This window comes from Melanotaenia boesemani, chromosome 2 (assembly GCF_017639745.1).
Source record: "Melanotaenia boesemani isolate fMelBoe1 chromosome 2, fMelBoe1.pri, whole genome shotgun sequence".
Taxonomy (NCBI): Eukaryota; Metazoa; Chordata; class Actinopteri; order Atheriniformes; family Melanotaeniidae; genus Melanotaenia; species Melanotaenia boesemani.
In genome coordinates, this window is record NC_055683.1 from 18,110,210 (window position 1) to 18,225,783 (window position 115,574).

At 37.9% G+C, this 115,574-nt stretch overlaps 1 protein-coding gene across 2 annotated transcripts; it reads left to right on the top strand.

The window, feature by feature from the left end:
- The first annotated feature begins 1,433 nt into the window (after window positions 1–1,433).
- On the top strand, window positions 1,434–109,699 carry LOC121628731 (protein kinase C beta type-like). 2 transcript variants are annotated; one of them, XM_041968038.1, is made up of 17 exons: window positions 1,434–1,874; window positions 3,231–3,262; window positions 40,355–40,437; window positions 48,017–48,128; window positions 48,242–48,370; window positions 56,693–56,849; window positions 57,451–57,585; window positions 59,611–59,707; window positions 64,674–64,817; window positions 71,777–71,950; window positions 73,955–74,046; window positions 76,402–76,464; window positions 77,789–77,927; window positions 78,199–78,279; window positions 80,179–80,286; window positions 85,933–86,073; window positions 106,302–109,699. In XM_041968038.1, the coding sequence occupies exons 1-17, from the start codon at window positions 1,696–1,698 to the stop codon at window positions 106,455–106,457; spliced, it is 2,022 nt and encodes a 673-aa protein (XP_041823972.1). In that variant the 5' UTR covers window positions 1,434–1,695; the 3' UTR covers window positions 106,458–109,699. The 2 variants fall into 2 exon arrangements, with proteins under 2 accessions (XP_041823972.1, XP_041823963.1); XM_041968029.1 differs by lacking the exon at window positions 106,302–109,699 and adding an exon at window positions 89,133–90,789 and having other exon boundaries at window positions 1,435–1,874.
- Window positions 109,700–115,574: the final 5,875 nt, after the last annotated feature.

Here is a 115,574-nt window from a genome sequence, read left to right on the forward strand (position 1 = left end):
GGTCCTGCACTTAGGAAGGAGCATCCTGTTGCTAAACAGGCTTCTCTGGTTGCTGATGACAGTGTGCAGAGGGTGGCTGGCACTGTCTAGTATGCCCAGCAGTTTGCTGAAGTTCTCCTCTCGGCCACTGCCACAGAGGGTCCAGCATCACGCCAACCACTGAACCGGCCCACCTGATTTGCTTTTACAACTTGGACAGATCTGCCTTTGAAGTGCTCCTGCCCCAGAACACCACAGTAGGAAAGTACGTGGACTGGTACCACCAACTGATAGAATATCCTCAGGAGTTTCCTGCAGATGTTAAAGGATTGCAGCCTCCTCAGGAAGTATATCCTGCTCTGAGCCTTCTTGTACAGCTGCTTCGTGTTGCTTGTTCATTCCAGCTTATAGCCACAGCCCAAGATATTTATATGTCTGCACGACCTCCCCCTCCTCCTTATCTCCTAAAACAACTAGTCTAGGACTGGGTCAGTCCCTTCCAAAGTTGATGACCAGTTCTTTGGTCTTGGAGGTGTTGAGCTGCAGATTGTTGGTTTGACACCAGGCAACAAAGTTCCTCACCAGGTTCCTGTATTCCTCCTCTTCATTGTCTCTGATACACCCCACGATGGCCGTGTCATCTGCAAACTTTAGTGTTGTAGCAGAACTCCGTGGTGTACGGAGTGAAGAGGATGGGAGACAGCACAGTCCCCTGAAGAACTCCAAACCACAGTGTCAGACGTGATATCCTTCAGCCTGATACTGTGGTCTGTCAGTGAGATAGCTGAATCTCCAAGCAACCAGGCAGGGGTCCACTCACATGCTGATGAGATTTTCCTGGAGTAAGGAGCTGGGTCGTATTGAAGGCACTCAAAAAATCCAGGAAGAGTATCCTGACTTCCCTTGTTCAGATGCGAGTGGGCTTGGTGAAGAAGATAGATGATGGCACCATGGATGTGTAGTCGATAAATCTGCAACTGTGATGCTATCATGGCAATGTGGACCACTCTGAGGAATGTTTCCAACACCTTGTTGAATCTGTGCCATCAAGAATTAAGTCAGTTCTGACAGCAAGAATTGATCCAACCTGGTACTAGCAAGGTGTACCTAATAAATGGGCCAATACGTGCACATATAACCAAAGCAAGACCTTGTGTGTCTCTGTTATGTGTTACTTATTACTATAACAAAATATATTCATATTGAAACTCTATAAGACAAAACCACAGGGAACTCTCATTTTCATAATGTCTTTAAACTCATCAAACTGCCCTCCGTAGAAAATGTGAGAAAAATTAGCTTTGAGGCAGTTCACGTCTCTAAACAGCACGTATCTTTAATAACGTGAAAAGGTGAGCGTGTTAAAAGCCCCCCCATCCCTCCTCTCTCTCTGTCTCTGCTTCTCTCTCTCTCTCTCTCTCTCAGCTGATGTGGGAGGTTTAGAGAAAAGGAGGAAACGGAGGGAGGGAAGCCAGTGCGACGGCAGCACCTACCCAGCTGACATTTCAGACAGATAAAGCTAAATAACCAACATTTTAAAAAAGAAAAAAGAAAAACACCTTCTTATTGGCTAGCCACTCCAAACAAGCGCGACACACGACTTTTGCTTCACTTAAAGCGTTTTTAATAGACTTTTCTTTCCTTCCCTGGCGACATCTACAACTTCGGTTGGTGAGTTGAGTTAAAGAGCCGGACCGCTGCGCTCACACCCGGAGAATGGCAGACTCGGCGGCGACTAACAGCGACGGGGAGGACGGGCCCCGTCAGCCCATGCGGGGCTTCGCGCGGCAGGGAGCCCTCAGGCAGAAGAACGTGCACGAGGTGAAGGACCACAAATTCATCCCGCGCTTCTTCAAGCAGCCCACCTTCTGCAGCCACTGTACCGACTTCATCTGGTGAGGAACGCACGCGGGGATGGGTGGCGAGCTCACGAGATATTTCTTTTTTCTTTTATTTATTTTTCTTTAATTATTTATTTATTTTTTTTAGCTTTAGCCTAGGAGTCCTTTTGTTATTATTAAATAAATAGTAGTCAAAGAAAGCGTTTTTTTTAAAAATAATGATATTGGTTATTTAGTTTAGACAGATGTGGTACAGAAATAGATTTCCAGTGTTTGATAGCACACACCGATTTCAGTCTTTTTCTTGGACTTGTTGATACTATCCCTGTAAGGTAGAGCAGAAAAGGCAAGACAGAAAAGATGTGGGCTGCACCAGAGAAATAGAAATAGCTGCAGACCATTGTTTGATGGTATCAAGTAGGCAGAGGAGCTAAAAGAAGCTGAAAAAATAACACATGTTCTCCTAAAGCAGCAGCAGCCAGCTGGGTTAACCTGAGTGGCAACAAACTGTTTCAAACATTGACACAGCTTCTGATCCAATGGTCTCCCGCCTCGGCCTGTTCCCTCTTCTTTTCCTTCCTTTTCTCCACTCCTACGGCTACCTTTGCAGACATGTCCCCATACGACCCACCTGGGTTTACTAGACATTGAAACAGATCTGCTCAAGGGTTATGAAATTTAATTTAGGGCTCTATTTTGGCCTAATTTGTCCCGTTTATTATTATCATCTGTGATGTGCACTATTCCCAGAATGGCTCTTAGTTAAGTCCTGTGACAAGGTTTTTAATTTGTGAATGGCTAAATGATTTGACCTAGAAGAGTGTATTCATGGACTTTAATAAGATGGTCCCATCGGCTGTAAATATTCCCAAGATAAGACAAATATGCCTTTTGTGTAATACGACTAATATGCCTTTTGTGTAATATCTATCTATCTATCTATCTATCTATCTATCTATCTATCTATCTATCTATCTATCTGTCTATCTAGGTCAATAAGTGTAATGAAAAAGAACAATGAGAGCACTGAGAGATTTCACACCCGTGGAGATTATCTATTTGTAGCCACAATATGAAAACGAGTTGGACTGTGTGTGTTCATGTTCGTGCATGTGTGTAAGCACCTGAAGGCGTCCTTACATTCCCCCATACCATTCGACTAGGTGTGGCTGACCATTTTGCCCTGTGGGCAGCTGCAAGTGTACATTCAGTAATTAAACGGACCCCTCTGCTTGCATATGTGTGTGTATGTGTGTTTTAATTTGTGCCATTTGGTGCTTCATTAAAATGGCACACACACATTGTTTAGTATTAGCCTCCATGCAACCCTATCAAAGATCCGTATCAGCCTGTTTGCAGTTTTTGTGTACTTTTTGTGTTAATTGCTCCATCTTTATGTTTTCTCTGCAGGGGTTTTGGCAAGCAGGGATTTCAGTGTCAAGGTGGGTCAATTAAAAACACACACACACACACACACACACACACACATGCACTAGTTGGTGGCCCTGCATATTAATGATCATCACATCCTATCTATCTTTTTACTTTTTAAAATTTTTATTTTTTTTTTTAATCTTCTAAATCTTCTAATCTTTTAAAAGCTCTGGGATTTAAAAAAGAACTAATGGATATAAAGAACAGACAGTAAAATGGTTATTATCTAAGGCTAAAAATTGTTTTCTTTATTAAAAGGAATTGATGAAATGCAGCTGAGGGCCTGGGTTTTCCACTGAATAGACAATAGACTTTCGATCCTAAATGTGTGCTTCAGGTGGAAAATGTCCATGTGGGAAAACTCAGGACTTTAGTGACAAATTCTTAAAGTTGCACGTTGTGTAGGTGTGGATACATTTTTGGAAAGGAGGAGCAAGGACTCACAAAATAAATTTTGTGCGTAGTTTTTATGCCTTAAGCAGGATACAGTGGTCCTCGAGGACCACTGTCCGGCAGGTTTTAGGTGTTTTCCTGCTCCAACACACTTGATTCAAATGAAATGAATCCAACAGCTTGTTGTCAAGACCGCAGTTGCCCTTCCCTGCTATAGACATGTGATGCTAGATTGACTAGTGATGCCTTTAAAAGCAAAAAATGTTTCTCATAACAGGAACAGATTGGGATTTTTCAATCCATATCCACATCCTGTCGTATAACAGGACCTGGAAATAGATCATCTGCCTTCCTGCTGAATGATAAAGTTAAAAGGTCAAGTCTTTTTCTTGAGTGTCAAGGTGTTGTGAGGCAGCCCACCTTGTGGCTTCCCAAACCCAACAGTATAACATAACTTTGCAGCAGGGTTTAATTATCTAAAGGTTTTTACATTCCTTCGTTAAACTGAGATTAGATTTCCCTCTATTTTTTTCTCTGTTTAATCAACATATGCAGCAGAGACAGATTCATTTTCCTCTTTGCAGCTCTTGCTAAAAATGTAGAGGAGCTTTTGGCATTTTTATTTTTATTCAATTTGCTTGAAGTCTTTCTTATTTTTCCCCCCACTGTTTTAACAGCCAATTGTATGTTCAAGGATTTTCTTGTCTCCTAGCAACAGTGAAACATTCAGACGCAGCCCTCTATATGCTGTAAGATGGGTGAGGTGCTTTTCAACAGAGCAGTGGGTTAGCTGGTAATTAGCGCATGTATATATGTGAGGTATCAGTAGTATGCTTTATGGAATCACGTGTCTTACTGAAGGCTTTCATGAGACTTTGATGAGGAAGGGATGGAGAAGCAGGCTGTGCTATCAGAGCTTTGGAAAAAAAAGGGTATATTATTTCAGAATTGTCCATTTGAACCCAAGTTTGTATCTAAAATAAATTGGAAAAAAATAAAAAAAACTAGTGTCTTAGCAGGGATGTGTGTGAGATTTTGTAACAGTTCACGTTTGCTGTGATTCAGCTGTGTGCATGACCTGAGTTGCTCTTTGGCCCGTTAGTCCGTCTGGAACAGGCTATCTCTTCCTTAGAGCTCGGGGGGGGAAAGGAATTCCTCTGCAAGGTCACAAACACTCTTAACACACACACAAGAAGTGAAGTGAGATATCAGTGTTTAGGTGTGTTTTGGCTCTTGGCTTAACACAGATGCGTTAGTTCTCACAGAACTATACAGAGGGTGTGTGTGCGCGACAAAGCATTTACACATCAGGGATTTGTTGTATAAGTGGTGATTTTTTTCTTTGGTTTAGCATTGCATCCCTCCATATAAGGCATGTTTACAGACGTATTTGTTGCTGTCAAAGGCCTGCATAATAGAGCAAAGGCAAGTAATGCTGCACAATGTTACGAATATGCAATATGTAGTGTTGTTGAAAATGGTTTGACTTATGAAATATAAACAAATTAGTTGTAGAGTGTGCACAAAAGCAATGCTGCCCCCATTTATACGCCTGTGCTTGTTCTACTTCGGTGCATAATATAAAGTATTTGTAATTTTCATATTAAACATGTTGATATGGCAAAAATGAGATATTGTGCAGCTCTGTTCGCAATGCAAATGTTGGTCGGTTCATGAGGGTGTTCATCAGTAACATTTGTGATATTTTGAAGCATTTTGGAATGATTTTGATAAAAAAAAATGGCTTTATAGATTAATAATCTTTTGCTTTTTAATTTCTTTTGTTTTCATTCTGTTGTGTTAGAGCAATAAAAAAAACCTGTGCTACACCTAGAAATGCACTTCTTGCTGATGGAGAACTCAGTCTGGTACATGGCTCAGAACACAGCACAGACAACTAGCAGCCACTAGCCATAGTTTGCATAGTTAAAAAGGATGTGGGGTAGTGAGTTTCCTTTATTCAAATTTGGTTAAATGTTTGTTAGCTGTGCTGACAGTCAGATGATGAGATAAATTACATTTTTTTTGTAACTTAAGTTAGTCCTGGATTACTTCGATTTAATTATATTATTAAAATAGAAATCTTAGTAAATTGCAGTTGTACTCTCTTAGTGTTATGTGCAGAAAAATGAAAGAATGAGTAGATCTTCAAATCAGAAAAATAAATGCTGCAGCGTAGGGCTGGGCGATATGAATCAAATTTCAAATCTTGATTTTTTTTTTTTTACCTGAATCACGATATACGATAAATATCTCGATATATATATATATATGTGTGTGTGTGTGTGTTAAATGCACTTTTATTTAGTATCAGCAGCACATGGGCATTAAAACAGTTGACTGAAACTAAAGCAGCTGTATATTAAATTAAATGCTTATAAAACAAAATGAATGAATAATACTTTTCAATGACCATAACAGAAATAAAGCTATGGGAAATTACAAATAGATAAGATACTATTAACTCAAAACAAGCTATCTCGATATAAACGATGATCCCTCGTTGTATATCACATGTGATAAAGTCTCGAAATATTTGAGAATGTCGATATATCGCCCAGCCCTAGTGATGCGCAGATGATGGGTACATAAGTCTCAATGCCTGCGGAAGGAAATGAGTGTAGAGAGAGAACATTGTGTACAGTGAACAGTTCATGATGAACAGTTGTCCATCTGGATGCTTAGGATGCCTTTCACTTATGCCTAGTTGCTCTTTTTTGTCTTTAAACACATAAAAAAAAATGACATGAATAATTTTGATTCCTCAAACTAAAATGAATGAGAGCTGCAGAGATGTACCTGCTGTGTGTAATGATTTCTGGATGACAGAGCAGGAAAAGTGGTGCACAGAGAGGTGGATTGGGAGGATTGGTGTTAGAGTCTGGGCAGGGGGGGCCACATGGGGGGCCACAGGTGGGTGGTCATTTAATTTCTCTCTGTGTGAGTCAAATGTGGCCGATATAATAGGAGGCTGTGCTGTCACTCATATTACCCGAATGATTGACTCACTTCTTTAGACTGTTGTACATTTTTCAAACCAAAGCTCCCTGTTTGGTGTTTTTGAAATGAACCAGATGAAATTGCACACAGACTTTTCTTTGAATGAAAACGAGAACCTGACCAGTTTTACTTTTGTACCATGCAGATTTAGTTCATTTTCACTTAATGAACGGCTAAAATGACACTCAGAAATTAGAGGATAAGGAGAATAACACAAAAAATCATCTACTTAAAATAACAAATGTACTTCATTTCTGTGCGTAAAGCCACATATCTGATACGTACTTTGTTACTTGATTCATCAAAGCTAACATCCACATGTTCATTCATCTCCCAAACAGACTGCCCACCCTGTACATGTAAAATATTTACCTTGTTTTTTTAATCTGATTAAACATTAAACAATTTCTGCAGTCAAGTTGTTTTTTCCCCACTTTGTGTGCTGAAAATGATGCAGTATTGATTTCCATCATTTCACTTCCGCAGTGCCACAAATGCAGCATGAAAGTCTGTCGTCCAGATGGGACCATTGTTAGAATAAAGAGAGAGGGTACAAACTGTTCAGATTTTTAAAGGTTTTGTTTTCTGTCTGTGGTTTGCACAATTATTTCCAAAGTATTTTATGTTATTTAGGAATAAAAATTGTTTTCATTTGTTAAAGAAAACAGCTGTGTGTGTGACTTTTCTTAGGGTCGGGGTGGGGCTAGACCACCCTGTCTCCTAAGACTATCCTCCCCAAAATATGCCCATGTGCTATATGTACTTGTAAGCAGATACAGATTGGGATTACTTTCAGTAGGGATGGGCGATACCCACATTTTTTCAGTCAATATGGAAGGAATACACCATGGTCAGCTTTGCAAGTAATGGTATTACCTACAACACAATAGCATGTTTTTATTATTAGCACAGTGGTACCATCGTCAAAAAAGTATCAAATCCGATATTTTGACTGGCTGATATTGAAGTATCACCTCCAGAGTATCAATATACCCATCCCTATTTTAAAGACGTTGTGCCTTCATTGTTGTGAGAACTGCAGGTGTCTATGATCTGACAGTGATGTCGTGAAAAGAAAGTATTTTAATTCCAATTACGTTTTTTATTTTTGCTGAAGTACTTTTTTGGTCAAAACCCAACCAGGAAGTGAGAAAAGTATTTTGGTAAAGTGTCGTCTTGCCACTGACATGTTGGTTTAAATCTTGCATGCCGCAATGACCCAAGGTCTCGCCACTTGGTTTCTCCATCTAACCACTCCTACTTCCTGTTTATGAAGACTTTGTGATATACTTGTTAAAGAATTGACACAACAAAGCCTCTTGTAGGGGCTCTACTTTTTAAGACAGAATTATGAGGTATATTGAAGGGTATGAACAAACAACAGATATGATCGTTTCAGTTCCCTTGAGTCACTTCCGCATACGTGCATCTTATCTGGTGAAATGCTGGTGTGCACCTCACAGTCACAGAGCTGAAATGATAGATAATGCTGATTTGGCTGGCAGTTATTAAGTCATTCGGTTGTTTTTCTTGCCCAACAACAAGCCAAAGCCCAAAGATTTTGATGAACTTTTATAATCATAATACTGATAGCATTACAGTAGCTTGAATGCTAATATATTTACCAACGCCTTTTCTAAAATCACAATTTTGTCGGATATATGTAAAAAAAAAAAAAAAAAAAGAGCATGGAATTTGAATTCTTTAGCTTTATCCCTTACATACTGATAAAAAAAAAAAAAAACTCATGCTATTCATGAAGGATAAAAAGGAAGCAAACCAGCTGTTTGAATGGTTGTTCTGTGGTTTTATTTTCACAAAAATAGGTATTGGTGCTGGCTGGCTTTTGCACATTGTGCAACACGCTGCAAAGATGTTGCATTTTGGAGAGGCTGACTCCCACAGTGTTGTTGCTGTAAACAATAAACTGTAATGCCTCAATGGGATTCTGCTGTTCAGTTTTCCATCCTCTAACAGTGTGGGACTTGCAGAGTGCAAGCAGTTTCTACAGTATTATGTAATGTTTATTTCTAAGAAATTTATGAGGATGAGATTTTTTTTTCTTTGTGTATAACACGATTTCTGAGTTGGATTGTGCGTGCGCCCGTGTGTGCATCTGCTTCATATGCCACTTAATGAGCTGGTGAGCTCTTATTTCCTAAATGGCTGCTTGTGCAAAACTGCAGTGTCTCACGTCTAAACCTGATTGGTTTGGTGTACTAGTGTGTGCGTCAGTGTATGTGTTCCAAAAAGAGTGTGTTAATAATGAGTTGGGTTTTAGTTTGCAACAGGCTGTTGAGTATCCTCCACTGTCTCCTCAAAGAGCTAATGGACAAATTATCCCTTTAGAGAGCTTGAGAGGGAATGGAGGCGATGTTGAGAGGCAGGAAGTGGAAGAAACATCAAGTAGGGGACTAAAGGAGGAAAGAGGGAGAATTAGTGGAGATTAAAAAAGAAAGCAGATGCATGAAAAGATGGTGAGATGAGAAAAGTGTGGAGGCAGAAGCAAAGGAGACATACTGAATAAGTTGGGGTGGAATTAATTCAGGAAGAAGGAGATGCAGAGGGAAGAACATGAGTGGAAAGAAGAGGTTTGCATGAGATTATCTCAAAGGTTATGGGATGCTCTTGTTTAGTATTAGGAAAAAGAAAGCTATAAGAGATATGCTACAGATCCTTTACGTGCAACCGTTTTTGTCATAAGATGTAATGTGAAACATATGGTGCACGGTTTAGCAAAAGAGTAAACGAAGGAAGGATAGGTGAGGGTGGGAATTTTGTATGCTGATGACACCATCAAGACACCATCAGGACAAATTACATTAAATTAAACCAGGCAGATGGTTGAAACTAAAAGTAAATATGTGTGATGGAATAACTCCAGCAGAGAGAAAATGAGCAGAGACGATGAAGTATAAAAGAGACGAAGGATAGAGATAAGAGGGAAGAGAAAATGGTTGTGTATAAGCATAGATGGAGCCTTAAACAAGCCCATGAAGTTGCTCCGTCCTGCAGCTATTAACACTTTTCAGAAGGAGAAATGCAACTATTCATAAAGGCAGCATCCAGTGGCTCTATTCACGCTTCCTTTGACTGATGCCATCTTTTGTGTTTGAGCTTAACTGGGCGTCTCTTTTTGCCATCCATCCAGCTGCTGTTTGGGCACCCACATCTCCTCTGGAATCACATCACATGTTTTCTGGCTTTTTTCATGATTCTGTTCAGGTTCAAATGAGTTGGTGAATATTTGCAAACGCTGGTGTCTGTTGCCGGTGCTGAATGCAGCTCAGGTGCTTCTGCAACTAAAACCTGTGTGGGTGGGAGGTCGCAGGATCCAGAACCTACCTCCTACACATGCTAACATGCACACACATGAAACCACACACACACACGCTCAGAAAAATGCATACAAAAAAAACAAAATGGGTTTTCATGCATTAAATGTACAAAGACCGACACAAAGACGGATGCTGAGGTGTATCACTGAGATGCTGAGGCAACAGAAAAGGTTAAAAACATTTGATGGGTATGTTGTATTTTGTTTTACTCCAGCTTTTTTTCTCTGGTTTTCTTTGAGTCACTGGTCTCCCTGTTTGCAAGTCAACATGTTGCTCTCTCATCCTACCTTCTGTTTGTTCCCCCTTTCTCCCCACTTTCCTTTCTGTTTTTACCTTTCGTGTTCTGTCTTTTCCTTCCTCCACTCCTCCCTCCACCTCTCTATTTCTCCCCTCTTTCTCACAAGTGGCTGTGTGCTAGAAGCTGTGGGCTTTGATGCTTTTATAAATAGCTAAAGTGTTCCACTGAGAGCACCACCAAATGGGATGGATGGATAGACTGCTGGATGGATGGATGGATGGATAGATAGATAAGGGAGTGGAGAGGGGGAGGAAGAGGAGGCTGGGCTGTGTAGGTGTGAAGTGAGACCAGTGGAAATAGCAAAAAAGAAGGCATTTAAAAAAAAAGTGACAGAAGCATAGAGGAAGTGTTAATGTAAACAACAAACCCACGAATCTGACAAACAATTACTGATACTTTCATTTCTGCAGGCTTCAAAACACTTCCTTTAAACAGATGGTATAAATATTGTATTATTAAATGTTTCTCTTTAGAGTCACTCTTTTTAATCAGAAATCTTAGATTTTTGCTTCACATAATTTAGAATTTATATAAATAATTTGATTATTGCTGTATTCATTCTTTTTATTAACTTTGTTATTTTACCACCGTTACATTACCAAATACCATGTGTCCATCTTTTATCTCTAAAACAATACATCAGACCTGATGCTGTTATTAGCAGGGATACCAATTTATCTGTAATTTCTAAAACTACATTAAATCCTTGCTGAAGTAATGAGTGTGTGATGAAAAGTTGATTTATCTCCATTTACAAAGAGAATTTAATGTGACTGAATGCAAACATCTTTATCAATCAGATGTGTGTGCTTTAAAAGCGCAACACCTACAGAAAAATGCTGCAAACAGTAGGGGTGCAACGGATCATGACTGAACCATGAACCGTACGGATCACTAGCCACGGTTCGGATCACATGTGTACCGCGGATTGGGTGTGTTTTATTCTGGAAGGCGTTGATTGGTTGATAATTAATTAAAAAAAAAGAGCCAGGTGTACGTTCACGGGAACAAGATAGTTTGCGCATGTCAAAGCGCAGTGTGTTAGCAAGCATGGCAAGCAGAGGACCAGGAGAGCAAGAACTAAAGAGGCCCCCGGCATCATTTAAATCAGTTGTATGGGAGCACTTTGCCTTTCCGGTCAACTATAATGATGATGGGAGAAGGTTGGTGGACAAAACTGTTACGGTGTGTCGGCACTGTGGCATGAGAACGTCATACGAGCATGGCAATACATCTAGCATGGTCACGCACATGAAGGTGTGTCACTGACAATGACGACGGAAAAAAAGGCAGCACAGCAGCTAATCACCGGTGCATTTCAGCAGCCTTTCCCTGTAACATCACAGCCGTTTGAAAATATTACAAAATCCATCAGAGTGTTTATAGCGGCAGATATGAGCCCATAATCCCTCGTGGAGAACAAGGGATTTAAATATATGGTCAAAGAACTTGAGCCACGGTACGAAATCCCCTCGCAAAGAAAGTATCATATATATGTTTTAAAACATATATGTTTTGAAGTGTTCAAAAAAATAACTTGAAAGCATTTATCTTGTGTTTTGTTTTTCCTTTTTACTGATCCGAACCGTGCCTCTGAAACCGTGACACGATCCGAACCGTGAGTTTTGTGATCCATTGCACCCCTAGCAAAAAGCACAAATGACGGAAGTGATTCAGAAGACGGGAAAAACATTTATTAAACGATTTATTAAAATTTCCTTGACATTGGTATCTCTTTTTTTTTGTTATGACCGAAGAATACATTTTTAATAAAAAAATCAAGTTTGGATAGGAATAAAAAAAAAAGTTATTTTTAGGTCATATTGCACAGCTTCATAGGAAACCATGTTGAGAAACCACTCCAAGAGAAATGGTATTATACTTGCCACTCTGCTTTGGATCAGTCAAAATATTTTTAGGTTTTATTATTGTTATTATTATTATTACTTTTATTTTCAACTTGCAATGAGAACCATTGACAAACTGTGGAGACAGATTTGTTAAAGTTTTCCTCTGGTTATGTTATTTTAGTGTCTCCACCTGAACAAACATGACTGAAGATGCTGAACATGGCAAAGTTAATGCAACCCCAGTTCCAAAAATAGTGGTTATTATTGATGTAATGATTGCAAATCTCATAAACCGATATTATATTCCCAGTATAACATTAACAACATATGAAATATATAAAAAAAAACATAATTTCTTGGAAAATATGAGCAATACATCTAAAAAACCTGGAATGGGGGCAACAAAAGGCAGGGAAAGTCATGGGCAAAAATAAAAAAAGAACTGGAAGAGCATTTGATAACTTATTAGGTTACATGGCAACAGGTGAATAACACGAATGAGTATAGAAGGAGTATTTCAGAAGAAGCAGAGCCTTTCAAATGTAAAGATGGGCAGAGGTCCACCAGTCTGCAAGAAACAAACACCACCCTTTCCAATTAATTATATGGTTAAATAGCTCAGCTTCCAAAATTTGATGTGTTGTTTATGTTCTACTGGGAGTAAAATATGGCTTTATGAGATTTTGAAATCACTGCATTTTGTTTTCATTTACATTTACACAGTAGCCCAGCTATTTTGCAGTTAAGGTTGTACATCAGTATTACTACAAAATATCATTAGGTTGTAAATTAATTTCCTTTAGAAAGTACTAGGAATGTTACAGGCTTTAAAAACCTGCTGCAGAGCTAAACCCTCACTATGTAGCCATTGCACTACATAGCCGGTGTGTGTCAGTCTACTGATTATTGTCAGAGAAGCTCTGACCTCTTCCTGAAAGCCTTTCAAGCACTTTATTTGCAGCATTTTGAAGAGTTCAAGTTATACAACACCATTCTGCGGTCTTTAGTGACGTGCTGCTGCAGTGTGTATAGCTGTTTGTGAGCCTCAGTCAGGTCGACCTATTGACGGTGCCAAAAATATTGCAGCATTATTGTGCATTGATTTCTCCATCATTCCCTGGTGCTTTTCAGACAAAACCAACTTCCACCCTAAACAGCATGTGCCCATGCTGCACAGCAAGACTTTTAAAATCAAATATTACTGCTGGAGGAAATACTGATGTTTATTGATGGTTCTGTTGACATGAATTTAGCTTTGGTTACTGCATGTCTTTAGATTCGCAGTACGATGAATGAAGGATTTGTTACCATTGGGCATAGAATGTTTTTCTTTGTCCTACACCTCCAACAGTGGGATAGAACATTGCTTTTATCAAATCAAATAACAGCCCATACTTGAGATTTTATTGACACAGTGAAGAGGTGCTGGCACATGTATGAAATCAGTACATGTATATTGTACAAATTACAGTTTCATATCTTACAAATGATCAGAGAACATTTGGAAAGGCTGCAAACTTCCAAGACTGACCAAACTTTTTGCTATGATTCAATTAAATTCAGTTTAGCTTTATTTATGCAGGACCGGTTCACAGCAAAGGTATGTCAAGGCACTTTACAGACATCATCAGTTTAGGCCAATTCAAACAAATTAAAACAAATCCACATTACTCCAATTTATAATAACTGTGTTCATACAAGTCATACAAAATAACTTAAGGAAACCCAACAGATGCAGCATTATTATGTGTTGATCATATTTGTATGCTAGTTTGAAATGGGTTTGAGGTGGCTTACTTCTTTATCTGTGATCCAGAGATGATAACGACAACACTGCTGCTGTAGTGTTGTATTATTTCCTGTTATATAGAGAACTAAAGTCCAGAGTATATGAAAATGTTTCCATAGTTTTAATGCAAGAATCAACCTCATCTTCAATCCATTCTGATTTCCACACTACACAGAGCAGAGGGAGAAATTAGCATTTTATCCTTGTTTATGATTATAAACCTGAATCACCAACTTGACCGATAACCAAGCAAAGAACAAGGAAGCTCATCAGTTGTGACTGAACAATAGCAACAACAAAGCTAACTGTGTGTCCTGTAATTATGTTTTTCTCTGCAACAGTAAAATCTAATCCCATGTTTATTCTTGTCCTGCGTACACTTTATCTCTCTGCTCATTTCCTCTGTTGTCTGGGGCTCTTTGCTCCATCTGCCACTTTTTTGTTTCAAACTTTATGTATAATTGTGAGTTGTTGTTGTGTAATGAGGTGCTTTCAAGCTGGGAAATGTGCATAACAAACATCAGCATACTTGTAACTGAATCAGAAGCACATCATTTGAAGCTTAAAATGTCTATAGTGTTGTGGCTTTTGGCATGCGTGTGAAATTTACAACCCGTCATTGCACTGCAACACTCAATGTGTTTCTTTACAATACTACTTCCTCTATGTGTGTGTGTTTTTTTCTAATGTGTGGACACATTTTAGGGCAGTTCCAGCACATGAGACCGCATGTTTGTCTTCGTCAGTGTAGCTGTGAAAGTCAAGCAGCAGAGCTTAAAACTTCTCACTGCTTTTTTATCAGCTCATCAGAAGTAGCTATTTGATGCGTTTGTGTGTGTGTGTTTGCTATTCCACAGGTGTGTGTCTGTGTGTGAGAGAAAGTCTAATTTTACTCGTCGCCAAGGACTAGCCACTTTTTATCTGATCTACTTTCACACATCTAAAGACTGATCGCAGGCGCGGTGCAGGCGCGTTTGTTTGTGCATACGCGCCTCTGCTCACTTTGACACACAATCGCCTGCAGGGCTCGGTTGTCCTTGCTGCTGACATTTGTGGCAATAGTACACCCGTTGCTACGGTGACACCTTGGAGACATATCAGGACAGACCAGACAGCCAATGTGGGTCAAGCTTGTTTGACATCTTATACACACAAACAAGACAGCTTCTACCAGAGCCTGAATTTAGACCCTCCTACTATAAATACATAATTTAAACTACAAATGCAATTTTTTATTCTTTTTTTAAATAGTCTTTGTTCACCTCTTATTTGTCATAATCTCTTCTCCATTGGATACATATATACCTGCATATACTTCCAGGTTGTCTTTGACCCTTGCAACTTTCCAAGTGTTTCGTAGTTGATTTTGTGTGTGAACTTTGTCAGTTCCCAACTTTTCCCCCTTCCCTTAGACATTCCTGTACTCATGCATTGCCTTGTTATTTGGAATTTATTGTTATTCTGTAAACTTGATAAATTTGTGAAGTGGTGAAGGTATGTGCAGCCTGTGGATGATAGAGCTGTGATTCTACCTGCCCCTCCAGCAGGCATTCAGATATCTTTTATGCTCCCATGTGGAAGATATGACTTTTTGCTTTATCAGCACCGTACATCAATTTGCCGGAGCCAACACAGCAAATTTCCGTCTCTTTATTGCACTTGTCAAGTGAAGTCAATTTGGATATAAATCATGGAAACTGCCCTGAAATGAGGCTTCCTTGTGTTTCTATTATTAGTGTGAATGATAATCATTATTGATGTTTAACTTAATGCTTTGATTTGTGTCATTCTGTGCCTGCTAATGACACTGAGAACTTGCAGTGTGCTTGTCACCATACTGACATGCACATCAACATACATTTAAGGAGATGAAAACCTGGTGGTATCTTGCTGTCTATTGTTGGTTATTATACTGGTTTGTCAAATTATTTCACTTCCTCCTGTGACTGTGAGCTCCTCGCTACTGTGCTTTATTTTTGTCTTCACTCAGCCTCCCTTGTATTTGGTAGTACATTGCAATTTCAAATGTCTGAAATCTCAATAGGAGAAAAAAACAATAGACAGAACAGCATAGCGTCACATGCTTCTTATAAACCCTGAGCTGGATTAAAACAAGTTGTTCTTTTGTTTGCTTGATCGTCTTCAGCTGCAGGAACTGCATCTCTGATGTAGTGTGTGTGAAAAGAATCATCAAAGCAACCTTTGGTATTTTCATAGTTAAAGTGAGTCTTCAGTAATTAATGCAACTTTACATTATTGAATCACATCAAATGTAACATCTGTGTGTGTTTCTGCTGTCGTTTTCAGGTAAACTTTGTTAGTTCTCCTGTCTCTTTTTGGTTTTTTTTTTTATTAATTTTGTGACTTTTCATTTTAACCTTCTAAACCTGAGGTCCTCGACGGAGGGACTTGGAGAGCAGGTGGTGCCAAAATGCCCATTTTTCGGATACTTTGCCTGAATTGCCTTTACTAAAACCTCTTTAATTTTATGGTGTTTCACTTTTTTAGAGTTGGCCTTTCCAGAGATGATGTTCACATATTGTACTATGATGTAATAAAGACAAACACTTCCTTTACTAATGTAAATACATACGTCTGTTTCAAACGTAGCTTCTTCTTTTTTTTGCACCTTTTGCTGGTTGCAAAGAAAACTGCAAAGCACCAGGCAGGGAGGACTCTGAGAAAGAGCAGCTGAATGAGCTTTATTATTAAGGTTTGCAGGTAATCCAGGTCAGACAGATAAGCAGGTCCAGGGTCCAGGCAGGTTGATTGGAGACTCAGCGAGAGGACAGACTAGTTAATAACTTGGTCAAACAGATTCAGGAATGTGCAAACTTGGCATTACCACAGTTGGCTATAGGGCTGCACAATTAATCGAATTTTGATTGTCATCACGATTTTGGTGGCCACAATTAAAAGAACCTGATCGTCAACGATATTTACATTCAAAATGCGAGCTCTGCTGCATGCATGCTCTGATCACATACATTCTCAACCTGTAGTCTGCCAACCACCAAGGGGCAAGGCCAAAGCTTCATTAAGCTGCCTAAATAACAAGGGTGCAGTGGCGCAACCCTTTCACAGTCGGCAGCTAGTTGTACTCAGTGTTGCCATGGTAGCGACTTCGTCGCTATATTTAGTGAGTTTTCACTCACCTCTAGCGACTTATTTTTTCAAAAAACCAGAAGCGACAAATCTAGCGACTTTTTCTGGTGATATTGGAGACTTTTGTAGACTGACGTGAAAGAGTGTATAGTTTACTCTTCAATGAGGACTGGGTGCTGCAGACACCTTCCCCGTCCAAAAGCACTCAGGAGAGGCTTGTTCCTCACGCGACAGCAGCTGGATTCAGAGCAGGAGATGATCGCCTCTGTTTCATGGCCAGGCTGAAAATTAAACGTACATAACTGCTGCTAGATGATCCTGCGCTGGCTTACTGTCAGATATTAATGTTTATTAATGAAGAGTGTGGACATAAACATTTAAAAAGTTAAAAGTGTTGGGACATGTTGCAGACTCCTAATTAAAAAAAAACATTACACTTAATAAAGTTAAACTTAAAAAATAAAGAAAATATTGACTGAAGAATTAAATTTTATTTTTTTTGCTGCTCTAAACATTTTTAGGTTGTCTTTTCTTCAATTTTTGATTTCTTACAACATCCCTCTCCACGGTAGCATCCATTACAACTGTATATACTAGTGATGGGATGTTCGGCTCTTTTCAGAGAGCCGGCTCTTTTGGCTCCCAAGCGGCTCTTGATTTAGCATCTTTTGTATTCCCATAATTTACATTAACTTCTCAAAAATGAATGGTAAATGTATTTGTTGCATTACTTATCATCCATTCCAATTTAAAGTTTAATTTTTCACTAAAAATTGTTGCCACATAGTTTGTTTATAATTGGTGCAATAAAAATACATGTTTTTCCAAACACAGTGAATAATCGTGATTAATAGTCGTGATAACAATATTGATCAAAATAATCGTGATTATTATTTTGGTCATAATCGTGCAGCTCTAGTTGACTATACAACAATCTGGAGCTGTGTAGGAGGAGGCCTCATCCTTAAAAAGCAGCTGCTGGGAATCGTGATGATGAGACTCAGGTGTGCCTCCTCAGCAGGATGAGAGCCTGGTGTGCCGGCGGTCATGCCTCCTCAGCAGGCATGACACAAACCACAGTCTCCACGGTTTCTGCTGCTATTACTCTGTTTTTTATGTCTGGGTTTGCATACGCAAACTTTCTGAGAATGGACCAAATTGCAGAGGTGAAGGACGCCGAACATGGATGAAAGGTTCTGTATCTATCTACAACATAGAGCATAAATGGGCTTTTAGAGCAACAGCTGCATTATTCCGGAGCAATATTCACATTGATCCTAAAAGTTTTTTTGTTTATTTTAGGCAAGGCTGAATTTTTTTTACATTTGTACTATGTCCCATCTTCATTTATTCTCAACTATTAACACATATACTGATATTTACACATCTTAAAAAATCTCACAAGTGTTCCCTTTACTTTGACTTGAAAAGTGTACAAATGGATCTTGTGGTTGCAGAGATATACTCATTTCATTATGGGTATAACATTTTTGAGCAGATACCTAAGAACATAGGCACAAAGCTCATTGTTAAACTTAGCAAACCATTAACAGCAAAGTAAATGCTTGTCATGCTTGCATAACAACAATCTCAGTACACAGGTATGCTTCTAACTGTGTTCCCTCCACTCAACTCTCATCACCAAAATCCACTACCACCCTTACTCATTTATGCCTCTAATTGTTCACTGTCACAACGTTTGGCACCAGGACCTCTGCACTTCTCTGTTTTAGTTGTCTGTAGCGTAGGTGAACGAATTAAACTCCATCCACTGCAGTCAGGGCAAATTGATGCTGATGATAAGGAGCTAAATGTCTAAAACGTGAGTCATGGCGTGTAGGTGTGATGGTCCACCTGGATTACTAACTGCTGAGGGAAGAGAAGCTGCAGTTGTAGGTTTGAAAGTGTTCTTTGAAAAGGCGATTATTTATCGAATAGGTTTAAAAACTGAGAGCAGTTTTATGATTTAATTTCCAGGACAAGATGTTCAGATTGTGGGTAGTTTAAGTTTTACAGGTTACTGTCATAAATATGCAGTAATGAGCTATAATTACATAATAAACGTGACTATCTTGCCTGTTTAATGGTAATATCAATAATGTGATATCAGATTTACGATGTTTATTGTTAGTTTTAGTGTTTAACAATGGCTTAATAATATGTTTAACCAATGAATATCAGCTAAAAAAAATCCTTACATGTGTGTTTCCAAACAGGTCTTTGCTTAAGAAAACTGAAATGAAACTCCTAGTTTAAGGTGTTTGTTCACTGTATTTATCCTAGGAGAGATAGATGAGTTTGTTTGTGTGCGCGTCTTCAATGGCAAAATCTAAATAAGGGTCCGTGCAGCGTTCAGAGTTGCTCCATTTTTCTGTGTGTGCGTGTCAAAGCGGTGTGTGTGTGTGTTCTTTGATGGAGACCAGCTAACTATGTCACTGCTGCTCCTGAGATACTTTAACCCATTCGTCTATAGACCGTAACCTAGCAACAGGGGCACGAGCCGACAGGAGTGCATTCATCTCAGACCTCTTTTTCTGTCTTTCCCTCCATCCTCCTGTCTGTTTCCTTCTTTGGCTTTCTTCCTGTCTGACTCTCATCCTTCACGTTAGCCTCTTTTGTCTGGGATCTGTCCTTTCTTACTCATCTTTTAGCCATGATATTACAATTTGAAATGTATAAACTTTTTCTTTTAAGTTTTAACTTAAGGTTTAAAAGTTTTCTTTTTTCAGCTGTTGTTATGGTAATACTGGTAGCTATCATCAACATCATCCTGTCTTCCCTGTTTAGCTTTATAGTGGAAAACCAAAGACTGCAAAAAAAGATTCATCATCGCTGCATAGTCATGGCTGCAAAGTTAAACGTGCATAAATTGTTGGATATGGGGCAATTAGCAAACAAAGACACCGAGCCATACTAATTATGCCGTGAGGCCAAGCTTTAGGAATGCCAGCCTGATCATTTATAACACAAGATCTTAGATTCTCTGTTCTTTTAATTATTTTAGATTTTTAGATCGTTTTTAATGTACTGTATGCTGTCCGTTTAAGGCCCATAGAGTTGCAGTCTATCTTTTACAACATATCAGACTAAATTTGACAAATATAGCTTATATTCTTGATAAATCAATGGTTTCTGCAAATCATGAACATATTTATGAACCCTGTGACAGTGTCATTTATTATTACAACAAAAGAATCAGTTTCAGGAGGCTGGAGGGGTGGTGGTGGAATAAATTTCAAGTAATGTATCCGAGTAACTCTGGTTTTTGTTGGAGCCCAATTTGTGACTGCTGGACTCACAGCTTAAATCTCTAGTAAGTCTTGAGTAATTATTTTGTTTTTGCTTTTTTTTCTCTTGCACTTATTTGCTCTTAGATTAGATTTATGCACCAAAACTGTTAGAGTCAAAGCACCATGGATACATTAAGGTTAAGAAAAGTCTCAAGTGTAGGAGTTAAAGTATCTTTCGATCTTATTTGCAAGTAGTAGTAGGATGGACACAAACCTGACATTACTTTGTCAGCAGTAATGTAGTGAAGAGAGAATCGAGCTGAAAAGCAAAGCTTTCAATAAACTTGTCTTTCTATGTTCCAAATCTCACCTCCTGGTCATGAGATTTGGCTTGCATGAAAGAATAAGATGGCAAATGCAAGTAGCTGAGATGAGCTTCCTTCGGGAGGTGGTTGTTCAGCCTGAGAGATAGACTGAGAAGCACTTACATCTGGAGGGAGCAAACATCAAATCATTGTCAACTGAATCAATATAATATCATATTGTGATCAAACTTGTGATTTATACCTTATCTAATGATCACTTTCTCCCATGGATTGTATAAAAAAATGACTACCATTTATTACCATGTGATATATTTAAAGTATTATAATATGGTTTTCTGCTTCTGGGTTTCTGTTAGGGGACAGAAGACGAGTATCAGATTGTGATGTCACAGAAAAATTATGACCACTTTGGGTCGATCACTTATTTTATTATGATCTATTAGGGCTGGGCGATTAATCGATAAAATCGATAAATCAAATTTTCCATTTCTGGAGATTTATTTTTATGAAAATCTGGATTTTTTTTCCATAGTTAGTTAGCAGCAGACTTAGCCCTCCCTCCACACCAGAACGGTGTTTGTCGACAGCTTTTCAGTGAAGTGACCCTTCACTCACGCCTGGGATTTAACTGCGTATAACTGCAGTGAGAAATGCTGCTCTCTATGAGATGCAGAAGTCAACTTTAGCCCACAAACTCTAGTTAAGAGACGACCTTCATCAGGGAATTATTTCTGCAGTGGATCCTGTATGATAAGGATCCAGATGGAAAGAGATCACGGATGGATTGTGTCGCATATTTCTATGTAAGATATGAAGTCGTTTATATGGTGGAAAATCCCTATGATCTATATTCATCTCCCATTGTTTAATAATCTGTTAGTAAAAAATAAAAATGCATTGGTTATTTCAGAAAATATTGTGCTTTAGGGCTATAATTACGGACGCATTAACAAAAGAGAAAGTCAGGTGATACAAGAGGCCTGGAACACGATTCATTTAGTAACCTTGCAGTGTTTTGTTTATAGTGAGATAAGCAGAGGATGATCTTTAATGATTATCTTTTGGACATCACATTATTAGAATTACTGCTGTGTTCCATTATACAATGAATACAGCCGGTATTGAAATTTGTACTTTATCCATTATTTAGTATTCAAACCTCAAACATCTCATTGGCTCTTTTGTTATCTACAGGTCTCCACTCCAACCTCCATATGCTGCCTCCCACTCTCTCTATCCCAGCCTCTTCATACCACCTCTCTCGCCCCAAGTTAATGAGTAAATCACTAGATAAAACATCATGATCAAGATAATGACTACTTTCCAGCAAATTAAATACAGCGAACAGAAATATAAAGTACACATTCTGTATACACTCAAGCTTACCATCTCTCAAACTTGTTCTTTCTTATCCTCAGTTATTTTCTCGCTGTCTGGCCCAAAACAGCAGGTACTGCTTGCGGGGGAGTTTAGAGAGACGGAGAGAAAGTGGCAGTGAAGCGTGGTGGGAGAGTTGGATGAGGGCAGGAGACAGAGGAAAAGTTAATGTACAGTACACAAGGTTACCGAGTTATACTGTATGTGTGCATGTTGGCCGGACACGTTGAGCGATTGCGGAGGTAGATCTACTTCTGCAGCGAGAGAACCTGAAGAGCCCTCCAGACACTCATGTGCTCACACACACACACACACACACACACACACACAAACACTCACACAAACCAGTTTTTGTTGGAGCAAAGATTAACAGTGTGTTTGTTGTACTGTTTTACAGTAAGTGCTGCTTCTTTGTGTTTTTCTCATATTTTCTCTTATTTAAACATTTTGTTTTAGTTTATTTTGTTTTGCAGGGTTAGCGTAAAGTCAGGTTAGGTTGTCATTTTTCCCAATTTTAGTATGGATGCTAATGCAGACTGTACAGAAATGCTATCATGTTATAAAAGGGTAAATGATAGAAACCTTTAATGTTTAATCAAATTTAATTAATTCTCATTGCACAATATACAGCAAAATGCCATTGTTTTGATGGTCAGGATCAAGATAAAAGGCTTAAAAAACAGATGGAAAGCAATAATAGAACCACCATAAAGAAATAAAAGAGCAGAGACTATCACAGTAATAAAAAATAAAGTACAGGTCTGATCATATTGCACATACACATATTGCTCATTTCAAGGTGCATAACCAGGCCTGATGTTGCACACCTAAAACATCTCATAAGAGTTCAGTTCTGTAACAGCGCTTGGGTAAAATGGAAGGAAAGAGTGAACAGAAGAGAAAAGTAGAATGAAGAGAAGAAAAAAGAGATAAAGGAACACCAGATAGAAAGGAACAGCATCAGCTGTTTAATCAAAACAAAAAAGCACACAACCAGCTCCTACACCCATAAAGAAGAAAAAAACCTAAGGCCTCTGCAAAAAAACAAAGCTGACAATCATCCCAAGCACCTAAAAAAAGACAGACAAGCTGAAGACACAAACAAAGCTGTAGTCACTGGTGATTGAACCCACAGGACAACACAGTGACTCTATCAGGAAGACGGATAATATAATTACAAAATATATGGAATGAATTGTGTTCACTGAAGTGATTGTGCGTGTGATTGTGCAAATGCAGCCACGCACCTGCAAAGATCTAAAGCATACCAGGGGGACCCTCAAGACCCGGGAGACCAGCCACCACCCCAGAGCATGTAAAAACTGTTTTTAAGTCCGGAGGTGTGAGGCGCCACACCTCCCAGAGGGCAAAAACCCGAAAAGATGGTAGATAAGTCTAAAAGTGTCGCATGGAGGCGATACGCTGTGTTAGAAATGTCTTGTAGTGTGAGTAGCTGAGTGCCTACAATGTTCTGTGAATGTTGAGTTCAGCTTGGGAATCAGTGCAGCCTTTTTAGAAAAAAAAACATTCAGTGGCAAAAAAATTTGGGCACTTCTGGTCAATGTTTGGTTTCTCTGATTAAGTGAATTGCTGAACTTGAAGAGGACCCAACCTTCTACCTTTTCTTGATATTTGAATAGTTAAGAATATATTGAATAGTTAAGGAGAAATATCAAGCATTAAGAGCCTAAATCACAGCTTGATTTTTTCCTGCCAAATAGGAGTCTTTGAGTTCTTGTTTGGGGAGTTTTTGGCTGGTATTCCTGTCAAAATTTGTGGGCTACCTTGTGATCGCTCCTTTGTGGTTTGCTCATGGATTTCTAACAATGTGTGTAGGTTGAAAAACTGTGAAGGTCACAGCGAAACCGATGTGTTGAGGATCATTATCATGTTGTAGAGGCCATCCGTCCTCTTTTCTTCTTCAGCTTTTTACAGTCTCTGTGATGTTTCCAGAATTAGCTTGTTTTTGGATTTAATCCATCCTTCCCTCTACAACTGAAGGCTCTGTGCCAAAGGCTGCAAAAGCCCAACTGACCTCCACCGTACTCATGAAATTCAATTTTTGAATTACATTAAAAAATAAAGTAACCATAATCAGATAAGCTGTCTTAACATCTTCTCGTTGACTTCTGGGTCTGCTTCAGTTAATTTTATTTTCATAGAGCTAGGCAGCAAGGCAAAGTTTGAGAAATTTTTTCCCCTGATAAAGCTTTGAAATGTAAATCACATGACTTTGCCTTGGTCATGAACAAATCAGCGCCTTAACAATCCGATTTAAGTCTTAGACTTTGTTCTCTGGGCGATCAGATCTCTTGGGATGCCCCAACATTTGCATGGTAAAAATGTCTTAAAGCTTATTAACTTGTACTATTTAGAGTAACACAAACTCTGATCAGACTTCACCATCATTAACTATTTCAAGGCAAGTAAAAAGCTCATTCCCACGAGGGAGTGGATTTGCTCAGTGTGATTCTGCGTGGATACTTAGCAGCAATGTTTGCAAATCTATGAAAATAATTAAAGACAGTGGTTACAAGAGGCATTTTTTGCAGTAAAATTAAGCATGAGAAAGAGAGAGAAGAGTGAAAATTGATTAAGTAATAAGGTAAAAGGAGATTAAAAAACAAAACAGAAGAGACCAGTGAGTGAAACAGGTTGAAATGAGTCTGACAGGCTTTGACAGACAGAAAGGAAGAGGAGATGGCGTGAATGAAAGACAGTGAATGAAAGGTAGGAAGAGAGATGAAGAGCATCAGAGAGAAGATGAGGCTGGAGGTGTAAGCTGGACCACGTAAACTCAGTATGTGCCAGAACTTTCTCAGTGCTGGCACAGAGCTGAAACTGTTATCGAATGGAGCATGAAGCCAGCCAGACTGTAGTGTCTCTTGAAAAGGCAGCATTTTATAGTTTTGTCCCTTTTTGGTTTTATTTCTTGTTTTAGAATCTGCTAAATGATCTGAAGGAGTAACATGATTGACTTATATTAACAGGAAATCATTCACGTTGGTTTTTTTTAAAGTATTCTTCAAACACAAGTTCTGTAATATTTTAACTGGTTTTTTAAATGCTCATTAATGGAAGATTGGTGGAAGTTGTTGGCCTTTGTTCACATTTCTTGCTTGACATGCTACATTAGTAATAAATGCATAATATAAAAATGGCACAAGCAGAAAAATAAAATGCAAATAGAGATAAAAACGTTAGATAAAAAACATAAAAAAGATACATATTAATAACAATGCATTTCTATTCTAATGGACTTTTAAAGGCACAGTTGAATTCAGTCAATTTCATTGTAGTCCATTTATAATAAAACAAATCCATTACATGATCTACATTAGTCCAGTTTATAATGACTGTGTCCATATGAGCCAATTTATAAAAAATAATCGCCTTGATATGGAAACCAGTGGATTGCATTAAATCTTCTTTTCAATTTAATTCCCCATTCTGAGCCTGCACAAGGCAGCGGGCGAAAAAACGTCTTTAACTGGAAGGAAAAACCTTCAGGAGAACCAGATTCAGGAACGACGGCCATCTGCCTTGACTGGTCGGGGGTGGAAAGGACAGAACAATGTTCAGCAGCAATATAACTCTAATGCAGGGATACCTGCTGGGAAAAGAAGATGAGCATGAGGTAATGACAATAATGATGGGATATATTTATACTTGGACAAAAAGGGTAAAGCGGGAGAAATGGAGGGAAGTGCTCAGTCCACTATGGGACGTCCTGCATTCAGGGCCTATAGCAGTATAACTAAAGGGATGGGTAAGGGTTAGTTGCATCTTCTCCTGTGCATGTGAGTTACTTCAGGGCTGTAGACTACGAGAGAGTTGTAAACTGGAGGCTTTAAGACCTGCATTATGAACATAGCCTAAGTTCTGTCATCTGGATACTGAAACTGAAAAGACTCTTTTCATAACAGTTAAATAACTTGCATAATCATCAAAGAACAACTTAAAAGGTTGCTCTGATAAAATCGTAATTGATTGTTTTGTTTTGTTTACACTATTTCTATTATACGATCATCACCACCTGGAGGTCACCGCTCGCCTGCCAAGCGAAATCCTCTGCGCTTTTGTGTAACAGCAAAAAATGTTCGATGTAAATAAAGACGGAGGAGGAGAAGAGAGGATGCATTGATGGAAGGGAGAAAGAGGAGGAGTGATATGGGTGTGCTGACTCACTTTGACCCTTCTCCCTGTTCCACCAGCGGCATTGTGGGTATTTATACATTGGCGTAGGCTGTTCACCCCCTTATATAAGCCCTTACACACACAAAGACACGAGAGGAAGGCACCCAGGGTGAATGGTGCATTTTATTCGTATTACTGACTTCTGCTTTCGATTCTTTATGGTCTTGCTCTCCTTCTTGTCTTACTCCTGTTGAACCAGCCTCGTCTTTGTGTCTTCCACCCCACTCATTAGGATGTTTCCTGTTCTCTGAGACAGTAGGAAGAGAAAGAAGTCTAGCTTGCCAAGACCTCTTCCACGCTGTTTTAAACACTGCCAGATCTGCCAGGCTGCAGTCAGGGAGAAGATCGCATGCAGGTGTTTTGTAGCTGCACGCAGTCAGACAGTCAATATACTATGAAAGTTGGAGTATCACTGCAAGATTGAGCATTAATATTAAAATAAATTACACTTCTCCTGTGTGTGTTGTAATCCAAGCCTCTGTGTTTTATGCTTTTGCAACCTCTCCTCTTGCTTTTTCTTGTTGGTGTGTTTTCTCTCTTTCTCAGCCTAGTGTTCAACTTGAAGTGACTCTGAGTGCTTAACTACTAAAAAGTTACACTGATTCCTCCAGACGTGAAATATCTTGAAGATTCTCATCAGGGATTTAGGATTACATCACCAAAATGAGGTTAAGGTAACCTCTCTGACTTTTGTCCTGTGGACCAACCACATTTTTTAGCCAACAATAATCATCTAAAGAGAGAATTCTTTAAAAACATTCTTCAGGGTGTATTTCTTCCCACCTTTGAGGGAATGTTTACATTTACAGCAAGAATTAAAATATGAAACCTAATAGGTTTGTCAAGGTGTAAACAAACATTTATTAGTGACATGCCACATTAGATTTAAGTTAATAAATACAAAACTGGAGATCTCTGTCACTCTGAACCTGTTTGCAGCATCTCACAGCATCTAAATCGGGGACATCGCTGTACGGCATGTCACTATGTCTCACATGTGCACACAAACGAATGCCCAGGCATACACATGCTGGCAGCTCATTAGAGGGAGAGGCTTGTACAACATCCGTGTTCTGCCAACATTTCAGAAACAGAATATACTGGAGCAAGCAGGGGAGAGCAGAGGAAAGGAGGGTTCTCACTAACAACGCTAATGCGAGCAGATGAGTGGAAGATAAGAACAGAAAATTAAGTAAAAATGGAAATAATCATAATAATAATGATAATCCTAATAATGAAATAGACCAGAGCATGAGAGTTAATTACAAAAAAAGGACATTTTTTAGTAAATATCTGGCTGAAATTTTTTCTTTTTCTTTTTGCAGTGCGTTTGAATGATTATTTCTTTTGAGTCATAAATAATGTTGGATCTCTGCATGCTGGATCCAGAAGTAAGGCTGGGATCTGGGCTTTTTTACAATTATTAATTATCTGATAATTATCATTTCAGGCTATTATTTTTCACAATAGTCATTATTGTTTTTATCATCCAAACACTTGAGTGAAACAAAACATAATTGTCCTATTCCTTTTGTTTCCTGCTGATGGGTTCACTGTGAATCATGTCATCTCTGTACACCATCAAGATTCCATGTTAGAAAAGTTGCATGACATTAAGCATTTAACATTGAATGATGTGCTTTATTTTCTAGGCTAAAACCACAGCATCGATATGGAAAGAGTTTTGTTTCGTGGTAAATTGAAAATGGGATCTCATTAACCAGTTTGATGGATTTGTGGCAGAAAGGCGATACTCAGCAATGCTAATGCATCTGAAAAATCATCTTCGCATCCACCACCTACGCAGTTTGCTGTCTTGGGATAAAAGCCACAGCTGGTGGTCCCTCGAGGCAACTGGCTGTTACCGAACGTATCTGATGGTGCAATTTGATGGTGCAGCCACTCAACACAGTTAAGAAATCAGCATTTAAAGAAACATTGCAAAAGTTTAATAAGCATGAATTAACAGCAAAAACATTCATCTTAAAACTGCAATCCCAAACTCGTACAGCAAATCAGAAGATGCCATTAACAAGGATGTGAACTTAGCTTCTGAGTTTGATTTACTAGTAATGTGTCATTCATGAACGAGTCACTTCTAAAAGCTGATTCTTTATAGTGAACGAGGCGAGCCGAATCTTTAGATGATGTGAAAATTGTGATAGAAGGAAGGAGGGCAGACTCTGAAGACGGTGAGTGTAGAGGTACAAAAAGTAACAGAGAGATGGAGAGCAAGATTTACAAGTGCATCTGGAAAAAGAGAAGAAAGTGAATCTGAAGTGAATATATATATATATATATATATATATATATATATATATATATATATATATATATATATATATATATATATATATATATATAGGTGGGACTCAAGAAAAAATATAATTAGTTACAGGCTTTCTAATGAATTAATCTTGATTAATCGCATTTTAACCGTATTTGCCTCAAAAAGCAACATTTTCTTTTTTAATTTAAATGTGCTTTAGTGAACTAATCAAATAATAGACAGACATTACTATTGTAAACTCAAGATCTACTCATGTCTGGAAAAATTCATTTAATTGCATTTCAATTCAAAACAGCCTAAGAGGAAAATAGGTGTAATCGTTACCAATGTTTGACCTGTCTTTGCTTGTTAAAGGTTGTAATTCTTCCTAAGGTGTTTTTGTGTACATTATGGAACGTTGAAATTTGTGTATATTAGACTATCATAGGGACACATAAAAACTAACATAGAGAATAAAATTATTAATCTCAATTATTTGTATAGCAAATTCATAATCATGACAGCCTTTGTCTTAGTCTGTGTTAAACGTGTTTTACATTTTCGTTTGGACTGAGCATTGTTTAACAAACTGTCCATCACAGCACTGTTACTGTAACGTAGGAGGCTCTCTGCTTTTTCTCACAGATTATTGATATGCAGAAAGCGTGATGGGAAGATGCTATTGATTGACATCAAGTTGTTACATAATCATGTCATTGTTATGTTTTCAGTTTTTAGAGTATTGTCCAAGTTATAATTATTATTGACACCCAGGTCAACAGGAGCTGAGCTGCTCTGAGCTATTTTCTGTATTATCTGCACTTACCACTGTCTTGGTCTCTTTTTGAGTCGCCCTGTTTTTCATTTCTCTTTTTTCAGTGCCAGATGGACAATGTCTCTTCACTTTGATGAACCCACTCTCACCTATTTGTTTATATAAGACCCACCACTACTTGTTGCAAGACTCTCTTTAGGGCGTTCTGCTCTGGTTGACCACTGTCATTGCAAACTCTCTACATTAGCACTACCCTGCAGGGATCTCCAACTCCAGTCCTTGTGAGCTACTGTCCTGCAGGTTTTGGATTTTTCCCTGATGCAACACACCTGACTCAAGTCACTAGATCATTAACAGGCTTGTGCAGAGGTGTGTTGTAGTAGGAGACATCTAAAACCTGCAGGACAGTAGTTCCCGAGGACCGGAGTTGGAGAACCCTGCTGTAGAGATCGACCCTCAGAGGCCCCCTTCTGGCTCAAGACCCCAGGCATTTGTCTGCCTTATGGCAAGCGGTGCCTCTGCATGTAATCTATGGTTTCTTTGTGTATTCACAGCCATTGAGCAACGAATTTTAAAAAAAAGAAAGCATTAACACGCAGTAAAATAATTAATGTGCTAATGCAATAATAATGTAATATAATATATAATATATATACATATATATAGTACCTGTTGGACTTAATGGGAAAGTGTGCTGTGTTTATATGGCACGTTCATACAATTTTATAACTCATAGTGCTTTACAGAAATAATGGAAAAAGACAAAAAAGGGTCCTTGTTAGTCTCTGTCTCTTGCTTGCTCTCTCACACACAGAAATCATTTGATTTTAGCCCAGAGTATAAAGCTGAACTAAGGAAGCGCTTTCAGTGAGAAAAACTAAAGCTGTCAGTAAAAAGATACATAAAATAAAAATAATAAACAAAATATGGAAAAAAGTTAAATAAAAAATTAATTAAGCATAAACTGAAACTAAAATAGAATTAAATACTAATCAAAATACTTCTAAAAGCTAAATTAAGGTAAAAAAAGAAAGGCTTTTAGTCTGGTTTGAAAAAAAAAAAACACTTCCACAAGCGTAGACCATAAGAAGATAAATTTCTCTCCTCATGGATTTTAGTTTGAATTTTTAAAATTATTAGAAGATCATGTCCTGAAGACCCTGTATTGAGGCTTATAACATATAATCTTATATATATAAACTCATAATGTAAAAGCAGTTCAGATGAGTACACAGGACCAATACCACTAAGAGCCTTGAAAACCAGTAAACAAGTAAACAAACAAACAAAAACCCTTAAAATCTAAATTTGAAACTGCCAATGCAATAACTTTAAAGCTGTTGTTACATGTGCTGTCTGTCTAATTTGAGTTTAAACCCCCGTAGCTGCATTCTGGAGAAGCTGCAGGGAGCAATAGTTTTCTATAGGCCAGAATTTAGAGCATTACTATAATCAGTCCTGGAAGTAATGAAATGTGTAAAAATGTCTCTACTCTTGTATTCTGGTGATATTCTTATGATGATTAAACCTGTCTTAGTTACATTTTTAACATGGTATAATTAAAATTTAGCTTACTTAAACTTTATTAGTGATCTTTTCCAACACCAAGAAATTATGACTGTTAACTGAATTCTTATTGAAACATCAACTCTAAGAGCATAGTCATTACTCTTCTGAACAGATCTGGCATTAGTATGCTTTGTATGATTTCCTTCTCATTTTTCATCTAGGTCTGTTTTATATTGTACTCTCGTAGAGTATGTTTCTACTCTGACCTTTAGGAATGAATTGACTCAACTAAATATCATGTATATTTAATTTTGTGTATATTTATCCTTGCAGTTACAATATTATTTAATCTAAACTAATATGAGATTATAAGAATGCTATTTTTAATATACTTACTAAATAATGTCTTAATCAAGGTCATGATAAAATGTCTTAAAGTGTCCAAACAAAATGCACAAATTACTTGATTTCTGTACTAATTGAGTTGAGTCCAAACCAGATAGCCGACTCAAAGTTGAAACATCGTTAACATGCATATTAAGGGAGAAGTAGGGCTATGGCTTCAGTGATTCAGGGAAGATGCATATGGATTGTAAACACAGAAATAACACAGATTTTCAGATTTATAGACTGTATATAAAAGATGGACGGAGCCTCTGTGACGTCACTTGTAGGTTTCTGAAGAGCAAAAATGAAGCTTCTTGGGCGTTCCCACCGTCGCCATCTTGGTAGCGTTACGTGTGTCGTTATTCCTAGAAAATCCAAAAATGGGCAAAGAGGTGGCGCTGGGAGGGGGGCCGTGAAGGTGGGGGTGGACGATTGACAACCATCAAACTCCGAGCTGCCTGTAGCTAAATGCTAATCAAGCTATCCCCGAGAAACGATAGCTAACCAGCTAACGGAGGTAGGTGGGCCAAAGCTGGGCTGTTAGCCGGCTAAAAACCACGTTTGTGCTGCACTCTCCCTTCTTTCCACAGATATTGAATACCTGTCAATCAAAAAGACACGCCCCTAATTATGCCGAATTTCAAGATTAAATAACAATCAAACGGGTGAGTTAGAAAACAATTCACCCCCCTCACAGTTGTCATGAAGGTAAACTTGACCTTTAATCCAAAAATGGATGTTTGTACCAGGCTTTAAACATGTTTATTTCTGCTGTGAAGTTGGCCTTTTTAACATGGGAGTCTGTGGGGATTTGCTCTGTTTTGAAGCAGCCCCAAGCTCTTGAGGGATGAACTGCAATTTTTTTGCACTTCAGCATAGGCTTCACATTTTACAGGCGGAGGTTGCCGCTTGGTTGCGTGTCAGCTATTCTGCTCAGCGCTGCCCCCGCCATTTCTGGTGGTATTGTCCTTTAATTTTATTTAAAATTTGTTAACTCACTGTTAACTGACACCGTTTAAAATGTGGAAGATTCCTTTCAGGGGTTTTCTACTGCTCCCATCCTTTCTTGCAGTCTATCCAAACACAACTCCTGTGTGTTTTTTGTCATTACACATAATTTATTATATAATACACTATTACATCACAATACTGTGTTGTAAGATTAATTTACGTCGTAGAAGACCTTTCAAAAATGGCCTCACCCAGTTCACGTGTGTTTAAACAAGCGCATCTACAGCTGTGCTACAATGTTGACTAAATGCTGGTACACCAAATGTCAGAATTTAACTATAATACAATATTCATCCAATAACACATTTTCACCATTAACCTTGTAAAATGTTGCTACACAACAGATTTTTCATGTAAACCAAAAATGAATCTCTTTGACCTCAAATCAGTGTTTAATGAACTTTTTTTGTGATTTGAGTAAACATCTGTCCCTAAAGTGTAATACTATACAGTTTGTTTCAGTGTTGATTAATGAATATGACATTTGCTCTTGCATGTCAAAAGACTAAAATATTTTTCATTAAGCTCCCATATTTTATTGTTTGTGTGAGGAGGAGAAGTTATTATTTTGTTCTTTAGCCAACATGAATGTTGCATAAAGTGCACATTGTTAACCTAAAGCAGGATGGAAAAAAAGCAAGAAAATGAACTGCTTTATATGCAGGAGAGGATTGTAGGTGGGAGTTAAAATATATTATATATTTATGTGAAAATAGATTATGAAATAGGGCCCAAATGAGTGGTATAGCCCCTCATAGAAAACCCTATGAGACTAGAGATGATAGAGAAGAAGAGGATGAAGGGGGTTGGGGGAGTAAAAAAGAAAAGCAGGCATAGGAAGGCATTTATAGACATGTAACAGGAAAGTGTTTGAGGTGTGGTCTTTCTTCTCAACTTCTGCTTTAAAAGTACTTCTATAAACCTTGCCAGGATACTATAATAGATCTGGAAAGCAATGCGTTCAGGCTTCGCAGATGGAGCAGACTGTCTTCTTTTATAATCTGTGAATTACAGAACAATACTTATGACGTGAATGTATTTAACATGAAAATTTTTGTTTTATGCCTAATATGATGTCAGTAGTCATTGTTTTACATAAGCTTCAGCACCAGTTTCTTTACCAGATTGAAATTAAAATGCAGATTTGACATGCAAAAAAAAAAACCTCTGCTTATCACAAATACCTCCACCAGAGTCATAGAAGCAGACAATACTAATAGTTAAATGACTTTTATCCACTTCTGTTCTTAATTTGACAAAAATTTTAATGGCTGTGAGATGTGCTACTGCCATAACCAACACCAGCAAAAAAACAAACAAACAAAAAAATAAGGGTGCGGGTAAATCTTTGTTTGCTGGAGTGATGTTCAATTAAAATCCTTTATCATTTCATTACTCTAATTTACAGCCAACCAACTCAAAAGTGGTTAAAACAAAAAAGAAGCAACCTTTTTCTACCTGAACAAAGTTCATTTGAGCCGTTTCCTCTGAAGTACATCTCTTTTTAGATTTTTCCCCTCATCTATCTCCAAACCTGACATGCTGCTCTGATTTTGCAAGCTCACCTCATCTGTCTTTAAAGAGCGAATGAATGAATGTGTAATGAGATAATTACTGATTAATTTGGTTAAAAGGAAACTTAAGGAGGGCATGTTTCAGTTCTGACACTATTTTTGTCCAGAGGTGCTGTTTGTTTTGGCCCCGAGGCGATATGATTGAGAAGCGTTTAGTATTATTGTAGCAGTAGACCTTTGTGAGTGTGTGAAAGTGTGTATTTTGTTTGGGGATCTAGCAGCAGCAATACTCCAAAAGAGCATCTTCCTTGAAGCAATATGCACATACAGCTCACATCATTCCTATCTGCACTCCAATCCCTCCACCTGCACTCTTAGTGTATTCAATCTGCAGTATCATTGGAATGAGTGGGTGGTCTTTGTGTGTGTGCGTGTGTGTGTGAATGCAGTACAGTATCATTGCAGTGAGTAGGTGGTGTAACCAGAGAGAGGATATTGCGTGGGAGAGAAGTACCATTGAGGTGCACATGATTTATATGTGTGGTGGAGAAAGTGTTTTTGTGTTAATTATAACCCCTCGGGTCTGCGCACGTTTGCCAATAGAAAAGATAGAAATTCATCAGATTATGATAAAGTAACTGGCCTGAAATAATAGGAGCTCCAAAAGGGAACAAATCTGTAACAAAGAACAAATAAATCATGAATTATATGCAGAAATTAATTTCAAAAGGTAAATAATAAAAGAAAATAAAAAAATAAATATATGGCATTCTCATTCAATTCACACATATTTGTTCATTTCAGTCACAAACGTTGATGGATCACAGAATTTGCTCTTCTATCAGAAATATTTGCTTCTCTTTTTAAGTTTGTTCAGAAATTGTTGTTGTGGATAGTTCTGGAAAACTCACCGATTCAGATTAAAGGTCTGTTTATGCTTTATGCTAAAGACTGATGCGGAGCCTTCCGTCCATCTTTTACATGAGCTATTTGATCCATTTTCAGAGAGCATGTAGATGTATAGCCCGATGTGGCAAATGAGTAGTACCACTGTAGAGTCTGGGGGTAGTGATGAGCACTATAGCTGATGTATGACCAGCAAAAGGAAAAAGAAAAGACAGCAATATGTTAATGGCTGCACAGACCACCACTGTTTCCTGTGTTGCCTTTATATATATCTTTTGCTGATTTCCTCACATGCTCATTTTGTAATTAGTTCCCTGTGTTCATGGCACGCCAGTTCTCTTTCTGTTTCAGTGTTTGTTTTCTTGCCTCAGGTAATCAGTAGGTTCTTGTAGTGACTGGTAAATGAGGCCTCGTGAACCGTTAAGGCACGTTACCCAAACTATTGATAGTGTGTCGGTACTGTGTCACTGTATTGCTCAATACTGACGCCTGCTGGATCTTAAACATTATTGCAGGCAACCTAGTTGAGAGACTCAACTGACATTCTAATTCAATAACCTACAAAAACCTAGTCTGCACAATTGTTTAAGTTATTGTATTTTATTTTATATATTGTATTATTTATACTCTAATCTAAGTTTAAAATGTCTGATATCTTTAAACTATACAGTCAATAAATAACATGAACGTTTGTCATGACGTGAAATTCTTGTGAATTTTTATTGATTTATTTTTTAATTTTTATTCCAAAAAAATATGTTTTTCCAACGTCTTAGCATTGAGGTGATTACATATTTTTGATGCAAGTTGGATGTAGCTTTAGAGAACACCCACTCACATGGCACTGATGAGGCTGGTGTGCATAAAAATTTGTAGGGACAACTGGAAGAGGTTTGGTTTTCCCAGTATTTTAAAGGACCCTGGGATCTTGGAATGTTTTCCTCTGCGCAGTATCTCTGGACCTCAGTAATTGAATTGGCTGTGGCGTTCGTGGTCTGTCTGCCAACTTCCTCATCCAGCTGCTTCCACAGGTTTTTATAAAAAAACAACAAATTGACATTTTAGTTTTACAAATCAGTACATGATTAGCAAGCAAATAACTGCACAAATAAACTGATAAAATTGAATAACGTGCCTGACATGGGTGTCGATATCTGTTGTCAATGTGCGCCCAATTACAGCCACACGTCATGATTTCAGTCTATTGAGCGCTTCATTGCATTTGGAGAAACTACGAAACCTGAGTGATTTAAATCAGGGGTCTAAAAGTGTTGATAGGATAAACACACCTAATGACTCCAGACTGAAGGCAGTGTCTGTGACTCATCACCAAAGGTGTTCGTGGAGGTCTATTGCTGCCTGCGTGTGCAAATTTGAAGTGTTATGCTCAAGTGCATTATATAACATTTTCATTAAAGGGATGACCTTTGGTTCTGAAACTTTCTACTCCTCAGGCAACTCCACTGTAGCTTGATGGACAGGGGCAAGCACAAGAAGTGCTTCTCCTTTGACGATAAACTCAGCCGTAAATGGATTTATGTCTATTTAAAGTGAGGCAACAGATACCCACACTGGTTTCTCACCATTTAGCCTTGCCAGCATTTGATATGTGCTGTTCCAGCGTGTTGGTACCTCATTGAAACATTTCAGGGTTGGCCGTCCCATCTGTTGCTGCACTTGAGCAAACTCCCTATTGGCTGTGGTGCTTGATCTAAGCTATGTTAGATAGACCTGTTAAAACTTCGTAGGTTGCCTAGATTTGTGTCTGATTGGTCTAAGCGTAGGGTTTTGATCACATGATTTCTTTATTATTAAATGTAGAGTGTGTGCAGTGCAAATTATAAGCTGAATTTGTAGACAGAAATTAACACTTGCCAGGCGCCAAATGCGAGTAAATTTTTCGTTTGGCGAGTAAATCTCGGAGAGCTATCCGCCAAATGTCGAGTAAATGTTTGTACCAAATTAGTCATGTTTTTCAGTCTTCCTTTTGGTGGATTTCTTCTTTATGTTCCTCTGCTGTCTGCATGTATGAACGACGAGCACGTACTGTTTACGTTTAGCTCAGGCTATTGAAGTAGGGTAAATATGTGGAGATTTTTAGCAGGAGCCGACCAGCTTTCCAGAAGAAAGCACGGTGAACTGGAGGATAAGTCAGCAGGGCTTACAGCCCCAACCAGAAAGTTCAGTGTAAAGGGATGGTTTGGATAAAGCGGCGCCTTCTGTCTGCTTCACGGCCCGGTTCTGCTTTTCACGTACCGACTGTAGCCGGTAACACACCTGCGCATACCGACTGTAGGTGGTAACACACCTGGGCGTGCCGACTGTAGGTGGTAACACACCTGGGCGTGCCGCGCTGTCAGCACAGACGTGATGTTAGCCTCTTAGCTTAGCTGTTTTCAATCTAAAGGGTGACGACAGCTGCATAACGGGCGTGAGGTGACTCAGCTGTCAACCGATTAACCTATCAATATAATAATAATGATACTTATTATTATTGTATTGATCAGTTATTAAGTTCATTATTATTATAAATCAGCTTTTATTATTATTGATAAGCTATTTATATTCAATACTACTGATTTGCCATGAATCAGATCAATACGTTTTAAATTTATTTATTATCAATTTTTGTTCAGTTTATTTTTCAAACAATAAAATAAACAGCAAAAATCCGGGAGTATGATCCCACCAAGGCTGTAATGCTGTGGCACAAGGACCGTTAGGAGCAGGAGGCCAGACTTCACGGACTGTATGAAAGCACCCTAAAATGCACCAAGCAGAACAAAAAATGAATTAATTAAATGTTTCAACTACTTCTCTAGACATTTTCTATAGAAACCTTTCTGGTTGACAAAGCATATGATGGCTCAGGGACCTGAAGAGGTTCCCTTAACCCGTCACTCTCAACAATGCTGAGAGCAGTCCTTGATAATAAAACGACGGCTTTCTGGAAGCTTGATGATTAAAAAAAGAAATAATAAAAAATAAAATGTATTCATCATTAATAAAGCAACCATGAGGAGGTTGTTAAATGTCTCTATACCTGTGTTTATTTGTGACCTCCTCATTTTTATGCCTCACTTTGTTGTGCCTCGGGATTGAGGAGGTGCTTTTATGTATGTAGGATTCAGACCAACACGGGAAGAATCATGCTTCAAAAGATTTGTGATTCTTTTGGCAGACTCGCATCCTGTTGACAGACGCACCTCCTCTTAAACACAGTTTTGCGCCTCGGTGACAGGCCAAACATTAGCTGTATCGGTCATGTTTCTTAAAGCGATATGCGCACCGACACGGGGGTTTACTCTATAAGCTCAACATATATGTCGACGCTTCGGTGTTGCCTCTCCTTTCCTCACCTTATCCCCCTTGGACTCTGACAGATGTAAAGTCTCAGGGGCAACAGTGGTAAAAATGATGGACATTTTCAGGGACAAGTACTGATGCTTGGTTGAGGGGCTTTCCATATCAAACGCTAACCATCTTTTATGGTAGCTATGTTTAGCATTTTGTTTACACACTATAGATTCTGCAACTCTGTCCAGTCTGTGTTCTGTAATGTGCTCGCTAGTGGAAAAGGAAGCAGACAACTCATGCTCAAACCCATTTAGTTAAATGTTATAAAAGCAAATAAAGTACACCGTTTTTTCTTTTTCTGTGTGTAATGATGAGAAAACAAATATTTCTTTTTGTGGCCTTCCTACTATTAAAATAATAAATAAAGAAATTTTATAAATGATAAAAGTACACTGTAGTTCCTAGACTAGCATGTACAGTTTCAATGCTTTACTAGTTTTGAGTAGTCATTGTGTAACCTGTTTTGGCTATGATATCCCCAAAATCTCCGTGTATCTGTCACTTGACATACATTCTGTGGACTCCAGGGTGTAATCATAAGAACTCTGTATGTGTGTGTCGGTGATATTTTTAACCTCCTCTGTTTGTCTTGCCTGTCAGTGGAGCTGACACTGATCATGACGGAGATGACGGGCTTGCTGTGCATCGAAGCTTTCGCGTATTTCTGCTCCACTGATTGTCACAAACCAGGAAAGAGGAGCCATGTTCCGGTTTTCATTCATTTTTTTTTAAATGTATAAGCTTTCTTTGATGAAACTTCCTATTATTGTTAACAAATCTGTGCTGGGGGAGTGTAGTCTCCCTTCTCTCTTTTGTAAGAGGACATTTTGGTGCACACTGTAACTAAAGTATAAGGTTAGATTTACACCCTAGACATTCACAAGGCACTCTTATCCAGAGTGGTTTGACAATGAGTCAGCAGTGCGGGAGTGACAATAGGAGAGTGTAGGTGTTAAGATAGAAGCACAGAATCCCTCTTTATATTTCCCATTGTTGCTGCTTTTCATGCGTTAAATACTGCACAATACGTGCCACATACTGTAAATCAGCTTTCATCAACAATTCTAAAAAAGTATCTGTAGTTTGGCTTGTATTTAAATAAAAATGGGGTAAAACTGCTTTAGTATCTGAAAGGGATTTTCTTGAATATTCCCTACTGTCCTATAACATGCTCTCTGAAAGTGCTGAAAAATGCTCATAATTTAATGTGGCAACATTTTAGATAAGACGCTCACACACTTATTATTACTTATTATGAAAAATACTTTATTTATCACAGAGGGAAATTTAAAGTTTATATAATTAAGTAATTTCAATATTATATTTAATAATATACACAATGCCATATTAGCAGTGTAAGCAAACAGCAATCTGCATCTATTTAATTATTCAATGATCTAAACGATTTAAATAGAATTGATTAGATAACACATCAATACTGTAATCGTTTTCATTCATTCAGTAAGCTACCATATATAGAAACCATTTCCAAGCAATCATTTCATTCTATAAATCATTATCAGAATGTTGCTTAGTCTATTTTTTATTTAAAGAACAGATTGAACAACATGTTTTTCAGTCAAGTAAGCCCTGGAATAAAATTATATTTCAATATTGGGACACATTAAACTGATATATTATGATCAAGCCTATTATTTACACCTCTAGATAGATAGATAGATAGATAGATAGATAGATAGATAGATAGATAGATAGATAGCCTTCCTCTGGTAGTCTGGAAGAGCTGTGCAAAGTGTGGCTGAACTTTTGACACAGCTCCAACATTACACCACCCTTCCCCAGACAGCGAACTCATGTAGACTGATGGGTTTCTGCCACATCTTCCAAAGCAGGACTTCTCCTTAAATGAGACTTCAGTTCTATAATTTGGTATGACTGGTATGATTTTAGACTGCAGAAAAACCCTGTGTATTTTCCAGCTGAGTACATAATGAAATGATAGAGACGACTGAGCACAGCTCACCTGCAGGTCATCAAGCAGTTTCTTCTGTCTTGTGCTAATGGTTTTTCATGATTGAACTGGAAACTCAGGCTCAACGAATCTCAAGCAAACTTCAAAAGCCTTGAAAAAAACTAATGGGAAACATTTTTTTAGCTGTCATCTCCAAGATGAGGTCTGCTATTTGCTCTTTATGTCTAAAGTTAAACCTCATCTCATGACAAAGTTAGACATTAACTGCTGATTTGTGGATGGACCTCCTCCTGGATGCTTCTGACATTGCTGATTTCTTACAATTAAATGACTTGGAAATAAAAAAAATAATAAAAAAAATCATTCCCTATCCCTAATAAATACTTTCTGGGTCACACTCACCTCGCATGTTGTTCAAAGTAATGCTCATCCTTTTTGAACACACTCTAAACATCACTTATCTCGTCTGGACGTTCGAGCAGAACATTACACTGAATGCCCAGACTGAATGTTTCTTCTTCTTCTTCTCTTCACAGTGTGTTGTTTTGTGGTTCACAAACGTTGCCATGAGTTCGTCACTTTCTCCTGTCCAGGCGCTGATAAAGGACCCGCCTCAGACGTGAGTACAAATAAATTCATTTTAAGATTTCTAAGTTTGTTGTGGGAAAACAAGTCAAGGTAATCACAGAGGCTGAGACGGCCTGAGATTGTTCATCAGCGCTGGAGATGCGACTGAGCTGCTTCCATCTTTCTTATCTCATTTTCAAGTTCCTGTTCTGACGCTTCTGCTGTAAAATGACACACAGGGCAGGACTCTCTCCAACATACACATTTTAATTGACTGATTCTAGGTATAGTGTAACAGTTGGTTACAGACATTACTAAATGATTTACACTTAGAGCTGAAGCCATTTTTCTAACTAATTTCTAATGTAAAGAAAAAAAATGATTTTCCATTTGCTTCTTTAGAATAAAATAAAACAAAACACTTCTCTTAAAGTTTCCCAGCCATGTCTTTACCTCCCTCTGGAAAACCCTTTAAATCTGACAAGCAAACTTGGTGAGCCACCTCCGGAGGAAACACTGGTGTTTGCTGCTTGGTTTCCTGACTGATAAGTCTGTGCAGTATTTCTTCTCATTATATGTCTAATAACCACCTTAGTTATCCCCCCCCCACACAAACACCTTTTGCACCTGACTGCTTCTGTTTCACTTCCTGTGTGCAGAGATGCAAATAGCTTCTCTTTCATTACTTCTGTTTTAAAGGCCAAGCTGAGTACAGAAATACACCAATAAATCCGTTGCCTGTGGGGTTTTTTAACCTCTGTTCTTTATGTGTTAGAAAATAAGATAAATTTGGTAAAATGAAATTATCAGCTGGTTCACCATCAGATAGTTTTATATAAATATAATCTACTTCTATTTTTTTACAGATAGTCTACTTCTACTCGCCTTTCCTTTTTTATTTTTTATGAAATTACTCTAATCTACTATCATTAATTTTGTAATTGTTTTTGTAATTGTTGGCTGTGGAAGAATTTTATATACATTTTCCTGAATATATTTCCTTGACAGTGAATCAGCTTGTAGGTGAAAGAGTGCATCATCGCAGCTGACGTGTTCCACAACTTCAACACTCATTATTCCTTTAATAAGTATGCAGCTGCGCCACTAGAACAAGGCTTAATTCACCCTCTGAATCATGTTCATATAATGACAAAGCAGTGCCTAAAGATGCCTAATCAGTGCTGCTGGACTGTTTCATCGTTTCAAAACACATCTGTGAGCTGTATGTCGTTGCACATATTCAAAAATACTTTCTTTATATTTCCTGCAGTTCTAATGCACTACAGCTTGTAACGGCAATGCTTCATCCTCATGCAGACTTCTGATAGTTTAGTAAGATTTTCTCCAAGTGCAGATATTTACAACTTCTATGGAGTTAAGGCCTCGTTCACCCCTCTGTGGTCCACGGTAGTCCCGTTAAGGGGGATGGGGATCCCAGGTTGAGATGCACTGAGTGGCGCCTATCATTGCTGCTGCAACTTCTTAGTGTGTGATTTAAGTTTTATATTTGCAAGTTCATAACAGATAGTTCATTTCCACTGATTAAAAGCAGCATAAAGCTTTTTTTTTCAGTTGAGCCTCGCTCCTTCATCTCTTTTATTTCAGATTTCCTAGAGGCCTCCCTCGTCTTCTCTGACACTTGCCTTTATTTCTATATATGGCATACATGTAACTCTCCCCCTCCCTGAATATCTCTCCCATTCAATCCCTCTAAGCCAGCTCTGTTTTGTACATCCTCTATTTTAATGCCACCCTGCCCATGGGGCCCCTGCTCTTAATTACGAGGCCTCACCACCCCCCATATCATCTCCTTAATGAGTTCATGGCCTTACGACCTCAACCCCTGCACAGCGGGAATGTAGGGTAGCTCCGCTCCACACAAGCCACTTATTAAAATATAGGAGACAGGAAGACAGGAGGCCTTGTGATTAAAAAAGGAGCTATTTCTATAGAAAGTACCACAAATTAGTAAGAGAATATGATAGATGTTATACTATTTTTACTTTCATTAGTCTTATCTAATAATAAACTCAATATTTAAGCAGGGAGGGAAAGTGTGGTTTGGATTATTTGTCTCAGAAATGTATTGGCTCTGAATTCACATTCATTTGTAAAATTTTTTAGCCTTTGGCAAAGCAGCACCAGAAAGACACGGTAGCTAAGATGTATTATGTTGTCAGTAATATTGCCTCTTTGTCTGCAGCCCATTAGTTCCCATTTTAACTCTCGCCTCTCTTTTTCTGTCAGTTATATATGTTTAAAAGAAGAATTCAATTATAGATCTGGGTTAATAGAATGGGATCCCTGTGGGAGAGGTCGAGGGATGAAATCCTCTAATGAAACCTACATTTCAGGCACACAGCTTGCTAATGGTATAGAACTCAGTGTGTGTGGACCACGTGTGTGCTTATGTGTGTGTGGGCATGTGTACATGTGTGTATGAGAGACCTGCTCACAAGTAGATTGAGAATGCAATGTAGAGGACAGGAAGATGGTTAACTCGTTTGTATGCTTTTTGCTGCTTATGGAAACTTTATTTACTCAATCCTTCAATTCTAAGCTTCTATGAATCCAAAGAGGAAAAAAAATCAACCTTATCAGCTGCTAAAATGTGAACAAAATGCATTAGATAAAGAACAGCACGTAACTTATTACACTCTGTCAATATATTTATTTAACAAACACTAAGAAGCAGAGTAAAAATCTAACTCTGCTTTATCTACTTCCATTAGAATTAAGAGAATGAGTACTTTTATTATTCATCTGATTAACTGATCATTATCAGTATGAACACTTGTATAAAAGTAAATGTTTTGGCGGTTTTCTGTTCTGGAGCATTACAATGTGTGTTAACACAATGCCAAGGAGGAAAGACATCAGCCATGATCTTAGAAAAGCATCAGTTTGGAAAGGACTATCAGATCATTTCCAATCCACCTGGAGTCCGTCATTCCACGGAGAGACATATTATTCACAACCTGAAAACCTTTAACATAGCGGACAATCTTCAGCCCATGGTCACATCCTGAAACAGTCAGAGAATTTACAAAAACCCTAAGAGGTATGTCTCAGACTCTACAAGCCTCGTTGACATGTGTAATGAGTATATGTGATTTTATTTAGTGTTATGTCCTTGTAATATTGTCACCGACAGTGTCTGTACTGTGACAATACTGTGGAAGATATGGTTCTTTTGTCAGACTTGTACTGACATTCTGTCCCTTTATATTGGGCCAAATTATATGATTTTTCTTATCCATGTGTATAAATGGTGCTCTGTAGAATAATCAAATGAAATTAGTTCAACTTTATTTACAGAGCACTTTACATGCATAAAGCAACACTAAGTGCTTTACATAATAAAACAAATGATGCATATTAAAAACAAAATTTAAAAGCCTTTACACACCAAAGTATATAACAAAAAATTAAAACACACGTCATAGTAATTCACACACAATCACACACACACACACTTACACACTTATAAACAAAGCTCATGTACACTCCCCCCACCCGTCCATACCCCATTCTGTACGAACATGAATCCCATACCTAACTACTGTCTCTGAACTGAATGTTAGTATGAAAATAATAATAAAATGAAAGCATCTGGCTTGATGCTGCTGCGAGGAAACTGTATCTTGTGAATCCAGTCACACAGGAAGCCAGCCCACCCATGACCACAAAGGGTGTCAACACAGGAACCACGCAGATCAGGGCAGGCCGGGGTCCACACCACGGTCACAGGGCTGCAGTGCAGGACCCCCAGCCTCCCAGACAGCAAGGGCAGTCACCATGGCAACAACCCTGCAGACAGAGCAGGTAGAGCTACCGGTGTGGAGGATCCCCAGGAGGAAAACACTGGAGTTAAAAAGTAGAAATAAGACTACATAAACTTATAATGTAGGCTCTCTCCTTTGTGTTTGCTCTCTGCGTGATGGGAGCTCCTTCCTCGCATTGTCTTATTTAAGGCTCCAGATGCTCTCTGCATTTAGCTGAATTTTCAGCCTAAATGTTTAATGAATGTTCATATCAGTACAGAAAAGCTGAACAGGTATGGCTTATTTGGAAGGGCTGCAGTGAAAAAAGCCTCTCCTCTTTAAAGAGAACATGGCATCATGTCTTAGGTTAGCAAAATTTTGCAAAGATTTCTGTATTTTGGCTTTGTGAAATGACCTAATGTAAAATGTTATATGGTGTTACTGTTACTTTGTTTTAAGACTTTCTAAGAACCAAATGTTCTGATTTTTACAACCTTATAAATTAAGCTAACTTGATAAGATTGAGGATAAAAGAAAAATCAGTAGGTATTGGAGGGATTAAGTGACTGTGAGCGAGGACCCCGCCTGTCTTTCTGCCTGTCATACATCACAAACGACATGACAGGATGTGTGTTTGATTTTGTGTCGGCGGGAATGACTGACGCTGCTGTCAAAGAAAGCTTTAAACCAAAACAAAAGAAAAACAGTTTCAGAACAAAGTGACAAGAAAACAACTCAAAACACTGGATGTCTGAGCCAAGTCACTATTCTGGCAATTGGTTTCGACCCTCTGCAACACAACATATACCTCAGCCTCAAGACACTTGTTTTTTTCAGGAATCTCACAGAGTATCATCTACTATTTAAAAGTACAATGTTGGTGAGTAAAATCGTGTAAAATTAAAGGTTGAATTGTTTATAAAAATGGTAACAAATGCTGCTAAAACGTTCTGATAAACAAAATAAACAATATTATGAATAAGGAAAGTATATTTGCGTAAGACCTTTCAGGCATCAAACCACAATATTGAAATGGACTAATCTAGAAAAATATACATGAATGGATGAGTACTAGTGTGCCTTACAATGTTATAAAGTAATTTTGTAATATTCATAAATAGCTTAGTTTTTTTGAGTGTTTCGCGCAAAAATTTTATGCATATTTTATTTTATTTCAAAGGCTTAAAATAAAAATTTTCTTTTTTTTTGTTTTGTTTTGTTTTTTTGGCTTAGATCAACAAATTTTAGGTTTTTGCTGAAAAGATAGACAAATAAATAAAAAGAAGTCACTCCTTTTTCATGAAAGCCTAAGTCCCACACAGCTCTACAGAAAGCTCTGTCCTACTGATTCCACTGATTTTCCATGAACAAAAAACATGATTAAAGAGGAGAAGGCAAGAACAGGATGTCTTTCTTTATTATTATTATTTTTACCCTCATAACTTGTTTCATGGCTCCATCTTCCAGCTTTTTTTTCCATACTTTTGGACTGGCGACCTATCCAGGGTGTGCCCTGCCTCCGGGAAACGTTCCGACCCAAACTCCTGATCCGCGTTTCTTATTGGCTGTCATCAGTTGTGCAAAAACACTTGCAGATATGACGGGCACCCACACAATCACGCCAAACTTCAGGAAGCACACTCTTCTAAAGAAACTTGTGTGATAAGGGGGGTGTAATTCAGCCAAAGTGACACAATATTTTCCAGTACAGGAGAGGAAAAGAAGAAAGCAATCATCTCATTGGTTCTGGCTCGTGTAACAGAAAGCACTTCCTCATGTCAAAGGAAAATGTGATGGATCCCTGTGGCAGAAAGACTTCAGCTGATGCACTGATTTGTGTCTGCTTCACTGCACGATGTGGGTTCCCACCCAACTGGGGCTTCATGATGCATGATTGTGTAAGGAACCTGATCCCCTGTGCAACCACAGTCCTTAGATACAGGTGTGCATTCCTACTGAGCCGTGGCTGCAGGTGTCAGTCACATGAGCGCACATCAGACAGAAATAGCCCCATTTTTCCACCTAAATTATACCCTCTATTATGAATGATTATCTAAAAATCAATTATCTGTCAGTCAAAATAATTTAGTTAAGACTTTTAAAGGATCTCCATGTGATGAAAATAGTTGTTTTCTCTTTTTTTTTTCTTCTCAAGGTTATTGAGGAACATGTTTTCAGTTAAAGAGAAGAAATGGTGTTTATTTCTAAAATGAGTCACAATGATCTACAGTAAAAGTGCACATGTACACAGGAAGATAATCAGAAACACTCAACTGCAGGCAATGTTCCCTTTTTAAATCACAGTCCACCTGGAAATGTGCACGTGTGGATCAGCCTGACGTTCTGCCCTTTTGTAAGCCAGAAGATTTTTATGGTCAGTCACAGCAAAGAGCAAGTGGAGGACCAAGAAATAAATTCTTCTGGCACAGAAATAATGGGGCTTGTCAGGTGGATGATGTGTACGCAGTCTATATCTGCAGGTGGTGTAAATACAGGGCATCTGAGAGCACATTCGTGTTTTTACTGAAGATCTATTTTTGGTTTGAAAGTTTTCTTTTCTCACAAATAAGACTGCCAGTACAAATGTATTTGCAAAAATGGATCTATAAGTTGCATCATCATGCAATTAATGTTACTTTCTATTCACAGTCTCGCCATGTGCATCACCAGTTTTTAAAAATGGGTCGACAAGACGTCTGAAATGGCTTTAATTCACTCCCAAACCTGTACACATAACACAGAAAACACCGCTTCCATGCATGCTCTGTGGCACTCTACATGTGTTCAACACTTCTGAGAACAAATCATCTCATCCATCTCCTCCCTGCTGAGCTGCCTCATCCCGCTGTCACCATCTCGCTCCCTGCTATGTGACAACTATATCTTTTAAAAAAAAAAGCTACCACATGAACTGGAAAACTGGGAAGTTTTTAAGTGTTACTCTGGGGAAAAAACAACAAACCTGCTCAAAGGCCACATTTTACTGGAAAATAAATTCACTTCCAATGTCACAAACTCACTTTGCTCATATCTTATTACAGTAGGTCTGATGCATTTTCCACCACCCCAACCAGTCTTCATGTGTTTTTTTTTTTCTTACAAAAACTACTTACTTCTGTTGTTGCTGTCTTTTGCTTGCTTAAGAACCAATACTTTCCATTACACTTCGAGTCCTCCTTTTGATGTCATGAATAATGCATAGATTACATTTTCCATTCTGCTTTGGACTTTGTTTCTCTGTAACTGCAACCGTGAGCAAAACTATGAGCTAAGCCATGCTTAGATGTCATGTTATTGGATTATTGGTAGAAATAACTGTATCTTTCTCTATGTGTGTGTTCATCTGTGTGCAGCAGACTGATGTACAAACTCTCACCCACCTGCTGTATTTTCATTTAGATGAAATTTGGCTTCAACAAACTGACTCCATGAGTGTTGTTTAACTTACATACACAGACACACCCACCCACACACACACACACACACGGGCCCAGCTGGTAGCTGCTTTTGTAGCCTTTCTGAATCAACGTGAACAAAGAAATACAGATGAAGCTTATCTCGATCAGATTACAGTGTCAACGCCCCTCTATTTTCACCCCCTGTCAGACTTTCAGGAGATGCTCCATTACCCCTCAAAACCTCACAGTGGTTTTAGAGACGTGAAACATAAATGTCTTATCTCTTTTTTTTTATTATAAAAATTCAGTCATTCGTTTTCCTTTTTAAACAATAAAAAAAACAAAAAAAAAAACAAACAAATGTTAGCCTGTTTATTTTGGCACATTTCTCCAGTGTTAATCATCACAGTGAAAAGTTGTAGTTTGTAGTTTTGATAGCTCTGTCTTTCCCTTTCTCTGTCTTATCCAGGACCCGAGGGCAAAGCATAAGTTTAAGATCCACACCTACTCCAGCCCCACCTTCTGCGACCACTGTGGCTCTCTACTGTACGGCCTCATACACCAGGGCATGAGATGTGACCGTACGTGCTCCCCTTTGGCTTCTTAACCCAATTTAAACTGATCACAGTTACTAGATTAGATTTTCTATATTTTCCTCTTTGGCTTTCTTAAACATGTCTGATGTGTTTTCCAGACTGTATGATGAACATCCACAAGCGCTGTGTGGCCAATGTGCCGAGCCTGTGTGGGACAGACCACACTGAGAGGAGAGGTCGTATCCAGATCACTGCTGATGTCAAGACCAACGTTCTCACCGTCACCAGTAAGTGTCGCTGTCAGAAAAATGGTCATCTGTCTCCCTCTGCTGTTAGACTGGTGGAGGTGGAGGATGTAACTCATATATGAACTCAGACATCATCAAACCTTCATCTCTATAAATTCCAGTACGCTGATTCCAGGATGTTTTAACTGATTCTTAAAAGAGATTTTTTATAATTGAGCTCACATTTTAACTCATCTTTACAGTTAAAAAAAAAATAAAAGAAATATTAAATATATATTCTTAATGAGCTTTTCTTTTTTAATGTTTTTTCATGTCTCAATCAAAGATCAGGACACTGAAATTGGTTGTTTTGCTTTTAAGATTATTTGGACTTGCACCTGATTTTATTGATTTTACCAACTCTGTCCTGTTAAAAAAAAGGTCACATATTTGGCAGAAATCCCTATAAATATAGCCATTTAGATATTTTGCACTATTACTAAATAGTGCAATTACTAAATTTGCAAATAGTTTCAAAGAGTGAATTAAAAATATGGTGTCTGCCCTTTTTTTTGTATAAATGCACTTTGGAGATTGTTTTAACTTAAAGAATCTACAGTTACAATAATGTGGAAAATATCTTGCTTGTATTTATTCTTTTAATAACACATGTAGCATTTTTCATTTTCAGAAATTATTTTCACAATAGAATACATTGATATTATTTCATTTAATTTACTTTAATTTCCAATATATCTTTTAATTAACAGGCTGGGTTTTTAATAATTTAAAGCAATGCTTAAATTGTACAAACAGAAAGTAGTTAATACGAATAATGTTGTTACTTTTTGCATTGGTGCAAGTTTTAAAACAGTTATAATACAGAAATATGTTTTTGGGAACCTCTCGCAACATCTCACCAAATAACAACCTAAAACATCAACTTAACAAAAGTAAATGGATCCACACTGATAAGGTTCATAGCATGATCTTAGTTTCTAGGGACATCTGGGCAATGATCTCAAAATAATATAAAGTTAAAGATCCCAGGCAGTCTGAGTGGCACAAATCTGCTATCAGGTACTTTTTGGACAAGTGTTTCTTTTCTGTTTTAAACAGAACTGAAACAAGCCAATAGTTTATCAACAGAAGTTTTGATAAGGTAATTAGCACATTCAATGCATTAAAGAAAGTCTAAACAACAGAATGCATGTAGTTCTGATGAATGAAATCATGTATGTCTCCTTGCAGATGCGTTCACTTCCCTGCCGATCAGTACCCTGCAGTAGGTTTATGTTCTGAAATGTTGTACTCCACAGATTTTATGACAGAGCAGGATCACAGGGTTTGGCTTCTTTTTCAGCTGCTAATTTCACTCGTACACATTCATGCTCATGTTTTGTTGGATCAAGTTTAGCTTTGATTGTGGCACAAATTTCTGATGGCACCATTTCAGTAAGCAGCATCAGAAAATTAGTTTTCCTCCAAATTTGTATGAGTAGGGAGAGTTGGACTGCTGCTTAAAGTATTTTCCAGCATATCTCTGTGGTGTTTAAATCTGGACTCATGCGCCCTGATCAGCTCTGTCACAGTTTGGACCTGATGGATCCTGGTGTTATTACTTAGGAATCAAACAGAGAGAAAAATGACGTAGACCTGATTTGCTTGAGCAACCTGGATCATTACGCTTCCCCCACAAAACATGATGATTGCATCACTTCATCTGGCCCATCACTTGGAACTAAATATGGACTCATTAGACCACATGGCCTTTTTCCAGCACTCCAGAGTACAATCTTTATGCTCCCTAGCAAATTAAAGCTTTGGTTTTTCAATAAGCCCCTCAATAAGATATTTTTTTTAGACTAAGCAGCTGTTTAGTCTCAGTTTCTTAAGTTCTGTTAGCATCTTCATTGGAAATGATGACTAGCCTCTATCCTTAAAGGTCGTAATGTGTTGGACAGTTTTTAACCCAATTTAAACTTCAGCAGTCCATGTAGAAGTTTTGTTTGTTTACCAATAATTTGAAATAGCCTAAGACATAGGACATGTTCTCTGCCATGGCTGATGCTTCATTTAGGGTTGCATACATTTTGCCCACTGAAAGAGACTGAATTTAGTTAAAGACTAAACTAGTATTTGGAACATTTTGCATAGTTTTAAGAGTATTCACATGGCTTTCCATGCATTTTGCTCTTGTTTTGGACCTTAATTAGATAAATTTTTGGTGTAGCATACATCAGTTTCTTGCATGTTTTTTAGATGTGGATTTTTTTTTCTTCTACATAACATTACTGCCTGTGTATCCTGGCAACAACAATGTTGTAGAAGTTTTTTCACCCAAATTTTCTTTCTTTTCTTTAAGCTTTAAGGCTTGAATTAGTTGTATCCAGCAGCACGAGACTGAGCCTGGAATTTAATATTGTTGCTTAGTGAATTTGAAGCAGGATGTTAGGAGAGAGAGGGAGCCATGCCAGCCAAGCTTCCAGAAAAATTAAATATTAATTATTAATGCATTCATATGCATGCTCTGTGATGCTGGAATAACTGGCACTGTCATTGACCTAAAAGCCAGTGAGAATTTAACCTTACCTGCAGGGCCGTAGAACAACAAACACACCTTTTGTGTATCTGAATAAAATCTGAGTATGAACAGATAACCACTCAGGTGCACCATCACCACCCTTTTTTACTTCTTTTACCTGCAATGACTGCTCTAACCTGCAGGTGGAAGCAGAGGTTTAAATTACTTTATGTCTGACATCTCAGATCAATTTCAGCTTCCTTCTTGACATAAGAAAGAAAATAATGATTCCTGATCAGACTGCAGTGGTTGCACTGAATAGAAAATTCAAATGCTTATGTATTGTAATTTCCATCTGGTCACATTTTCTTTCATAAATAAGGAATAATTCATGTGCAGTTATGACTTGGTAATGATACATGTGTATGTTTACTCTCCTCACAGGGAAAAATGTGTTTGTGCTTCACTTGTTTTAACCTTAGAAACAGTAATACAGCTAATAGCTAAAAGCTTGAATATGTCAGAGCTGCACTGATTTAAGGGATTTTTTGTCTTCAGGAAAAGAGGATTTTATTGTGCTGTTGGCAAAAAGAGGAAATAATTGATAGGATGCTTCATTATGTACAGAATAGAATCAATATACAAATTTTTTCCTCAGCAAACTATGCCATCACTTTCTTAATGGTATCTGGTATTTTTTTTTGTCTTTTTTCTCACTGTTTTACTTTGTTCTTGGTTCCCACACTCATACGCTGAGCATGAGCTGGTAGTTACTGTGGGAAATTATTAGAGAGCTCACTTATCACATAATGTTAAGGCAGCAATAAAGCTTCAAATCCACTCGGGCTACATCACAGAGCGGTAAATTGAGCTGTATCATACAAACTCCAATCTACTGTAAAGCTCAGTCTCAGAACCTCATGGTGCATTAACAGAGAACATGATGGTTCTGTGCAGAATACATTAACTGTGTGGCATTATTTCCTGTTTATGTGGTAAATCTTTCATGCAAATGAGAGGCCGTTGCAAGAGAAATACTTATTTATATCCACAGGGGTCAGTGTGGACCCATGAAGCTCTTACTCCCTCATTGCTATGAGGGAGAAAAAAAAAAAAGAAAAAAGAAGCCACCACTGAGAATGAATTGCAGAACCACCAGGAAGTACTCTGCAGCTTAACGAAGCAGGATCTAGTGGAAATGGCTGCTACACCAAAAGATGCATTTGAGCCGTTGACTCTAATTATGGGTTTAATCTTTGCAATTGGCACTGGTGAAAAGTGACAGTCTATTGATCAGTTGTAATTCACCTCCATTCTCTGTCAGAGGCAGATCAGAGTTCAGGGACACTGGCAGAATAGCACTTCTGGGAATGGAGGGGATTTGACTTCCATGTCAAGGGCACTCCAGCAGGGAAAACGCAATGGGACATTAAATTGGGATCTTAAAGGTGACCTCTGCTTTTGTTACTACACCCAAAATAAAAGTACGTTCTACTGAATCGGTTCTGAAGACCAAAGGAGCTGATCGGTTGTCTTTCTATGTAAGCTGAGTTTCAATTACAGCCTTGATGTGGAGGAGATGCAAAAAAGAAAAGGTAAACGTTAATGGTAAAAACTGAAAATTGTTTACTTTAATGCACAAAGGTTTAAATGGTCAGTTGAGGTTGTTACGACTGTTTCAGTGAAAACTTTGTGCGCGGTATGGGGAATGGAAACAACTTTGCTTGTCTTATCTGACACCTGGCAAGGAGTAATTATGGAAATCTACAGAGTCAACAGACTGTAGTGGCTGGAATCTTCTCAGACTGCATAAAATATCCCAAATATTCCAAGAGATTAAAGTCATTACTGTGGATGTCCACCGCAGTTATTTAGTTTATATTCTTTTCCATTTCTTCAAGTGTCAAGGCTATTTTTCTTGCAAAGGAAATGTGTCTAATTCATATTTCTTCTTCTTGGAGCCTTTTATGGCTTCACATTTGCTTTACTCTTAAATGGCAACCTGGCAAATCTCTACTCCAAACACTTTTAGTCATGTTTTTTTTCTTTCAAAGTATTTTCATTTGAAGATAAAATTTTCTTCTTTGTGAATCTTTTAAAGCCTCATCAATCACTCATTTGTCACGTTTCGTGAACATTCATGAAACCCTAAGAGAAAATACAGCTGTTTCTGAGTGTTTTTCACTCACAGTCATCTTATCAATAATAAATACTTTTTTAATCCAATATTTTAATTGCTTAGATGAATTACTGCTCTCAGGTTTTGTTCATATTCTATGATAGCATGAATGATGATAATAATAAATGATAATACTACTCCCACCCCATAAATGTAAGATTTAGGAAGCCTTTAAACACAATGTTGTACAATCACTATGAGCTATGAACATGACAGCTCAAAGAGTCTAAACTAATCAGATTTCAGTGTCTGGATCTGTGGACGATCTGTTTATATATTTTTTCAGTTAAAGTTTTGCAGCAGATCTGCTGGCAAAAATGAAGCTGGCCAGGTCGTATGAAAGCCAGTAAGACAAGATGAGGCTTAACAAATGACACGTGCTGCCAACACCCACGCTGCTGTACACATACAGCTTTCTGCTGTTACTGCACTCTCAGCTCTCCTGGTCCTGTACATGCTTTACCTCAATTTCAAAAGACAGAATCCAATGTTCTTTTCAGCAGCACATATTCTGTACATGCAAAAATTACACACATGCAAAGAGTCTTGTATGAATCACATACGTCTTATGTGTACAATGAGACAAAAATGTGCACATTCCCTACTATTTACTAAGTGTCCTCTGAGACTATTTGGCATGCTACACTCTTTACAGCTCTTCTCAGCAACTATTTGATGGTCACTTTAACAGTCGTCATCTAATATTTATTGACCTGCTCTACTGAGAGTTTATAGCTGGGTCGGGGCTGTGGTTAACCTCTGTGAGGTTAGCGTAGAGCAACAGCTCTCTGACATCTCGGGGTTTACTTACGCTGTGAGCTCACTGGGAACCTCGTCTTCTGTTCTGGATTAAAGCAACAAGGTATATTCAAATCCCTTTTTTTAAGATGGCAAATGAAGGATAAGTCTCTCTGAGTATCATTTGAACCATTTCCAAAATATTCAACATTTATTGAAAACATCTCCAGACTGAAACGAGTTGGATTGGGTGCAACTGAATTATAAGTGCAGAGTATTTTTACTCTACAGTTTTAACTATAAACAAACGATAGAGAAGGTGTCTTCCTTCTGACAGTGTAACATTTGAAGCCAAACGACCAACATTTTATGTGCTAAAACCCTACAAATGACAAGAATACTCCCATCTGCCCCAAAGACTTTCTTTCAAAATTAAACAGGAGACTTCTTCTTTTTAACAGCTTGTGTGCTTATATTGTCTCTTAAACGTCACACTAATGTATGCAGGAAGGCTCAGCTTATACTTATTACACTATATCAACCACTTTTTCTTAAATAGCATGAATTTTAGAGAAAACATTTTTTTTTATATATATATCTGAATCTGAATATTACACGGATCCTCACCATTTAAACATGGGACACACATTTGATGGACATTAACTAATCTACAACTTCTCTTATCTTTGTTCTGTTTACACACTGATAAATTTACAGTAGTTCATACTTCGGGTTCGGGTAGTTTGAGCTACAATTTTTCCAGTATTTACATAGTCCAGTTTTACTTGCATTTCACAGTTTGCAGCTCCACCCGAGCTTCTCCTGTGATGAGTGGAACCTGTATATTGTTCAGGTCGCTTTGCAATAATTTATACTTTTCTCCAAGTTAAACTAGTATTAATGCCCACATTTAACTGAGTACACTGTGAGGTAAAACGTCTTCAAGAACCAAAAGAGAATCCTTTCTTTGTTTTCGATTGTTCTTCAAGATCTACAACCCATCCAACTCAAATATCTTCAAGCTTTTTCAGTTTAACCTGAGGATGTGGGGTACTGATCTTAGTTTATACAGTCTTGGTGGTGCAGCATATTGCTTGTGTTGCCGCCTCCTGCAGCAATTTAAACTCTGCAGCATTTGCAATAAATAGTTGTTTGGTTCATGTTCAACCTTTCTAAATCAAAGGACCTCCAGACAACAGAAATGACTCCTTTGCTCAACATGTCCAATAACACGGGTACTCTGCTGCATGTATGTTTAGTATTGCAGCAGTGAAATATGTCCCCCTTTAAACAGTTTTGTTGTCAGCCAACAGTTATGTTGGTTAAGAATAAAAACCAGTTGTTGGTTGAACCTTCATATTGACCAGCGCTAATCTTATTTCCTTAAAACAGCTTGCAGTTTGACTTTACTCCTTCCCCTGATAAAGGAATGGGAATCTGTGAATATGCTACTTTGGCTCCACCCATATCCCCACCTGTCAGCAGACGAGTTTTTTTTGTCTGCTTTGACACTTTTTCATAATAGTATTTTATCATAGCACTTCAAATATTGAGGCAATTTAACACAAAATGTTTAAACTAGAGTGAAATCCTCAAAAAAGAAGCAAAATCATTTTCTTCTCATTTCACTGGTTCCTTGCACTGCATGCTAGCAAGTAGCAGGATTGGTTCTTCAAACATTTTACATAGAACATACACCTGAAGTTGCCTGTCTCAGACTGTAGATGGTGCTTTGCAGAGTCAAGGCAGATATCATCACCTGGAGCAGTGATGGCTGATTTTTCACATGATAGGTCTTGCAACACACTAAAACCATGAACAGTTATAAAGGATATAAATCTTATTTTTTATTTGAGGAGGCATTTTAAATATCTAGTGGCACCCGTTAAGGCAGATACTTAATCCTGTACATGTAGCACTGTTTCACTGCTACTAGTCAAACTCCTGCTGAGACATTTTCCATTGTCGCTGTCCGTGTTTTGCATGTTTAGAAACAGTAATGTTTCTTGTGCAGTTTATTTTCTTATGAGTCATCAGTGAAATATGTTTGGCTTTGTGTGTTTTTGTGTATGTGGTGTGATGACCGTTCTTGTGTTTGTTTTTGTGAGCTGAGAGCAATCCCGGCGTGCTGCTTAAGACAAATCAGGCTTGTTTCTGATAATTGGATGTGACCTCATATCTTGACCAGCATTTATAATTATGCACACACACACACACTGACTCAACTTGACACACACTCCATCCACAGGAGATTTTCTACTGCTTGAATACACACAAAGCCACAAAAGAAGGATTAGTGTTGGAACTGGCAACCTTACGTTGACCTTACATAATCATTGAAGCCAAATCTGGCAACCCCAAGGCTGTAACCCCCAACTGAGGGAAGGGTTGTAACTATGTGCCTCAAGTTTATAAAGAATAACAGGATTTAGTGATTTTTAGGGCAGAGTTATTCTTTTTTACCATCTCTTTTAATTTCTTACAGAGGGGACACATTTCTACAGTTCATCGACCAAGTGCACACAAATGTGAATTAACTGTAATATCAATGAGCCTCTGAAATTAGTTTAACAAGCTATGCTGTATATTCCCTATAAAGAAAAGAAGTTACCATAAAGTCCAGCTTTAACCCCTGCATAATGATGCATGTGGCTGATACCATAAAAGGACGCAGACAACAGGTGGTGTGTCTTGAAACTGGTGATGATTTTTAGGAAATATTACTTTAAAGATTACTTTGTTAACTTTTATTTGCAAACTTTATTGTGTTATGCATGTTTTTGTCTAGATACCACTAAAATTGTCTGACTTTATTATTCCCAGTGGAAATTAATAAAGAAAAATGCTATTTAAAAACATTGCTGAATGTTTTTCTCCATCTCTTTCTTCTCTCGTTAATTTCCCATCTCCTTTTCTTCAATTCCTCTATTTCCACCTTCAGTCAAAGAGGCCAGGAATCTGGTTCCTATGGACCCCAACGGTCTGTCAGACCCCTACGTGAAGCTCAAACTGATCCCAGATCCCCGCAGCGAGAGCAAACAGAAGACCAAGACTATAAAGTGCTGCCTCAACCCCACCTGGAATGAAACCTTTAAATTGTAAGGCTTTACCACACCAAATTTAATGCATTCTTTATTTATTCATGCCTAACTTGCCTTTCTCTTTGTCTTCTCTTTTATCTCTCCCCCTCACTTGGTGGAGTGTTTTAAGACCATCATATTATGCTCCTCTTTCCAAGCATGTGTAACCGCCGGCGTTCAGATAAAAACATCTGGCTTCTCGTATTTGTAAAACCTTGCTTGTGGGGTTGTTTGCTGCACTTGGCTCCATTTGCGTTCTTATATAGATGTCTCATCACAGCATGGAAGAAGATTGAAAATAGCAACTTGAGGCATCTTGCAGATGTTGAGGTTGAGGGGCAATTTTTGCATCTATCCAACCTTTCAAACTGAAAGATGATATAAGGGTGTTAAACCGGTTCACATATTTCAAGTTGCGTATGTGAATTTATTTAAAACAGAACAGATAGAAAACTCTCCAAAAAGGGTGCCTCTATGGTAAATATCCAGGGATATGTGAGGATAAAAATGGAAATGACAAACCTAGAAGTTCTCATACATGCATTTCAAAGTCAGGACAATTTACTGAAGACGACCTACAAATTTCCAGCTGTTGATTGTCCTTATTTGTCTCTTCCAGCCACCTGAAGGAGTACGATAAGGACCGCCGTCTGTCAGTGGAGGTGTGGGACTGGGACTTGACCAGCCGCAATGACTTCATGGGATCATTGTCCTTCGGCATCTCAGAGCTCCAGAAACAAGGAGTGGATGGATGGTAAGATGAAAAAAAAGAGAGTTGAAGGGATTTGAAGCAAAGATACTAACCCACTGGAAGAAGAGGAGGAGGAGGAGGGAGAGTGAAGGTGACCTTGTTCATTACTGCACTGTAGGAGAAACTTCTTTAAATTCTCCACTTTAAACTTTGGTTAGACTCAGTGCCAGAGCAACTCTACCCCTTCTCTTTATCTCAGCTTCTTCATCCCTCCACCACCCTCCCTCCTTTCCTCTGTGTCTGTAGCTCAGTTGCTATCTCTCTCTGTCTTCCTCTGATTTTTGCTGACGCTGCCCTGTCAGGGTTTTTAATGAGATGCCAGCATTTGAGGTGGAATGGTGGAGGCGGAGAGATGCCGTTATGCACCTTATATTCTGAGTGAGCCTGTAAAAATACAGGTTTTCATTTTATCCACTTTTGTGAAGCTCCAAAGCTGAACACTTACTGGCACTTCAAGGCAGGGGAAGGCAAAGAGAGAGAAAAATGAACACAAAGACCTGATTTTGGTAGCTTACACTCTATGTTTTCATGTGTTCTTATTCCCTGATGGGTCGCATTTGAAATTGTGTTAACAAGGGATGAGCTTTTAATATAATTGAACTTTTTTGGTGTGTATATAAATGTGTGTGGACACACAACTCCAAGAGCTGGCGTCAAAACAACCTCACATAGTTGTGTCTCCACCAGAACCAGTCTGACTAAGGGTCTGAAGAAGGACCAGATAAAGGTCATCTTACCCTCATAGTGAGCTTTTAACAGAGCATGTATATAAAGAGAATAAAACCTAAAAGTGAATTAAAGCATGATGAGTAAATATCTACAATGTAAAAAGTGTAATATAGTAACAGTTTAAATACAATTTATAAATGAATATAGTAAAGAAAGTAATTATAGTTGTGATTATATCATATATAGAGCATAATAAGTAAAATTTCTTCCACAAATTTCAGTTTTTTGAAGCCAGTGGCAGATTTGTTTTATATAAGAAATGTGGATGCTTCAAATACCACAGAAATATAAACACTGCAAGCTTAAAACAAGAGAAATGGACTTTTAGTGGTAATAAAATTCAGAGGTTTGGATAAAAACAAAATGTGTTTGCTTAGAATTGTGCTGAAAGACTGCAAACAAAGTTTTAATGAATTGCAGCATTAGCAACATTTTCATTGTTTCTTGCGAATCATGAGTAACTGGCTAACTGTTTAGCGAGCTAGCTGTTGTGCATACATTATGCAAATGCATTTTCTGTGAATGACAGAATTTGCTGAACTTAATTTGCGGAAAAATAATTACCTGAAGAAGAACTGGACTAATTTAGTGAAGAGCAAAGCTGAAATGTAACACTAGCGATATCTGAGTGAATACACCCTAATTCAGAGTTAGATTGATGTTTGGCGGATGAAATGATGATGTTATTGGTCTTACATGTACTTCCTACATACCCTGGATTAAAAATGTGAAGAGCCAGTTTCACACTTAGAGGTTAGATTGCTAAATAATTCTGGTCACTGGAGGAATTTCAGTCAGTGAGCATTATTTTGGGGATGGGCACTGTACATCAGTACATCAGTACATTGCAAAAATGTAAGTGTTTCACTAGATGTAATATCTTTTTGCACGATGCCCAGTTTGTCCATCCTGTTTCCGTATCAGGTTTAAAGTTCATAATGTAGCTTGTTTCTGCTGTAAATGGAAGCAGTTGCACAAAACAAGGCGAAACCAGAAAACTGTTATTGTTTACTTTACTCCCACTCTAACAAAAAAAGACAGTGCTTTAATTCTAATAAGTTTGTGGTTTAGGCTAAAACCTCCTTAAACACAGATCTGATTTTATGGTTGTTTAAGGTAAAATTGTCTAATTAAGCTAAGCCAAAAGTGTGGAGCTAAAATCAGTGTAGTTAAATCCATCAACGCTATGAATAAGTGGTGATGATGCTGTATGTTGTCTGGTTCTGGCAGCTGTTTAAAACACTTTAATTACATAACCTAATTAGGAGCTGATTTGACTGCAATATCCTCTTCTTTCAGGTTTAAGCTGCTCTCTCAGGAAGAAGGCGAGTACTTCAATGTCCCTGTTGCTCCAGAGGGAGAGGAAGGCAACGAGGAGCTACGACAGAAATTTGAGGTGTGTGTGTCTGTGTGTGCCTGCTTGTGGTAGGTCAGTGAATGTGTGTGAGCATAAAGCTGTGAACGCTGTGTGTGTCTGAGTAAGGGCCACTCTGGGAGAGCTGTTAGCAGTTGGCAGGCACACTTATACTACCATCCGGTCTGGCACACGGCAGGTCCAGACGTGTGAGAGTGTGTGTGAGCATGTGTGTGTGTGGGCTGACCAGTAGGCCCATTCACACATTTGGCAGCAGTGAGGATAACCATGCACTGTGATTTCCTTTTCTTTTTTTTACCTCTTCTCCTTCTGTCATGCTGACACTAAGCCACAATCATAAGACTCCTATTCAGGAATGTTCAAGCTCAAGCTGTGTGTAACATTTAGGAACACAACTAGAAGGATGCTACAGTAGCCCAGAAAGGCCAAACCATACATACTCTAAAGTATAAGATTACAAATTCTTTACGTCAAGTACCACCTCAGAAAATATCCCACTCTCCAAGTTAAGAAATAGCAGAAAAGACCTACACTTTTCCATCAGGAGCATTTCAGACAGAGGTAAATACTTCCAGTTCAGCTGACATTTTTCAAGTCTTCCCTGAAACCGGTTGTTTGTGCGCATGCTGGAACCACGCACAGAACAACACCCACCACAGAGACAATCAGAGTGAGCATATACATGCTTGTTTTTTCCTGCAGATCCAATCCTGAAAAGGTTTGAACCACCCCTCTAGATTGGGTTGAAAATTCTTTCCATTCGAGGGGGATCGGATAAGCTGAGGCAATTACATGACGAATTTTTATTTGGACTTGACGTTCGATTGGGTCAAAAATGCTTCATGTAAACGCAGGTTTATCACCAGAACTGATGTTTAACGGTTTAAATTTTGTCACACAACTCAGCAAAGGCTTTATAATGCTAAGTGCTTTAAGGTTATTTTGGTTGTTTGACTATTTTTGATTTTGCCTTTATATCCCACATTAAAAAAAAGAAGAAAATACTTATCACGGCCAAGTTTGGTATTTTGTTTTACCCCCAGCACAACTTCACCTATATGATCTGATGATTATCTTTTCACTTTGACCTACTTTATTAACACATTGGTCCCAAAAATTCACAAATATTCAAATCCAATCAAAAAATCAAACTTTGAAAATGACAATAAATAAATAAATAATAAAAAAAAGAAGAATATATTGAAAAAAAGCTGCACCTGTCTGTTCCGTTGGTATATGATCTATAAATGTCAAACAAACACTAGGAAAGCTGCAGGTGAACTTTATTTATTGTGCTACTGTAAGAAAGTAACGTGATATGATCATGCATGATCTGCCCTCTTACACATGTGCAGCACTGGAAGTAAGAACACTATATACGAACAAACTCACTGATAAATATCTGGTTACTTAAAAACTGCCTTAAAGTTGACCGGCTAGTTAGCAAGTAGAAAAACCGTTAGCTCTGAGCCTGATGATGCTCCTTCTGTTTCATTTTTATGACAGCGAGTGGAGAGAAGCTTTTATTGCAGACTCTCGCAGTTTACAGATTATGCAACTTGTAAGGGCAGTGACATTATCCTTGGATCTGTGGTTACACCGACATGCTTGGATCACGTGACATTTTCACAACGCTGTGCAGAAAAACTAGGTCACCTGGAGCGCTGCTGTCAGCCTTACTTGAAAGTACAGATCTGAAAATATCTGCCCAGTTTGTGTTTGACGTTGATGCACCATGAAAATTATTATCCGTAATTTACAGAAAACCTCACAATATTGAAAATGTTTAATAAATAAGTGTACCTCTAGGAACAGAGCATGAGTACCACCAGTGGTGCATGTTCCACAGTTTGAGAACTATGGCTCTAAAGAAATGCATTACAGCTTTTTGCTAATACAACCCCAGTTTAAAAAAGTTGGGTGCAAAGTGTAAATAAAAACTAAATGCAACGATTTCAAATAACATAAACCAATATTTTATTTCTAATAGATCACATGCTGAAACTGAAATGTTTTACCATTTCATAAAAAAAAGAAAAACAAACAAACAAAAAAAATAAACAGTTGGAACAGAGGCAACAAAAGGCTGGAAAAGTAACGGGCACAAACCAAAAATGACTGGAGGAGCATTTGATAAATTACTAGACTAATTGGCAACAGGTCAGTAACATGACTGGGTATAAAAGGAGCATTTCAGAGAGGAATCACTGTCTGTGACCACAGTTTGCTGGGAAATCCATAAATGTAAGTTAAAACTGTTATGCAGTGAAGAAGTCATTTGTGAACACGATCCACAAACTTCTCTTCTCTGGACCAAAGCTCATTTCAAATGGTCTGAGGTAAAGTGGATAACTATGGAAATAAATTTAAATTAGTTTTACAAAACCATGGACACTGTATTTTGCAGAATAAAGAAGAGAGGAACCAGAAAACATTCGAAGCATCATGAAACAGAAAGTCTATCAATAAAAGCCCAGAACAACATCACCCTGTTCCAACTTGTATGGTATGTGTTGCTACCATAATGTTGAAAATGAGCTGATATTTACATCAATATATATATTTTACACAGTCCCAACTCTTTTGGAATCAGTTAGATGAAATGATTGGTACGACTCTCTTGACTCTATGTACTTAACTGAAAGTCTGGGTACTACTTGCTTAATGCGAAGGGATCTTTTTCCTCCATTTCCCCCCCTTATTTCTCTTCCTCCTCATTTTGCTTCCCTGTCTATCAGTTTCCTGTTTTGTCCTCTGTCTCCTTCAGTAACCCCCTGTGTGTTTCTCACTCTTCATCTGTTTTCACTCCCCTCCTCTCCTCAAGGTCATCGTCCTCAGACGCTCACTGAGACACAGTCCTGTGGGGGTATCAAATACACGCACACTCTCTCCAACAAAATGAAACCTCAAGGGTGAAGCTCTTAAAGAAATGACAACGAAGATGGGAAGAAACAGACAGGGAGCTTTCCCTCTGGTAACATGGGTTGCATGGCTTCATGTGACCCCTATTCAGAGTCACACACTCTTATGTAAAGTGGGGTTTAAAAGTTTATGAACCCTGTGTAATGAAAGCAAAAGTATTCTCAGATGATTTTAATAGTCCTTGAAGTAGTTAAAAGAACCCAAACAAATCAATCAACTTTGCTAAATGAGGTAAATGATTCAGTAATATATTTCTGCAAATGGTAAGAAATTGTGAACACCAAAACAACACTTTTGTGTTTTTAATGAATGTAATGTCAATCAGGTGTGAGTGGATGTTTTATTCAAAATAAGGATCTGCAGAACATTTCTGTGTAAATGCATCATGGCATGAACAAATGAGATTTCAGAGGAGTTCAGAAAAAGAGTTGTTGGTGCTTATCAGGCTGGAAAAGGTTACAAAACCATCTCTTATGAGACTCCGCCAATCCACAGTCAAACAGCTTTTGATAGAGAAAATTTAAAACCAGTGTTACCTTGTCTGGGGGTGGTCAACCCAGAAAGATCACGCCAAAAGCAAGATGTGTAATAAATTGAGAGGACAAAAGGAACTCTCATAGTGGCTAATATATGTGTTCATGAGCCAAATGCCAGGGGAACACTGACCAGTGATGTGCATAACAGGAAAACCACTGATCTTTAAAAGGATTAATATTGGTCGTTTACAGTTGGCTAAAAATCATGTCGACAAGCCGGAAGATTTGAAATTTTATATCTTAAGGAAGGAAACAACTGCATTCCTGCATCATATCCCATCTGTAAAACACGGAGATGGTGGTATAGTGATTGGGGCCTCTTTTGCTGCATCTTGATCAGAAGTAAAGAAAAATACCAGAACATCTTTAGCTTGAATTGAATGTTATAACTAACTGGGTCATGCAGCAAGTAATTGAGGCATCATCTCATCACACACAACCAACAAAACAAGAGTTGATCCACCAAAGAAGGTTTACAGAAAGTTCTGACTTATTCTGCTATGGAGGAATCCCAGCAGCAAAATCACAGAGCTGAATACGTAAAGAGGAATGGACTTAAATTACATAAAGGTTTATTTTTCACAAGAGGGGGAAATTAGATTCTAAAAGACAAGCTTTGGAAAGTTTTGCCACTCATAATACTTTTTAAAATGAGGTTCTTGTTTCCTATTTTCAGCAACTTGTGTAAAAAAAATAAAAAAGTCTATGCTTTAGGTCATATTTATGCAAAACGTAGAGACTTCTAATCAAATGAAAAGAAAACAGAAAAGAAAGCTGTTTTAAGATTTAAAATTTAACCTCCTGTTCACATTTTATATTGTTTTGGTAAAAGCCAAAACTGTTTTTACAAAATATTCAAATTTAAGCTCCGCTGCTTGAGTTGTTAAAAAATCCCCAAAACAAGCACATCTAATCACATCACTCACTTTATAGTGATCATTTTTCTGATGATGCTTTATAATGCATAGGAGATGACTTGGACACATGGCTGCAGAAGGAGCATCATTAATCTCTAAAAGCTTTCAGAATTTTGGTTTGGTGTTCTAACAAATACCTCCACCCATTCCTTTGTGTGTGTTTGTGGAACAACAGATGGAGACAGCTAATGCCTTTTATCCACTGAGTCGAGAATCATATGGGTTGCATCGCACATTTGCACAACTTACACAACTTACACAACAGACGGTGTGAAGATAGGAAGAGTGTTTGGAAGCTTCCCTTTTTCCAGAAGTGGCAGTGGAGACATGCTGCAACAGCACTGGATAAAAAAAGTGCATAAAGCCTTTATCTGGATGAGCAGTTTGAGATAAGATAAGAAAAGGGAGATGTACTCCACTGTACTTCAGTTCCTAGATCTGTGCATATTATTTTGGTTTATGTACTACGAACAGGCTAAAGGTGAATTGTAGTTTGTGGAAGTACGGAACAGGACTATATTAGAAGTTTCTTTTGACCAGGATGAAATGCCCAGAATGGGATCTCTTTGAATATGTAATGTTTTATACCCATTTCCTTTTTCATCTATCTAGAGGGCTAAAATCGCAGTGGGCAAGAACACAGAAGGAAAGTCTGCAAATGCTGCCTCCCGGTTCGACTCCAATGGCAACCAAGATCGCATAAGGCTGTCTGACTTTAACTTTCTGATGGTACTTGGAAAGGGCAGCTTTGGTAAGGTAAGGGTCCCTTTTATGTGATTCATAATTACTCAAAGCTAGTATTTTGTGTAGCATAAAAGATATATTTTATATGCATTTGCCAGAAAAGTGCCATTGTGGCACTTTTCAGTCCAATACTCCTAAAGAACATGTTGTGAGGCAGCCATCATGCATATGCAAAGACAATTTTTTAAATTGTGTACTATAGTAAATACCTCTGGGAGTCAGGCTGACTGACAGCTTTACATCTGCAAACAAAGATTAAAGGAAAAGGAAGAAAAATAGAGGCAGAAAGAATTAAAGAAGATGAAGCACAGGTAGACAGAGATGGATGAAGGGAAAGAGGCAGAGAAGATGACATGACACGTGGTGAGAGTGATGAAAGCAGAAGAAGACGGCGATGAGATCCATGGTGACAAGGTTGACATGAATGGATTGAAAGAGGAAAAACACATAGTGAATGAAAATTCAGAGTGAGAATGAAACGGGGGGGGGGGGGGGGGGGGGGGGTGCTCAGTGAATGACTGGAAATTAAAGAAACAGAAAGAATGGAAGGATGTGGTGTGAAAGAAAAGACTGCGTAAGGATGTGCAGAGCAGCAACGTGAAGACAAACTGAAAGCTACATAAGAGCACTACAAAGAGGGAGGAAAAAAAAACAGTGAGGCCATTGTCTATGCATCAAACCTGTATGCTGGCCTCCTGTTTCCATGGTAACAGGCATTTAAAGCTACACTGATGCGTCACCACGGAGAGCCAGAGTTGAGGCTCGATCATTATTGGAATACCGGCCTTAAGCCTTCATGCACACATAACCACAGAATTGTGAAATATGCAGAAGTCTTCTGCTGGAGTGCGGACACAAATGTGCAGCCTGTGTTGAGGCGAACATGCTCGTCCACGCTCGCACACAGCAGTATGTTTTATGAATTCAGCTTGCTTTGCAGAGATGCTTAACCACATGCAGGAGCAGGCGCTCACGTGCACATCGTCATTTTAAAGCTTCCTGAGTTTGTGTGGGAGGCTGGTTCCTTCAGAGCTGCGCTTTCTCCACAGCGTCAGAGGACATCTACATTACAATCAGGCTGCTTACATTTCTCTGTAGAGATTTTTTTATAGTGTGAAATAAACACATACACACATCTCATGGGCAAAAGCAGGCAAGGGCATGTTTCAGTTTGATCAGGGTTGTCATTTCCTACACTCCCACAATGCAGAACAGGAGTCTGTAAGGACAAGTGCAAAGACACTAATACATGTATGAAATTGTATTTATGTTCTTATGTTACATGTATGCGTTTAACTACAGATACTGTCTGTGTCTGTGTGAATAGGTCTGATGTCAGCACCACTTTAACCCTCTGCTTGCTAACGCTTGTGACTGTTTTTCCCTGGAGGAATGCTTTTTTAAGCATTGGACATTAATATTAATGTTCCTCAAAAGTTCATTCAAACATATTCACAAAATGCACGGATAGAACTATAGTATGCATGTATTTATACTTGTCACAAGATTGGAAAGTACATTAAGTGGATGAGGTAAATGCAGAGCTTAGAGCTGTCTAACTACAGCATGTCATGTTTCCATGGAAGTTCATGTTAGCCTGATAGGTGTGCTGTGGTTGTGTACAACATAGCAGCGGTTAAACTTGTTGAACAGCTAGTGTGGAGGACTTCTAAAAGCTTCATACTTGGTTTCACTACAGCTGGGTTCACAGACTCCACCACCACCTCTTTGCTGTTTGTTCTGTGTGTGTGTCATAGAAAGGGGAAAGGCTGCAAATGCTGCTTAAAACATGCAGCATTTGCACATATTTATTTGGTATATCTGTACAGCCAGTCACAATCATGTGGCAGTAACTCAATGCTCATGTAGGCCTGGTCAAAGGAACAAACTGAGCATCAGAATTTCTTCTGAGGAAGAAATTAAATTTAAGTGACTTTGAACAAGGCATGGTTGTTGGTTCCAGATGGGCTGGTCTGAGTATTTCAGAAATTGGTGATATATTGGGATACTGGGACAGCCATCTCTATGGTTTACAGAGAATGGTTTGAAAAAGAGAAAATATAAGATAATATCATCCCTGAACACACATCACATCAAACCTTGAAGTAGATGGGCTACAGCAGCAGAAGACCATAGTGGGCATTTTCTGATAGCTACTTCCAGCAGGATAATGCGCCATGTCACAAAGTTCAAATCATCTCCAACTGGTTTATTAAACATAACAGTGAGTTCACTGTACTCCAATGGCATCCACAATCACCAGATCCCAATTCAGTTTCTATTAAGCATCTTTATCTCCACAGAAAACACACACTGGCTCAGTGGAAAAAGTGACTGCATGCACCATACTTAATGACAGTTTTAAATAATACAACATACTGCAGTTTCATGCAGTGTCTAAAGAGAGTCGTTTCATTGATTTTCCCTGGATAAACTCACTCTGCAAGGTCAGCAGAGAAAACACAGCAGCATCATTTATGTCACATGACAGCTAATATCCTCAGGACTGTGGTAAATGACCCTGAACAACTTTCTTGGATGAAACAGTGACACAACTCAGTTCATAGTGCACTTACTGAAAAAAAAGTGCAATCAAATTGACCACATTTAAAAGACGCTGATCATAAACTGGGAGGAAAATACATCAGATAGAAAAAGTGAACTGCAAAATGACTGCCTGTTAAATTAGTCATCACAGGTGGTTCAGTCTGCTGAGATATTAAATTTTTGATCAAACTCTGTGGTTTAAACTCTTGTTTCTTTTGTGCTGATCTTGTCCTTGTTGTTGTGTTAAATGAACTTTTGGCCAGATGGTGTCCTTCCTTTTTGTTTCAGCTTTAAAGGGTTTGTATTTACATAAAGTCACACTGCCACCATATGCCCTCAGTCCATTCATACACACACAAACACACACACACTTACATTTTTGTTCAAGTTTAGCAGAGGATACCAACTCTGATAGAACTTCAATAGATTTTAATGTTGCAGCTTTTTAAAACTGTGGCTACCCTCTTACACACATGTAAATAACTATATTTCTTTGTCCATCTGTGCTGCAATCCCAGTAGTATGCTGAACCCAGTAACCCCGCTACATTATCATACCTGAATATGTATAAGACATAAACAGCCAAGTTGCGAAGTGTCTGATCTCACTGGGATAGAAATGAAAATCAGCCCCTTAAGCCCCAGGCTAAATGTGAAGCTTCCACCTATAAAACATCATCTAAGTCAGCTTCCCAAACGAAATGATTTTGGGCTCTGTGGTTAGTGGACATTAGGTTTCTTTATTCCCATCACTGAATGATGTTAAGATCTGAAAAACTCAATAAAACTAGACCCTTAACTTCCACCAAATCAAAGCCGTAACTCACACAATACATTTCAGGCTTGTAACAGTGAGCCAATGTTTGCTATGCTAGATTATTGAACCTGCTGATTTATCCAGTATGTTGAAACAAAAATAAAGCACATAACAATTTTACATAGATTTAAACACAGTAGCCCTGTGTGGCTTCCTCAGTTAATGTTCAGTATATTCAAGTTTGCATCAGTGTCATTTTCTATGATAAATGCAGTCGGACTTTCTAGAGTTCCCCAGAGTGGAAGGAGTACAAGCAGTTTTGCCATCTTAGCAACTTTGTCGCTATATTTAGCAAGTTTTCAGTCTTTTTTTCCAAAAACGATTAGCGACAATTCTAGCGGCTTTTTCTGGTATTATTGGAGACTTTTGGAGACTGACGTGAAAGAATGTATTGTAGCGGCCACTAACAAGATGGAAGGATACATATTCACAAAGTACCTACGCCACAGAGCGGTCTTTGAGGTGGAACTTCAACTTGCTGTAGGTTGTGACAGCTGCAGGAAGTGCCGCTGCTATGATTTAAGCTGGTGTCTGTCGCCAGATCAGGATCAGCAGGTAGAGAATAAAGTCCTGTGTTAATTTTACTCCCCTCAAAAGCACAAATCTGTACAGTTGCAGCAATATTTCCTCTAAAGCTGTGTAAAAGTCTAAAACTAGTCTAAAAAGTTAAAAGTACTGTAACATGTTGCAGACTCCTAATTAAAAAACAAACTACACTTAATAAAACTGAACTAAAAAAACTAAGAAAATAATAACCTAATAATTTATTTTTATTTTATTGTACTATTATCATTATTATGTTTTGCTGTTCTAAAATTTTTAGGTTGTCTTTTTGTCAAGTTTTGCCTCTCCCACAATTTTCCTCACCATGGCAGCATCCTAACTATATGTACCATGTTGATTATGCAAATTAGATGATGATGTCATTTAGCAACTTTTAGGACAGCCAATAGCTACTTTTCTTACTGAGGAGTTGGCAACAGTTAGTATAAGTTACTCTCATTGCATGAGATCATGACACACAAGTGTGTTTGTACATCATTAAGCTAACACCCATCTGCAGCAGTTTAGAATGATTTATTATGTTTTTTTTACTGTATTTGGGGCACATGTTGAGTGTTTACAGACATAAAGACTAAGCTGTGGTCTTTCTAAGATCTAGATTAGCATGTTGTTCCAGAAGAGTGCTACAAAACATCAATAAATCTCTTTAATCAGTTAGCTAAAATCATCTTAAGTGACATGGCTTACACTCTGATTTAATATGATTATTAGTAAAAGAAAAAGGTTAAAATGTGCTGCTAAATTCAATCTTTCCTTGTTGAATTTTCTGAACTCAAATCAAAGCTTTGTAGAAGCTACAAACTCGCAACGCTAACCGTGTGATTGCATTCTTTGTGCATGTCAGATGCCATGTTTTAAGATAAAATGAATGTGTTCTGCTTTCATTTCCTAATATAGAGAATAAATAATCACACTATCTACCGCTAAAATATAAAAAGACCTTTTAGCCAGGTTAGCAACAACACTATCTTGCTAGGTCTGCCGTTGACTTGTAAACAAATAGGAAGTCGGTGTATAATCTCATGCTGTACAAGCTAACATTGCAAGCTAACAATCCCCGTTTTACAATCCACACAAAAACATTAGCTAGAGAAAGCCAACATCTTCACATTAAAAGCCATTTTTTAAATAAGTTCTTGCTCAGTACCTAAAACCGCCTCTGCATGTGGACAACGGGCTCAAACACACAGAAATACATGGGCATATTTAATACGGGGCCATAGACTCATCTGACTCTCAGCAAGAAAGTGAGTTGTGACCTTGGACCTGGCCACAATCCTTCTTGAATTTTTATGAGATGACCTGCAAGCAGTCTTGACCCTCATTTGACTGTTATTTACAACATATCCTCTCCTGTCCTCATATGCTCAGGAAAGAGGGTATGAAGTTATTAGAGAAAAAAATCCAGTACTGGAAAAAAGAAAGAGATAAAATCAAAAACCAAAGAGGAAAATAGAATGCAATAGGCAAGAGAAAATGAGAAGCGAAAACAATATATTCTCTACATTTTCAGTGAGTGTAGTATTATCTTGAACTTGGCTGTAGAGTAGTTATATAGAAGGAAACATACAAGACATAACCACACACACAGCAAGTGCTCATCTTGTTGGCATTTTAAAAATGAGTGAACCTCTGCATGTTTCACAGATGTCACAGTTACAGATTCTGATAAAAAAATAATATCCTAAAAACATTACTGCTGCCCGTCTCTTCCTCGGTTGTTTTTTTCTCTCTTTCATTACCTTGTGCCATGCTTGTACGGTATTTTACAGTACGTTCTCTTATTTCTAAATCCCGTTCTCCATCCCACTGTTCTTTATCTCGAACTGGCCCCAAACCATGTGCTCGGTTGTTCCTGAAAATTAATTTCAATATAATCCCTAAATCTTGTCTCTTTCTTTTCTTCATATTTCTTCTTGGTGTCTGTAATGTTCGTGAAAGGCAACAAAAAACCACACAGCTTGATTCAAACAGCCAGTGAATCTTTCTAACTGTGTCAAAATAATATGAAGAACTTTGATACCAGCTAAAAATCAGCTTTGTACACACTTTACATTCAGATAAAGAGTGTTAGATAATCTTTTCAAACAGTTTCCATTCTCTCACAGAACATCCCCATGCAGGTAATAACAGCTGATGCAGAACAGAAACCCCTTAATAATCTTTAATTAATATATTCTTGATTTACTATTGATAGAATCGATATCTTCTGCTGCTACCTAATTCTCTGCTATTGTTCTAATGTGTTCGGCTCTCTCATAATGAAAAAGAAAATGTAAAAGTGGGATTAATATTCTAAAATCTATCTTGCACCTTTTATCACATGTTCTTGGAAAGACTCAGTTTTAGCTCCAGTCTTTGTAAGCCCCTCTATCTGAAAGGAGCCTTCTGCTGTTTTTAGCTGGGTAGTCATTCTTTCTTTTCATTCGTAGAACACTTCCCAAGCTATTCAGGTCATATGGAAATGTGTTAGAAGGTGATGGAGATACAAAATGAAGGAAACACCTGAATCAAATAGAGGTTTTTCTGGCAATTGTCTCCTGTAAGGGAGAAAATCTTTGTTTGATTTTGACTTTGTAACTTTCTTTTTAATCTGAGATGTAGCTTAGACCCCAGAATCTGGTGAATTGCAAGATAAACTGCAGGCAAAAATCTGTCCAGATGTCATGTAGGAGACATTTATACTCAACGTCTCTCTGTCCTTGATTCTTCTACTTTTCATTTCCCTCTGGTTTGGTCTCATTCAGTGGCATCTTGAAAAATTACAAATTTATTTTCTCCTCTCATGACCCTTTTCTTTTTGTTTCCCTTTTCACTCTCTAATAAAACCATACAAGAACCTGTCCTTCATCATCTCCGCATCCTCTAAAATATGACTGCTTACTCCTCTCCACCTTTTTTTTCCATTTTTTCTCCTTTCTCCTCTGCTCAGTTCTTTTCAATGTTGCATAAAGCCATGACAGATTTTTGAATATTGATAAATCTTTCTTCCTTACATTTCTTCTTTGTACCCCCTTTCCCATGCCTTTTGTCTTCCTCTCTAGGTGATGCTGGCAGAACGTAAAGGGACAGAGGAGCTGTATGCCATAAAGGTTCTGAAAAAAGATGTTGTGATCCAGGATGATGACGTGGAGTGCACCATGGTGGAGAAGAGAGTGTTAGCTTTGTCTGGAAAGCCTCCGTTCTTAACACAGCTGCACTCAACCTTTCAGACTATGGTGGGTTGGCCAACATGTTCTAACACTGGCTGTTTATATCAAGCATTGTTTTTTCTTTGCATAAAAACCACGTTGTCTGACAATCTGTTATCAATTAAAGGAAATGTGCAGTAAGAATGTGAACATCTCAGGCATTGGTAAGACCAAGGGTACACACATTCTTAAAACAAGTTAACCCTGATATGGTAAAGAAGAGATCTGACACAATTGATTATAAACAAAATAGGTAATTAATTACATTAAAATACCTTTGAATTAATTTTAGGAGGTATTTTTAGGTACAAGACTGGTTCACGTGCTGCTTTAGGTTTCCAAAGGTTGTTTAAGAAAACAGCCAACAACCTCCTTTCAGCAATTTTTGTTCTTTTCATGACTCCAGAACTGAGCTCTTCAGATAAAACACACTTAACATTTAGTAAAACTGGGCTTCTTTTTCACCCATTGCTGTCACTGTTGTGATCGTTTGTTTGTGGTGCAAATAAATTGCTAAAATCGATGCAAGAAAGTCAGTTTTGTACGCAGTGGATGCGATTTAAAATAAAGGAGCATGCATTTGTAAAGTTTTATAAATCTACTGAGAAGAACGCACATGGACATTTATGCACACAGTTTTAATCATGAAACTACATCCAGTTTTATGCATGTGGCATGTGGTGTATAATCCTTGGAATTTGGTCGCATCGCTGACAAATACAAACATTTTGCCCTATAATGTCACTTTTATGCATTTATTCTATTTAGCTATTAATATTCACAGCATGTGGAGTTTGCATTGGTAATGGACAAAATAACATATCTTTGAAAAAACAAAAATATTTTGTGCATTTCAAGGATTTCAGATTCTAGATGGAATTTTTATGAGCAATTGTTTAATTGGAAAATATGTGGGTTGGTATTAACAAACAAGGGCACACATCCCAACACACACAATGAAAAGAATCTAAAATTAGTAAACTGAAGCAGCACCCCTTGCAAGTCTCTACATTGTCAAGGTGCATGTAACGGAAGTTAGTGTGGCATCCAGCTGAAGGGCTCATGATGACCACTGTGGTCTCAACAGAAGCTACTGTCACCAGCTCACAGCTGGAATGCACAGCCTGAATTCATATTTGATTCATGCTCAACTTGTGATGTATAATCCGTATTACACTAAAAATGAGTCAACAGAGGAGTAAATATAGCTCTCTGGTTTCATGCATGGCCTTCAGTGCATGCCCCTTAATTTCACATACCACAAACATACTCATCTGTCCATGTCCTGCTTGATTTGTGATGTGCTGTCAATCGGCTTGAAGTCGTCGTTAAAAACACACAAATAACTCTGGCCTGGATACACAAACGATAATTGAGTGTGTTAATCCTGACTGTAACTAATTCTCTGACCAGAGGAAGGCTTTTGTCCATGCAATTTAGTATACGGTTATTAAACGCAGGCAATTATAACAGCTATGCATTCACATATACATACTGCACATTATTTGTAGTGCACACATGTAAATACAATTTAATCACATACACTTAAACACACACACACAGGATGCATGTAATGCACTCAGACAGCTGCTCATAAGACTTATCAGGCAGTGCAGACCTTAACACACAGAGCTGAACTTTATTTTCTTCAGAAGAACACACACACAAACGGTTATATACTAAATCCCTCCACATTTTCTCACAAACTGCACCTTATTGGCAATTTCTGTAGATAATGGAAGACAGTAAGTTCTTAAATTGATGTTATTGAGTTCTCCTAGTGGAAGACTGATTGGACACACTAACAATAACCCAGTGATCTCTTTCTCCCCGCCATCTTTCCAACCTTTTTTGATTTTTGTCCCCCTATATTCACTCTCTCAGTTATTTATTTTTTTTCTGCATCCCTCCTTTTTTGCCTGATATGACAAGACCACCTCTGGACAACCTTCACTGTAATTTACAATCTTTTTCTCACTATGAGTCACTCTGTGTACTTTTTGACCTGTGTGTCTTTGTGTCTCTCCTTAGGACCGCTTGTATTTTGTCATGGAGTACATAAATGGTGGAGATCTCATGTATCAGATACAGCAGGTTGGCAAATTCAAAGAGCCCCATGCTGTGTGAGTACATATATACACACTCACACATCTTTCTTATGTAAAATTTCAGCATAAAGCAGATACAGTTTAATTATGCTTTGTTTTGCTTAATGAGCAAACTAACGGTGTGCTGCTTAATGAGTCTCTTAAGCTGGGAAGATAAGCATCAAGTGCATGTGTGTGATACAACTGTGAAAACAGTATCCACATGGAAAAAATGACCCTCCAACTGGAGCTTTTCTGCGCCCCAGGTGCACAGCACAGTGTCCATGACCAAGAAAACCTGCTTAACAGAGAACATAAATACTCCTCGTCCACATTTGCTTGCCCCTGTCTGAGACAGAGAGGGCTGAGACATATCTGATATTTCCTCTGCTTTGATTGGTCCTTTTTAGCTAAATTCATTTTAAGTTATTTTAAAAAATATTCCCCATATAAAAACTTGCATTGCTGTGCACACAGGAAGTGGAATGATTGTATTGGGGAACTAATATTCTCCACATTCCCTTTAATTATGGTACTTCGGCCACCACTGTTATTACACCTAGCATGACTATGAATTGAAAGGAAATTATATTTCTTTAATTATACACAAACCCCAAAGTGACACCAAATTTATTGTGTAAATAAAAAAAAATCCTATGATTTACCAAAAATAGAAATAAGTTAAGGATAAAGGATAAGAGCAAGTTAAGTGACAGGTACACAGCAGATTTCTTCCTAAAGAAGTCCCTCTCTCCTGGCACAGAGTCACTGTAAAAGGTTATTACTGTAGGGACAAAAGGACTTCCTGTACCAGCCCTTATTGCAGTGAAGTTGAAGAAGCCTCTGGCTGAAGACGTTCCATTATTTAATCAATATTTTATGTGAAGGTTGTGGAGTGCACCCGCTTTTTGTTCATCAACCTGTGGCACATTTTTTAATCCTTAATTGTAATGCCAGTGTTTTGTTTTTTTGTTGTTTTTTTCTGCACAGCTCTATGACTATTACTATAACAACCATTACAGCTCCTACAACTAACTACAGATTACTGTTTCAACCACTTGACTGATGCAATTTATAAACTCAGATTTTTTTATGCAACTACTGCCCTTACAATTGTGTTACTCAGCTTCTCTTACTATAGTTTGTGTTACTGTAATTGGACTGGGGTTCAGAACAATATATTTTCCAATCAAGGGGTAAAAATTTAAATAAAAAGGAAATTAAAGACCAGGTGTTTTGAGGGAAGGAGGCTTAAGCATTAACTTCCCTGTGCTTGCAGGTATATGTTTGTGCATGCGGAACAGCAGGGCTCCCACTGGATGATTCTCTCCAGTGCCCTGGTATCACATACACATGTCTGTTTTTGCATGTACACTTTCTGAGACTAACTAAACAGCTTGCATCAGCAGTTTAATTGTTCAGGTGATGGATGAACAATCCTAGCAGAGCCTGGGGGTAAAATGTAATGTTTGCCCTTAGTCAAGTTCCTGCTTTGAAGAACTTCAAAGATATCGAAGTATTCCAGCAGTTCCACAAAGTTTTTGGTATGTGCTACTGCTTGGCCTTGAAAACCGTAGAATGTAATTACGGTGACTGGTGAGGTGATGGATGTCGAACAGAATCAGTGAGAGGGAAAGCACGAGTCTGTGTAAGTATTTCCCAAAAGTCAACAGTTTGTAGAACCTGCTGTCTTATTGGGTATGTATACACTCACCATATTTGGTCCAACTTGCCAGTTCTGGGCATTTAGAACTGGTAGCATAGAGTCAACAAGGTCTTAAAGCATTCCTTGGAGATTTTGCTCCATACTGACATGACAGCATCAAACAGTTGCACATCCATGATGAGAATCTCATTCCACCAGATCCCAAAGCCACTCTGGTGGATTGAGATCTGGTGACTGTGGAGGCCATTGGAGTCCAGTGAACTCATTGTAATGTTCAAGAAGCTAGTTTGAGATGATTTAAGCTTTGTGACATGGTGCATTATCCTGCGTTAGGTTGCCATCAGAAGATGGCTGTGGTCATACAAGGTTGGACATGGTCGGCAAATGATGACAGTGAACAATGCTGTATGTAATTCTGATCACATAAAAAAAAAAAAATCTAATAGTCACCAAAAAGATCCTCCATATTCTGCACCTACCTCCACACATTCAGAATGCCCCCGACATCTTTTGTGTGCACATGCAAACATGGCTGACTGCGTGGTCAGTGTGTCGAGACTCCTCCTGTTGATCTTATCAGCTGCTCTCCGGCCTTGAGCAGACAGCACTGACCTTTAATGCTGACACACACACACACACACAAATTATCTCTGCTTTTCCATTGTTCTTTCTTGCAGCCTCCATCTAATTTGTGCTGTTGTTTCTCTTGTGTGTGTGTTTTGTAGATTCTATGCTGCTGAGATAGCCATTGGTCTTTTCTTCCTGCATTCAAAGGGCATCATCTACAGGTAACATTCATACCAAACGTACTAAATAAACAACAAATAATAATAAATAAAAAAAGAAAAAAAACATGGGTAACATAAAATCAGGCTTCCGGGCAGAAATTAAAGGTGTTATATTCATATATAATGACCTCCATTAGATGGAAGGAGAAAATAAGCTGCATTAATTTCATGCAGCGGTATATTTATGATGCTCACTTCTTCATTTTAAACCCAGAACAGCTCAGGACATCTTAAGCTGTCCTGTACTTCAGGGACAAAAATATTTATAACATAAATTCCTCTATAAGCTCATTAAAAAGCTGTGATGTTTTCTGTCCCAAATGAGTTGAGATAGAGTTTTGAAATTAGTTTTATTCAGCAAAATCTCATCAGACAATGATGAGGTAATAAAAAAACTCTAGTAAACACATAAATATAAAATTCCGACTTAAAAGCTGATGACTTTTGTTCCCTAAACAGCACACTGTGGGGTTTTATTCATCACTAGCCCTTTTAAAGCAACACTACATAACTTTCCAACCTTAAAACTCTGTGCTTCCGACTTGTTTTGATGGCTCATTATGTACATTCCTGTAGCAGCCATTGCCCTGCAGCATCCCAGGCTGAAAAACATAATTTCACAACTTTGTGTTCCAGCCCGGAGCATCTCATTATGTTTTGCTTTATGAGACCACGTCACATGCCAGCAACTGACTATCAACACACTGAATGTTTTGGATGTACACCATGGCTGTTTCAGCAAAGTCACCCACATTATCTGAGGAAGTAAGGAAAAGAAAGAGAAAGAGTGACAGAGCAAGAGATAAGACAGGAGTCAGTATCGGACTGACTTTTACTCACTGAACAGAGCTCAAAGAAGAGACAGGATGCAAGACGGATGCTGATTAGCCATTATTGGTAGATGCCAATGTGCAAAAAACTTTCAAAGTTCAGTATTGCCACTTTAAATTAGTTAGTTCTTACAATTTTTTATCAGCAGGCAAACAATGTGAACAATCCAGTTTAAAATTTTATTTTGACTTTTAGCTTTTTTGTTTTTTTTAAGAAGAAAAATACATTACTGATAAATTTTAAAATACAAAAACATTTGATGAGTAGGATTCAATCTGAACACAGTTCATTCTTCGGAAAAATTCTACAGGCTTGAGCTTAATAGCCCAAGTTAAGATCAGTGAAGAACAGTGGTGTGAAGATGTTTTTTTTTTTCTTCTTACTTCTTTTTGTTATTAACATTTTCAGAATCCCAGCTGTAAATCCAAGTCTCACTGTATATGTTAACTCCCACTAATACAAAACCACTGACATTGTTTCACACCTTGTGCAGGGACCTGAAGCTGGACAATGTCATGCTGGACTGTGAGGGTCACATTAAGGTTGCAGACTTTGGCATGTGTAAAGAAAATATGCTTGATGGAGTCACCACCAAAACCTTCTGTGGAACACCAGACTACATCGCTCCTGAGGTATGGACGTGTGATGTGTAAGAGGGTGAGAGTGGTTGGATAAGTTGAGTTTGTTGTTTATTTATATTGCTAATATTTAATAACAGTCTTTATTAGAGCTTCAACATGACATTGGTGCATTTCATAATTAGCCATTATTAAATGTTGGCCTTTGATTTTTATTTTTCTTTGATTGATTTTAGGTGCTGTTTTATGAAGTATTCTTTGTTTTAAAAATTACCTTTCCTCATGATGACTGCAAGTTTCGCTAACAAAGTATTTCACATTTCAGATCATAGCCTACCAACCTTATGGGAAATCTGTGGACTGGTGGGCCTTTGGAGTTTTGCTCTATGAGATGTTGGCTGGACAGGTTGGTCTGCATGTGTCAGCGTGTGGATTTTATTAAAATGTACTTATAAAACACAGTTGCATAAATAACAGAAACAAAGACTCTCGAGTACTGCCTTTAAAATGTGATATTGTGTAATCATATTTGCTTTTAAATCCCATAATGAGATTTTATCTCTTGGCATTAAGACTCGTAAAGAAAAGATGTGACATTTTCAACTGGAAGTATCTCATTTGGAGTGGACATTGCAAATTTAGCTGGGTCAAAGGGGGCATCTTATGCAAAGATTTACAAGAGATATAATTGCAGTTGCAACCCTCTGTGTGTCTAGAGCCCCACACAGTATGATAAAAGACCATAACCCTGTGCTTAATGCTTTACATCACTACAAGATTAAACAAAATGCATTTTTAAAATCCAGATTTTTCTATCGTGACATCATCTGATAAAGTGCCACATGCAGTACAAGATAAAAGTTAGGCCCGGTACACACATAAGGATTTTTTAAATCTGATGAGATTTTTTTATCTGTTCGAGACCTCACACGTGAAAATAAAAAATCAGGCATTTAACAGTGTTGATCATAATGTGTGTGGTGTGCTCCGATAATCTAATCACAGAATAACACACACATAACGATGCTGGCCCGCAAGTGATCTACAATCTAGTCCTCCGAGCCAGACATCTCCGTGACCAAATGTGACCTAACAAAAACAAAGAAGAAGAAACATAGCAACAGAAAACTAAGAAGATTACCATGGCAACAGCAGGAAAACACAACACCCAGCATGAAGAGGATGTACATAATGAAGTAATGATGCTGGTCTTGGGACTATTGTTAAGAGAAAAATCCTGAACTTAAAAAAACAACAGCCTGGAGACAGCGTGAACACGGACTCTATATGCTCCCTTGCGCCCCAGCCAGCTCGCTCTCTGATTGGCTACATTCCGTTCCACGTCACCATCGACTCAAGTCACAAATCAGAAGTCGTCGGCTTTACTTACACACATAAAGATTTTTGGTTATAAATATTATGAGACAATTGTCGGGATGAATTTGCTTGTAACACACCTCAGACCGATAATAATAATATGTTAATTTTATAGTAAAATCTCATAAGACTTAAGATAATGGGGCATTTGCCGTCTTTGGTCGGGAAGGGGGAAAATCAGGACAAAAGCAGCCCGATAATCTTTATGTGTGTACCTAGCCTTAGGTCAGACATACCCACTCCTTTTGAACAAGAATCTGTGTCCAAACCTTCAACAGATTCAGGCTGGTATGAGTTAAAGACAACAGCTAACACGATTACTTCAGGGGGGAAAAAAGGCCAGAAAAAAAATCACTTATTCACATTTAGCTCCCAAACTTTTAATATGTTGATTCATAGAAAGTCAGGCTAGTTTCCATGAGCTAATGTAGAGTAAGTAAACTATGTGTAGTGACCAGCAGATATTAATCTAAATAGCGTAGTGAGAGCGTGGTGAGAGAAAAGTTGGTTATTTCTCCAGTCAGCGAGTATTGTTATGAATAATCTCGAAGCAGCAATAACTCTAGGAACAGTTGCAATCAGTGCAGATTCAGATCTCCCCCTATAACTCATCAGCCACCTGAAACAAGCAAGAAAACCTTTTTGGGAAACTTTTCTCAGACTTTAGTATTTCCATTAACCTTTTTTAATACACATCTTCAAAATGTGCATTAAAAAAATGTTGGATTATTGAAAAAAAGTGATTTTATTTGGTATTTAAGCTGAAACTTGAAACATCCTGTGATGGGATTTTTATATTAATTTCTTAAGAGCTAGTATAATACCCTCCCTTAAAAATCCTGCACTTTTTTCATTCTTACTCATGTAGATAAAAATATTTTCAGTGATTCAATGCTCATACCTTCTATTTGTTCGCCTCTGCTTTCAGCCCCCATTTGATGGGGAGGATGAGGATGAGTTGTTTCAGTCCATCATGGAGCATCACGTCTCCTATCCCAAGTCGATGTCCAAAGAGGCTGTCGCTATTTGTAAAGGAGTGAGTGAACACACACACAGACACACACACACACACACATACATCAACCCTGCACATCTTCAAAGTCACAAACACAAACAGAAAAAGGGCGGGGAGGGAAATAAAATGGTTTGAGGCAAAAAAATTCAGAATAAGACGAGCAAGGCGGTGAATAAAAAACAGAGGAAGAAAAAACAAACATTTTCTCTATAATTAAAGATTGAAAAGGAACGTGTATTTGGAGTTAATCAGCGGAGTTCAGTCTTTCTGTCTGTCCTGCTTTGATATCACTCTCTGCCCCACTCTCCCAGCTATCCCTTGTTTTTTACATTGTGAATGTCCTCTATTTCTCATCACACACACACCACATTGGTCTAATAGCTTAAGCCTGTGCAGCATGCTCAGTTGGCTGTACAAACTCCCTCTTCAGAGTAGAGCGGCTAGTACTAAATGATGATCTGACACTTCCCAACTGGATTGAGCTGATGTGTGCCTGTATGTGGAAGCGTGTTCGCTGATTAATGCAACAAATGGAGTTAGTTTTCTTCATCAAACCCCCGTCTCAAACTCTTACCTCCAAGCTTCATATATATATATAGATATATATATATCTATATATATATAGACAAAGCTTTCACATCAGTCCACAGTGAATTAAGATACACATATTTATTTTGTCATACTCCCTCCTACCATATTTAAAGGCATTCATGGGCAAATTAATGACAGATCTGTTGACAGAGATAAACACACACACTAAACACACACACATACAAGCTGTATGTTATGTATTAGTGATGATTACTGGGTTGTAGAGCTACAACAGTAAATCTTCAGTGGAGCATGAACACTCGTCTCCGTCCACCCCCAGAGTTCCCACTGCGACCTGCTAACATTTCCTGGGTTAACTCTCTGTGTGTGTGTGTGTGTGTGTGTGTGTGTGTGTGTGTGTGTGTGTAGATAAACCCTCACTTTTTTAATGCTACAAGATATTTCCATTTTGATCAACCCCTCCCCCAAAAGGAAAAAAAGAATCACTCTATGGTTGGAGTTCATTTTGCACTATTTTCTCTGAAATCATTGCATTTTGTGGCAGGTTTTATCTCAGCTTATCTCAACATTTATTGTAACTTAAGACTAGGCTCTGCTAATTTAAAATGATGGACTAAACCTAAGATTTCTCTAACACTTCAGTCACTGAGGATGCACACAAAGCAATACTACAGGCACTGCTGAGTCATAGCTCTTCTTATGAGAGCATTCAGTGAAGCAGGGTTTTTTTGTGCATGAACACTACAGATGTGGGAAGTTTAACACCAGTGTAATGCTCAGCATGGAGATTTTCAGTAACAGAAGGTTTTTAGTCAAATTAAAAAGCAAGTTTACTCTTTGAAGCTTAAAACTAGATGCACTGTGTTTGATATCTTGTTTTCTCTGCCTTGCTTTGTTCCCAACAACTGCTGAATGTCAGATATAAAAATGGAAACAAGGAAGGTCAAACTAGCTCATTTAAATCACTCAATATTTTAAAAATAACCTTAAAGTTCTTAGAAATGATTAATGCTGATTAATTAGTGCCTTTACCAGCTCATCACATATAGATGAGCTGGAAAAACACAGGGAACCCTACAGTGTGACGTCACATCATTCAGGGTTCTCCACGACTGTCAAATATAATGTTATAAACTAATAGTGCCTTGCTAAGACAAATATGGACAAATAAATAATCCAAATAAAATGAATATGACTACAGTGATTCGTATAAATAGAGACTAAAATGCTGTATACCGCTGATGGGTAACGATTTCTGTCAGCTGCTTCGGTTGATCAGCCTAATGGCCTTCTGCTTTCATGTCAAATAGATGCCACTGAAGAATGAGTACATGTAGGCCTCACAGGCTCCCAACCAAGCATGTTAAGGCACCAAAAATATCAAACAATCTTCTCTAACAGTTCTTTGTCCATTCCAGCAAGAACATGTTAAATTTTTTCCAACATGTGCTGTGATCCATGGCTCATGAATGTGTGTGAGAGCACGTGTGCAGGAGTGATCAAAGACATTTCCGCTCCCCTGCTTGAACCCTGTTATGCATCCATATTTCATAGCAAGCAAAGGGTCTCACGCATACACACACATACAAACACACACACACACAAGCTTCTTCTGCAGTATATGTTGCAGTCACAGGAACAAGATGTCTTCAACTTCACTTGATTGTACAGCAAAGAGCAATTATTCCTGCTCATAAATACAAAAGGCAGATACGCACGAGAAGCATGTGCTGCAGCTGTTCCCTGTAACAGACAACTTTAGGTATTTAACCAAACCAAAGAGAAAGACTTATTATGTTGCTCTGCTTTTCAAATATGCCTTAAAATTGCTGCTCAAAATCCCTGAGAGAAAATAAATAAATAGTTTAAGGAAAGAAAACCAACATGGATAAGAAGAGAAGAGGCTGGGATGGTTGCTGGATGATCAGGTATGTGTGTGTATGATTGGGAAGGTGAGCGTTTATGTGTATGCCCGCACTTATCTCTAAGCAGGCAATGTGTTTGTGTGCATGTGTGTGCGCAGTGTAAGGTTGACTAACCTCTGGAAAATGTTATTCCAGCTCTAATGTAATGAGTTATGACTGCTGCCCCTGAGGGAGACACACCCCACTTACACACAAACAGACACACACACACACTCAAACTGACGTCACCATGTGTGGACAGACACTGTAAACGGTTCTTAATTACGCCTGCAGACAAGTGAAAGACAAAGAAAACAACAGTTTTTTTCCCAGAGGAGACAAATTTACCCAGATGGATAGTAGCAAAATGAAGGAAACAGATACAAGATCAAAATTAGAAAACACTCATTATTATGATTATAGTTTATAAACAAGAAGTGGCAGGAATAAGGGAAATTAAACTAATGATTTCAGAGGGCATGTCTGGGACATTAAAGCTCTGATTTAGACCTTTCTTGTTTGTTAAGGTTACGCCAGCTTCTTGGTTTGTATGAATGTTATGAGCCAAGACACCTACACATCAAAATGTATTCATTGAAAACCTGTGGAGCCCAGCCCAAAAAACTGCCCTGTAGTATTTGCTTATTGACACTTCAGCTGCTTGATATCAAGAAATTTCTTCATCCTCACCAGGATAAAAAGGTCCACTTGGTCCCTGAGTCAACACCACACATGTGCCTGGCTCAGTCTCCATTCAGAAAACAATGTAAAAAGTGTAAAAAGGCATGTAGAAGCTCAACACTTTTAATGACACAACATACAGACATTATTCTTTTCAGGAGCACCTCAGCTGTCAGATTATGAGGCTAAAATGATATAATATGAATGTATCAATAAATATAGTTCCATAAAGGCCAAGCAAAAAAAAAACATTATTTATTACTAACCCTACTTTGTAGAAATAACACACAGATCAATAATGACCAAGCCTTTTCTCATCTGCACATCATTCTGTCAAGTCTTGGCTTTCAGGAGAAAAAATATTGAAACAAGCACACAGTGGAAACTATTTACATATTTACACATTCTCCTCCAGTTGTTTTTAGCTATTTACAGTTATGCTACTATTTACCGTCTTTCCTCACAAAACCCACTCTAAGACATTTTTTTTGCACCACTGTGCATCAAAAACATCTCCTTGGCTTTATTCCAGCCATTCCAACCATTATTTTTATTCTTTTAAGGCAAACATCCAACTTTGTTGTCACTTGTCCACAGTTATCTGATTGGTTAAAAGTTTGACAGGAAGTGGCTTCATATTAAATTAGAAGTCTCTTAGCGACATAATTGTGATAGCATTTTTTTTTATTAAGAAAATGTGATATATGATATAAAATGTGATACCTATTGTGTTATCATGGATCACACTGTCATAAAGAGTCTCAGAGTAAACACTATGTTTTGTGGCTGGATTGTAAACCACATGGATTGGATGTAAAATGCATAGAAAACTTACGTATTTCACCAAACTTTTAGGCTATTAATGTTGCTACAGTTCCTGAGAAACTGTGGACTATAGAAGTGTTGATGCTCAAGGACTGGGTGATCTAGATCTCGTTTTAAGGGTTAAACTTTACATTACACACCATACCGTACCATACCATAGCATACCATACCATACCATACCATACCATACCATACCATACCATAGCATACCATACCATAGCATAGCATAGCATAGCATACCATACCATACCATACCATACCATAGCATACCATAGCATAGCATAGCATAGCATACCATAGCATAGCATAGCATAGCATGGCATAGCATACCAGACCATACTATACCATACCATAGCATAGCATAGCATAGCATAGCATACCATACCATACCATACCATAGCATAGCATAGCATAGCATACCATAGCATAGCATAGCATAGCATAGCATACCATTCCATACCATACCATAGCATACCATACCATACCATACCATACCATAGCATAGCATACCATACCATACCATACCATACCATAGCATACCATACCATAGCATAGCATAGCATAGCATAGCATAGCATAGCATAGCATGTCATGGCATAGCATACCAGACCATACTATACCATAGCATACCATAGCATAGCATAGCATAGCATAGCATAGCATACCATAGCATAGCATAGCATACCATACCATACCATACCATACCATAGCATACCATACCATACCATACCATACCATACCATACCATACCACATCATAGCATAGCATAGCATAGCATGGCATAGCATAGCATACCATACCATACCATACCATAGCATAGCATAGCATAGCATAGCATAGCATACCATACCATACCATAGCATACCATAGAATAGCATAGCATACCATACCATAGCATAGCATGGCATAGCATACCAGACCATACTATACCATACCATAGCATAGCATAGCATACCATACCATACCATACAATACCATACCATAGCATCTGTAAAACATTTTAAAAGTAACATAACAGCTGACCAAAGTGCTATACAATAAATGCAAAAAAAGAGAAACAAAACCATGAAAACACACTAATTGTTTTTTAAGATTCATATTATCAGTTATGTTAAGATCATCATAATGAGTATTTGATTATTTAGTTTGGCTCTCCTTAAACTGTTTGCTTAAAAATAAATAAGTTATACTGAGGATTAGTTTCCTGGCTTTCGGCTTCCTTGTTCAATTTTCATTCTACATGTTAGATAATGGACTAGGCTGATGCTCTGGTGCACTGAATTGGATTGTACGGCTTCATTCAGAGTGACAATAACACATGCAAAGTGTTAACAATGTTCAAGCTGCATCAGCTACTGAAGAATGAGCTCACATGCACAACATTCATGGGCATTAGAACAAGCAGGACAATAAGAGCAGGCATTACCCCTGTAGACATGCATTTTTCTTTGTAAAACGTGAACAGCTCCAGTTGAATTATACTTAACGGGCCATCAGGATGGGAAAAAGGGGTCTAAAGCAAAGAAGGATGTGGGGAAAGGACAGGAGTAGCCTGTGACAGACTGGTTTGCAAATATTGAGGAAAATACACAAGAATACAGAAGAAAGGAGAGATTTCCTGCTCCATGTGGCAGGAGTGGTTAGGATGAGGGAGGAAAAGAAGGACTGACATATAGCAATCCTCTCTTGTCCCCCGTCTGTCCAGCTGATGACGAAGCATCCAGCGAAACGACTGGGCTGTGGACCAGAGGGGGAGAGAGACATCAGAGATCACAGCTTCTTCCGCTACATGGACTGGGAGAAACTGGAGAACAAGGAGGTGCAGCCTCCTTTCAAACCCAGAGCTGTAAGTCAGATCACACACAGGATGTGCAAGTCACATGAGTGACACAAAATACTCCCCTCCACAACACACAGAGCAGGAGTTTCATTACTATTTCTGCTTTCTCTTACTTTTGCCTCCTTTTTTTTGTTTGTATATCTGTCTCTCTTACTTCGACATCTTTTTTCCTGTCAATATGACGTGTCTGTCTCTTTCCCCTCCCCTGTAATGGACTGTACACACAGGTAAGTTGGCACAAGATGCAGCTGGTGCTGAAGGATGTGATGAAGTCAGGGTTGATAATAATGACACTGGTTTGAACGCATGCCTGTGGATGCACTGGTTGCTGGAGTTTGGTGGATCTGCGCTCTGTTTGACCTTTGAGGGTTTTCGCCTTCACCGAGGTCAGACAGAGTTCAAACTTAACCTCAAGGGAGTACGTGCACGTCCTGAAAGTTTATGCAAAAGTTGGCACAACTGCGGCCCCCCTCCCCGACAAAATGAGTTTGATCATAGCTAGAGTCAGAATGATGTCATCCGATACTCACACAAACACTCAAAATATGAACAAATGCTCATGTAGCCTCGGGCCACGTTGCTGCTTAGCAGTTTTTTCAGAGTTGAGCTTTTTATGCAGCGTTCTCTGCCCTCTGGGGTTTTTTTTTTGTATGTGTGTGTGTGCGTGTGTGTGTGTGTGTGAGGTCACCATTAAGGCCTGGCTGTTGCAGCACTAACATGTTGTCTGCACAGACCTCTGATGTGACTACAAACATGCTGCCTGGCCTCTTCTCCTCTCTGCCTTTTCTTTCTCAGTCTTGTCTTTCAGGCATCTGTCCTGTATCTTGCTGCTTCTCTCTTTATATCTTCCTTCCTGCTAAGATGGATAAATAGGCTTGAATTTCTTTTTATGAGTTTAAGGGGTCGGTTTAGAATCTCAAGGCAATTCTTTGATCCTTTTCTTTTTAGTGGAGAGGGTTTGTTTTTGCCTTTGTGTTATTTTTAAGGAGGGTCTCCATCTATTTATTTGTTTCTAAAAACACTCCCAAAACCCTTTTTTTTAAGTGCTATGCGATAATTTTGTAATACAAGTTTTTACAAGGGAGATTTGGTGCCATCAGTCTCCATATGGCTGATCAGAAATGAACTGGTTTTTCTTCTTGTTTGCTTCTGGTTTTATATGCAGTGGATGCCTTTTGAGAATCTGTTGAATGATCTGTTGAGTGTGTGAATAGCTTACAGATTAGCTAACAATCCGCCTGAATGGCTGGTTCACGCATTTATCCGGTAGTTAAAACGTGCCATTACCCTGACATGTCATTTGAAGTTTTCGCTGTACGACCATTTTCATTGATATGTCCTCTGAACAATCGAATGTCAGTCTGTTTCTCCATCATCCTCCTTAAGATGTCATCCATCCAGCCGTTCATGGCTGCCATGCACCAACCCATCTGTCCTCTCATCTGCACTTTTTATTTGTCCTCTCTGTGTGCACAGTTTCTTTTTGTGTATGTCTGTTTATTTGCATGCTCTGGGGTTCAGTCTCAAATGAAACCTGTCCTGGAGTGCACTACAAAATCCTTACAGTGGCAGAATTTACTGAAAACTCAAATTCTTACTGGAAACATCAGTTTGGCTTGTTGTTAAATGAAATATACTGCAATTTTCTATCTTTTAAAAGGGCATTTCTTCTAAAAAAACAAAAAAAAAAAAAAACAGTTATCTGGCTGATGCCATTAACTATTTTCAAATTCTCTCTTCTTCTCAGATTTAAGATGTCAATTACTAAATTATTTTCCAGTCCTGATACTTCTAAGTTTCCATTTTATTTCTCATTCAAGGCCATCTGGTTTTCCCAAACAGGTTTAACCAGTAATTAACTGCAAATACTATTGTTCCCCAATGCATTTCATATTTTGCATTATTTCCCCAAACTCAAAACAGTCTTTCTCAATTTCGTTTGGTTTTCCCAGTCGCAGAGATTTAATGAGTATAGTTTTCCTCTGGGTGACGTTGTCAGAGAATACTTAATCCTTGTTGTGTTAATTAAAGCCCCGTGCAGTGATGGATATGAAAAAAATGGGAGGGAATTGCTCGACCCAGAGTCCTGTGAGGCACGTTGTTGGGAAAATATAGTTTTCAAGTTAATAACTTGTTTAATGTACTTGGAAGGATGCACCTCTCAGAGGTATTTAAGCTGTAGTGGTCAGGAGGAAGAAATAAAACTGCGACTTTTTGTTTTTAATTGAGATGATTTACTCCACATTCACTTTGTCTTTATCAGGCCTAATCAAATCAGGGACTTTGCTCAGATTGTGATATACAAATTTCAGCATTATCAGTCCCATTAGACCCATATGGAATAATACTGAAAGTTAGTGAAAGGTTTTGGAAACTGAGATTTAAGGCTTTTCTCCAAACTATTTTGCAAACGAGCTAATTGACTGATTTAGTTTTTCACATCCCAACAGGGCTGCAGCATATAATTAACCTACAATTAACCTACAGTTACAATAATAATTATCTCATCGCTCTGAGCTTGTTCTTGCCTGTTTAGAAATCCCAACTAAGTCTTACAGTCATTTAACTTTGAGTAAAATAGTAGAACAATGTTTAGTTTTTGGGATAACTTTGGCAGAAATGCTCTCAAAAAAAAAAAAGTTTGTATTCATGCATTACATTTGCATGATTCCCACCTCAGTGTAGTGCGCTGCCACAGTATCTTTGAGACTTTTTATGTTTGAAATTTAATTTGTATCCGTTTCAAATATCTGAAGAAGGAAAGCATACATGAGGTGTGCTTCATTTATTTTCTCCTGCCAGTTTCAGTCTTGGCTAGCAGGGAAGTAAATCAAACACACCCAAAGTACCTGCACTTGTCCTGATAATTGAAACCATTTTCAAACAATGTCATCTCACACCTCGGTTCAACCTGCCATTCCCCTTCTTTTGTTTTCCTCTCCTTCTGCCTCCCAACCCACTCATCCATTCCTGTCCATCCCAATTCCTCCCCCTTTCCCAATCCATCCCTCCCTCCTGTACTCCATCCCTCTCCCACCCCCCCACCCAACCTCCCTCCCTAACAGTGTGGACGGGATGCAGAGAACTTTGACCGTTTTTTCACACGCCACCCGCCGGTGCTGACCCCCCCTGATGAGGAAGTGATTCAGAACTTGGACCAAGACGAGTTCCAGGGATTCTCCTTTATCAACCCAGAGTTCCAAGGAAGTGCTGCCACCACAGCCCCTGAGCAGGCTTGATTTCAGCTCACAAATGGACACATGGACACACACAAACCTATACGTAATCATTTCTCAACTATCAGCCCAATAACTCGCTACAATATACACATAGATACGCAAGCATATTCACTTTAAATATCCTGGGAATTACTTGTGTTATAGCTATCAAAATGGGATACCTACATATAGCAAAGATTTAACGTGGATGATGTGTTGACCCCAAGTCTGGGGGCAATAAACCTAATTGCATGTATTGTAGCACTCTAAAAATATAAAGTTGAAGTTGAGTAAACTGCTTTTAAACGAATTGACTGACTCTGCTTTAGCATTGCTTTTTGAAAGCTTATTACTATAAACCAGTGCAGTATAATGTTGTGCATGATACAGTAAATAATATTTTAGGGAACAAGAAGCATGTAAATCTGATTTGCCACAAGCTTTTTTTTTGCATTTTGGGGATATTTTCAGCTTTGTCTTCCTTGCAGTGTGAAGAAAGAGTATGTGTTTAATTTACCTTGCAGGATCAGAATAAGGATTAACAATTAATTGGGACCATTAAGTGTTTATAAATTTGTGAATTTAGACACAGTGAAAGAACAGACAATTAGAGTGCCATTTTTTGCTAGTGTTTATGTAGAAAAGAAATTGCTCAAACACACACAACTGCAAGACTTCCCGTGCAACATGGTTTAAGCAGTCTGTGTCCTGAATTTAATTTTGAATGAAAATTGTGATTTAACTTTTTTTTTCCACCCATCTCGGTGCATTTTATTTTAGCCTGTACCTGTAGTGTGCTCTTTAACGAGTGTATACATATAATAACGTGTATGTTTTTCCTTATCTTAGCTAAAACTGGAATGTTTTACATGCATGCACGAGTTTCTATATTAAGAATCTCTCTAGATCTTCTCTCCCAACTGGGTTTTGGCATCTTATTGAGAATTATTTTTAACAAATAAGCCTAATATTCAGCCATCAGATTTTGTACCACAAAAATCTGATTTTTAGCAATGTGACTGCTCTCCATCACTTGGATCGTAATGTTAAAATGCTGTTGGGAAACATAGTGGTTATAGAGGGTTTGAGTCGGTTCAATAGTTAGATAATACTCTTTATTATACTCTGATCTGATTTCTGTTCTCAAATATTTAAGCAATGCAAGAGACAAGCATTTCTATGTATGTTACAAAAGCATGATCCCAGTACCTTGGCATTGTTTACAATGTGTGTGTGTGTGTGTGTGTGTGTCTACATGTACATCTGCACATAATTGTTTTAAATGTGTGTATGGAAGTGTTTGTCCACACCACCCTACCAGTATCTTACCTGGCCATGTTTACATTTGCCCATATGGTGACTACTCCCCCTTCACATGAGCTTTGCATTTGCTTTGACCGTAACAAAAAAAAATCCAATCTCACAGCAGAATGACTAAAAGCTGTATTATTCACAGTGGAAATTGTGTCAGTTTTACAATAAATGTTCAAACATTTTACAACTACGCTTTCCTCACTTGTTTCCCTTTCTGAATAGTGGCCTAGCTTAAATTTAGCTATGGCGGCATCGACACTCAGCATCTTGTTACATGATGACATAGATTTTTAACACAATTAATAATTAGGCCACAAATATAGAGGTAGGTGGGGTTGATTAGTCTGACTATTCTGATGTTAAAGATTTCCGATAACTACAGATGTGCTTGTGTCTGTTTACATAGAAATGCACATTTTGGGTAGGCGACTGACACTGAACAGTTTGGAAAACAAAACAAACCAAAACTGTTATCTCCCTTTGTTGTCATGGTAACAGTGGACTTAGCCATGGTAGCACTGGTGCTAACTTTGCTAACAGGACTACATCCCTATTTAGTGCTAAGAGATAAGCCATGTATCTTTTGTTTACTAAATTTACTGAAGAGCACAATCTCAGTACCATGGATTTTTTGGGGGATATTGATGCTATTAACAGTATTGAACAGCCAGCAAGTGATGTATACCTTACAAACAGTTAACACAATAGCAGAGAGGGATATCGGGGGAGTTTCTGTCATAGAAATTTGATCAACTGGTATGAAATTCAGTTATATTCTATAGCCAAGTGACAATTTAGTTAGCAACAAAGAGTTTTAGCTAACGTAAATGTAGTTAGTTAGCTACAGATTGTTAACTATGTTCTGTAGCTAAGTGAAAGTTTAGTTAGCTACAGAATGTAGTTAGCTACAAGCCCAGTCCTGGAAATCTACTATCCTGCAACTTTTATATGCATCCCTTCTCCAACACACCTAAATCAAATGAATGGCATGTTACCAGGCCTCTGCAGAGCTGAATGACATGCGGATGAGGGAATTCACCATTTGATTCAGGTGTGTTGGAGATGGGTTTCATCTAAAAGTTGCAGGAAAGTGAATCTCCAGGATCGGACCTGGGCACCCCTGGTCTATGACCTAGTGACGAAGTCGTTAGATTAGATTAGATTAGATTAGATTAGATTAGACTTTATTATCTCACAGTGGAGAAATTCACTTGTTACAGCAGCTCTTGTTATAGAATAAAGTGCAGAAAGACAGAATAAGGTGAACATGCATCACAGCAAGAAGGTGCAATATAAATTATTTACAAGAAAAAGTCTAAGAAAAGCAAAAATATGTACCATTATATATATAAAAGATATATATATATGTATATATATATAGTATATATATGTATATATATATATATACTATATATATATATAGAATATAACAACAACTTCACAGTTAGTTACATAATGTAGTTGGCTACAGAATATACAGTAGCTTTAGTTTGTTTGCTATAGAACATTAGCAAACTACTTTTTTTTTTTTTGATCGTTGTTGGTTAAAAAAAAGTACAGTTTTCTCTAAAGATCAGTGCTTTTAAAAACAAATACTATTTGAAATGAGTTTGTAGGTGTACATCTGTTCTCAGGACTTTGTTTTGCTGCTTGTTTCAATCAGAGGCAACTGATAGCACCATGTTGCTGTTGGTGTTACATGGTGTTATCTTGCTGTCTACGTATGTCAAGACAAATGGTCCGTCTGTGGTCAGGTCTGACTGTGGCCAGCTTTTTGCTGGTCAGATTATTATTTTATTTTTAGCTGGAACAAGCTGCTGATTAGAATGTAACTTTCAATTTACATAAGATTGGTCATGTTGGAGTTCTCCAGTCTTTGTGCAGATGTTGAGTATAGCAGGAAACTCCGTTAACATTTTATAAAAACAAATACAGCTATTGTGTTTTTACAGCTTAATGACATAAGTCTAAATTTGTGTCCAATGACTGTGTTTGTACATATTTCCTTTTTTTTATCAATATATTGCCCGCTACTCGAAAAAAAAAAAAAATTACACATCTACTGTATACTTAAACTTGACAATATAAAGATATATATTGTTTTTTTTGTCTGTTTTTTGTTTTTTTCATGTTTTTTGTATTAGCAGTTCTTCAAAGTGTGACCTGAGCTACTGTTATGTTCTCTGTGTGTGAAAACACATATAAAGAAAAACGTGCTTTTTACTATGCTGTCCATGTGCCATTTAATCCCCCTTTTTTTTCTTGGGGGGGTTGATTCTTAGTAAAGCAGAAGGTCCTGAAATAAACAATTTAAAAGATGTGCTACAGGATATTTATTATGTTTTATATGAAATGTGTGCATTTTCATGTTTTTTTTAGTAAATGTCTGCAGTGGCTGTGGTTTTAATTTATTTTATTGTCATACTAACACACACACTGTTGCTGTCCTTGCAGTTAAAAACTGATTTGATGGAAAAAAGAATTAAGGAGGAATAGAAAAAGAAGTAAAGAAAGCAAATTAAAGCGATAGGGGACAACACAGGGTGATTTCTGAGTAATTTCAACAAAGAATAATTTATGAGAGAAGTAAAACAAAAGCAATAATAATTGAAAGGTAGCGAGAAGAGAAACGGGTATTAAAACGGGACAGTGGCAAGAAGAAAGATGGAGGGAGGGGACAGAAATGCAAAGCGAGGCTCTGTGAAGCGAGGCAGGCGGCTAGCACAGGCTGTGCATATTTCATGGCTGCCACTTATCATAAGAGCCTTTCCGTGATGGGAGAGCGTAGGTCTGATGACTTCAAGGAAATAACATGCAGAACACGGCCTACATACACACAACCCTGCTGAGCCACTCAGCCGCTTCTCTCCGCCTCTAAAGCTGCTTGCAAACCACTGTACAAGCCGCTACTGCTGCACCACTGGCTGCAAGATTGCTTTTAATGACTGTATCTTGCACCATTTACTACCCCTAGCAGATTACTGTGTTAACAAGTACCAACACAAATTAGATGCAGTGGTTGTGACTGATCTGTAGCACAATGCAATAAGGAAACTAAATCTATAGTACATAAGTTTTTCACAAGGAATACTTCTGCAGTGTTCATGAAAATGCTGAAGCCAGTGAGGTTTTTGTGTAATAGCAGGAAGATCCATGATTTCGTATTTTTGTATTTTCATGTAATTATATAAAAACACGCTAAACATCCCGTGGAAAATAGGATTTTGTTCAGTTTTTGTGTTTTTTTAGGCAGTTATATGACTGCTAAGTTTAAGAACAGTGGGATACTTTTAAAGTGCTTAAACTTCATCCCTGTTTTCCAATAATTGCTTAATATGGGACTTTGGCAGCCTTGTATTGATTTTCATGTAATGATGGATCACATGTTTACAGTGAATCACAGATCAGTACTTCAGGCAGGCCAGTTTAACCCCTTGACTCTCCATGCTGTTGTTATATGAATGATATGGTTTAGAAATGTTTTGTTGAAATAAGAAAAGCTTTTCCCTAATCGGATGCCAGCTAAAAATCAGCCTGTTGTGCCAGAACAGATGTGAAGATTGTCTATGCCATGTGCACTAACGTGCCCCCAAACCATCAAGTATGCTGCCTTTTTAAGGCAACAATAACAGGCTAGACGGTACCTGTCCTCTTAAGTCCAAAGGAATGCGGCAGCCGTGATTTCCATATATGAAATTTTTTTTAACTGAACTTTTTCAAATAAAAAGTGTTCAGTTTTGATATCAAGAATTCACAAGGCTGTAGCTTAGAAATGCTTAGAAATAAATCCATACTGTATGTGAGAAAAATGTTAAATATGAACAGAGTTTATGATGGGAGTAAATTTACTCATCTCTTTTGCATATTGAACAAGAATCTGCAAACAGCTCAGAAAGTGCTTAATAAACTATTTCTGTTAATGGATTCAGTAACACTTTGTATTCTCTGACAATCACATTTTTGTTGCCACTGTAATTTGTAGGGTTTCTGCATTATAATTGCAGATTTCTTCAGCATTACAGCCTCAGCATCATCTCTGGATTTATGAACACTGCTTACGTTTTAATGTATGCTCCTCATGTTTTTATGCGGTCACATGTATGTTGTGGTATTATATTCCTCTGGATCCATCTGCAGTCTTTGTAATTGGGACTGCTCTGATAATTACAACACAATGAAGTGTTTTTGTCTCCTCTGCATAGATAGGTTTATTTATTTATGTTTTTTTTTTACCCCATCCCCACAATGATAAATGATTTCTCTTTAGGTTAATGGTTTGGCATTTAGGGAAATACCACACATGTTTGTGCCAAGAGTCAGAGAAGAAGATCAATTCCAGTCTGGTATCTGTGAATTAAATATGAAGCTGGAGGAAGCAGTAGGCTCCGTTAGCATAAACACTGAAAACAATAAGAGCAGCTTCTCCAAATCTAATGAAACCTTTTTACCAGCTCTGATGAAGCTCATCAATTAACACATTAAATCTTGGTTGTTTTTTAAATGTGTTAGAAAAAAATGTAAATCTCATCAATCATTTCTGTTCTCGGTCGAGCACAATTATTAGAAAATCTGCACATCTTCAATTAACTTTTTATCATATCACCATTGTCCTTTACTGAATTCATAGCTTTTAGCAATGTGGTGCACCCCTTCGTAAGAACGAGTGTTATAGAATCGTATCTGACTCACATGTCATTTCCTCATGATAAAACTGGATGGCCACAAGACACTAAGGTGTAGGAATGCAAGCAACATAATAAAATCATGGAAAAAGTTAGTATTGTGTGGAAAAGTGATATTTAAACCACAGCTACAGCTCGATAATGGCCACAACATATGGAGTCTATTTTGCTGTGGGCTGCACACAATACTAAATTAATTTTGTTCCATAAAGTCATTATTATATATAAAACAATAATAAATTTGATTTATTCTTCATTTTATTTTACCTTTTGGATGGATTTTAAGATCCTCTTGCGATTAACATAAAAGACATTAGCTAAAATGCACAGACTGAAAAGCAAAAAACATGCTAAGAAGTCTTTCTGGTGACTTTAGTACGGAATATTTTAGTCTGCGACCACTAGATACTCGGATATGTAAGTTTAAACATCATTTTAGAACTATCCCAATGTCAGCCACAGTACAAGCATGCACCCTGTTTTGTTTTAGTACGGGCATGTTTTACTGTATGCATGTGGAAATAAAATATTTTTAAAGAAAACAATTATAGAAACACCTTTAACAACAATAACAAGAATGAATCTTTTTCAATATCACAGTCAGTCTCGCATGTAGTTGTGGAGGAATTTTGGCCCAATCTTCTTTACGTAGTGGCTACAGTTCATTTACGTTTGCATTTGATGATGTGCAGCTCAGATGAAGTCCTGCCACAGCATTTCAATCAGGCTGAGGTTTGTACTTTGGACCAGTCCAACACCTTGATTCTTTTTTAGTCATTCTGTCAGCAACATGGCACTGTGTTTGAGATCATTGTCCTTTAGCATTCAGTTTTGGCCAAGCTTTAGCTGTTAGTCGGATGATATCTCATTTGAGACACAAGAATGAGTTTGCAGTCAACTCAATGACCAGACAAGTAATTTGTTTTTAAATTAGTACAACATTATTACCGTTTCTCATTCGCTACCGACCTGTGGTCAGGTTTTCTGTAAGCATGGTCATGTCTTAATGATATTTATAACTTGTGGCCAGTAATATTTAATTTCCTTGCCATAGTATCTTATTTCCATCCAATAAAAGGTTTTTTAGCAAGAGTCGTCACAGGCAGCCATGCTGCATGATCACAGTTTGAACATGCATGCCGAACAGTTGATGTGTTTATTGACTGTAATGGATAGGGGTCATGCTTTGAATGGTAATGTAACCTCTCAGCTATGGTAAAGTGGTTTAGAACCGGCTTAATTCCTGACTATGAACCTTTATTGTTTGTATTCAATGGCATGCCTTTTGCAGGCCCACACTGAACAAAGTGGAAAATGTATATGAAAAATGCAAGTCATGGTTTGAGCATTTTCACAGTTGAGATGCGAGTTACTGCTATAGGTATCTAAATACAGTTAAGGTATGTGATGACATATATATATATATATTTATATATATATATATATATTCATTTAACAAGAGAAATACATGTCTGTTCAGTTCCCCATATCTTAAACTATGTGGTCTTTTCTACATGGCCGAGAAGATGAAATATGGAAAGGCTTGGAAGTACAACTTCTTCATGAGTAGATGGTTGATAGCAGGGCCGGTTCTAGGAATGCATACATGAGGGGGCAGGCATAAATTTGAAGGGGGCATTATGAGTACATACTTCAGCATTTTCTTGTTGTTGTTTTTTAAGTGTTTCTTTAACGGAACTGTGCTGTTAGTGGAGTCCAACTTCAAAGAAATGGATTGCACTTTGTCAGGCCTCTACTCTAAGACCTGTCCAGCTTGGGTGTCCCACCTGAAACCAAAGCTCCTGCTGGTATAGCTCTTAGAGTCACTGAGGCACGCAAACCCCCTGACCACAATAAGGTGGCAATCCCTCAGGGGGGGAACAGAAAATATCAATAACAAAATGAAGTAAGAAAAAAGAAAAGAATGATCCATTATCAAAGCTTTAACAACCAACAAAATAACAATTGCCCTATTGGACAGCCATTAGATGTCTAAGCATTTTGAATAAATTTGAAACTAATAACAATAAACTCAACTATCTGTGTGTTTGTTTCTGTCTGTATATAGACCATAATGATTAAAGAATCATAACTATCAAGCACAACAATAACAGAGCAAAAAATTAAACCCCCTACCAAAATAAGGCAGTGAATCTTCAGGGGGAAATAATGATAATAATAAATGAAAATGAGTAAAAACTAAATGATCCTTCATCAAAATTTTAAGAACCAACAAGGCATACATGAAGCTCTGAGCTGAACTGCTGAAAGCAGCGGGAATGTAGAGTGAAACTTTCTGTTATTTTTTTCTTCAAACTAGCATGCTGAACTAAAGGCTGGGCGGAGCTTGAGGGGTCTCATATGCGCAGCTTGTTTTCCCTCAGTCTAGTACCGAGGAGGCAGTCACATCTATGGCCCGTGCGTGATTGATCACTGCTCCTACTAACAGGCGTAGACACGTTTAAATAGAACAGAAACAAACCCCAGTTGACAGAATAGATGCAATAAATACGTCTGTTATTATAAGTATTTATTCAGTATCGCTACAACACATTTAACAGAGCTTTACTCTATAAGTTTTACCGCTGGAGCTCAGCAGCCGCTCTCTCTACGAGGGGGAGAAATATGACACCGCAAGATCAGGCTGTATGTCAACTCATTTGCATACTAAACACTGATTGGTTGTTTTCTGTGGTGGTGGGAAGGACTTGTTGAAGACAGTACAATGGATCCTGTGAAGCTCCGACACACAGCGTTCAGTACAGAGGGGAGAGAGCGTTTGGAGAGATTTGCCCATTTCGGCGCATTTGATTGAGGGGGCAGAATGTTTGTTTGAGGGGGCACTGCCCCCTCTTGCCCCTGCGTAAAGCCGGCCTTGGTTGATAGTAGCTTGGATTAAATCCTGCATTTTTTCTGCTTGTATAAATATGTGGGTTATATATATATATATATATATATATATATATATATATATATATATATATAGTGTCATTGCTACATATGTTTGGAGTAAACAAACTCCTCTGTCATGGCCTCGATTATTCGTAGGAGTCCAGTCATGATGAAGATCACTGGGACAATCTACATTAGATCATGTTAAAATGAGCCCAACGCTTGTCTTGTTGTCTGTGTCTTGCTTAGCAACCACAATGTTGGCAAATAAAACAAGAAAGCAGATAGGGCTTTTATCACCCCATGTGCTTGGACTTACCGTTTAATATAGCATCCAAAGAGATTTACAAACTTTTAACAAAGTGAACGTAAAATGAAGGATTAAAATTATCAAAAGTCTGTTAGTCTAAGCAAATAAGAACATGAGAATACATCCAGGATTTGTATAGAATAGTTAGAAGAAAAACAATTAGCTGATTAAATGTATGTAACTGCACATATTTTAGTATTAAAAGAATAACGTCTTTATTCTGCTTTAGCCAGCCACCTGAGCCTAAGTGTGTAGTAAGACAGTAGTGCAGCTGTGTTTTATGCTAATGTTTTACAAAGCAATTCAGACCTTTCTGTAACAGTGAGTTCCAACACACGGGCTGTATAAAGTTTGTATTGGAGTGGATGTACTAGCCAATCTACACAGTAAGCTGCAGCACTGCTGGCGTGCATGTGATAATTAATTCCAAATGTTGCGGCCCCCAAATTAAAGCCAGTGGCTTCAGCACAAAGCAGCCCGGGCTTATCAGCCCAAAACAGGTCAATGTTTGATACTGCCTTTCATTCACCCTCCTCTCCTCTTCACCTCCTCTTTCCTCAGTGCCTCCCATTCTCCCCGCATCCTCAGCTGACATTGGCTCATCTTCTGCTAATCCTCTCGTTACTGAAAAGAGATGGGTTGAGAGAGAGAAAGGGGTGGTAAGGGGAAAGAGGGAAGAGGGAAAAAGAGGAGAGGAAGAGAAGGAAGGGAGGTGTAAAGAGGCAAAGACTAAAATTGAAGACCGCAAGTCATGTTTCTCTATTAAAGCCACCGCCGCTGGAAAACAGTGATGTGAAAAGTAATTGTGTGTGTTTGCCCTAATGCGCTTATTTATTCTGCGCTATCTATGCATCTACACCAAGGGCCACTGATATTTATCTCGCTGCCTGTCCTATGCTGCATCTTTTCCAGGTTTTTTTCCTCCATGTCTCTGTCTTTGTGCCTCGCAGCATTAACTGCAACTGAAGCGTGATGAGATGGAACACGTTATGATCTGGCCTACATGGCTGGCAGCTGTATGTTTGCTTGATAAATAACTCCGCTTCCGCAATGTACATGATGGATCACTTTTCAGAAGGATGCAAGTTAGAGCTATAGTTCCAGTCAGACGTGCGTGTAATTATGTTTATTTTCAGAGAAACCTAAATTAGCTTGACTTCTAGAACTACCCTTAAAAAACTAAAACAGTTTATCCGTAATTCCAATTTTGAAAAAGTAAAATGCTTATTTTCTTTTAGGGATCAAGTAGTTGTGGTCATGTGGCCCTTCAAAGGGGCCTTTGGTGGCAATTTGGATTACTAGATCACCACTTCTCCTTGTTCCCGCAAAGAAAGTGAGTACTCTACCCCTGGAAAATGGGGTAAGAGAACCAGAGAACTGGGATTGGGACTTTGGAGAAAGAAGTGGACCACCAGCTTTTTCAAGTCTATAAAACAGAGGATGTAAAGGAGGCATTTGTTTCTAATTACAATGAAGCTGATAAAAACATTTTAACTTTATTTAATCTGGAATGTGAGTATCGTACCAGCTAGGAGTGCAGACTCCAGCGAATATCAGGGCCAGAGATGTGAGGTGGATCTGGGCCAGCTGTGTCCCAGCGGATGAAGAAAGCTCCTCTTAGGCCATGGGAAAATTGGCAGATTAAGGTAGGAGATGCTACGTTGGTTTGTGGTTTCTCTGATCCCTCAGATCTCTCCTGTCCCCTTCTGTCTCCACGTTGACATGCAGACTCTTGAGTTTATGGATGTTTTTAGCGAATCCCTGACTTTTCTCACTGTCTTTTAACACATAATACTTATGGATGTGGACTTTACCCTTTGTCAGGTTATCTCTGTGACCAGTGTGTTCATTGTTTCTCTTTTTTTTATCTTTTGGTTTTACCTGTGTTCTGACAATGTTTTTTTAGACATTTTACCCAGTTTGAATGTTTTATGGCAATTTGATGTCTTCACATACACTAAAACACATATAAATTCATCTTTTATGTATGCAGGAAAACTGACAGTTAAAACAAATCAGCATAGCTTTCTAAAAAAATTAATAATAAAAGCCTATATGCAGTTTGAATTATTATTATTATTATTTTACTTATTTATTTTTTAATGTAATACTTATTTTCCTTCCAATTTTGTTGCAATGTAGCAATAAAACAGCCACCTGTGCCATCAATGGCCACATTTCTTTTTGAACCATAGTCTCGTCATAAAATGGATTTGGTTTGTTTTTACAAGCAAATCAACCTACAAAGATTTCTACACCGTAACAACAAGATAAATAAGCAGCAGCAGCAGCTCCTCTAGGGAACAAACGTACTGATTCAGCACACCTTTCCTTTGAAAGTTTCTCCAATTTTTAAGGCCCATCATTTCCCAAAGCCCCTCCTGTGTTTGATTGAGCTACCATATGTAATGGCCTTTGAATTCCAGGAGGACTCCAGGCAAGTTTTTTAGGCACCTCAAAAATGACAAATGGAGGTAGAAAGTACCACAACTTAACTGTTCACCACAGAGCAACCCAGAATGCATGTGCTGTTATGAAAGAGTAATGAAGGTAGTAGTTTAGGATATGGTTGTCCTGATATAACTTCTTCACATCCGATACGATACCGATATTGCAGCCATTAGTATTGGCCGATACCGATATCAAACCGATACGATATCAGCACGACTCATATACACTTTTACTTATTTTGTAATGTGGAATGGGAGAAAAGGCTTGATATTACTCAGAGAATAGTCAGCAACAGTAGGTATGAGAAAAAACTGACCCTTTTATTATTAACCATGGGTTGCATAAATTTGAATTTTAAACATAAGACTATACAACAAGTGAATGAATAAATAAATTATAAATTAGAGGACCCTGAAAAATATCCTCAATAAATCAAATATGAACAAAATATTATTTTAAAGAGCAAAATAACTATTCAAAGTCACTTTAGTTATTTTATACTGTCAGTATATAAAGTGTATATATAATGTAGTGAGGCTTGAGGTACCTGATCGAGCGTTTAAACCCGACATTACTTACCACTGACAGGGATGGTCATCGCGCACTATATACTGACCTGGCTCCTGCTCCATGCTACTTTGCTAACACATGCCGCTGTGATCACGTCGTCTCTGCATGCTGGATCCGGGCGCTGCAGGATAGAATTGCGGGAGCGGGATAGAGAGCAGAATTAACGGCTCAAAGCGGAGTGCTTATGTCAGAGATTTTCTTATTCAGGCCAATATAATCCAATACCGTTTTTTTTTTTTGGCTGATATCAGACCTATTTTCGATATCAATATCGGATCGGGACACACCTATTTTATCACATCTCTGAATAAAGAACATCATTTTAAAAAGGTGAATCGACCAGGTGGAACATTTACATTATAAAATGATGAACTTTCTTTAACCCTTTGATGCATAATGTCCACTACAGTGGATATATATTTAAAGGCTGTTTTTAAGTGTATGCATGGGTATGGATCGTACATTAGCAACTTCATTGGACATTAGTGAGTCACCAATACTCTGCCACACTCCCACTCTGCCAAAGAATAAATACATTTGATATAGTATATATACATACATTGTAGTTACCAAGTTTGCCTCAGTGATAAACAGGACAAGAAAATGATCCAGGTGTTTTTATAGAAAATTTATATTATATTAATATGACAAGATATTATTTTATAAATATTTTCATAGATCAAATATTCTACAGTCATTCAGCAGACGCTTGTATCCGAAGTGACTTACATTTGAGAGTGAGAACAACACAAGCATGAATTCAAACAAGATGGGACGTCATAATTAAGTGATAGTCAGACTGCTTTAAGTCCAGTTGGACCCAGGTGCTGTCATGTAGTATAGAAAAATCAATACACTGAGTAAAAGTTAAAATAAGATTAAAAAACAGAAAAACATCAATGTGCATGTCTGTAGAAGTAAAATATTTTATTTTAAAAAATGTGGTAGCTTTTTTGTAATAATTCATGCACCAGAGGGTTAAAAAAACTGAAAGAATAGCTATTTCTGGTGCATTTCAGTAACAAATCATTAGACGAGATGTCAGAATGAAAATCCCCATGTTGTAGCTAGTGTATATCGCTAAGCATAATATACTGACTCGGCCACTGTGTATGCTTGTCTCCACCCTTTCTATTTGATGAGCTGTGTTTCTTAATGAAAGCCGCCTCACTTTTGGTATATACCCTTGAATATTACTGTATCTTTAGAGCAAATATACAGCATTTAGAGCTGAGTTTATGGTCGTCATACTGCTTGTAATAACCAATAGTAGCCAATATTGACTTCTTAGTAGCTGGTTCTCTGAGCTCTTTAGTGATGCTTTGTTGGGTCATGCACCTCCCTGCTGCAGGACAGGCACACTTTAAAAAACGGGATGAGCTGCGGGGTCTCTGCGGGTGTTCGTACAACTCATAAAAATCCAAGTATATACAACTATTTTAAAAAACTAGAAAAGTTTAAATTGCTTTTAATATGTATATTTGCTTTCCTGTACTACTTCTAGAACGATTCCTGTGCGCAGTGCCATTTTCTCAACTGTTTTGTAAAAATACTGCAGAATCCTGCACAATGATGCCTTTTAGTGAAGGTTTTTGTGGGGGAAATTTAAAAGGTAGCCTCTCCCTTATACACTGTTTTTCACCCACCGTGATCCTCTATTATGCACGAACTTTAACTATCTTTTTTTTTTTTTTTACACCTGTCAATAAACCTGCTAACACTTGTTAACATGTGGCACTTGAGTTCCATAAGAAAGTGTTTCATCTGCATTCAGTCCTGTGTTCAGTGACTCAGCGATAGGTGCAGGTCCCAGCTTGGTCTGGCATCAATGGGAATACAACACCCAGGTGTACACGCTAATTTTCACCAAAAAAGTTGCTGTTGGAGCAACAAAAATAATAACAGCTCTAATTTTCCTTCATAGAAACACCTCTACTGACTGTATCACGTCACATGAAGACTCTAAAACTAATAAAATGCATGAGATTGATTTTTTTTTTCCTGCCTGCCATCTAGACGTTGGAAGCTAAGCCTCTGTCCTGCTATGTGAGGCTGACATTTGTAGTTCAGTCAAAGGGAGCATTTATTATCTTGATAGTCAGAAACCCAGCATGTAGGATACAGTTACTGTCACAGTGACACATCTGTCTTCTTGGAGGTAGAGGTGTTATGTACTGGCACATTTTGGACTTTAGATCACTGACGATAAACTGTCTACTGCAGGCAATGGGAAAAGCTTTAATTTGCTTTCCTCCGTGCTCAGACTAAGCCAAGCAGTACAATGAGTTGCCCCAGAGACACCCCTCTACTACTGCTAACACAGACATGCCTCCCCTCCTACACTAAGTCACAGTTGCCTTTAATCCAGTCTTTCAAGTCTTTCTTCGATGAGTCACTGTTTGTTCAACTGCACCTTTAAAATGCCTCTTTATATACTCTCCTACATTTCCTTGACTACATGGACACTCTCAACATAGTCTTGAATTTTAGTAATTTGTCCTTCCAGTCACACAAGACATGCCCCCCCCCCCAATTCTTTTTCATATATTAAACATTGCCATTTGTCAATAACCATGTAGGTGATACTTCCAGCACGCTTATATGAGTAAATAATCATTGCATGAAGTTTAAGACTTGACATAGTTCTGCAAAAAGTTGCAGGTCACTCCTTTAACCCACTGCAGGACTACTAACCAGTTCTCATCCCAGAGCGTAAAGGTATTTATATAAAATCATGTCCCTTCTTTCAGCATTAGTGCCATGACCCTCTGGCTATAACTATTTTAGTTCCCAACAACAAATGCATCTATGTCATTGTGGAAAGCTTCCTTTTCAAGGTTCTCCTTATAATGAGGTATAAGTGGAATCAGAGGTAAGTCAAGATTAGATCTCACAAAAATATCTGTGTGAAGCCAAACATGTTGTTAACAACACATTACACAGTGGCTGGTACCACAGAAACAAAGCCAAAAAAAGCTGCCATTTAGAAGCTCTGTGGAAGTGGACACAGGAGAGCTCATGAGTCATCCCGCCCTCAACCAAAAGATGTCAACAAAGAAAGAGACTCACAGAAGTGCAGAGTTTTTATTCTTTAATGCAGAAACTTTAGTTTTCACTCTCTCTTTTGTCAGTTTGTGAGTGTTTTTTATTATTGTCATTATTTTGCTAACTTTCCTCTCATGATCAAGTAACTGAGAACCCTCAACCATCCTTAAAGATTATCCAGTGACTTCAATGCATATCACAGAAAGAAGGCGTGAGGACAGAGGAGGCTCATAGAGGAGGTCAGAGATAATAAACTCAGGTTTATTTAATAGAAAAGTCTTTCAACAAGCAAGTGACAAGCACAAATCCTCACATAGAGCATATTCTGACATAAGAAATGGAGCAAAGCACTTTTGATTTGGCTTGTTTGTCTCTTCCATCATTACAATAGACCAAAAACCAACATAACTTCAAGAAATAGGAGTCATGTTATTATAATCCAAAGTGCCCATGTTTAGTCTTGTTTATGCACCGAAAATACTTTGTTAGATATAAAGAATGGTTAGATATATGTTTGGACTTGATTTCCTCTCTCTTCTAAATAATAAATATCCCCTCTTTTTACAGAGGGTTAATCTAGAGTAACAATGTATTACTTTTGCCATACCACTTGTTATATTCTGGTAAGTTGTTTATAATTCCTGTCTTACTCATCCTCTAATCCTTCAGCTGGTGACTGGGGAGCCATTTTTGTTCCTAAAATTAAAGGAATACCTTACCAACATGGCAAAGTGGAACTCAGCATCTTGGTAACTAAGCCCTTGCTGGAGAAGCGTTATGCTTTCTGCGGGACGAGTGTGTAATACAGTGATATAAAGGTGTACTTTAAGTATTTCTCATTTGTCTTTAAGAGCAAAATAGCTTCTTAAAGACATATGAGCCTCCAGCAATCATGCCTATAGATTTTGGAATCATAAGGCATGAGATCTAGACCAAGACATTTACAATTTAATTTTATTTTAATTTCCTTTTCACCCAGTGTTTCAAAGGTTTCACTGTTGGAGATGTTAAGAAAGGATGCTATTTGACTTAAAATACACATCAACATAAGCTTGTTATTTAACCTAATTTACAGTACCTGCTGCTTAAAGACTAAAGAGCTCTCTTTATATTGATTTGTGATGCAAAGTGATCCTGGCAAAGTAGTGGTGTATTACGCCTTGATGATGAGTTTGCTTCTGTCCAAAACCAAGTACCTACAGGAGCAAAGCAGACAAACAAAACCAATGTCTATTTTTAAGTCTGAAAACTCCACAAAAGCTTTATTTATTCATCTTTTTTTTTTTTTTAAAGAAAGAAATCCTCCAAATCTTATCATGTCAGAGCTGCTGCTTTTCTTGACAGGTGGCAATATGCTTTCTGTACTTACAGTTAAAATGTAAAACTGCATTACTTCTTGCATTTGCAAGTAAAATATGACTTTGGCTGGTGCCATCTAAGTAAAAAAACTGGCCTTTCTGGCAGAGATTAGAAAAACAATTATATGAGAAACTTTGGAAAAATGACATCTGTCCACTTATGAAGCTGTGTGGTCTATGCTAACCTACTGGACTTTCATAACATTTGACATAACCAAATAATGCATTTTAATGCTCTATGAATATTACTATTTTAGGTTGATAATCCACTGTAAGGTGTGTGGCAATGCCCCACAATTGACCCCTCTCATCTCCAATAATAATTTCTCATCTTTCCATCCTTCCCATCACCCCATCCCCCCACCCTGTCATCATCTATTAACCCCACTTGCAGAGAAACCGTCGGGACACTTGTAACTTTGACAAGGAGTTCACCAAGATGCCGGTGGATTTGACGCCAACGGACAAGCTCGTCATCATGAATCTGGACCAGGACGAGTTCCTTGGCTTCTCCTACACCAACCCTGAATATGTGGCTCCTAAGAATTAACACACCATTGACTGGTACTGGGCTGTAGAGGTGGACTTGAGCAGGATAGAAGGTTTCAGAGCAGACTTGGATGCTAACTATAGCACTAACATTACAACTATCATGTGTGAGCTCAGTGAATGTTTGCATTCATTTAAACCAGTTTTTTGGGTTGTTCAATAGTTGAAGTAATAAAAAAAACGGTACTACAAGACACAAAATGCAGAAAACATTAGAAGCCAAATACACCAAAAGCATGTTTGTGGAACAAATGCAAGCGCAACATGATAGATTTATAGAGAATATTTGATCACATCAAAACTGAAGAACTACATCTTAGTGTCAACTTTTAAAATATTAGTTTTATACAAAAATTGTAACAACAATTGACTTTAGTTTCCTCCTATATTTATGTCTCTTCCACATTTTAAGTATTCTGAAGGGAAATATTGTGATTTTCATTCCTATTATCCCACAAAAACTGCTCTGAAGGGATAAAAGCAGCATCTTCAACCATAGGGCTGTACTTTTCTTTTATGAAGTCGTCCCATGTCCGTTTAAATGGCCAAATGAGACCAAGAAACTCAAAGCACAATGTCTCAGACTAGCAAGTGTTTTTACAACATAACTGGGGTGTCACAATGTCACTGTAAAGTTTTATATATTTTAATGTCTTTGTAAAAATGTATAGGAAAAAAATCTTGTGACTATCTGAAGCAACAAACTGCATCATATCCACATTTAGTAGTGTTGATAGTATCTTGTGGAGCCGTTCTCTGTAAGAGCAGAGGCCTGGGTATGCAGGCTTTTCCTGCATCAGTGGTCATCCAGACATACACCATAAACAGACCGACCTGCTGACACTTGTGTGTTACTGGTATTGTTTTGTGTTCCCATGATCCTGTAACCTGTGCTGTGGAATCAATGACTTAGACCGAGTCACGAGAGAGGAATATGTCTAATGAGCAATCTTCACAGCCTATCTTCCTTTTTTCTTTTCTTAATTTTACAATTGCCTTTGTCTTTCCTCTAACCTTATCCCAAAGTTGCATCTCTTTTTCCTTATTCGGTCATTAACTTTTGTTTTGACTCTGATTCTAATCCGTACACCTGACAAGTCCTCAGCGGGGCCCTGGTGTAACATCGTGTCACAACGTTGGCAATGCAGCAGTCAGTAGAGAAACTCACACACATACAGTACACACAAACACAGGCAATGATGAGCAGCTCTGACAACCCCCAAATGAGTAATTTCACAAACAGCAATAACAGCAGCAATGCTGCTTTTCTCTTTTCTTTTTACCTCATTTTCTCTAATCCATTCAAGGATGTGTGCACTGAAGCTGCGTAAACACACGTGCATGTACTGGATTGCCAGTCGTGCATGCTAGAATTTATTGCATAAATAAATATTTCAATATGTATGTTTCATGTGTGTATGACACATTATTGACTGGATAAATCCAATTATTTCAAATTAAGCTGGACTTCAGGAAACCTGACTTTCAGCTTCAGATCATATTACATTGACCATAAGGCCAACTAACGCCGTATACTTACACACAAACATACACACATGTTCACGAAGTTATACAGTCCTGGTGTGTGACCGAGGGTTGAAATTATCAGGTGAAGCGTAACAAGGCAGACAATGACTGAAATGTTCACTCCTGGAGGCACACAAGACATATACTGTAGGTCCATTGCACTGGCCTAGAGTTTTTTTCTGTCTTAAATTAGCACAAAAATACCCTCATGTATACCATAAAGAGAACACGTCTGCAGTGTACATGTTTGTACACACTCTGAACTCTTCCTAAGTCTTTCGCCTTTGGGTTTTTTTTACTCTGCACTTGTTTTGCTTAGATGTTGTACAATGTAAAATAGGAAAAGTCAAAGTGATGTATTGACCTTTATTGAGCATAAAGCTGAATATTGCTCTGGTAAAGGCTGTAAATATGTCCTGCTGGAGCACTAAACAACTGCCTATCTGTTTGTATGACTGAATTAATGAATGAGTGTTTATGAGCATGCATGTAACTCAGATATGTTAAGCACTGGATGATTTATTAAACTGTAGTTCTTTCTTCGAATCTTAAACTAAATTTATCTTCTCTCTCTAAGACGGCCTCTTTGTCACCTGACTATAGAGAAACGGCTTCAGAAAGCAAGCAGGAAGTGAAAACTGGTACATGTGTACAGTTACCCAATCATCAGCCAGTACATTGTTTTGTTTGGTGATAAGAGTAACACTTCAGGATTATAAGCAATTATACTATGCATGCATGTGATAATCTCTTTCTCTCATATCTTGTTCCATATGATATGGATTTATTCAATATTAAGTGTTGGACTAGGGTGTAATTACTTTATTAGCCATTGATAGACCTAACTTATGTTGCTTTATTATGATGTGTTACTTATTTACTGAATGTTATTAAAGGGCCGTGTCCTGCTTTATTTGTACATATATTAATTTCTTTGGAGTACATAAGGGTAAGAGTCTTCCATCTCCATAGTTGCATTTATATACTGAAACTGATGTGTTTAGGGTTAGAAAATTATATGTATGAGTTGCAATAGGTAACTATCAAAATACCTGTTTACTCAAGTTCACTCAAGTTCTGAGGCTGAACTGTCGGCCTAAAAGTGTCCTCATCCTTTTTTCTCTTTCTTTTGGACCTTTTTTCTTTGATCACACCTTTCAGTCTGCCATTTTTATTTATTTATTTGGTTCTGACCTTTCTCTCTCTTCCTTCCCTTTCCCTTCTCAGCTTTCTCTTTGTCTTTCATCATTTTCCTTGCTTTTGACCTTTATCCCTCACTGCAGGCTTTTTTTTTTCTTGGTTCACCCTTTTCTATGATTCCATCTCTTCTCTTCTCTTCTCTTCTCTTCTCTTCTCTTCTCTTCTCTTCTCTTCTCTTCTCTTCTCTTCTCTTCTCTTCCATCTTGAAATTTGGTTTGGCCAATACTTCTACATTTTGTATTTCTCCCCTTTTCCTCTCCATGTGTGACCTTGCCACGGCTTCCTGATGCTGAACTTTCCATCTTTTTAGCTTTCATTAATTTGACTGCTGTGCTCTGACTTTGAGTTGAGTTTACATGCTAAACATTTGATATTACCCGGGAATCATTTCCAGTGGACAAAGAACTTTAAAGACATTGCAAGAAAAGAGTAAGAATGTGTTTTGTGAGAGTTAACTATGATTAAATATATATTGTGATGTTTTTAATTGTAAAATAATAAATCATTGGTAAATCATTCTCTGCCTTGTTTCATCCAGAAGTGTACCTTTCTTATAGCTTATTTATGGTTTCATTACTGAAAACCAGCTTCTTGTAGTTACATGACGACAGCAAGTTAGAAAGAGAATAGATGTCCATAACAGATTCATTGCAGCTGTAATAAGTAAAGCAGGTAATGCTAACCAAACAGACAACTCTTCCAACTTTACCATTATTAACTAACATTTCAGAGCTGTAAAATTTAACTTAAAATCTTAGTTCACAGCATTTTAAACAATTCTCTACTTTATTCAATTTTTTTTATTAGCTTACCTGCATAATTTTCCCATTACGTTTCTTCCTCATTCTAAACAAGCCATACTGTAAATTAATTTTCAGGTGGCTTTATGTTAGCTTGTAACATCCCAGCAGACGCTAATGTCACTGAAAGAGCTTGTCCAAGGCACACATCTCTGTTAGCTGCCTCAAAAAAAGGATGGTTTGGTGTTACATGGAGGATTTACAAACCTTGCGTGTGTGATACTGAATTGCGTTTTTGTTGTTAATATGGACTGATTTTTTGTGTTGCTCTGAGAGGTCGATTGGTTTTTAAAGCATCAGCTGTCCCACCTTTTTCAGATGAGCAGTGTTCAGGTAAAATTGGCCACTTGATCAGTTAAATGTGCTGACAACTAACTTTTATTTTAATTTCAACTTTCACAGAATTTTCACACACATATAGCACAATATTATTATTATTATTATTATTTAAGAAATGATATAATAATTTATTAATGTACAATAGGAGCCAAACTCCATATATATTGATTAATTTTTAATCTGATGGCAGTAACACATCCATAAAAAAGGTTGAACATAGACAACAACAGCCTGGCATATCTGACACCAATCAAAACCAATCCAGAGGATACAGCTCCTTGGTGCACCTAGCCACGGTTCGAGTCCGGGACTGTTCCCCTTTGCTGGAGGTCTTTCCCTGCTTTCTCTCCCTCTCTGTCTAGAGCCCAAAGGTGTTTTGACAACTAATCTGCAACAGGTCAGGGCATGACTGGATATAAAAGGAGCATTTTGGGGGGGCAGAGTCTCTTAGGTAAACAGTTGGACAGAGAACAATTTCAAACAAATTTTCCTCATCATAAAATTGCAATTACTTTGAATATACCACCATCTACAATGTATAATATCATTAAGAGATTTAGAGAAATCAGAAGGAATCTCTGTGCATAGGAACAAGGATTTTAAAAAAACTGCAACTGATTAGTTGACCGTCTAAGTTTCTAAAAAGGAAAAATAAAATAATTTCTTTATACTGTTTTTAATAGATATATGTTGTAAACCGCAGTCAAATTACATAATGATCATCCTGTTCTGGCCATGGAGGTAAAAAAAATCCTCATTCACTCCTAAATTGCAACATACAGTTGCAGTTTTACATGTCATGCCAGAGATGGCACCGGGCAGAAATAAAATAAAATAGTGGAAATTAACCTTTTTAAAATGGGAAGCACACATTATTAACCTTTTAAAAATTCCCATCCATGCAACTCAATCCCCGAACTTACTAATTCGCTTCCTAAGGTCATCTGCTCCGAGAATAAGGATTCATTCTATGTTTTAAAGTCAGGATTGTAAATAGCCTTTTTATAAGACTTATACATCTATAGAGATTAATAAATATCCATTAATGATTTGCAGCTTTGATAGAAGGGACATAACAGCCTTTTCTGTAAGTGCTTTTACTTTTAGTTGAACAGTATGCACTTTCATGTCACTATTCTTGCTTTATACGCAGCTGTGATAATAATACTAACACTAATATTAATAATAATAACAATAATAATGCTTCTCCCAATTACATCATTAGAACAGGGCCAATGAAATCAGTTGGAATCAATGTAGGAGGGAGATCAAAGTTAAAAGAAACATTGGGTTGAAAAAAGACAGAGAAGCACCTGTGATGGGAAACAAGAGGAAAGGGGAGACGGACAGCAAACTGGAACACAGTGGGTAGCCAGTACCCTTCTGTATCTCCTCCTACACCTGACAAACACACAAAGGACAGAAACATGAAAGTATACAACACATTAGTTTCTGTCCCTCACTGCAACCACCTTCTCTGAAGACAATGACATAATCAAAGTATATCCCACTCACAGAATATACAGCACATATAGGCATATACTGCGGCTTAAGAGCATTTATCTATCCATCATATGTTTCAGTGGCTTATTAACTAAAAATATAGCTGTTGTTGCTTTTGGGGTAGAAAAGGGTGATGGAGACTGAAGTAAAACGACAGCAGGGCACTGCAGCATGCTGAAGAGAGAGATGGAAAAGCAAGAGAATCTCCTATTTATTTCATTCAGCGCATCTTTAAAATGCTCAAGAGAGGAGCATGACAGAGGTGCTTATTGGATTTATTTCACACTATCTGCCTTTCTTGCCCTCTCCTTTACTATCTCTCTCTCCCTCTCATGCAGCCCTACAGACATTTCCATTAGGCAAACATATTAGACACACTTTCACACCATCAGACATGTGACTTCACCTCTCTCTTAATCAGTCAGTCTCACTGTTTTCCATCCAATTACAGACTAGAAACGTGTTTCACACATTAGAGGTCATCACATAGACATGCATTCACTTTCCATGGACTTAACCATGTGTATGCTCTAACCTTAAATCAAATCATTATATTAAATTATCCTGATTGACGTTATGTAAACTTGCTTGAGTCTCTGTAAAGGAGACAGGTGCCTACAGTGTGTCAGAGTTATGTCCACACAGAAGGAGGTAATTAAAAGTCTAAATTACATCTGATGCTACAGTATTATATATATATATATATATATATATATATATATATATATATATATATATATATATATATATATGCTATATGGTGAGGGTGTATCTTATCTATTGTCCAGTGGTAGTTGAGATAGGGTCTAGTAGATGGATGGCTGCTATTTCATTTTATTTTTGCCTTGCTGCGTTTCTGCATTGTTGGTTTCACAACAAAATATATCTGCTGTTGGGCAAAAACCTCCTATGTCCAAAATTCGTGATTTTTGTTCGTGATTTTTGTTTTCCTTCATAAATCAGTACTATTGGTCACCCTCTATGTCTGTCTGTTGTTTTACAAATATTTAACCAAAGATATATAATTAAAACCCAATTCAAAGTTTGATTACATTATGTCCAGTTATTACAAAACCATACAGTTATTTAAATTTTTTGAAAAATGACAGTTTTGGAGATAAGAGGTTAGTAGTTAGCAGCGATGTCAGTTCAGACTGAAAAAACAGTCAAGACTGAACAATAATTACATTTTTTCCAGCCTGTTTTCCTAAATGCAATGCAGCTTTTGTTGCATTAGCAAACACGTGTTGACTTGTGTTGATTTTGACTTTTTGCAGCAACAACTGAAACTATCAAAAATCTCTATTAGAGAAAAGAAGGACTTCAGTTTGGAAGGGGTTTAGTCAGTGGACTATTATGGAAAATATTGCAAGGTTGTCATTTGTCCTGCACAAAGTTTTCCACATTATTTTGATTTTCCTACTTACACTTCCTCTTATAACTCATTGCTCTTCCAGCGTGCTCTCTTTACCTGCAAATGGTCATGTTTAGGAAGTTAAAAATACATTTTCACCGTGAGACTCTAAGTACTTCTACTTTATTCATTATTTATTCTCATCCTGTTTACTCTATCTTTTGGTATAAAGCACAATGGTTTACAAGATTTCATACAGCCAAGGGAGGTAACGCAAACATGAGAAGGTCTAATTTTCAACAAATATGATCAGCACAGACCAATACACACTCATGTTCAAAGACCATTACCTTGGGCTCTGTCTGCAGACTACTCATAAATCACAACTCTGACATATTAGCCTCATGCCAGAATCATGCCACATCCCCATATGTTCTCCCTCTGCCCTGAAGTCAATTCCATCTGGTAAAACACAGAAACAAATATTTGAACATGTGTCTACACACAGACCACATAATCCACACATGCATAGATGTGCCACATTCAGTCAGTTCAAAAACCTGCTCATTTCATAGAAGCTCATTTTTCTTTTTGTGATGAAAAAACCATCTATACAGTTTAAGTTTGGCTCTTTCATTTCTCTTCTGTGGTTTTCACTTTTCTCTAACTTCTTCCCCTTCTTCCCTCCCCTCTTCCTCCTCCACTTCCTTGTCTCTGAAGACTGGCCAGAAGCGCGAGAAGGTTCCAGTTCACTGAGCAGAAACGTACATTCTTTCTCCTCCTTCTCTTCCTCCTCCTCCTTTTCTCTTCAATAACTGCCTCATCTCACTCCCCCTCATCCTTCTGCCATATAGCAAATAAGTGATGAGGGAAGACGAAAGTGAGAACTGAAAGAGGGAAAGGGCAAACAGAAGACACTTTAGTGACTGCAGACTTCATATCCCATGATGCTTTTCTCCACAGGGGCCTTTGCTGCCTAGCAACACCAGAGCCTCATGCCAATTGGCAATGCCTTTGTACAGAAGTGTTTCTTTCTGAAAAGTTCCTGTCTGCAGCCTGCTGTGCATTAAGAGCCCAAAGAGAGAACTGAGGATAAAAGATATGAAGCTGATGATGAAGTGAGTTCACTTCATTCTTCATCATTTAATGGTAAGAAAAGTGGTGACAGCAGTCATTTTTTCCTTTAATAGATATACCAATGGACATTATACCAGCAGTGCTTAAATCCCCATATTCCATATGTCTTTTAACTAAATCTGTGGTAAATATTATTTTTTTAAGAACTGTATACAACATATATTTTCAGAGGATTTAAATGCTATTATTTTTTATATTGAGATTATACACACAATAATAATTATTAATCCATAATCGAAAAAAGTTAATTAGGTGTGGAAGAAATTTTAGCATAATAAGTAAAAGTTCTTCCACGTTAGGTCAAATAATGAAGATATTAAAAGATGAATAAATAGACCAATTATTAAATTAAACTTTAAAAATATATATATTTAGCACTAAGATAGTGATAACAGTTTTGAGAGTAGTGGAGTGAGAGGAGGATTTGCCTCTTCTCTGTGTGCAGCATCCATTATCTGGTAATCTGGTCATGAAGAGGTTTCTATTTAAAGTTACCGGAGGACTGTTGACAGGCTGGATGCCATAGATTCAGGGGTGAGGTCAAATGGTCATTTCAGCAGACGGTTTCTGACAGGGTGCAATGACTTGGAAGTATGTAAGAGGCAGTCATGATAAGAGCTGCAGAAATTTTCTTTATGGTAAGGAAAGGAGATTCAGTGCTTCCTTTATTATCTCCTCTAGCACAGGATACCCTGGGCTGTTCTTGAAAGGGAAAGGAGATAACACCTTCCCACAATTCCTTGCAGCAATAACAATCATTTTGATACAGTCATTCTAATTGAGATTCCTGTAAGTGAAGATATAAGCAAACTAAAGGGTGAATGTGAGCACAAATCAGATAAAAAGTTACATCATATTTTCCTCTTTGTGGCTTTTTTCTTTCCTTATTTCCTCATCATTTGAATCATTTACAGTAATATATTTAATGTGTTAAATGTAGGTATCAGATACCTGGATGTTTCCCACCCTGAAGCAGCCACATTAATACCTCTGTCAAGTCTACAGAGAGCACATGAAGTCAAGACTGCTGCTTCCAACCTCAATTCATTGACTTAGAATAAAATAATCACATGAAATTTTGACTTTCCAGAAATATTAACTTATAATGGAAAACAAATCATTTTATGGTGTTTATGTGAAGCTAATCCTTCCTTTTCCAATGACTCTAATCCTTAAGATCTGATAAATTTGGCTCTTTTTAATCTGTGACATGTGCAGAACATCATTTTCTGGAATAAATGTAGCCCAAGTAATGCTG

Coding starts and splice junctions, on each gene's coding strand:
- LOC121628731 (XM_041968029.1), top strand. CDS start 1,696: ATGGCAGACTCGGCGGCGACTAACAGCGACGGGGAGGACGGGCCCCGT. Junction 80,287..85,932: donor CTGTCGCTATTTGTAAAGGA/GTGAGTGAACAC, acceptor CCGTCTGTCCAG/CTGATGACGAAGCATCCAGC. Junction 86,074..89,132: donor CTCCTTTCAAACCCAGAGCT/GTAAGTCAGATC, acceptor CCTCCCTAACAG/TGTGGACGGGATGCAGAGAA.